General features: G+C 40.3%; 28 protein-coding genes across 28 annotated transcripts; 12 read left to right on the top strand and 16 right to left on the bottom strand.

Annotated features, from left to right (window-relative positions):
• Window positions 1-1,338: 1,338 nt before the first annotated feature.
• Window positions 1,339-2,148, bottom strand: MELLADRAFT_54713 (uncharacterized protein; the record flags this gene model as incomplete). The annotated part of the gene is made up of 2 exons (XM_007404609.1): window positions 1,339-1,960; window positions 2,058-2,148. The coding sequence occupies 2 exons, from the start codon at window positions 2,076-2,078 to the stop codon at window positions 1,517-1,519; spliced, it is 465 nt and encodes a 154-aa protein (XP_007404671.1).
• A 948-nt stretch (window positions 2,149-3,096) lies between these two features.
• On the top strand, window positions 3,097-3,881 carry MELLADRAFT_123587 (uncharacterized protein; the record flags this gene model as incomplete). The annotated part of the gene is made up of 5 exons (XM_007404326.1): window positions 3,097-3,229; window positions 3,336-3,398; window positions 3,497-3,604; window positions 3,703-3,768; window positions 3,856-3,881. 5 exons carry the CDS (start codon window positions 3,097-3,099, stop codon window positions 3,879-3,881), a joined length of 396 nt encoding a protein of 131 aa, XP_007404388.1.
• Window positions 3,882-5,628: 1,747 nt separating this feature from the next.
• On the top strand, window positions 5,629-6,938 carry MELLADRAFT_51479 (uncharacterized protein; the record flags this gene model as incomplete). Its single annotated transcript, XM_007404327.1, has 7 exons — window positions 5,629-5,654; window positions 5,725-5,851; window positions 5,927-6,061; window positions 6,167-6,232; window positions 6,304-6,523; window positions 6,616-6,795; window positions 6,898-6,938. 7 exons carry the CDS (start codon window positions 5,629-5,631, stop codon window positions 6,936-6,938), a joined length of 795 nt encoding a protein of 264 aa, XP_007404389.1.
• A 1,099-nt stretch (window positions 6,939-8,037) lies between these two features.
• Window positions 8,038-9,106, bottom strand: MELLADRAFT_123910 (uncharacterized protein; the record flags this gene model as incomplete). The annotated part of the gene is made up of 5 exons (XM_007404608.1): window positions 8,038-8,280; window positions 8,358-8,484; window positions 8,561-8,607; window positions 8,680-8,746; window positions 8,850-9,106. 5 exons carry the CDS (start codon window positions 9,104-9,106, stop codon window positions 8,137-8,139), a joined length of 642 nt encoding a protein of 213 aa, XP_007404670.1.
• Window positions 9,107-10,631: 1,525 nt separating this feature from the next.
• Window positions 10,632-12,636, top strand: MELLADRAFT_59171 (uncharacterized protein; the record flags this gene model as incomplete). Its single annotated transcript, XM_007404328.1, has 6 exons — window positions 10,632-10,749; window positions 10,826-11,050; window positions 12,028-12,177; window positions 12,266-12,403; window positions 12,533-12,565; window positions 12,626-12,636. The coding sequence occupies 6 exons, from the start codon at window positions 10,632-10,634 to the stop codon at window positions 12,634-12,636; spliced, it is 675 nt and encodes a 224-aa protein (XP_007404390.1).
• Window positions 12,637-19,341: 6,705 nt separating this feature from the next.
• MELLADRAFT_115107 (uncharacterized protein) lies at window positions 19,342-23,773 on the bottom strand (the record flags this gene model as incomplete). The annotated part of the gene is made up of 17 exons (XM_007404607.1): window positions 19,342-19,971; window positions 20,047-20,100; window positions 20,201-20,279; window positions 20,363-20,407; window positions 20,497-20,600; window positions 20,675-20,823; window positions 20,908-20,965; window positions 21,040-21,071; window positions 21,137-21,255; window positions 21,320-21,351; window positions 21,431-21,825; window positions 21,913-22,162; window positions 22,294-22,371; window positions 22,444-22,491; window positions 22,552-22,639; window positions 22,732-22,980; window positions 23,058-23,773. The coding sequence occupies 17 exons, from the start codon at window positions 23,645-23,647 to the stop codon at window positions 19,774-19,776; spliced, it is 2,568 nt and encodes an 855-aa protein (XP_007404669.1).
• A 16,361-nt stretch (window positions 23,774-40,134) lies between these two features.
• On the top strand, window positions 40,135-40,623 carry MELLADRAFT_59173 (uncharacterized protein; the record flags this gene model as incomplete). The annotated part of the gene is made up of 1 exon (XM_007404329.1): window positions 40,135-40,623. The coding sequence occupies one exon, from the start codon at window positions 40,135-40,137 to the stop codon at window positions 40,621-40,623; it is 489 nt and encodes a 162-aa protein (XP_007404391.1).
• Window positions 40,624-43,575: 2,952 nt separating this feature from the next.
• On the top strand, window positions 43,576-44,791 carry MELLADRAFT_89200 (uncharacterized protein; the record flags this gene model as incomplete). Its single annotated transcript, XM_007404330.1, has 6 exons — window positions 43,576-43,663; window positions 43,733-43,789; window positions 43,854-44,287; window positions 44,358-44,436; window positions 44,483-44,615; window positions 44,680-44,791. The coding sequence occupies 6 exons, from the start codon at window positions 43,576-43,578 to the stop codon at window positions 44,789-44,791; spliced, it is 903 nt and encodes a 300-aa protein (XP_007404392.1).
• A 1,627-nt stretch (window positions 44,792-46,418) lies between these two features.
• MELLADRAFT_89201 (uncharacterized protein) lies at window positions 46,419-47,004 on the bottom strand (the record flags this gene model as incomplete). The annotated part of the gene is made up of 2 exons (XM_007404606.1): window positions 46,419-46,619; window positions 46,693-47,004. 2 exons carry the CDS (start codon window positions 47,002-47,004, stop codon window positions 46,419-46,421), a joined length of 513 nt encoding a protein of 170 aa, XP_007404668.1.
• Window positions 47,005-48,404: 1,400 nt separating this feature from the next.
• Window positions 48,405-50,917, bottom strand: MELLADRAFT_89202 (uncharacterized protein; the record flags this gene model as incomplete). The annotated part of the gene is made up of 7 exons (XM_007404605.1): window positions 48,405-48,878; window positions 48,935-49,345; window positions 49,411-49,560; window positions 49,622-49,939; window positions 50,004-50,353; window positions 50,408-50,788; window positions 50,848-50,917. The coding sequence occupies 7 exons, from the start codon at window positions 50,915-50,917 to the stop codon at window positions 48,405-48,407; spliced, it is 2,154 nt and encodes a 717-aa protein (XP_007404667.1).
• Window positions 50,918-57,258: 6,341 nt separating this feature from the next.
• MELLADRAFT_101909 (uncharacterized protein) lies at window positions 57,259-58,309 on the bottom strand (the record flags this gene model as incomplete). The annotated part of the gene is made up of 4 exons (XM_007404604.1): window positions 57,259-57,503; window positions 57,573-57,722; window positions 57,800-58,038; window positions 58,116-58,309. 4 exons carry the CDS (start codon window positions 58,307-58,309, stop codon window positions 57,259-57,261), a joined length of 828 nt encoding a protein of 275 aa, XP_007404666.1.
• Window positions 58,310-59,079: 770 nt separating this feature from the next.
• MELLADRAFT_41749 (uncharacterized protein) lies at window positions 59,080-62,919 on the bottom strand (the record flags this gene model as incomplete). Its single annotated transcript, XM_007404603.1, has 11 exons — window positions 59,080-59,475; window positions 59,560-59,729; window positions 59,829-59,945; window positions 60,029-60,427; window positions 60,654-60,942; window positions 61,029-61,517; window positions 61,596-61,938; window positions 62,020-62,099; window positions 62,158-62,488; window positions 62,569-62,692; window positions 62,786-62,919. 11 exons carry the CDS (start codon window positions 62,793-62,795, stop codon window positions 59,455-59,457), a joined length of 2,373 nt encoding a protein of 790 aa, XP_007404665.1.
• A 684-nt stretch (window positions 62,920-63,603) lies between these two features.
• On the bottom strand, window positions 63,604-66,993 carry MELLADRAFT_46649 (uncharacterized protein; the record flags this gene model as incomplete). Its single annotated transcript, XM_007404602.1, has 10 exons — window positions 63,604-64,147; window positions 64,238-64,691; window positions 64,776-64,849; window positions 65,004-65,239; window positions 65,320-65,343; window positions 65,467-65,618; window positions 65,709-65,736; window positions 65,809-65,949; window positions 66,015-66,327; window positions 66,471-66,993. The coding sequence occupies 10 exons, from the start codon at window positions 66,579-66,581 to the stop codon at window positions 63,983-63,985; spliced, it is 1,698 nt and encodes a 565-aa protein (XP_007404664.1).
• Window positions 66,994-76,197: 9,204 nt separating this feature from the next.
• On the top strand, window positions 76,198-76,877 carry MELLADRAFT_89207 (uncharacterized protein; the record flags this gene model as incomplete). Its single annotated transcript, XM_007404331.1, has 2 exons — window positions 76,198-76,638; window positions 76,746-76,877. 2 exons carry the CDS (start codon window positions 76,198-76,200, stop codon window positions 76,875-76,877), a joined length of 573 nt encoding a protein of 190 aa, XP_007404393.1.
• Window positions 76,878-80,986: 4,109 nt separating this feature from the next.
• On the top strand, window positions 80,987-82,878 carry MELLADRAFT_89208 (uncharacterized protein; the record flags this gene model as incomplete). Its single annotated transcript, XM_007404332.1, has 9 exons — window positions 80,987-81,083; window positions 81,234-81,322; window positions 81,391-81,722; window positions 81,937-81,961; window positions 82,003-82,149; window positions 82,226-82,291; window positions 82,355-82,450; window positions 82,528-82,649; window positions 82,719-82,878. The coding sequence occupies 9 exons, from the start codon at window positions 80,987-80,989 to the stop codon at window positions 82,876-82,878; spliced, it is 1,134 nt and encodes a 377-aa protein (XP_007404394.1).
• Window positions 82,879-83,986: 1,108 nt separating this feature from the next.
• Window positions 83,987-86,755, top strand: MELLADRAFT_115110 (uncharacterized protein; the record flags this gene model as incomplete). The annotated part of the gene is made up of 6 exons (XM_007404333.1): window positions 83,987-84,705; window positions 84,816-84,940; window positions 85,024-85,274; window positions 85,365-85,473; window positions 85,624-85,690; window positions 85,817-86,755. 6 exons carry the CDS (start codon window positions 84,523-84,525, stop codon window positions 86,525-86,527), a joined length of 1,446 nt encoding a protein of 481 aa, XP_007404395.1.
• A 212-nt stretch (window positions 86,756-86,967) lies between these two features.
• On the top strand, window positions 86,968-90,983 carry MELLADRAFT_89210 (uncharacterized protein; the record flags this gene model as incomplete). The annotated part of the gene is made up of 13 exons (XM_007404334.1): window positions 86,968-86,979; window positions 87,065-87,225; window positions 87,324-87,359; window positions 87,463-87,637; window positions 87,737-87,840; window positions 87,928-88,113; window positions 88,211-88,285; window positions 88,381-88,518; window positions 88,606-89,863; window positions 89,952-89,997; window positions 90,064-90,413; window positions 90,482-90,703; window positions 90,783-90,983. 13 exons carry the CDS (start codon window positions 86,968-86,970, stop codon window positions 90,981-90,983), a joined length of 2,964 nt encoding a protein of 987 aa, XP_007404396.1.
• A 1,455-nt stretch (window positions 90,984-92,438) lies between these two features.
• On the top strand, window positions 92,439-93,643 carry MELLADRAFT_89211 (uncharacterized protein; the record flags this gene model as incomplete). Its single annotated transcript, XM_007404335.1, has 8 exons — window positions 92,439-92,549; window positions 92,638-92,762; window positions 92,856-92,918; window positions 92,993-93,064; window positions 93,138-93,226; window positions 93,298-93,421; window positions 93,498-93,568; window positions 93,609-93,643. The coding sequence occupies 8 exons, from the start codon at window positions 92,439-92,441 to the stop codon at window positions 93,641-93,643; spliced, it is 690 nt and encodes a 229-aa protein (XP_007404397.1).
• Window positions 93,644-94,451: 808 nt separating this feature from the next.
• MELLADRAFT_89212 (uncharacterized protein) lies at window positions 94,452-95,179 on the bottom strand (the record flags this gene model as incomplete). The annotated part of the gene is made up of 3 exons (XM_007404601.1): window positions 94,452-94,753; window positions 94,817-94,906; window positions 94,978-95,179. 3 exons carry the CDS (start codon window positions 95,177-95,179, stop codon window positions 94,452-94,454), a joined length of 594 nt encoding a protein of 197 aa, XP_007404663.1.
• A 1,094-nt stretch (window positions 95,180-96,273) lies between these two features.
• On the bottom strand, window positions 96,274-98,460 carry MELLADRAFT_89213 (uncharacterized protein; the record flags this gene model as incomplete). Its single annotated transcript, XM_007404600.1, has 6 exons — window positions 96,274-96,454; window positions 96,503-96,756; window positions 96,852-97,359; window positions 97,438-97,622; window positions 97,692-97,920; window positions 98,000-98,460. The coding sequence occupies 6 exons, from the start codon at window positions 98,458-98,460 to the stop codon at window positions 96,274-96,276; spliced, it is 1,818 nt and encodes a 605-aa protein (XP_007404662.1).
• A 2,188-nt stretch (window positions 98,461-100,648) lies between these two features.
• MELLADRAFT_51484 (uncharacterized protein) lies at window positions 100,649-101,223 on the bottom strand (the record flags this gene model as incomplete). The annotated part of the gene is made up of 2 exons (XM_007404599.1): window positions 100,649-100,947; window positions 101,046-101,223. 2 exons carry the CDS (start codon window positions 101,221-101,223, stop codon window positions 100,649-100,651), a joined length of 477 nt encoding a protein of 158 aa, XP_007404661.1.
• A 1,984-nt stretch (window positions 101,224-103,207) lies between these two features.
• On the bottom strand, window positions 103,208-104,951 carry MELLADRAFT_101917 (uncharacterized protein; the record flags this gene model as incomplete). The annotated part of the gene is made up of 10 exons (XM_007404598.1): window positions 103,208-103,432; window positions 103,476-103,743; window positions 103,797-103,806; window positions 103,964-104,026; window positions 104,111-104,203; window positions 104,270-104,332; window positions 104,400-104,504; window positions 104,555-104,650; window positions 104,727-104,789; window positions 104,864-104,951. 10 exons carry the CDS (start codon window positions 104,949-104,951, stop codon window positions 103,208-103,210), a joined length of 1,074 nt encoding a protein of 357 aa, XP_007404660.1.
• Window positions 104,952-111,222: 6,271 nt separating this feature from the next.
• MELLADRAFT_59185 (uncharacterized protein) lies at window positions 111,223-111,675 on the top strand (the record flags this gene model as incomplete). Its single annotated transcript, XM_007404336.1, has 1 exon — window positions 111,223-111,675. One exon carries the CDS (start codon window positions 111,223-111,225, stop codon window positions 111,673-111,675), a length of 453 nt encoding a protein of 150 aa, XP_007404398.1.
• Window positions 111,676-113,126: 1,451 nt separating this feature from the next.
• Window positions 113,127-115,439, bottom strand: MELLADRAFT_24633 (uncharacterized protein; the record flags this gene model as incomplete). Its single annotated transcript, XM_007404597.1, has 7 exons — window positions 113,127-113,176; window positions 113,268-113,433; window positions 113,599-113,719; window positions 113,798-114,118; window positions 114,219-114,342; window positions 114,773-114,929; window positions 115,002-115,439. Coding segments are annotated over 7 exons (1,377 nt in total), but the record flags the coding sequence as incomplete, so codon positions are not given.
• A 369-nt stretch (window positions 115,440-115,808) lies between these two features.
• MELLADRAFT_32688 (uncharacterized protein) lies at window positions 115,809-117,391 on the top strand (the record flags this gene model as incomplete). The annotated part of the gene is made up of 7 exons (XM_007404337.1): window positions 115,809-115,949; window positions 116,059-116,145; window positions 116,223-116,402; window positions 116,476-116,594; window positions 116,672-116,858; window positions 116,948-117,097; window positions 117,167-117,391. 7 exons carry the CDS (start codon window positions 115,809-115,811, stop codon window positions 117,389-117,391), a joined length of 1,089 nt encoding a protein of 362 aa, XP_007404399.1.
• Window positions 117,392-117,863: 472 nt separating this feature from the next.
• On the bottom strand, window positions 117,864-120,562 carry MELLADRAFT_123517 (uncharacterized protein; the record flags this gene model as incomplete). Its single annotated transcript, XM_007404596.1, has 10 exons — window positions 117,864-118,007; window positions 118,097-118,547; window positions 118,677-118,750; window positions 118,862-119,097; window positions 119,192-119,215; window positions 119,357-119,508; window positions 119,633-119,660; window positions 119,805-119,945; window positions 120,016-120,322; window positions 120,458-120,562. The coding sequence occupies 10 exons, from the start codon at window positions 120,560-120,562 to the stop codon at window positions 117,864-117,866; spliced, it is 1,662 nt and encodes a 553-aa protein (XP_007404658.1).
• Window positions 120,563-123,768: 3,206 nt separating this feature from the next.
• MELLADRAFT_59189 (uncharacterized protein) lies at window positions 123,769-124,981 on the bottom strand (the record flags this gene model as incomplete). Its single annotated transcript, XM_007404595.1, has 4 exons — window positions 123,769-124,225; window positions 124,319-124,554; window positions 124,631-124,818; window positions 124,924-124,981. 4 exons carry the CDS (start codon window positions 124,979-124,981, stop codon window positions 123,769-123,771), a joined length of 939 nt encoding a protein of 312 aa, XP_007404657.1.
• A 4,199-nt stretch (window positions 124,982-129,180) lies between these two features.
• On the bottom strand, window positions 129,181-130,521 carry MELLADRAFT_89220 (uncharacterized protein; the record flags this gene model as incomplete). Its single annotated transcript, XM_007404594.1, has 3 exons — window positions 129,181-129,546; window positions 129,620-129,858; window positions 129,948-130,521. The coding sequence occupies 3 exons, from the start codon at window positions 130,519-130,521 to the stop codon at window positions 129,181-129,183; spliced, it is 1,179 nt and encodes a 392-aa protein (XP_007404656.1).
• Between the last annotated feature and the right edge of the window lie 1,099 nt (window positions 130,522-131,620).

Raw genomic sequence — 131,620 nt, forward strand, 5'->3', positions numbered from 1 at the left:
ATCTCTCATGAGTCTTTTTTCCCTTCTTTCCTTTTTCCAAAATCCAAAATCTATTAAAACTTGTGTTTTTTTCTCAACTCTTTCTTTTATATAGTCGATTTCTTTCTTACTCTCTTGATCAGTACCAAAAAAAACTAACAGGAAAAGGAAGTTACTGTTGTTTTTCTCTTATTTCTGTTTATTTCAAAAAAAGCAAAGTAAAATTGCTAATTACCAAAAAAAAAGAAAAACATAAAAAAAGGAAACTCTATTCTGTTTTGTGATTTTTTTGGTCTGTCTGTCTGTGTGTTTGTTTTGTTTTGTTTTGTGTGAAACTATCTTTGTGCTGTCTGTGCTTGTTTTACTTGATCTTTGGTCATTTTTGTAGATGAACTCTTTGAGCAATAAAAAATAAATTGTTTTATACTTATGGTTGGGTTGGAAAAGATGAACTTTGGTTCTTCTTGGTTCCAACAGTTCTTTCTAATATCTTTTCATCATCAGGATCATATTCTGAAATCACATAAGAACTTACAATGTGGTTTCCACTTTGATAAAAGTTATGTGAGTTTGCTTTAAATAAGTGAAGAACAACTCATGAAGTGAAATCAATCTGCTATGAACTGTCAGTTGGGTTGAAGTTGTACTAACGAATCTTGTTCTGAATCTCATATTTCACGCTGGAAAGATAATTGGAAAATCAAGTAGCAAGAGAGTTGATACCCAGACAAACCAACACCGTGTTCTACCAAACACGTGTTATTTTTTGCCGTATCGGTTCTTCTTCATTCTGACCGTTTGCCCCATTGCCCCATATTTGATGATTCACAACAGATGTTGTTGGGGAACTCCAAAACTCTTGCCTCCACATAGGAATGATGCGCATCACCTTGTTGGGTATGTAGGCTGGAGCAAGATACCCAGATCACATATTATATCTGATTTTATGTAAAAGGCTGAACCTAGACAGTCAAGAACTGAATCTTCTGTAATAGAAAAATTTCAATGAGCATTGAGTACACGATGTTGCAAGAAATGTGTCACCCTCAGAGTTTAAAAACAACTTCATTCAACTCTGGTATCTCAAATTGAGGTTTAATGTGAAGTTTTTTTTAGATTGCAACACCATTTTTGAAACTTGAATGAACAAATAAGCGCACGGTTCTAATTTCCGATTGACCAATTATGATACTCCTGAATTTGTACTAAAAAATCCAAGTTCTTTTGTCTGAATTCACACTTGCATACTTGCTTCCACACGTGGTATAACTGTTTGAATATCTCTTCTAACAAAATAGGTGTAATCCACAAAACTATGTTGCTGCACTTGAATAATATCCCTACACGCAAATCTAAACTCTCGTACACAATCCGCTTAACCTTGCCAAACACCTTCGAAATTTGAGTATCAATATTGTTTTATCACATCTTCCGAATCTCTAGGTGACCTCTTTGTGTTGATGGGATGTTAAACATGCTAAGCCTAAGCCAAGGTGTATGAAAATGATGAAAGCTAATAGTCGAGAAGAGATACTTGTCACCGTAGACATACCGGAGCTCGATCAGTGAGATTAAGTTTTTGGACCTCTTCCTCGACGTGTTCAACCGGAACAGATTCAGTACTACCAGATTTATCAGCCTCATCATCTTCTGATCCAAGTTTCATCATCTCTACTAAATAATTTACACATTGTTCTCGAATTGGAATATGATCAGGTTCAGTTGAATCGGAATTGGAATTGGAATTGATGATCGAACTAGGTCCTGCTCCTTCTACTGCTTCACTCATTGCACTATATCCTCTTCCATTGAGGATCGAAATCTCTTGTGATGTTAATCGAGGACAGATTAATTTAAGGATTTCTAGATGATGATTCATAGCTGCCCAATGTAATGGTGTGTTCTTGGATGGTGGGTTATTGGGTCGAAGAAGTGATTGTTTATCCGTTAAAAGACTTAATAAATATTTCACTACCTCTATATGAAATTCAAAGAAAAAACATCAAAAAAAACGTCAGCTTAAAAGGAATAATGATGAGAATTCAAAGCATGATGAATTGTTTGATTTACTTACCTAGATGACCATTAGCAGTAGCCATATGAAGTCCACTATTTCCATTTTCATCTACATAACACTCTAAAGATGAACTTCCAAACTTGTTAACGAATTCTTGAAGTTCTTCTAAATCTCCATAACGACAACATAAGATCATTTCATCTAATTCTTCATTCGATGGATTACACGACATTTTTTCCCCTTGAATTTCACCAGATAGAGTTTACGTAAGACCTGTTTTGTAAAGTACCGTAGTCCTGATGGTAGTGCTTTCTTGTCTTGATATCGGTTTGTAGATTGGTGGAAAAAGAGGTACAGTGAAAGTTGTTTTGTAAAGTTGTGATGTGCCGGTGTCTTTTTTTTAAAAAAAAATCAAGTGCATATGTCCATGGTTTTGTGACAGGAGCTGTGACATGCGGACAGAGCTGGGGTTCACAACTTGATGACACTTGATGGTCTCCGGACCATGACACCCTTGCCGGTATGTCTCGCAAATAACAAAGTCTCTCGAGATCCCTCGCCAAAGGCCCGAGGTTTGAGCGAGGGGAGGGACTTTGTTAAGTTTGTATGTCTTGACTCTCAAGGCACCGTGTATGCTCAAGGAGTCATTTGCCGTGCCACATAAAAAACCATCTTTGCTTTACTTTGATCTTAACAAGGGTCAAGTAGAAGTTCCACTGAAAAAATGCACTCACTCGAAACCTTTTGATCAAGAAGGAATTATTTGTAGCTCAAATAAGCTCAAATAAGCCCCTCGCGCGTCTGCGTCCGCACCCTAGAAGGAAACACATGTATAAATTCTGATTCTTTTCGTCGGTTTCCTTCCGAGAGGCGACTTTGTTAAGTTTATCCCTGTTGACCACGTCGGTGTACAACCTTTCAAGTTTCAATTGTTCTTCTTGAAATTGCACCAGCCTTCCAATACCTCAGTGATACCGATGTTGCCGCTTTCTATAAGAACTCGGGTCTTGTGAGATATTTTCCTTACCGGCCTCTTGGTCCATACACTCCAAACATCTCAAACTCATCAGATTCTTATTCGTCTCTTTGCGGTACTTAAAATGCTCACAATGTTCCTCAAGATCTCACTTCTATTACTTTCCTTAGGGCTTCATGTTCCAAAGGTTTTGGGAACAGTCTATAAATGTGACGCATACTACACAATAGAAAAAGTAAAGGGACATGAGAAGGGAGGTGAGTACAATCGTTACAGTTTTTCCTTGAAATCATGACTTCAGAATCATCTGCTTCCAGACTGGCTAATCCGAACGACTTTGTGCCATCGATGACATCAACAAAGTTTGCTCAGGTGCACAGGATCCTCACACATATATATGCGAGCTAGACAGTTGCTTTTGGGAGCGTAAGTATTGCACAACACCAAATCGTGACCAACTTTTCAATGTCCCAAATTCATAGTAAAACTGATGAATTGAATCTATCCTATATATCTTATCTTAGATCATCGCTACGGTTGGATAGGTGGTTGCACTCACGATGGTTCGCCAGACAAGACCACAACTCATCAAAAATGTCGTGAATATTCATACAGTAATGCTGGAACTTTTGGTACGTGTTCTTAAATTTTAAACTCATTTGATATCTGATCAAAAAGTAATCTTTATTCACTATCGAACCTATCTTCTTCAAATGTGCAATTTTACTAGCTTGTACCAATCTTTCGGGTCTTCATTATACATGCCCGTATAAGGGCAACGAGGGCAGAAAGATAGGTTAGTAAGAATCCTTTCTTATTTATCATGTAAAAAAATCTATGTATGACTAAAAAACAAATCACATCTCATGTCATTTTTTCTCAGAATGTACCAATTGCCGTGTAAACTAGATCCTCAAAAACCAAAAAATAATCGAATCCTTGGGTATCTAGCATCTTGGAAAAGCGAAAAAGATCTCCGGACTTATCGAGAGTGGGTGAATCTGAAGTTGTTTGAAAGAGATTGAGAATTCATCATCACGAAGAAACCAATGAACAAACTTATTTTGACTTTTCCACTTGGATCAATGATCTGACACACTTTCCCAAAGAGATTTGTATAAAAAGAAACTTGTGATCCTTTTTGATCACAACAAATCGAGCAAAAATGAAACTGTTAGTGAATAACAATAAAATATGTAGTCGTCCTTTGAGCCCAGGAATGAGCACAGAGGCTCTTGTCTTACGTCCCCTGCCATCTATGAATTGGGTGGATGATTGTGTTGTGCTCTTCCTGGTATTCTGCCTCCGTCATAGCATCTGTCTTCTATCACAATCGTACGGGTGCTTTCAAGAGTGGTTTTTGTCTTGATATCGATTCGAGGTTTTAAAAATAATTTTTGGAGCATCCCCAGCCGCGTGCGGTAAACCGTGCCGTACGCAAATTTAGGGCAAAATAAATTTTCACGTAGCTTTGATGATTTCCTTCCATGCGAGCCAAGATCGAACACTCTTCTCCGCCTGTGCCCTCAAATCTACCCCTCGACTCCCATCATTTTGCTAGCTTAACAACAAGCCCACTGTGCCAGGTGATTTTTCTCGGACTCGTCCGCCCCTGGCACAGGGGGCTTGCACATTAAACGACAATCGTTGCGTGACTAATAGCCACCTTTTGGTGGGTGTTTTTTCACTTCGCTTTTACACCACGACCCACAAATGCATTTTCTTCAAAAAAACAGTCAGATGAGCTCTGTCGAGTTATGAAGGAAATGGCCTCTTCAGAATCTCGACAGAGCTCATGATCGTGTTGATTCATTGAGGCTGCTTATTTTGAGATTTGAAATTTCAACCGCTAAGATTGTTATGTGTACCCTTAAAAAGGCTCGAGAGATGGTCAATTGACTCCCTTAAACAAACTTATTACTCGTTTTCCAGCTCAGTTCTTGTGAGCTGGCACTTTTGATTCTCTTTTTTTTCTAATAGAAGTTATGTACAAGATGCTGAACTCATACCAGCCAGTTTCAGAAACAACATCAAAGTAATGTTGAATGAGATAGGATGGGTTGCATCCAAAAGTGACCCAAATTTCGCTTTTTGGGGCTATTGGTCACGCCAGAGATGTCGTTTAATGTGCAAGTCCCTCGTGCCTCGGCTTCGGGTTACCGTGAGCTTTTGCACGATTGGACTTGGGTTAAGTTAGATCATTTTGAGCTACATATAAAATCACATCGCGCAACAAACCAACCTCTCATTCGTCAACAAAGCCATAATTAGCATATCTGTCAAAATATGCTTACAAGACGAGCTGTAGGGAAGCACGGATCGATCAAATTCGATACCCCAAACGCTTCCCGAAGTCTCCGCGCGACCGATCCGTATGGCACGAAGTTGGGGCACGACCCTCACAAAAGAAGGAGCAGAAGTTGTTTTGTGATTTCAGGACCCAGGTATGTCGGATTGTTTCCAAAAAAATGTGCAGCACAACTGCATACGTATGTCATAGTCTTGTGACAGGAACTGTGACATGTTCTCGACTATTCGTAGGTTTCACAAGGTTTCACAACTTGCTGACATTTGGTGGTCCTAAGATCAATGAGGTCATCGAACGTTTCCAGAATCAGAAGATATATACAGGCTCAGCAAAACCAATCCGACGATGATGAAGATAAAGGATAAAGTATTCTAGTTAAATTCGAATTCAAATCAATACTTCCGTATCTATCCAACTCATTCTTGATTCTTTGCAAACTTCAAGTGTTACAGGTGGAGTCTCAGGACTAGGTCGAGCCGTAGTGACTGATTTACTTGCAAACGATGCTTTGGTTTGTATCATGGATCGAGAAGAACTTAAAGGTCGAGAGATAGAACAGACGCACAAAGGAGTCAGTTTCAAAAATCTTTTTGGATTCATCTCCATCATGTTAACTTTCGACAAATACAATCCACTTTCGTCACAGCGAGTTGTGTTTCAAAAGTGTGATGTTCGATCTACAAGTGATATAGAAGAAGCAATCAAGAAATCTACATCAAATTGGCCTGAAAAGAGAATCGGTGGATTGGTTCATTGCGCTGGTGTTGTTATGGCTGGGAAAGTAAGTCGAAACTGAATCCAATCATCATAAAAGACATGACTAGAGACTTACCAGTGATAACTTTTGGGTTTGTATGAATGCTTTATAAAAATGATACACAAAAAGACTGTAAGTTCAACAGGGAAACCTTGGGATTACGAGACATTTCGGACAGTAGTTGATATTAATTTGGTATATATCTGATTCACTTGAAACCCCAACTTTCCAATGTGTATCAGTTGATAAACCTCTCGTATCTTTAGAACGGAACTTTTAACGTTGTCAGATTGATAGCAGCTCATATTGTTAAATCACAACCACTTACCAGTACATCTGATTCTGATGAATCCGAAAAAGGTGTGATGATTTTAACTAGTTCTACAAGTTATCAAGATGGACAAATGGGCCAAGCTGCCTATGCTTCAAGTAAAGGAGGTGTTGCTAGTCTTGTTTTACCTCTGACAAGAGATCTAGCTCAATTTGGTAAATTAATTTGTTTTCGATTTCAATCATAACATTGTTGGAAATGCTCATGTCGATTTGTCTGTGTGCTTGATTGAACTCAAAACCCACAGGTATTCGAGTTAACGCGATTGCTCCTTCTCTATTCGAGACAGCAATGAGTCAAGGAATGTCGTCTAAAGTTCGTAAAAATTTATTAAATGTAGTTGAATTTCCTTCTCGTTTTGGTCAAGCCAAAGATTTTTCAGGTTTAGTACTTGAATGTATACGTAATGAGTATCTAAATGGTACAGGTGGGTATATTTTTAGATTCCTTGATCTTACTTTCCTTTATAAGCTTTGAAGGGTAGGCTTTGACCTGATTTGACTTGTTTTCATTTTGTTAATTGATTCAGTCATCAGATTAGATGGCGGTAGTAGAATGGGTAAGCTTTAAAATAATGTGTGTGATAACCAAATAAAACCATTCGTCCTGTCTCCAAAACAAAAATTATGCTTTGGATAGGTTAGAGTATCAATAAGTTTAATGATTGAGCTGAACTGTAAGGTTCAACCGCAGTGCCACATCAAATCTGTAAATGATATGGAATGAATTACTCTTAATCTTTAAATCCAAGTGTAATAGTCCCTCAGTAGGCATAGCCCCCAAATAGTAATAGGTCAGCTGTAAATTAACCAAAACAAATATTCATAGGAAGATATGCCTCTGACAAGTTCTGATGTGTAGTAATCTTAAGGATCCAAAATATATTCAGGTGTACCATCAAATGGAAAATCTTGTGGAAGATGTGTAGGGATTATGATGATCTTTTTACAAAGAAGCCCTGACACAAATCCTCAAATTTCAAAATCAGTGTGGGGATAGCCTTGTGGATCTTATTTCTTTGCAATCAACCTTTGGACTGAATCACAGAAAACCAGAGAAATAGAGAATGATGATGCACTGTAGGAGGATAGACATTCATAGAAAGTTTTGATCCAAGAATATCCCCCGTGACTTACCCCAAGAAAATACGTGAAAAGACTCGCTGTGATAGGCATGTTGGCGTGTCCTGTGAAGCTCTCAATCGAAAGATATCCGTTGACCAATTGAATATATTGATTTGATTTTACTTTGAGATCAGATTAGCAGTTCAAGAATCAATAATTGCTATAGATTTACTTGAGTATGTAGAATGTGGCGCTGTTGTTTGTTGGAAGAAAGCTCAAATGACTCAGCAAGATATAACACAATGGAGATTACGTGCTTCAACAGGCTAGTAAAATATCTCAAGGTCTACATGAATCCTGTGCGTGAGGCTCTGTGCTATGATTTCTTACCAGATTTATACCGTTCTCAATGATATCTCCACATAGGATTGTTGTATATCCTTGAAAGCATCTGAGATGACAAGCGGCCTTCTTACTTTCCATATCTCCAACAAGTATAACCCACAGATGTATATCACAATTTTTATTGAACATGCATCATCACTATGTATATAGATCACTTCTGAACAAAAACACGCAGGCAAGATAATTGAAAGGAACATTTGACTTGCGTAAAAGTTTGAAGAAGTTTTCATCATAGTTTAATCCTACTTAAAGAGAAATGAAAAAGTATAACAAAAAACACTTCATGGGAGTTGAACGCTTTACATTGCCTCCTTGATCATTTTGGCAGCCAGGGTCGGATTGCAAGCCTCAGCCACGTCACCCTGTCCTTGTTTTGATGCGACTCCAATCAGGAAGGTTGGGAACATTGATTTAGGTTCCAGGACATACTTCGGATCAACGTTCTATATAAAAGAGATATTGTTGACAGATTAGTTGAGTGTTAAGTTACCATCAAATCAAGCATGGAATCTCAACGTACCACGTTATTGGGTAACTGATAATTTTCACAATTCGGGATACCCTCAGCTACGATGCTGAAAATCGTGTCATAGGCTTTGTTCATTTGTGGTAGAGTCATGGGAAGCGGCAAAGGTTGACCTTGATTGCTGTAAGGTAGAATTTTTTTCGGGAGATATTAGAAACATCACAAACATTGAATCAATTGAATACAATCATACATACTCCGTACGACCTCCCATTGGGGCTTGATTGTTATCAAGCGGCTGGACCTGTTTGAAAACGTGGATTGAGTCTGGTTGAGAAAGTCAGGTTGCTTTAGATGAAGATGTGATCAAACTTACTGCGCATGATTTGAATATGGCACATGCTGGGTAACCTTTGGTCTGATCGTACAGTAATGCAATAGCACTATGAGAAATCGGTCAACAAAGAACGTCGATCAGTAAGAAGAGATATCAAACTTGAACACTTTGGAATCAAGATAACGAAGTCTGGTAAGTTTTAAACTGACGTATAGCAGTGGCTCGCATATCCCAATTTTCGATCCTGTTGGTTCACGAAACAGTTCATCGGTGTCTCTGTTTGTTGCCTGGTCATGAGAGCATTGGAGCCTTGCTCATTGCTGTCCTTGTTCTTCCTTTTTACGAGAGAAGTCAAGGAGACTTTGTCAGATGTGGAGGATCGCACCGACAGTTTGTCATGCGAGTTGACTTGACCAAAGATGAGGAGAGTTTGAAGGACGATGAGAAGAGATAACAAGTTCTTCATATTTTGATATGTGAAGTGTTGCAATTAACTAGAGCGCACAGAAGAGAATTCAGAAAGGGTAAATTTTCATTACTAACAAAGAACAATAACTAGACAGTAACAAGAGAATATAAAGCTTACCTAGAGCGCACAGAAGAGATTTCAGAAAGGGTGAAGAGAAGCCCTTCTGTGTGTGACTCTAGGATGCTTATATACACGATGTCTTATGTAGTCAGATGTTTGTAAGTAAGATGGACTAACTTGTTGTCGAGGTACAGTCATTTAAGAAGAGCTTGCCCCAAATTCCCCGCCAATTCGCTTGAGTTTTGCGGGCAATTTGGGGCAAGCTTTTCTTAAATGACTGTACATAAATGAGATATGAATTGTAGGAAGCTGTTTTAAGTGATAGACATGATGTGAGAAATGTCGTAGAACATACAGCGCTTCATGAATTTATCGGTTTTTTTTTTTTTTTTTTGTGTTGTGTCTGTCAAAAGTACAAAAGTACAAAACCCGGGTTAAAACCAGTTTTGTACCAAAATACCGGGCCAATACACCTTTGACAGGTCCGTTCGGACCTGTTAAAGGTTCCCACCTTCCCTCTCTGACTCACTCGCGGTTTGTATTGATCTATGTACAATCAATACCCTTTCAACCACCCTCTTTTCGACCTCTCTCCTTTGACCTCTCTCTTTCCGGAAAGTGATCCGGTAAGAAGAGCTAAACAACCTCCACCAATACCATTGGACTCACCATCGATTCCTTTCGACCTCCCTCTTTCTGGACAGTCAACCAATACTATTGGTTACACCATCGATCTGGTCTGGCCTTTCCAACGGATCCGAGCTCATCCTGTTGACTACGACCACCAACTGTCAAATCCCACCTCTTCTCAATTCACCAAATCAACATCCAAGACTTTTCCCACCACCCGATCATTTCCTATCGGCATTTAAATTTTTAATGTGGGTCATCTCTCTCTATCATGGGATCTATGGTGTCTATTTCACAAACCATTACGTAAACTGATTCATTCCATGCGCTTTGGTAGAAAAACTTCCCATCACGAGTCAGCAGCTTTTGAAATCGGAACCAATCTTTCTTGTATTTCAAGTTTTTTTGGTAGAAAACCTTTCAATCACGGCTCAACAAGCTAACGAACCAATCTTGTATTTCATGTTTTTTGGCAGAAAATCTTCGAATCTCAGCTCAACAAGCTTCCTTTGGTTCAAATCGGAACCGATCTTGACATTCAAGTCTTTTTTGGTACCAAAAAAAACATCCATCTTACGCGATGAGGGTCCCCCAGGACTTTCAACTCAGCAATAAAAGGAGCCTCCTCAACCACCATATTCCTCTTTCGATCTCAACCAACTTCATCATATCATCGAATCAGGTTACCATCCAATATCCAAAAGTCTTATTAAACCATCTAAAAACCTTCTGTTCTTCTTACAAAGTCCAGATCTTTGTGTGTGATTTTTTCTTTCACTTGTTCATCCTGTTTTTTTTTCTGATATCTTCTCTTGTGTTTATTCCCTAGAACATGTCTATCAAAAACGAAACTACCCCCATGACCTCTGTCAACACCACCCAGCAATCAACTGCGATCATCACTGTAAACGATGCCATTGCGGACTTTGAAGCAAATGTCAGACCTGGCCGTGAGTTTATTTTTTTCTTTTCTTTGTCTCTCTCAATTCCTTTCAACATAGCCATGCTGATTTATTACGACTTCAGTCCTAGAGCCATCTAACCACCACTTGACCGGTGATGACGCCCCCGCTTGTCATCCCCAACACGATCCCTTGCACCGTGTTGGCACCACCCAACGCGAGCAGTTCAATCGCAACAATGAGGCGACTGTTGTGGTTCTCTTCAAGATCTATACCAACGATGAGGCGCCTGTCGATATGCCCGCTCCCAAGCCTACCAAACGCACCGCCTCTTCCAAAGCCAATTCCAGTAGTGTCGCCACCGTCAACTGTATTGACTCCAAGATTTTCAATGATGAAAACAACTTGGAGTTGAAAACTTGTTTGTTTGGAAAGTCCTTCAAACAATTCAAAGAGATGTGTGGTAATGTATGTGACGGTTATTTGGCTGGTATGAAGAACATGGTTCTTTCCTCGGATATGGCCTCAACCTTCACTTGGAAAGCAACAGTTGGTCGGCAGAAGTTCATTTTGACCAACCACCACAAGTACTTTGAATTTGTAGCGGCCTTATCAAAATCGAACCAGCACAAGGGGGCCATCTTAATCCACAGCGAGTCTGCTAAGGTACTTGCTAAAAAAGCGGCACAGGTGTGTTTTTTTTTCTTCCTCTTTTAAGTTTATTCTTTATCTTTTGCTGATGATTTTCGGTATTTAGGCTAAGGCTGCTAAGCAGCTCATTGCTTCTTCCAACGGCCCTCCCACTGTTGATGCAAAGGTGGCCAATTTAACCCAACGTTTGGGGGTAAGTGTTATTCTTCTTTTCTCCTGCCATTCCCCTCTATCGAATTCAATCTAATCAAACTCATGAAATCTTTTTTTAGGATGCCCAAAAGGTTATTAAGTTGCACAAGTTGACTGCCGAATTGTTTCATTTTTATGCTGAAGGCGCCGGTGGCGATGGAACTATACTAACGGCCCCTTGGGACCCCAACTATCAGTACCGATTCACCTTGAGAGATGTGTTCCTTTGGGCACAGGAAATTGTAAGTAATTTTTCTTTATTATCTTGATTATAGGCCAGTTATATTTAATACTTCTTTATGATCTGTTTGACATGGCAGCTCGCAGGAAAAGCTACTAAGCATATATGCCCCAGTTCTTCTGCCTATCGAGCTGAAATGGCTAAAACTCGAGTGTTTCATAAAGGAACCAAGGTCCAAGATCGAGTTCAACTTCGATATCCTCATGGTAGTCAAGGTACTCAAGGTCGAAGTATCTTTGTAGGAGGTAGTGGCTCCAAAGCTACCTCACCGGCCATTCAACCTCCCCCTTCTCCCCAAGAGAAACGAACTACCCCTTTGGATGACGATGAAGAGGACACCCCCTTAGCCTTTTACAATCGTAAATTGAAAAAGGTCAAGGTGGAAAAGTTTGGTGGGTCTTTGTTTTTGTTCGATATTTGTTCTCTTTGATTCCAACTTGTCAGAGCCCTGATCCGACCTTATCCTCAACATGTTTACAGAAACTGACCCCAACTTTTGGGTTCCTGATCCTTCCGAGGAAGATGCTGTGCTATCTTCCGAACTCGAGATTTTAGAAAAGCACGAGTATGAGCTTGACAAATTCCTGATCAATTGTGGCCTTTCTTCTGGCGCCATCCGTGCCATCCGTAAGATTTTGAAGAAGGCCAAGATCGAAAGTTGGTCTGATCTTGTTCCTTGCTCCCAAATGACCGAATCGACCTTGACTACCTTTGGTATCAACCAAGAGGATGCGGCCATCATCTTAGCAAAATCTCAAGAGTGGAACGAAGAAGCTCTTGGTGAGTGTCATCCACCGTTCAGCCATAGGTGCAGCACTTGACTAACTTCTAATGTGTTAGGTTCTCAATAGATCAAATTGATTATACGTCAACTTCTCTCAGTCAATCAACTGAGATGTTTGAAGCTAGCCAAAATTATATACATAAAGTGGAAGCAGGATTATTTTCATCTTGAACTCTATACAATTTTGTGTGCGAAATTTTGTAAAATTTGTACTTAGTCCTCATTTCTTGGGACAAAGTCAATGAAAGCTGCTTATTTTGTTTTGAAGTGCAACTTCTGAGAGTGAGATGAAGCCTGAACGTCCCAAACCAAATGATGAAAACTCCAATTTTTGGTTTTTGATCTTTTACAAGAAAAGATCAATATGAATCAAACCATGATTCTTTTGACAAATTGCCTGGTAAAAAAAATGGTCAAGTGACAAAACTTGACTGATCTTTGAATTTTTTGCAAGGCCTGAATCCCAAAATTTGAGTCTTCAATTTTTTGCTCGAAAAAAAAATGGGCAAGGCAATTTTTTTTTTGTCTCAGCACTTCTTCAAGATTTTGCTCAGAAACAAGACAAACCGTTGACTTTTGTTTTTGTCTTCCAAAAAAAAAAGAGTTATTCAAGTCTTTGGGTCAAAGTTGATGAAGAACTCAACCTCTTTTTCACAAGATCAAAAACAAAAAGTTTTATTGACAGGACAAACAAGAATGATCCATTTCTGGAATAAAAATAATCACAAACGACAAGAAAAATAAGAAAAATAAGAGAAAATAATATTGAAGGACAAACCGGAATCATTGAGGACAAAAACATAAAGTTTGATAAAAACGGCCGGTTAACACTAAGAATTTGTAATTGTGTTTGTTGACAATTCAAATCAATTGTAGAGATTTTTGAGAAAAATAAATATACCGGACATGACATGAGAATTGAATCAATTATAGCTGCACCCTCTAAAAAGAGCTTGACACAAATCAGCTGTAAACACTTCCATACAGGCCATAAAGATCATTGCTGTCTCTTCTGCAAGGCTTGTTGCCCTTTGAAGAACTTGCGAGCGTCGCAATCTAGATTTCAGGACCGAAAAACCCTTCTCGATGGGATTGAAATCAGGGCTGTACGGTGGTAGATAGAGAAGCCGGACTCCGCATGCCTCACAGAGCTCAGCAACTCTCCCCCCGTGATGGATTGGGGCGTTGTCCATGACCAGGACACTGTTCCGTGCTGGCCACGGGTTCATCGCTGGTAACTAAAGGGTGAAGGGCAAGTCAGTTCCTTGATTTTCGAAAGTATGAAACTATAGCAAGAGAATAATGAATAAATACACTAGAGACTACGGTTCTTTCCCACCTCTGGAACTTGATCCTGTTATCTCTAGTGTACTTATCCATGATTCTATTGCCATAGTTGAGATATTTAAGACGAAGTAAAACACTTACCACTTCATTTTCCAAAAAGTCCTCAAAATCAATTCTTGCATACCCCCCTGGTTGGATCTTAATAGCTAAAATGCCGTCCATCGAGATAGCCGGTAAGACTGACCATCGGAAAGATTGAGTTGGTTGCTGGACCCGGCTGGTACGTTCCCCAACTGGTGCTCGTCCGTATTCACGATAAAGGTGTCTTTTGGCGATGGCGGATTCATCTTCAAAAAAAGTAAAACAAGTATAATGTCAGATAGGTTACAAGAGAGATAGAAAAGTACACATACCAGTAAAAACAAAGCATCTAGGATCGATGCCATAAACAGCCTCAATGTAGGCTCCTCGTGCGGCGAATGATTGATTAGGGTGAACAGTTCTTGCTTTCTTGCGAGTCCATTGAAGGCGGCGACGAAGCTCAACAGAAAGAGTTTGCAAGGACATTCGAATTCCGTGAGTTTCTTGAATTTTGCTTTGAAGTTTGTCAAGATAAAGGGTTGGATCAAGTCGGAGGGAATCGAGAACAAAATCTCGTTCAGGCTGTGCTAAAGTGGTGGGAGGTCCGCGGGCCATATGCTCCAGCGGGTTGGTGATTACCGCCCGAGTTGTTCGGTAAAGGTCATACCACCGACGCACAGATGTAAGCGAAACATCGACACCAAGGGTCCTAACAATTTCCGGAAACGAGACACCTCGCAAGACCAGGCGAACAACGATTAGTTTGATGTCGGGTGTGTAGATATTCTTAGGCATCTTTCTATCAGGATAAAAAATATGAGTCAGTCCAAACGGAAGAAGAGGTCAAACAGGAATGAGGAAGAAAAGAACTGACTTTGTATATAAAGGGAAATTTTGACGAAATGAAGGAAAACAAGGAATATTGATCAAATGATCAAATCGGGTATGAACGAAGGGAGAAAGTGAAAAGGGGGGACAAAAAATAGACTGACCGAACCGGGGATATCCTTTGATCGGTGTGACTGATGTTTGGTGATCAGATGCCTGCGATAGTATGGCATCGAAGAAGGAGATGTGTTGTGAATTTGTGATTGGTCGAGTCGAATAGGTGGGGACAATTCAAAATGTTGACACCTTCCCACCCGGTCTGTCACTCAGACAAAACTGCCTGGTCCAGTTTTGTCTGACTTTTGGACATACAGGTTAAATGTGCCTGTAACACACATCACATGAAAAAATACCGATAAATCCATTAAGCGCTGTAATAGCTAGAAATGACGAGATCATGTGAAGATAAAGTTGACAAGCACACAAACAGACGTTCACAGGAAAGTACGGACGATTCAGGTGTGAGTGTAAGTTAAACAAGTGGGATGTGTTCAGGACCCAGGAATGCCCCTATAAAGGGTAGTGATCTGGATAAGTGCTTTTACAGTACCCGCGGCGTTACCATTCATGGGATACGAGCAGCTCTGATCATTTCTGCCCAATTATAATTTTGATTATTGCCATCCTCTTAAACCTGTGACATCTTGGGTTGAGTGTCAGTGCGTGAGGCCAGTGACAAGCTTGATCAAGCTAGCTTGAAGACAGACCAGGATTGTCGGAAATGCAAAGAAATATTTATATCGTTTATCAAATATTCTTATTGCTTCGATTCTTATTGCTTCCATCAAACCTTGCTGATGCCTTCAAGCGCCGCCGCCAAAGGGAATTTCTTCACCCTTTTTAGATATGTTGTTGCAATCTAAATCACTTGTGTAGTTTCAAATGTCAGACCGGAGGGTTCGTTCAGATTTGGAGTTGTCAAAGGAGGTGAAAGGCTCCAAAAAAGTCTGTGTAAAGATTAAACTGTTCTTACAGCTATGGGTGAAGCCAGGTTTAGACCTGGAAAGACTTAGTGTTTTTGCAGGACCGGAGTTCCGAGGGTACTGTAAAAGCACTTATCCAGATCACTACCCTTTATAGGGGCATTCCTGGGTCCTATGTGTTCGGTATGTACTGTCGTTCTTGAAAAGCTTGTCCGAGTTTTCCCGCAAAACTCGAGCAATTTGGCGGGAAAACTTTAAACTTAACAAAGTCCCGCGCTCGCACATCCGAGAAAACTTGGTCAAGCTTTTCGAGAACGACAGTACTTCTTCTACAGGATGGGCCTCGTGGTCGTGTGATGATGAGCATGATGTGCTTCCCTAACGCTCCGCAGCATGTGTACGAGGTGACTGATCTTTCTACAATTCTCGGCTCTACTCTTGCCAGCTACCTCACTTCCAGTTTACCAACAAGAGTATTCCCGAACACGCACCACACTATTCTCATCCACTCTACGACACTGTGTGTTCCCAATATCTAGATTGCTCACACTCACGACCAACCTGCGACTCTACAACTCAGAACAAGAGGCTCTCATGGGCCAGGATTTTTGAAGTCCCTCCTGCCCTCTCCAGCTTCGCTTTCTTACTTCTCGGTTCATGTTTTATTACGCTCACCGGTGTCTACTGTTCGCTGCACCGTCCCTTCATGGTGTTACTTGTTTTTGTTTGTTTGTAAAAAAAAAAGATCTATAAAATAATGTTTGTTCTAAAGAGAGGGGTGTGTTTCTCGTAAAGATCTCTCTTTTATCGTTTTCTTTGTTCCATTTTGAGTCAGTTACTGGTGCTGTTTCTCTGTGGCCCAAAAAAAGATCGTTTTCTCTGTTGTACTACTTACCATTCTCGAGGGCAGTTGTCTTGTTGTGTCTTTTCTGTTTCCTCTTCCTCCCCCGTGAGGGGGCGTTTTTCTCTTCTTGACTCTTGTGAAATGGTTACACTTGCGCGGGCCCAAAGGTCCGCGTGGCTTTGCCTAGCTACCACTGAGACAAGTCCCATGAGGCTGGGCCCCTGCGAGAAGTCGTAACACATCCCAGGAGTCTTGTCAGATGTTTCTTGCCACCAGATTTAGATTTTCACAAGCCAAGAAAGAAAGTTGATTTCAATGGCGAGCACCTAGACTGTGAGTCACATTGTTGACGTGTGAGTTCAAAGCACAATATCGCCCTCGAGTTCTCAAGGATTTTGCCTCCTCGCGTTCAGTGAGAAAACAACGACTATTCTATGAATGGTAGCTTTCCGCTGGAGGCACGACTAAGGTGGGCGTTGTCCACAATTACAAGTAATGCAAACGGCAGTACTTCGTATCACAACTCCATTACCATCCTATGACATAGTAGAATAAGAAATCGGTTTCAGAAGGTTCCTCCCCTAGACAGACTTCTCAGGGTCTAAGTTACAGACCTGACCAGGCAGGGTCAATAACTGGATTAGGACCAACTAAGAATTTCCGTCAGGTAATTTTATTCCTGATATGGAGTTGATATACGATGACACAAATGAGATGAGAGGTACTTTGTCCCCTCATCTGTTTTTCCATCTTTGTATCTTTTTGTCATTCACAGTTTTGAAAAATTCTAGATAAAATCTTTTTTACTACCATAGCGCAACAATCTACCAAAAACAACACTGACCAAATTGTCAAAGAAAAACATTTCTGATTTTATAAAGAAGTTATTTTTCAAAAAACCTCCCTCCCACCCTTACACAGAATTACAAATGTGAGTTCGAATTCTAAGAAATTTATTAGAATCCAACAACGTGGAGTTCTAAAAATGGGGTGACTAAAACCTCAACCGGATAATAGATTCTATACCTGTATCCTATAGTTTTGGAATCTCACTAGTGTGTTCTTCAAACTTAGCGTCTCCCTTAAGCTGTCAATGCAGATTTATAAGCATTATAGACATCTTAAGTGGCTTCACGCACCCATTTCCTTCTCAAAGCTCAGAGCTTGACGGAATGGGGGTTCTGCAAACCCAAACAGTGGTAGTTTTGGACATTATGTCAGGACTACCTAGAGAAGAAAAGAAAATACTAAACAATAGTATTTTACTATCTTCTTGTTATGATCTCTTACACTGGTTAACAGGACTGTCACAACCTGTGAAAGGGGATACACCCGAGTCCCACTTGTAGAGCAGAGCTTTCCTCTTTGCCTTCTTCTCTATGCTACAATAACTATACTACGTGGTCCCCAACATCCCTCTCTGTCTGTCCCCAAGCACGACCCCCCCCAAGCCTGGGCATAACACTTCTCGAACGTGTAACACATTAGTGTGAATTACGGAAGATATAAAGTGGACTCAGCAGGAAACAATGTGCGTACTATTTGGTCAAAATCATTGATTTTTTTTAAAGGATAGACAATCCACTTTGAGATTGGGAAGACTCACATCAAAATATCATCTAATACCTGATAGGATCCCTCAGAGTTCAACGCTTTCAGTTACACTTTATTGACCTTTTCAATTCTGACACAGAGAACAAGAAATGATTTGAATTGGTTTTCTAGATGATCTGACTCACTTACTTAGTAGCACCAGATAGATGGGAGGAGAAGAAGCATAAGATTGAAGAAGAAGGAAGAAGATCATCAGGATGGGGAAATAAGTTTAGAGCAATTTTTGTCTTACGGAAAGCAAAAGTCATGCATTTCAACAACAAAGAATCAACAACAGAAGATCAGATTAACATGTCTCTCATTGTTATCATAGAGTGCAATGACATAGAGACTTGAGTGCAAACATCAGGTATCCAAAATTTTGTAAATTAGATATACAGATACTGGAATTTGGCTTCAAAACATCACCAAAAATTAAGAACAAGATTTGGATAATGTCTTTCAAATCTTCAAGATGTGAATATACACAGAAAGAAAACTTTGAAAAGAATCCCAAAAGTTCAAGCCTTGATATGATTTGAGATAAAACCATATCACTCAACACGACATACAAATTATGAGCTTGAGCATACCACACCCCACAGGCTGATTGAAAGAAGAACACATTCACTCTTGAACAATTGTAAAAACTGACTAATGCTTTTTTGAAATCGACTCACTTATGGGCTTGAGATCTTTTGGGTTCATCTTACCATGGAAAATAAATAATGATCACTTACTGTAAGTTCCCAAAATCATAAACTGGACAATTAATCTTGCTCGCTGGGTCCAGGATTGTTTCTTTACCAATAAAAACTATTCATCCTCACAAATGTTTTACCTTAATTTACAAATCAAAGAAAAATAGTCTTCTTTCACTATTACATAAGTTTTTGATCATACAAAAAAAAGGTTTCTTTTCTTCCAAATATTTACCATCAGGGTTGTAACATGTATCACGAGTACGCACTACTAAAATCCTTCACACTAAACCCACCAAATCCTCTACTCAGAGTCACATCAAGTAAAATCTTTGACTACCTCACACCTATTCACTCAACCACACCCATTAACCCCACTTCCTCCCATATAAACTTGTGTTACCCAAAGGATTAAGTATCATTAAACTCTAAGCAGTCTTTGCAAGAAAAATCTTAACCAAAAAACACCATCAAATTAAGTAATCAATTGTTCTAATTTACTGAAAAAATCAAAAAAAGATACAAATCAAACCAAAAAACTAACATAAGAAAAAAATCAATCAAAACAAGAGAGAGAAAATGGTTTTATTTTTTTTCCGAACTTTATTTTTTTAATCTTATCTAAACAATCCAATAAATTAAAAAAGATACTACTACTACTATCCAACTTCAACCTGTTTATTTATTTTTCTTTCTTATATATTCAAATAAAAAACAATGTACAAATAAAAAACTACAAAGGAATATGATGATGATGATTTCATTCCATTTCGTTCAACTTTCATTCCATTCATTGATTCAAAAAAAAAATCAAACCCTATCTAAATATAATTCAAGATCATGTCCATCTAATCAAAAACCCTTCATTCAATTCGTTTCAAACCCTTTTATTGATTACTCTGAACTCTCAAACTCGGTAAATTTCCCGTATTAGTCCAATCACTATGTGAATTAGTTCCAATCCTACCTGCATTACCTAAAACAGTTGGTCCAGTAAATGAAGATCCATTCAATCCAACCGATCTTTTATTCGATGATCCATATCCTTTTCGTCCAAGATTAGTTGATGAAACAAATGAAACAGGCTAATCCAAAACCAAAATCTCAATGAAGTTTCTTTTTTTTGATTGATTGAATGAATGACACATCAATGAACTCACTTGAATCGGTAATTTGTAAATTATATTCAATGAATCTAATATCTTCTTCATCTCCTAGAAAAATCAACCAAAGAAATACATCAATTTTCAAAAAGACCTTATTCCATGCTACAGAAAAAAAGAGATAAGTAAGAAAAATGTATAAATCACTTACTCTCATCAAAAGTGTACGTCTATCCCAACGAGCTCCCCAATCTTGCCAATTCCCTTTATGTTCCATAGCAATAATCAATCTGAAAACCAACCCCCCCGAAAAAAACAAAACAAAGTCAATAAACCTAAAAAAGTTTTGAAATTTAAAAAAAAATCACTAAACTGAATCAAATTTTGATTTTGCATATAATCAATATTCACATCCAATCTAATTCAAAAAAAAAATTAATCCCAATCCAATTCATTAGTAAACAAAAAGACTTCAAAACCCCAAGCACATCACATCTCTTCACTTACCCTCCTTTCCATTCTCTTGGATTATCATTCACATATTGTCTCATTCGAGTTCTAAACTCATGTAAAACATCTAAAGGAGTTTCAAATCCAACCATGATATTGGTCTACAAATCAAATTCCAAAAAAACAAATCAATTTTACTCTTGTTGATAAGAATATATATTTCTTTCTAGCTTACCGTTTCCCACATCGATCCACTTCTTCTAACATTTAAAATATATTTCTGACTACCTAAAACCGAATTAGGTGCCACAATCACTTGTCCATCCACTCTTTGAAAAGTCGTAGAAAACAATCCGAATTCTAAAACAAACATTGGAGATTCATCTACCAAAGGAAAAAGAGTGATCAATCTTTAAAATTCAAAAATAGGTTTCAAGAGATAATTTGTATGGTATCAACAAAACTTACCTATAAAGACTAAATCTCCTACGTCGTATGGATGTACACTAAAGATAAACAGCATGCTCTGCAAAAAAAACCGAATCATTCATTAATTTTCTGTCATACATCCAAAATCAAAATCAAAAATCTCAAACAAACCTCAAACAAGTTCTTTGCAGCATTTCCAAAAACTAAAAACAAAAGTTTATCCATCAATAAAAATCGTCCAAAATTGATTATACAGGAATTTACTAACTAAATGAAAACCCAAGGATGATCGTAGCCATTGGAACGAATTGAGAAGTCGTTCCACTTGGATTAAAGATCAATAACCAAATAAAGATCACAATAATAAACGCAATCGAAAGTAAAACCCTAAAATTCCGAACCAAAGATTAATATCATGATCCAATAGATCCAAGAATCTGAAAATACTAACGCATCAAGTTTAGCAACAGCTGATGACATGTCCTAAACCAATCAATACCGATTGACGGATCAATACTTAAACTCTAATCTCAAACGAAAAAAAGATCCCAGAAAACCGTACCTTTAAACTAGTAGCCAAAGCTTTTCTTTCACGATAAATTCTAGCCACTGCATTTCTCATTTCCTTACGATCGATATCCCCATTTCCATCTTTATCAAACAAATTAAAAGCCATAAACGCATCACTTGGGTTCTTAAAGTACGGTTCAAACTCATTTCTCGTAATCACTCCTCCATGATCTTCATCTAATCCTTCAAACAATTTCTTGGCTAACTTTTTGGCTGAATGAGTTGATGAACCTATTCCATCATGTTTGATTTTCCTTTCATCTTTCAAGGTGACTTGGGCTATCGCATTTGTAAATTGATCGGCTACGTTTTGTAAATTTGCTGATCTTCTTTTACGATTCTTTTTGGCTTTTTTTAATTCTTTTTCTAAGATCTCTGCATCTTGATCTACCAAAGAAAAAAACGAAAAGAAATTCATCAAAATTCGCAGTCTTTCAATCAGATCAACCAAAAAAAGTGATGAAGAAAACTTACTCATTCGAGTTTGTGAAGGTGTACCAGGTGTGGTCATAGGAGTTAATGGTACATCTCCACCAATCGGTATATTTAAATCACCAGATCGATCTACATTGTAACTATTTCTAGCCGTTGAGATTCCTATTTTAGCAGGTGTATTTCGTCCTGTACCTTCATTAGATTTTCTAGAAACTCCAAATCCACTTAAAAACCCTGAACGTCTCTTTTGTACATGTTCTTTAGCAGCTGCTAATTTATCTAAAGCCCACTAGAAAAAGAAAAAAAGTGGTCAAAACAAATGGTAATGGATTGAAACAAAAAAAGAAAAGTCAGAATCAAAGAAATCAAATAAAGACAAGGAAAGATTAGGAGGAAATGAAAAAATAATTTAAAACTGACTAAAGCTTTTTCATTTTCTTCTAATCTATCCTTAAGACTAGTACGATGAAAGTTCAATTTAACGATTTGAAGTAAGATCTAAAAAAGAAAAAAAGAAGTCAAATTTAGTTAGGACATCATGATTTGATCAACAGGAGAAGATATACATACTTTTTCAGCTAAAAGCATTAATCCAGTAGCAAATAAACCACCAGTGACCTGAAATCAAAAAACACTTTAGTATGGAATTTAAAAGAAAATCGTATTTAGAGGACATACTTTTTGGATCCAAGAAAAGTAATGTAATCTAGAATCACCTTGAAAAGGAAAAATAGAAGAAAACATGACCAATAAGATCACCCAATACCTAAACCGAAAAAAAAAACAAGAAAAAAAAAGTAAGAAGTCAATCAAAGAATTCATCTGATGATTTCCAAGAAGTTGAAGATTCTCATTCACCAAGTAAAACTAAGAGCTAATTTAATCCAAAACCTAACACTCATCCAAAGTTCAACTTGAGTTTTTAATTTCTCAGGTGTGGAACCGTAAAGGAAATCAATGATTTTCAGTAAGATGATGGGTAAGAAATCCGTCATGATCGAACTTAAACAAGTAGCTGCAACACATAATGATAACCATATACTCCATACCATCACAGGTCTGATGACAGGTGAATTTGGAAATCGGAAATGTAAAATCAAAGTTGGACTAATACCCCAAAGAAACCAAAATTCCAAACAATCAGTTAAAAAACCCTTTCTTCTGGGGGAGAAGAAGTAACTTACCTAATAGTTAAACCACTACCGAATAATAAAAGTAAACTAGTTCTAATCGGTCTCGAAAGTTTCATAAACGTTAAATAAACCTTTCTTAATCTTGTAGCACGTTTCACTTGATGTTCATGAAGATGAGTTAATCGTTTATTCTTTTCAATCTTTCTGTTCTCTTTTTCTTCTTCATCTAATTCATCTTCATCCGATAAATCCCAATCAAATTCATCATGATCATCCGAATCCGTTGAATTATCATAAGACTCATCTCTTTTCTCGGTTTTTTTCAACGGTTTTGAATCGGTTTTAGTAGTTAGGTTCGGTGAAGTGGGTTTGATTTCTATACTTGTGCTTTGTTCTTGAAGTGCTCTTTCATATCTAGCATTAAATTCTGAATCAGAATGAAGGTTAACTTGTGATGATTCTTTCATGCTTGGAATCTTGGATGAACTCTTAGATGGTGTTAAGGGTGGTCGAAGTGATGCTACGTATTGTTGAGCTGGATTATCGTCGATATGAATATGAGTGGGACGAGTGGTAGTTGGAGTCAATTCACCAGGAGTCTCTGTACCAACTCCACCACTCCCACCTGGGGTTTGGTTCATGATTTGATGATGAAGAAGGGTCGATGGCGTTTTGAATGTATTTGTTGATTATTAAGAAGGTTTCAGAAGCCTTTCACGTGGGGTTGAGTTTTGGTTTTGAAATCAATCGGTCGAAGCTGTTGAAAGCTTGCTCGGTGAACCTGAACCTGAACCTCAACGTGGACACACCAATTCAAGTTTGAAGAAACAGTTGATCTCGAGCCTTTACGCAGTTTGATGACTTAATCAGATCGATCGGTATATAGTTTAATTGATGATCAGAGCTATCCTTTGTAAATTAAAGTTTGAAATAAAAATGAATGAAAAATGGTCAACAACAAGAAAGATTCAATCAAAATGGTAAAACTGAAACACCAACTGCGCCATCGCGAAAAAAAAGGCCAGATACCCTATTGAGGCCCCGTCTGAGACCCTGTCCAGCTTGTTCGCAGTGACTCGAAACTGGGGTAGATCCGGATTTCGACTTTCCTGTGATAACTACACCACAAAGACACTTTTGCGCAGAAAGACGTCCGAGCCGTCCGAGACTCGATGCTCAACTCTGTGTCCCCGATCGGGGTGTCTTTTAGGCGTCCTCAAGCGCCGACATCTTTTGCATACTCTCAGGATATTGTGATGACTCTCTGATCTTGGACGGGAGATGAGCCCCCCTGCTCTCAGCCCGACCTGGACATCCCTATTGAGGCTGTCTTCCGAGTGAAGCCTGCATGTCCTCACAAGATCTGAGAATGTAGCGGGTTCTGTCAGGTGTGCATCAGGTAGTCCGTGAACTTGATGTCGCCAACTGACCCCCTTCTCTGAGCCTTGTGACAACACCCAAATCGCACCGCAACATATTTCAGTTTCGGTGCGATTTCGGTGCGATTTAGATGTTTAAACGAAACGAAATGTGATTGCGGTCCTCCCGCACCGAAATAAGATGAGCAAAATCGTGATTTCGGTTCAACCGAACCGAAACCAGATTTGATGAACCGCAACTCGCAACGAACCGAAATATGCTGCGGTTGGTTGCGAGTTTGTTAAAAGGTGAAGGCAAGGTGTTTCCCAGTCCACTACATGTGAAAAGAGAAGTGAGAGGAGGTTTTCACCTATCAGGAGTTCTCTTCCTTTTCGAACTGTTGTGCATTCTTTTCCTCATCTGAACTTTTATTGACATCGTCCAAAAGTTGTTTCCTCACGTCCAGTTCCTTTTGTCCGTCTTGAACAGGTTCAAGTGTTCTCTTAAACCCACTCTCACAACAAACTTAACTAAGTCCCATCGTGCCGGGGTTTATACATAGCAAGCGATGACCGAGGCACGAGGGACTTACTCCCTACCCCAGACTTCTCGCGTGGCAGGTTGAGAGTTTTAGTAGGGGAAAACTGGGATGTCTTTTTACCCCAGCTTCCCTCAATCTTCTGTTTAGAAAAAAGTGGAGATTATGAAGCGCCTGCTTCTTCCACATCTTTCTCTCTATTCACATTTTTGCTCTTGTTTTTTGTTCTTTTTTTTTCTCAACACTGAAAACAACGTGATCCAGAAATCTGGAGGAGAGACTGCGGCTTGATTCCAGTGTATGTATATATATTTATGTAATATACATACAACATGCTCCCCAACTTTTGGAATTTCAATTCTCCAAGTTTTCTAACGCGGCTCAGCAATTCATCACTCTTGTCTTCACCTCAGCCAACCACACATTTGATCAATGAATACCCGAAGTCAACTGAAAGAACTTATTTTGGACCCAATCCTAGCAGAAATTGACAATGACTTGAAGGTCACCCGACCTTTGCTCCCGTCTATCATACTTAACAGCTCAATGTCAGATCAACGAAAGTATGTCATAAGGAGTTTCTTGAAATGGTATGAGATGCAGAAACCCAAAGAATTGCAAGTCAGTACAATAGTCAGCCTCATCAATGGATTCAATACCTTCCTCTTGGCTGGCACAGGATACGGAAAATCTCGAATTGCCGAAATTTTTCTCAGGCTTTTTGATCCTCGTCAATTACCAGTAGTACTTGTTCTCAATCCTCTCGACGCGCTAGGTGACAATCAAGTAAGTAACATCCAATTGATAATAAATTTGGTAGTCATTCAGAAGCTGAATGGCTTTATCTGTAGGTTGCAGACAAGATTAAGCAAAATATCACGGCAATCAATCTGACCAAGATCACTTTCACCACCGATGCTCTGAAGAAGATTGAAAATCACTACTACCGTGTCATATATCTTGTATTTAATTTATTCAGATACTCCTGTTCCAATTCAAGTTATTTAAATGCGAAAGACCAGATGGACTGACTCTCAAAATGTTTGTTTGCTCACAGAGTCCTGAAATATTTCTGAATAGTGCAAAATTTGCAAAAGTTTACTATAGCTCGGACTTCCAGAAGCATCTTATCTTGAAGGTTGTTGATGAAGCACATGTGATCTACTCGTGGGGTTTGGTGGAAAGCGGAAAGGCCAAAAAATTATACAGTCATTCAATACTTCAAGATGTTTGTGAATTTCGACCATCATATGGTCATTTAGGAAAAGCTCTCATGGCCACCGACTCAGTTCCTCTTCTATTACTATCAGCAACCTGTAGACCCATAGCTGTGAAGAGCATTTTGAATAGCTTAAGCCTTATACCTCGAAATATCACTATGATTGAAGGTGAACTCACTCGACCCGAGATGCGATGGATCCGAATGTATCTAACTCGTCCTTTGGATTCGTGTGAAGATCTAGCTCAACTAATCCCACACAAGTCACAAGTCTCGGACAAGGACCTGACACAAACTTTGATTTATTGTGGAACTCAAAACTCGACATGGACAGCATCAGAAGCAGTTCACTTGGCTCGAGGAAACCCACAACAGGCCCACGATGGGAACAGCAGCTGCTGCCGAAGGTATCATGCATCAACCGGCCCAAAGGACAAAATCACTAGAGCTCAGGATTATGGTGACGGTAAATTTTCGACAATGACTTGCACAAATGCACTCGGCCTTGGTCAAGACTGGTCCATCGTGGATCAAGTGATAATTCTGGGTGGTATGGACCCGGATGCCATTATCCAAATGGGTGGAAGGGGTGGGCGAGGGGGTAAAACATGCTTGGTCATCATGATGGTTGAACCTTTTCGCCAGACTGGCAAAAACTCAATAGACGATTTTAAAGAAGTTTCAGTCATGAATGATGACGATAGGACAAGTGCTTTGAGAATCACACCGGTATGTCTTAGGGTTGCACTCGCATCAGACACTCGGTGAGCTTCTCCCTCTTTTCTTATTCTTTGTTTATTCATTTTACTAATATGTTGATTTCATGTAGATTAGGCATACTACCACTTTCAGTCGATGAGCCTGCATACATTGAAGAAAAGAACCGTCAAGATAAGGAAAAGATGGGTCCCTGTCGATGTTCAAACTGTGATCCGATCGGGGCAATTGAGCTTATTCGCGACCTCAAGATGACTGACAAACATCACTTCCATGACCTCCTCAAACGTTCTACTGTAGGACACGAATTACCGGCCACCAGTTTTCTCACTCAGAATCCCATTGTAAAATCAAAGCCAAAGGAAAAGACGAACCGACCACTACTCTGTGCTGATACTGACCACATTCGGATTTCATTACCGATGATCGATCTGGCCCGCTCTCTGATTGAAGACTTTTCTATTTTGTTTTACAAAAATCACAATCAAATTTCAGAATTGATCCCTTCGAATCTATTTAATTATGATCACGCGTGGCAGATTGTCAAGAACTACTCAGCCATACTGGAGGGAAAGTTTTTGCGAGGGATTTTGGGTAGCCAGCCAATTCGTGGGACATTTGACATGATACTCAATTGTATTCAGGTTTGGAAAGCAGGTGCTAGTTATGCATCATATGTTGAAGAAGTTCATAAGGCCGATCAAGCGGCCAAGGAGGCTTATCAGATGGGTGCGGCTATCCTGGCGTCTTACCACAGCAATCAGTTGATTAAAGCCGAAAAGCGAAAAGCGGATAAGGAGAAGATTGAAAAGCGAAAAAAGATGCGACTTGAGACAGCGGCCCAAGCACAGCAGTTGAAGGATAACAACAAGCGGAGGATAATGGATAAACTCCAACAGTCCTCGGTCAAATCTCAAGATGGACAAAAACCAAGTAAGTAATCTTGATTCAATTCCCTCTCAATCCAAACCTCCACCTCCACGTTGATGTGCTTAACTTAACATGAATCGATTTCCACTTTTTCAAATCCAGATCCAAAGTCATGATGGATGTCCCAAGACTGTTTGGTTCACTCTTATACATATGTATGTTCGCATCCAAACACCATGAAGTTTACCAATGATCATCGCTCGCACTGGCACTAAAAAACATTGTACTTTTTGATCAAAACCAATACTATCACCACCTCCTTCACTATGGCTCGAATCTCTAGTCAAACTCTCTCAGCTTCGACCTCATCTTCTTCAAGATCATTTCAACTTCCTATCATCGATTTTTCAGCACTTGGCAACGTCGCTTTACTCGGTTCTTTCTCGGGTTGATCAGCCTAAAGTCTTCAACTTCTCAAGATCATCTCAACTTCCTATCATCGATCGGTCAGCACTTAGCACGTCACTTTACACAGTGCTTTCTCAGGTTGATCAGTCTTCGAGTCTTCAAATTCAAATTCAAATTCAAATTCAAATTCAAATTCAAATTCAAATTCAAATTCAAATTCAAATTCGAATTCAACTTTCAATCTTGCTCATTCTGCTATCATCTCCTTACATATTTCATCTCAGTCTGAATAGCAATCAAATCAGAAAATCTGTAATCTTCAATTATAATGTGTTCAAGTCTAAACGATCACTTTTAAATTCAGCTAATCTTCAATTATAAGGTGTTCAAGTTTAAACAATCCCTTTTAAATTCAGCTCCCAAGATATTTGCCGCTCCCCAACCGAACCGAGAGGAAGACTGATTCCATTCTTCCTCTCGAAATATCGACTGAAATTTCTCAATGCCCTTCAAATGGATGTCTTCTAGATTCATTATCAAGCTTGTATCTCGTGCTGTCTTGATCATGCTTGGATCAGCAAGATGATCGCGTGCAAACTTCATAAATTGGCTGATGGAAGCCGGCGAAAGCGGGTGTTTGTGGCTTTGATGGATTGCCTCAAGGCCTGATCGAAGACCTAAGGAGTGAATCAGGCTTCGTAACTGTTGTATGAATCCATTGAATAAGTGTTTTGTTTTATGAATACTTATTAAACTGTTTTGAAAATGCAAAATAAATTACCAATGGAATGTTTATTGAATAGCGCTCTGTGAGCCTTTCAATGTTTGTTCCTTGTCCCTAATTATTGGTAATATTACTCAGTAAATCATATCAATCTTTGGGAGTAAAACGAGTACTTACTGAGTTGTTATAAAAATATTTTAGCCAATAGTTTTGCACTTCCAAAAAGAAATCTTTTGCCACCCAGTGGCCTTTACGTCCAGATGAAGGTATCAATAAACTATGCTTGATTACCTTTGCTAGCTTCTTGGGGAGATATTCCTCCAAGATCAGAATATACCTAGGGAGATGAAGTGCGTAATGTGATAGCCCATTTAAACCTTGAGCCAGGATACTCCACCTTTTCCACATAGATATTAAACGCCCTATATCCCCTGCACGCATTGCATGATCTGCTTCAACTACAGTAGCAAGATCACGCAACCTCAAGCGCAAATTGTACAAAGCACCATCTTCAGCTGTAGAGGCTTCTCTGATTGATTCACCCAAACAGTATTTGGCATAGCATTCATCTACTAAACCTTGTGCGATGCCTGGAAGGGTGAAGTCAAGTTTAGATCCTTTTGATGCTATGATCTGTCTGAGATAGATACATGGTCAATTGATTTGATAAAGAAACATGTTGAAAATGAGACTTTCTTACTTGAGCAGGAAAACATATGTTGCCGTTTGAACTTTGTGAACTGTTTGCATCAGGAGGCCAAAATCTGATTTATTAACAAGATGCTCTGCCTTGATATTTAAGGAAGCAGCACATCGAGATATACCAGGATCAGCTGAATCTTCTATATCACCGAGGTAATTATTGAAAAGTGCACTGGCAATGTTCCACATTGTGTGAGCGCCAGCTAAACCAAAGGAAAGATTTTGAAGACCTTCTTCGGCGTATCCAGATGGGTAGCGCTTTCTGGCTGCTCCTTCAAAATTTAAGTTTGTTCCCATATCACCTTCAACAACTTGAAACCATTTGCCAAACTGATAACTTTCAACCCCAAGTTGCTCCAGTATTTGTTCCATCAATTGACCAATTCCAGTTGCAGAATTATCGGAGGCGCTCATCATTTTGAACATTGTGATGTTAGGAGTGTACATCTGGATTGGATCGACCGCTGGCGGAGATACCTCTAGATTCCCTTTACAATAAGCATATTCAGCACTACCCTTTCCAAGACAATGATCCAAAAAAGCTGTTGAAATCTGTGCTTTCCTCACCAGCTCAAAATGACTTTCTTCTTGTTTGGTAGGTATCATAGAATGCACTTCAATGTCTTCCTTCTTACTACGTTCCATTGCGTCCACAAATATGTTCAAATCAAGTTCTTCTGCCATTAATCCCTCTGTTAAATGTTCAGGTATCTCGTGTAAATATCCCCAAGTTCCATGAAACATTCTTGAATGAACATCTACACTTTTTTCATGTACTCTTGCTTCAATATCAATGTTGTCAACACACCAAAATGGTCGAATCTTGTAAGACTTACAACCAATGTCTCTAATCTTTTTCTCCGTGGCCTTCTTCAGTGTATCCATAGCTTCTAAAGCTGTCTTTCTAGATGAAGTTATGCCAAGAAAATGAAGGTAGTCATTGACCTTATGTGTGACTCCACACGCAAGAAAAGTCATCGAATTTTGAAGCTGTAAGCCACAATGTCGGCGATTGCAGGCAAAAGCAAGCATTGAACAGAGCATTACGGGAAGCTAGACATATTTTTAAAAAGACAAGAAATTATCAATCAATAGAGTAAGTATAACTACAAAAACATGCTGTTAGTACATACCTTCTTCATGCGATGTGCTTCCAATTGCTGATTTGACTGTCCCATGATTGTTGTAGACTCAAAGAACTTGACACCCTTGGTGTCCTCGACTTGGCTAAAAGTGTTTGCTTCAGGTTCTTCAAGAGGGAAGTCATCGTCATGGTCATCTAAATTCTCCTTCATTGCTTTTCTCTTTGCCCTTTCCTTTTGTCGGATATCTCTAGCGTGTTCCAGTTTGGCCGATACGAGTGAATGCAAAAAAGGCATATTTGATTCCACTAAGGTATCACGCCGTTGCTCTTCTTCTTTTGAAAAGAAATCATGTGTAATATTCTTTGAGTTGTGAAACATTCCATGTGGTGGATCTCCACTCGGCAGGTTCTCTCTGATAACGATCTCCTTTGCCTTGACATTGTGAAAAGAGATTGTCAGTATCCATAGGCTTCAAAAAGTAATGAAGCTGCTCACCTGTTGTAAGATGAAATCAGACCATCTATCCAGGCCACTCAGCCGATCTTTACATACCAAAGTCTTAAACCCTTCCAAGACCTCCTTTGTAGAAACCCAGCCGTTTTCTGTTCCCCAAGATGCACGTCGTCTTGCCACAGTTGGGTCTGTGGATGTCAACATGGCTTGAATAAACTTTTTAGCATCCAGTCCGACCAATCTGAGGTTCGTGCAGGTATCTTCGAGCCTTTGTGGCAGGGGAGGCAATCCTTTCGAGCGTTTTTGAATCGAATCGGTCATTTGGGATTGTATTTTTCAATGAATTTGATCGCATTCCCAACCAACAATGTTCTAGAGACGTTGCTCTTTGGTACGTTTCATTTCACCCTTTCTCTCCCATTCCTTCAGTCATTTCACCGTTTCAAATCTCAATGGAACTCGATCGTTCCAGTTTCCAACTTCTTACACTGTGTCAAATCGAAATCTGAGATGTATATGTCTTATGTAACACCTCGCAGCAAGTTCAATTTCCAGATTTCTGGATCACGTTGTTTTCAGTGTTGAGAAAAAAAAAGAACAAAAAACAAGAGCAAAAATGTGAATAGAGAGAAAGATGTGGAAGAAGCAGGCGCTTCATAATCTCCACTTTTTTCTAAACAGAAGATTGAGGGAAGCTGGGGTAAAAAGACATCCCAGTTTTCCCCTACTAAAACTCTCAACCTGCCACGCGAGAAGTCTGGGGTAGGGAGTAAGTCCCTCGTGCCTCGGTCATCGCTTGCTATGTATAAACCCCGGCACGATGGGACTTAGTTAAGTTTGCTCTCACAACTTTTCTTGAGCTTGCTCCAACTTTGAGCGTCTATAAAGTTTCACATTTCGCTGATGAGGTGTGTAATCAACATTTTTGGGTGACAGCATCATTTTTATAGCGTCATCATACCCTGTAAAGGGAAGAACGATCAGACAAGCTATCGTGCATGATCAGAAAAGCTATCGTTCGCTGCTGATAGTTATTGTCACGTCTCTTCCCTTACATTGTCCATCATTACCAGAAGATTACAGTCAAAGTGGCTCAAGAAGACTTGACTCTCACATGTTTTCTAGTTGTAGTTCTTTCAACAAATGTGATTTCTTCATTTTCTTTCTTCGTTCAGCTCAAAAAACTTGAATCACCTGATCTATTGAATATAGTATACTTCTTTGATTATCTCAAAGCTAAAACTTCAACTCCTAATATATGTGTCTCCTCCTCTCCAATCTTTGTATCCTATTTGTACCTGCAAAAACCGAAATAAATTGCGGTTTCGGTTCGATTTCGTTTCGAATTGCGGTTTATCTAACGCACCAAAACCCTTTGGGGACTTCAAGCGTTTCGGTTCAAACTGCGATTTCGCTTGATTGCGTTTCGGTACCTTCGCAACGAAATAAAATAACCCGATATTTCGGTGCGTTTCGTTTCGATTTGGGTGTTGCTTGTGAAGACATTTCCAAACCACAATGTTCAGATGGTCTGTGCGGTGACCACGTATGAAGGAAACTTCTAGAAAAAAGTCTACAGTAGTTAGAGCATCCGCACTCGTGCGGTAAATCGGGTGCGGTAAGGTTAAATTTAACGCAACCGCGGGGTCTTTTCCACACCGGTGGAAAATTAGCCCCGCGGTAGTTAACTTTTGATCAATTTGCGTTAGCAAATCGGTAAATTTACCGATTGGCTAACGCATGCATTAACACACATCGCGACTAGCTGACAGCAACTTCGACTCCAAAAACAAGACTCAACCCGACCTCCAACACCAAAGTCAACCCACACCTCCTTTTCACCTTCCACATTCACCTTCCACACACGATGAAATCCAAGCCTCACAGTCACATGAACTAAATCAAGAACAATCAATGCTGATTCATGTTGTTTCAATCTTCAATTTTTGGTGTTTTTTAATTAAAATAGCTCGATCAGATATCTTCAACTTGACTTCATACCAATCAGATGAATATGTAGAATGTCAACATTCATATAGCATGTACAGTTCAAATGAAAGAAAATCAACATTCAAAGACTAATCATGGGGGACTTTCAAGATCAAGTGATACAAATCATTAAGAAAAGTTTGGATTTGTTCAGATCGTTCAGATCGTCAATTTTTCTTTTTTAACTTTGAATCTTTAATATTTTCACAAGATCATAATTGCATGTATTCAGACTCATTAAAGGCTTGATCAATGTAGTCAAGCGTTTGGTTTTTGAACTTGAATTGATCGATTGAGTTGCTGAACAAAGTCATGTTGACTTTGTCCTTTTAAATCAAAATTGCTGATCAGGTAGATGAACAAGTATTGGATCTATGTAGATGGAGAATGTGAAAGCAACTTCAGTCCTCCAAAGAAGCGGACAGTGGCTCTATCATATTAACACTTGTGATGAAAGCAGGTGATTAGTACTTGAAAAATCAAAATGTTACCTTACTGCATGACCCGTGTGGAGCACATGCATTATCTGTAAAGTTGTAACAGTTACAGCACTGCTAATGCAAACGAGTGGGGAATTTAGTCGAGTTAAGTAATTTTTTACTTAAAGTAGGGTTTGTTACCGTGCGTGATCAAGTTAACAACCGCAAACCAGTGAGGATGCTCTTAAAGTCTACTCTGTGCTACCCCTGACCACGGGTGGCCCCGGGGCCGGCCCCGGGCCCAAATGTTGGCTGTTTATGAAAAAAAAAATAGTGTGGGTGGGAACTGTGAAAAAGCTCTGTTATACCGCTTGCACCACTTCTTTCTAGTAGTTTTATTAACCAATCCATCCAGCCCTCTCAGCACCTCAGCACAATGGTCTTCTCTAACCGCAAGAAAGCTCAGCAAGCACGTCGAGCAGCCGAAGCTGAACAATTACGAGTTGACAATGAGATTGTTCTCTTTATTGAAAATCAAATAGCTGACTCTGAAGATGATTAACAAGAATGTGATGATCAACTCAAAGAGCAGCTTTTGCCAGTCTTCCTCAAGTGTGATGCAGCAAAACCTTCTGTTGGAAAGCGTAAGAACAAATTTGGAAATCTCAAAAGATATAAAATGCCAATGCGCAATCCAAACCCCCTGAAAACAAAACTAATCTCTAAGCCAGTTCCCCGGCAAACACTTCAATATCGCCAAAAGAAGGCTGTCTCAGCGGTCGGGAAGAACATTGGCTTCATGGATAAATGGACAAAACCTCCCAACTCTGGACAACCACTCAGTTCAGATCCTATCATCATGACACCATCCGGAACACTTGAATCTAGCAAGGATCAAGAGAATACCATTGATAACCCAGCTTATGTCTCCAACAACCCAGATGATCACTCTGACAGCTCAGATCATGCCTCCGACATTACAGATGATGCCTCTGATCATACCGAAGACTGTGGCGAGGACACTGTTGAGACACACGCACTTGATCCGGACTACAATGAATGGATTTCTACATCTTTGAAACAGGCTGAAGCGGCTCAAAATGTCAAGATCAATGCCAAGAAGGCCCTTGCTAGCCAGCGCTTGATCCAAATTGAAGAGGAGTGGGCTACACTCGATCTTAAGATAAAAAATGCAACCGAGCGATACGAGTGTGACCATCGGATAAATCCAAAGCATGACATCCCTCATGTTGTCTTAGGCGAGCTCAGGGAGTTCAACTATCGCCGTAAGGAGCTGTCTTTAGCAAATAGCAAGTCTCCAACTATTCAAGCATCAATACTCGCGGCTCAGGGATCTTTAAGGAGACTTCCTAGTAATCACATGAATTTTTCTACAGGTATAGGGCGAGCTAGAAAGATTAGAGCTCAAGCCAATCATCTCATGACCTTCAGTTCAATTATACACTCTCGATCAGGATTTGGATCAAGACATCCTTCCTTGCTGGACAATGCACCACTCTACAGTGCCCTACATACATGGTCATTTTCAAAAAAACCAGGAGAAGTGTGTAATTTGTTGTGAAATATCATCTAAATACTCTGAAATAACTGATAGCTTTATCTTTTGACCAGGTTACGCCACGACGCTTCTGTGATTACGTCAATACTGTAGCTCTCCCTCAATTTCACCCTGGACGGACCATCTCATTAGTAACTGCCTATCGGTGGATGTACAAGATTGGTTATAGGCCCCAGGAGTACAAGAAATCATTATACTTTGATGGACACGAGCGACAGGATGTTGTCGAATATTGAAAGAAGTTCTTGGCCGAGTTTGAAGAGCTTCGAAAGAGATCTCGGGTGTATGTTGGGGCCAACCTCGAAAACTCAACTCCAGTTGATCCAGAGAAACTCGGTGATCTGCGTGAGACCGTCTTTGTGTACCACGACGAGTCTACTGTACATGCGAAGGAGCGTCCTCGACTTTCATGGCTCTTACCTGGAACCACTGAATTCCGATCTAAAGATCAAGGCCGATTGATTCATATCTCAGATTTCATCTGTAAGACCACTGGCCGACTCATGGTAACCGCCGATCGAGTGTGTGATCTCAAATGCAATGGATATCAACCTGTGCTACCCGACATCAATGACGCTGCAGTAGTCATATACCCAGGAACTAAAGGAGACCCGTGGTGGGACATGAAACAATTGATTGATCAAGTCAAAACACGAGCTCTCCCAATCTTTGAATCAATGAATCCGGATTGTCAGGGGGTTTTCATATTTGATTGCTCTTCAGCTCATGAAGCATACAGTCCCTCAGCACTACAAGTCCAAAAGATGAATCTTAGCTCTGGTGGGAAACAAGGTCATCTACGTGTTACAACCATCCCTTCGGATGATCCTTTCATCCCAACCGAGCTTCACGGACAGACCCAGCATATGGTATTTCCATCTGATTACCATATTACTGACCTTCGAGGACAGCCAAAAGGCATGAAGGTGGTATTAGAAGAACAAGGCCTTTGGGACTATCATGAAACGCGAGTCGCTTCATTGGGACAACCTCCGCTACTGACAAAGTGCACCAAGTGCAAAGCTTCAGGAGTAAGCGAAGATGCAAAGAACAGATCCATTCGACACATTCAAGAAGCCGAAGCACGTGGATTCTTTGTGTCCGAAGAACAATGTGGTGTGAGGAAAGAGCTAGGGATCAAAAGCAGTGATTGCTGCTGGTATAGGATTCTTTCATTACAATCCGGCTTTTTAAATGAGAAGCCTATGCTTCAGATGGTAATCGAGGAAGCTGGCCACATCTGCTTGTTCTTACCGAAGTTCCATTGTGATCTAAACCCAATCGAGCTTTTCTGGGGATACATCAAACACAGCGAGTCTTTCTTTTACAATTTCTTGTTGATGCCAAACAGCTAAATGTTCTCTTATTTGTAGAATATCGCCGCGGTTCACTTGAGTGCAAAACCTTCCAGCACGCCAAAGATTGTTTTGAGAAAGTCCGACAATCTTGCCCCTTAGACGTCATACGAAGATATTTTTGCAAAATCGATCGACAGCACTCGGCTTATCTGTAGGTTCCCCAATTTCATCACTTATCTTTTTCACAGCTGACTTGTAAATGCTATCACGTAGGAACGGTCTGACTGGTGCTGAAGCCGATAAGATGGCCAAGCGTTACCGAGGTCATCGCACAATCCCTAAAAACGCTTTCATGCGTGTGGATGTGCTCTGTAACTAGATCCTCGACTCAGTTCAATAGTTAACTGATGATCAATGCACAGCATTCTAAGTACACTCCTTTTACATCTCACTGAAGCTTGTCTACACTACTTTTGCTCGACTGTCTTCGCTCACTCCTTTTTAACGCTCGCTTCTCTCTTTCTTGACTTTTGGTTGTTGATCTTCTCTTACTTGCCAATTACTTTTTTCTTAACAGTCTTTACTCGGTCTTTTTGAATCATCGCTATCCTTTTTCTCAACTGTTCTCAACTCAGTTGTTACTCTTCTTTCTCTCGAGTCTCTTGACTTGGGTTCTTTTCACTTGTTTCTCTTCTATTTCATCACAGTCCTTACCATGAAAGTCAATGTTTTTTGTGCTTTTCTATGCTTCTTCTGATTGTGTAATCATTTTAAAAGTCACGAAGAGGCTTGCTGCACCTCTTTCAAGGTTAAGACATCGAGGTCGAGCAAGAAATAACTTCGATCAAGATGTGATTGAGCATCAATCGCGAATGCTTTGATTCAAAATAATGTGCCAGCAAAACCTATCTTCAAGCAAGATAGAACACAGGTCACCCCAGATTCATCACAACTGGATTGACTGGTGCTCACACCACTGCACCAGGCAGACTTAAAGCAGAGTGGGCATCGTACATATTCGTCCATCCTGGGTACTTAAGTGCTTAGGTATGGCCTAAGCGGCTTAAGTACCTAGTTTAAGTAGCTTAAGTACCTAGCCTATGCTTGGGCCCAAATGTTGACCATTTACAAAAAAAAAAAAAGATCAGTGCCTCAGATCATCCCAAGAAGATATGGATTGATTAAGCTTGACCTTCTGATTCTACCTGTCTAGGTATCAGCTTGAGATGATGGCATTGTGTCATGTGTTTTTGAGCTTGAAATCAAAATTTCGTTTGGCTGGTGAGAAGGTAGTACACAGTAGGCTTTACCTACTGTACATAAACAAAAGGAAGAAATCGGAGGGACAGGGGGAAACAGCTTGAGAATTCATAAGTCCGCTTTGCCTTCCTCATCTCACAAAGTTCCAACCAACATTACTTTCATCAAATCTCATCAGGGGTTGGGCGAAAAACTGACCAACCGGTTTTGCGCCCTTGAGAATTAAATCGAAAACAGCCGAAGATGGCCGAAATCAACTGGGGGCAGGTTTCACAGACCCGTCGCTGTGCCGGGTTACCCAAAGAGACCCAAATTCAGCCTTTGGGTGTGATTTTTCTCCTCCAGCCCCACCGATAGCTCAGCTTGAAGAATTCGGGCAAGATTTTGCACCTTTCACGGATCTGTAAAAGGTGCAAAAAGGGCGTTTGCGAGGCTTGAGGCGCCGCAAATTGCTTTCCCTGTAAGAGCTTTTGAACGGTTGAAGCGGTGGCGTGATCACAAAACCAACCATACCGGTCAACATTTTTGCAAAGCAAAAAGTTGGATAAAAAGGTGTGTTGGTTTTGTGTGGCTTTGATATTGATTTCGAGCCATCTCTTAAGCGTTCCCAAAGATTTGAACTGCGATTGAACAGGGTTTGGAAACTGGTTGGTCGCCTTCTCCCCCAACCCCTATTGTCACCACTTCTCATCGAACTCAACATGATTGATAAATTACATGCTATTGTACTTGCTTCACGCTAACAACACTTCTAACGTTCCGAACTCCTTGTCCTGATAGCTTTATCCTCATCATCATTCTTGAATTGATCCATCCCTCACACCAGACCACCAACTCAAACTCCAAGTCATGAGAGGCTTTCAACACCAATAACCCTTTCCTACTAAACTTCAACTTGGCATTTCAGGTCTTCTTACTCATCAGAGCCTATCCATCAGACTCTGTAAGCTGAATCATTTCATCCACTGAAAACCTACTCCAATTTAACTATACCTCGTTTGCTTGAATCACTTTGAATCTATCATCATCTTCAGGATTACAATTAGCCCAATTTACCACATTTCAATTCCAATTGGCTATCAGTGATTGGAGCTGAAGGTCCTTTCAGTACATCTTTGATTGATTTTGTCGCTCCCACCTTTCGTGAATCGATCGAAATGGTTTGAGCTCGATCATCACTCTGATTTCGCTTGACAGGGCTGTTTGTTGTAAAACTCTTTATACATGTCTCGAATCTTGATTTTGTCGCTCCCACCTTTCGTGAATCGATCAAAATGGTTTGAGCTCGATCATCACTCTGATTTCGCTTGACAGGGCTGTTTGTTGTAAAACTCTTTATACATGTCTCGAATCCAAAATCAAGTCTTCATTTCAAAAACGTTTGACATTTCGATTCCACTGGGCTATCAGTGATTGGAGCGTCTTCCTTTTAGTTCTTGTAGGATCGATTTGATTGCTCTCACCTCTCATGAAGATATCATTTAAATAGTTTGAGATCAATTGTCATTTTCTGATCCTGCTTGATAGATTTGTTTCTTTTCAAACTCTTTATTAGCGTCTTGCATTCAATAAGTAGTCTTCGATGTTCTCTCCTTTAACCGCATTGAAATGTAGTATAATTTGTTCTCATAAAAAAGGTCTATGAAGCTGTCTCCTTGGTCTGATAGCAGGTGTGTGAGACGAGTGAGAAGCCCATCTCTAGGACAGCCTAGATACCATTTTGATATTGTGTCTATTGTACAATCCGGTGCTTCAATCGGCCCTAGAGTTGATCAGTAAGGACATCCTCATGACTACTGCCGAGTGTCCCAACAGTTCAATCATATGCGGAGCTCTCAGCACAGCCCGTAGAGGCACCTTGAGGACTCCCTATGTAGGATACATGGGAAGACTTTTGGAAGCCCGTGGGACGTCCCAAATTCCTGTTTTGATCCGGGCTCCTTGGATCAGTTTCGTCAGGACGTCCCTCCCCCTGCAACAATAACCGGTCGTCCCTGGGACATCCGCGTGTCTTTGTGGTGTATCAGAGGTCGCCTGATAAAACGGTTCATTAGCATAGGCAGCCCCGGGGCCAATGCTTGTAAGTAGCAATACATCTCACCCACAAGCACACCGGTCACTCTTGCCTGCGCACCTCGTGATCTGAGGTTGTCCCACTTTCATGGGTCTACACCAACATCCTCACCCCTGGCCCACGCATCGCGACGCGCCATACATACCCCGTGCCCCCTTGCAGCTAGGATGCATTCGGCTATCACATCACCCAATCAATCCTCCTTTACATTCAACAACATGACCAAATCCACCTCAACCATAAAGAACATCCCTTCACCCCACCCACACCACCTTATTGATACCATACCATCATCAATACTACATACGAGATCAGCACCATTAGCTCCGAGTCAGTACCTCACTCACCTCAGGATTTGACAGAGCATGCTGACATCAGAATGAGATGATTGATTCCTTCCAGCCGATTGTGTAGTCAACTACCTGTCTTCCACAATGTTGCTCACCGACTTGGTGACACGGCTGCACGAGATTTCCGCAACTTTGGCAACTAAGCTGACACTTTCGCAACTCATCCAATTCGTCAACCTCGCAAGCGACGTGTACAAGCGAGCAGACCGCGCGTTAAATTTCACTTCGGATGATACTCGCATACTTCCATTCCTCAAGCTCGCCCTCGACCTAGACATGGACTTGGCCGATTACAAAGCACTTTGGAACCTGTCATTCCCTTCCCTACCGTTCTCTTGGATTGATACTGGCGCCCTTATTCGCTCGCACGGTCTTACCCACCACCTGACCACCAAGGTGCACGAGTTCTATCTTACACCACCCATCTCTGCCTGCCTTGTGTGCGACAGCCCTTCCAAGCGCAACCTCCACTTACGCCCCCGACGAGAAGGCTACGTGTATGATTTGGATGGCATCCACTCAGCGGAGTTTCACACCCGCGTTTGCTCAGGTACAGTGTTTGCCTTCACCTAAGAGCCGTGTATATAATATATAAACACTTATTTTTCCCATTAACTCCTGCATGTAGATTGTAGCACCACCTACCGCCCCTTGTATTACATAACCAATAAAACCAGGTATTACTACACTGAAGCCCAGGGGAGACACCGTGATGTGTTCCAGGTGCACTGCCACTTTGCCATGTCTCACCAACTTGCCAAGAACTTTCGACACTGTCAGATGCTTGCCCAGTCAGTATTCTCCCATTATGTTTTTTTTGAAGAACTTCTTATTGATTGCTTTTACTTTTCATAGTATCTCCACTTTCAATCTTGTGAATCTATTCAACCTCACCTACGTATCGAACCAGGACATACCCACCCACTCGGCACTCCCGACAATTACACCCCGAATGTCCCAAGAAGTTGCCCGCGACGCAACTGATATGTGGAGCCTACTTCGACGCTACTCTCGCCGGGGTGACGTCCTTCAAGTAAGTGCCCGTGGTGAACAGGAGGACCGGTTACTACCAGCCATTATTCAAGAACTCCACTACATTGCCGACCACGGGTCAGAATTACGCGACCACTTTTGCTCTTTGTGTGTCAAAGCATACCCAATCGAAATAGACGGCAAGCAAGCGACCAAAGGTTTCGCTCATCTCACTTATCTAAAAAGAACGCTTTGAAATCATCCTACTGACTTCGTGCATCACATTAGTCATTCGAGCGGTTGTCACCGATGGACTTACAATCGGGCACTGGCAATGCACGGCCTCTTCAGCGCAGCTTGAAGAGCTTGCCTATCGATCTGGCAATCCCCCCCCAAATGGCCCATGCCTAAATCCTTTGCCAAAGGTTACCTCTCGGTTCTGTGCCGCACATGAGGTCTCTTTGAAAGGATGGTGTTGGGCACAACCGTGCACCAACCTCGCGGAAGCAGATTCCCAAACATGTTCCAATGAAGATCACCGTAACGCCTTTGCCGATTTTCAAGCGCGAAAGAAGAAGAACTTTGCCCTCAAGGCAATGCTCAACCGTCCCGGCTCCAATCTCCCTTCGGATCCGACTGTGCACCTGAACCCCTTCACTGCCGAAATAATCGACTTGGACGAAATTCACAACGCCGACGAAGCTGATCGCCTTCACGAAGGCGCCCGGGACGGTGGCGCCGCCAAGCCAAAAAAAAACCCGTCCTGTAGCCGCTGCCGTACTCACAACAATCAGCTGATTGTGGGTACGTGTGGAATCATCCTCAGTCGGCGAACGTTTTACAACGCCGAAGCCCCAAGTGCTCTTCGGGTCAGTTAGCAAGAACCATTTTCCCTGAGCATCCTCTCCATTCTCTGATGTGTGTTTACCCCCCCCGACCACACATCACAGGACTACCTATTGGAGGCTTTTCCAGAAGGCCTACCGGAAGTGGTCTTCTACGACAATGCGTGCACCCTACTGCGGGTGATTCACAACGGGGAGAAGGATCCGACTCCGTTCGAAAACACCATTATTCCGGTCGACCCGTTCCATCATGCGTCGCACAAAGTCAGCGATCATTTTTGTCAAAGATACACAAGCCCCAAAAATTTTCCCGACCTGCAAAAGGACGGCTCCTGGATATTTAACTCTTCAGCTGGAGAGTTAAGTAATATTTGGTACGGTGGTTTTGCTTCCATGTGCTGCAACATGCAAGGAACAAGGTATGAGTTTTTCCTTGAAGAGATGGTTGAATTACGCAACGATTGGTTCAGTGCTGCTCTAGGTACTCGTGAATCAGTGGAATACATTGGGGTACAAAAGTTGTAGTTTTTCAAAGAAATGCATTGCCTTATGCATTAATTCTTTCTCAATCTCTGATGCATCTCTGATGCTCAATCACGCGTAAATGGCAAGAAGTGTAATCTCACTCCAACTTGCTTTCATCACTCATGTTAACCACGTTAACATGATATCATCATGTTAACGTGGTTAACGCTTCCACCTGATCGTTCCACAGCACTTTGGCCCCCGATTGGCTTCATGGGTTCCTCTTTCGAAATCAAATCATATTATCTGAATTTCATTTGAATTCAAAAAAACCAAAACAAGTCAAGATTCGAATAAGATCACAAGGAAGAGTGAGGAGTATGATTGGTAGGTTTATTCATAGAGAGGGATTTGCGCTTGCTAATCTGCTGGGACAGTTCCCGAGTTGGACATCTATGGCTGTAGGCCAGTATGGACAAGATTTTCCTATTTCAACTTATCAAAACTTTTTTCTTATTCATTCAAAACTCGTTGATCACTTCTCTATTAATCTCTCTTCTCCTCAACCACAATCGAGATTCCTTTCGATCCTATCAATTATCTCACCCACATCAATACCCACATTGATGTGGACGATCATCTGACTTCCAAGCTCACCAGTCCCATTATCCTCCAAAATCAACCGGGCAAGTATGATCATTTTAATTCTTGAGTTCTTCATTAGGATGTTTAGCTACAAGATTAACTCAAACGCTTACTACGCCACGCTCATATTCCGATTGGACCAAATTAAGGTGCGGATTTCTCTCACCTTAATTTGATTTTGAACTTTACTTACTGAATGGATAATGTTCAGGTTTTCATTGGGCTTCTTGCAGTGCGATACCCGTTGGAAAATTTGATCGGTAGGAAGCAACCATTTTCGATGATGTATAGTTAATTATCCATAAAATGGTTGCCTGTTGCACCAACTTGAACTGACCGTGGGGTGCTTAACCAATGCCTTGGTAAAAAGTACCTGACGTGGTTCGGTAGGAGCCGATGGTCATCCCCATGCCATGCGTTCGATTTCGCCAAGCATTTGCCACGGTCCCAACCAGGTTTCGATGGATAAATGGTTGGTCTGTCCCATTCATGTTCAGTATAAATGGGACGATGCTGATAGAGATAGACCCAGCAGCGATTTGACTTCACAATCTCGCACTTACTATCTCGCCGCCCTTTCCTATCACCTTAAATCATCATGCACACCTTGACCCAAGACGACGACTATGCCGACCTCCCACACCTGATGGAACTGCTTTCCCCGCGTGATACCAGGCGCTTCCGACGTGAGTAACGTATAACTGTGGCGCTCATGCAATTATAGACTTATACTCACATGATTGGGGCGCACTTAGGTGGCATTCTCAGCGCTGGCCCAACAACCATTTTACCGGATCCGATTGTAGTCAACTGTACGTCATACGCCCTGCCATCCAAACTAAAGGTATGCCCACTAATGTGTTAGTTATCCATTAGGCAATTTTGTGGCCCCGCCAATAGACGCTGCAACTGCGCGGGAGGTTTTGGGAGAATTGGTGTTACCAACACCTGCCATTGACCTTCACACCTCATGGATTTTCACTCTCCAAACCGCGACTGTTGGCCAAACGGCTGAGTTTTCGTTTAGGTCGACCCAAACGTACATTGACATCAATCTGGCCAAGCCTATCAGGTATTGGGATTGGGCTTCAACCTTCCCCGCCGAAATGCATCGTCCTTGGGGAAGAAATGACTTGGGTTCTTTGCAAGTGGAAGTCCAAGCGTTTGCTTCGGACTCGGAGCGATCACATTTCATGTTGTGTCAAGAAAAGTATCACACAACTATGCTATTAAATCTGTTCCAAGGGAAGCTCAAAGAAATCCCTTCACTTTTAACTGTGGCCGAAGCACAGCTGGCCACCAATGTTCGAGTGAGTGAATCCCCCCCCCCTGCGCGATTATGTTACTTCTTTGATTTGACTTGTTTCTTTGATTTCACAGTTTGCCGAAAACCATGTGCTTGCACACCGGAACAATCATGGAATGCATGACATGTATACTTTGCAGGAGAGGTTGCAAGGTAAGGTCCATAAGACGTCGGACACTAGTTATTCCCTCCCCCGAAGGCAATGTCCCCATGCTAGAGTTCCTCAATACCTTCACGCACTACACGTACTGGCGTACAAACAAGGCAGCGGTGATCAACGGACTTCAATACGTTGGATGGACACTGTTTCATTCTCTCATTGTCGATAAGAAGTGAGCCAGAATCTTCTTATAATGTTTGTCACATGTTATGTGTTTGCTCATCACATTACTATAGGTACGATTGGCATGCTGGTTACTTCTCTGGCAGAATATCCGATTTTGAAAGTGATCACCGTTGCAACAGCCTGTGTAGGCGCGTTGGAATGAAACAACCTGCAGGATCCTAGTTGTAGTTCAGCAGTTATTTTTGATTGCTCTTCCTTGGATGACTTTTTCTTTGATTTGTGTGACTGGTTGTATGTGTTTCATTTGGAAGCACTTTCTGCTTCTGGTTTCACCTCACCTCACTCCTTTATTGTTCCTTTTTGCTTGAAATTTGTGTGTTTTTGGCGCTTTTTGTTAGACTCTCTGCTTTGTGCACCACACTCGTTTGACATCAATGAAAAAAAAATGGTATGACCAAAGTGTGCCGTGCCACAGCAGCAATAACTTTGTTCTGGTGGATAACTGTCTCATTATTCAGAGGGAATAATTATACAGAAGGTCCAATTCATGCATAATACTCATGATACAAATGAGATGCATATGGGTAGCCTCTCCACTGGGTTTGGATGCTGTCATTGTGGTAGTGGTAACCCATCGGTGCTTTTGATTGGTCCAAACCATGCTTTGTTGATGTATCACCAAAGCATGGTTTGGGGCATGTTCAAACCATGCTTTGGTGGCCGTATCAAACTTTATACTACAAAAGTTTTCTGACAAACTGACATTGTTTTCAGCCAATCTTTTGCTTTGTAAGCTCATAATTTGTGTTTGATTGAGTAATGGAACTAGGCTTTTGGTTTCTACAAGGACAGGTTGCCATTGTGTTATGTCAATCAAAGGAATAATGTTTGTTTCATAAGCTTTTACTCAAAGTAAGTGGACACTCTCTTTTCCCGATTTTTCGACGGGAAAAGACTCATTAGCAAGTTTGGACAATTCAGCCAGACCAACACAGCTGACTGATTTGCCCTTCCAACATCACAATCAAATAACTTGCTGCTCCCAAATGTTGCTATCAATCTCACATGAATGGTGGTTGTCTCCAAAGCAGTTTGTAATGACAAAGAGCCAATTGTGATTTGTTCAATCAACTACCATTGTTCTTTGTTTAAAGACAGTATGTCTGCCGTCACAATGAAATGATTGTTATCAAGTGATTCATTGTGACGGCTATGCCCATGGATGGCAGTGTGCAAAAAACAAGGGCTTGGTTTTTGGCTTTCAACAAACTCAAATGGCTGTTCACTTAAAGGGACTGTGCCATCACAATGAACACTCAATTATTGTTCAAGTAACTCCCATTGTGGTCACTTGAACAATAATTGTGCCATAACAATGACCCAATGGCTTTTGTTTCAATCAACTCAAAGAAATGTCCCTTTAAAGGGCGCGTGCCATAGCAACGCGCGCTTTAAAGGGGTATTGTTCATGTAACCACAATTCATGTTTGTTTAAAGAAAGACAGTGTGCCATAACAAAGAACCAAACGGTCATGAGACAAGCAACCACAATTCATGTATGTTTAAAGGCCACCATGCTAAAACGGTGGGCATGCCTCAAACAAAGATTTGCAAGGATAAACACACAAGATTTATTAGACAACACACACATATGTCTACCTACAATTTATATCGTAAAGTTAAGGAGTGATAGTGTCGTTTCCTGTCCACACCCTGAGAGGTACAGAACTTTTGATGTCTCAAAAACTTGTGGGAATGGAAAGTTACATTACTTGGTAATTGTACTACGACATTTGTAGTACAATTACCAAGTAATGATTCAAGTGTGATAGTCCAGACCCAGTAAGTGTCATGTTTTCCATTCTGGTCCACTCTTGGATTTCCAAGGGTCGCCAAAATACTCGCGCGCGGGAGTATACTCCGGGTTCTCTTCTTCATTGTTGCTGCTTACTTGAAGGGCCTCTGCTCGCTTCAACTTCTGACGTTTTGACAGGCCGTCCTCTGAGTCTTCATTCATTTTGTCCTCAGGTGGTATGTCTTCGCGAGGGGGCTATCAAATGTGATTAAAATTGGGTATCAGTAACAAGTGTCAAGCATAGTTGTAAAGAGACTTATGTACTCACCTGTGATGCCTTTGAAGGACGTTTCCGCTTCAGAGAGGATGCTGGAGCCGAATGTTGTGAAGAGTCTAAACCGGGAGCACTGGTTGTCGTCTGGGATTGTTTGGCTCGATTTTGTACCCTCGATGTACCACTGGTGGATTGCTGCGGGAGAGGAATTGTGGTTTGGCTGTCGGCAGAAGGTTGTATCATTCCAGGGATGGTTTTACGAGGAGTTGGTGGCCTACTTGAACGACGAAGTGGGGTTGATTGGATAGGTCGAGCAGAGGTCTCGGAGGCATTGGATCGTTGGGAATTAGGGGGGCTGCTAGCCATGATAAGAGACTTTACGGAAAGATAATGAAGAGTGAAAAGAATGAAATGGTGAAGGGTGATAAAACGATGAGAGGTTGGTTTTATTATAACTTACGTCTGTTATCTTGAGAAAATCCACATGCTTGCGCAGGTTACGGACTCGGCTCGAACAACATCACCATGGCGAACGAGATGCATGCTCAGTTCTTGCAGCATGAGGAAGACTTACTCGAATTGGACACATTAACAGTTGATTCTTACACTTGGAACCCAACAACCGATTACGCCAGGTGCTTCTTACATAAAGTTTCCTCCACTGTCAAAGGTGGTTTAGAAGAGCTTTGGCGAGCCGCTCCATCGCGGACCCAGGAACGCAAGGACCTACTTGGTCTTTTTCCATTTTCTGGAACGCTTCCAGTCATCGCCAAGTCATGTTTTCCATTCTGGTCTGAGGTCAAACACAGGTGAATTGCCAATGAATCAAAATGCATCAAATTTGCAGTCCCATATAATGACCGTTGGTTTGTACAGAAATTCTGCACTCCTTCAAGTCTTTTAAAGTGTGTAAAATGGGCTGGGAAAGAGAAACAGACACAAGGAGTAACAGCTGGATGTCTCACGTCGTGTCAATGGGACGCACCTGGGGGTGTTCAAATAAAGTTCTCAAAATTGATCACATACACTCGCTCTAAACTGACCCTTAATGACAAAGTGAAACACCCAAAAACTTTGTATTTCCCAAAAATTAATGATTCTCACATCTTTTTATTTGATGTGAGCTGTCACCTCAATCATCCAAACCATGAAATCTTCTGTACAACACACCCTCATCACACACTACCACCAAACCAATTGAAATGGGTGTGGTCAACATGATCCTCACCACTTTCAATCAAACACTTAACATCCATCAACTGTTACTCTGTTGTTTTAAACTGTACTCACTTTTCAAACCAGAATACATGCAATGCAATCTCAATGAATAAAGTGTCTACAAAAACCAACTGAAAAACTCACCCAACCCAAAATAAAACACAAAGATCAAAAAAACCAACAGAAAAACCAAAAAATGTTCCTTTTTTTGGTTTTTGTGTAATGATGATCAATTGGTATCAAACCCCTTAACCATTTGATCATCATTGTTTGTTTGTATATAGATCCAATTGAGCTGAAGAGAGAAACAAACAAAAACAAAAATTGTCTTCTTTGTTTCAAAGAAGATAAAGAACATGGACCATAAAATCAAATAACACCTTTTTTTTTCCAAAGCCAAACCCAACCCACCCCACGCAAACCCAAACACAAACAACTAACCCAACAACAAAGTCATCATGCCACAGAAATTATGAAAGGCAAGAACGCAAAATGTATAATGTGAATAGGAAAGCAGAATGTATGTTAAGTGAAGGAAGAGGCTACCATCATTGCTTCGTTCTGCGTTTCTTCGATGGCCGAGGGGCCTTTTGCTCTTTGTGTTTCCGAAGGGCGCTTGGATCATCAGGTTGTTTCAAACCAGTAACTGCTTTGAACTCAGCTTGAAAATGCCGCCGCGCCTCACTGACTGTGATATTGTAGCGATTTTTCTCACCCTCTTCAGGCCAGCTGTCAAGCCAAGCCTTGAACCTTGGATAAGTGACTTTGTCTACAAAGTGCGCGTAGCGATAAGCGGTTTGTTCCTCCAATTCGTACTCGGTTCCAAAAAAATTAATCCAGTAAGGTATACGACGCGCACGGATTGCAGGCATTCCGACTGCATGATGCCATGCGAGTAGTGTGAACGTCATGGCCTCCTCTCCGGGCCACACTTTGAGGACCGGGGCTTCGGTACTGCTGGAATTGAAGGGCTTCTGGTCGGCTGCTAGGACCTGGGGGAGGATATAAGAAAGCCAGACAGCCTTCATGATATGATGAGAAGTGGCAGTTGTTCAAGGAGAAGAACAAATGGACGCACCTGGGCTGACAGGTTCCCGGTTAAAGCGGGGTCCAAGTGCCGAAACGAGTCGGGAGTCACATTGTCTGAACTGGCGTCGCCTGACGGTGTGTTGAAAGGGAGCTTTGATGGAGTTGTGTCTAGCTCTGGCGCGTCGTCCGTATCCGAAGGCGAATCTGAATCGAGGATCTCGATTGGTCCAAGGGATGATCCTGCAACGTGGGTGGCCGATCGGGGCGGAGACCAAGGTTCAGCTTTGGGAACCTTGGTAGATTGCACAGGAGCTTTAGGAATAGAAGGTTTCCCAAGACCAAAGCTTTCAAGAACGTCTTGAACTTCTTTGGCTAGGGCGTGGCGCTGGCTTGGAAGACAAAGAACGAGATTTTTGGCTGTGCGGGTGTACTGATGCGGCAAAGTGAGTGCAATGTCCCGCTGCAAGCATTCCAAAAAAAAGGTCAAATTGAAGTCGGCGCGAAGAGATACCCAAAAAGACTCACCCAGTTTTTCAGTTGTTCATCCCAGACTAGGATATGGCCGTTCCAAGAGAGTCCAGCAGCCGCTTTCGCCTTGCGCACAAGGGACTCGCATTCGTCTAGCGCAATGAGAGGCCAGGTCGGAAAATGCTGCGTAATGACCGGGGTTGTGGGCTACAAATATAGATGAAGCTGTCAGGATGGATGCAACAGTATATGAAGAAACAACACCTACCTGAGTGACGAGATGTAAGCTGACAACCTTGCTCGGGTCAAGACGAGGCTCCGATGCCTTTCTAACCATGTCTTCTTTCAATTTCCGGGCGTTTGAGAGGACCCGCTCGCCATCTTCGTTCAGCACGTGTCCGGTTCGGCCAACACTCTGCGCGCACTGCTCCGGGATTATACGGGCTCGTTTGGCCTGGGGTACTGTCGAGGAAGGAGCATGGCTGGTGCTCGAGCGATGGGATGGCGCTGGAGTGGCATCCTGGGATCCCTCAGGCTTCATGCGATGAACATAGCATGTGCCAGGCGGTCCATATGCATGGCAGCACTAGGTTCCCAAAAGGGTCCAAATGATGAGCGAGGCACATGATGGAGGAAACGAGATTACTTACCGCCTTACAATACTTTTGCGTACATCCAGTATGACCCGCGCTTTTGTGCTTCTCGGCGGTGGGACCATCGCGGGCGCGAGCACACAGTTGTGACGGGGCGGCACGTTGCGCACGTTGGGAAGCACTCTTTGGACTGACTTGCTCGGCGACAAACTTGCCTTTGATGTTGAGGGGTGGCCCATGAAGTGATGCGTTGTAAGGGATTGGATACTTTTCGCCAGCGTTGATCCGCGCGAGCTCGTAGTTAAGTTGGTTCAGCTTGAAGGTTCGGTAATAATGCTCGCTTTTTGGGCACTGGTGGGTAGGAACCACGGGTGATCGAAACGGAGTTGGTATTAAAAAGAAGTGAACTCGATTAGTTTTTCCAGTAGATAGGTCAGATTGGAAGAAGGAGGAACACTGACTTTCACCTTGACCGTATCCACACCACCTGGTATGTAGATCAGTGAAATGTTGACCGTGCACATGGGACAAGCCAGGCCAACATGGCCTGGAAGAGCAGGTGAAGGAAGGGGGTGGGATGGGTGCATCCGCTGGTACTTCGATCCGATGTAGGGGCTGCGAGGCTTCATGACGTGGGCTAGCAGGTCGCGAAATGGAAACGAAGTGAGGTGATCTCGGTGGCCAGATGGTCGGATTGAAAAGAAGGTGAAATGGAACAGACGCCATTGGGGACGATTGTTTGATTGATATTGATGCTTGGAAGGCAGTGTACGAAAAGGGTCTTGGGCAATAAAAATTTTGCTCAGCCATGTCAAAGAGGGTCTGGAGCGATAAAGTATTTCCTTGTCCAAAAGCAGAAAGTGGAAAAAAATTCGAAAGACGAAACACGTTTTGGACAGACGTGACCAACCACGCGACGCTATGGGTTGGGAGAGGTAGCGTGGTCGGTGCCATGGCCCCGCGCGCAGCATCTACCCGTACAGCTGACTAGATCCAGGGCTGTCATGAGGGTGTCACGCACCGTAAAATGTCTGCATGTATTTCCCGTGATAATTATCATGTGATAATTATCACAGAACATACGAAATCCCGATGCTCCCCGAAACTGACAGTTCTCGGTATCGGTACTCTGAGAGCCAAAGCCCCACCGAGCGTATCTCGAGACTCGAGCCCAGTACGTTGCCCCGGGGTCTTTAGTCATCACTTCAGATTGCAGCCAGCTTAATGTACCATTGACTTCTTTATCTTTTAGTGTGTAGACTCTTTGATATATTTTATAGGTTTAAAATAATTCATGATGATTTTAAACACTAGATTTTTTGGAAATATGAATAGAAGTAGAAAAATGTAAACACTTTTGTATCAAAACACATTATTCACATGCATTTTTTTTTGGTCAAAATACACATCATGATGAAGTCTTGAACTTGGAAAAAGGTCAATGGGTTTAGCTTATATGTTTCATTCTTAAGAATTCAGAGGTTACTTACATTTTTTCTCAAAGATTTGAATAGGGTTATGTCTTTTGTCAAGACATAACCCTAATTAGAACCCAAGTCAGTCAAACTAGAATTTGAGCAAACTTTCTTGCAACAAGAAAACAATCAACCATATTTGTATTTTAACCAAGAAGTTAATTGACTATTGTGCCAAGCTTGTTCATGCTTGAGGCTGAAGCACAAGACCTTTCAAAGAATTCTCAGGCATGCAATGGAAGGCACAGTGTCCCCTTTGGTCCTTGGGTATGTGTGTGTGTAACTTTGGGGTGTATTATGTCTTCATTTTCCAAAGCTTCCAGAGAGATAGAGGGGAAAAGACTGTCTCAAGCAGCTGTGATTTAATGTCTCTGTACAGCTGCTTGAAGCACGCAGATTGGATAAGTACCTGAGGTGATTTTTTTTGGAAAACTTTATGAATTATATTCCAAACCGCTTGCCTAATCTTGCCGTAAGATTCGAGCATATTGGCAGGGAATTTTTGGGATAGGCTTTGTGAAACCTGCTATATTGGTACGTTATAAGGAACAATCTGACAAAAAACCATTTGGGTTGATTATTTGGGTTTAAAAAAGTATTCATCGCATCATTATAATGCAAATGCAGTGAAGGAAATTTTGTAAAGGATGAAGTCTATGAATTGAGCAATGGAACATATCCCGAAAAACAAGAGTTTGATTCCATGTCTCAGAGTGATATAGAAGATCCATCAGATATGAATTGAACAATGGAACATTTGCCACAAAATAAGATCTTGATTCAAAGTCTGGGCAAGATAGAGGAACCTTATCACTAATTCTCGGGAGCCAGCTACGTGAGTGATCTCCAACACGTAGCCAAATAGAAAAAAGATATAAATATGTATATCATGGAAACATCACAGCACAGTCCTCGATAAGATCCAAAAAGAATCTTGGGGAGAAAAAGGCTCGTACCACCGTTGTCTGGGGAAATATCTTGAGTTATCAATTGACAGCTCTCATTATCGGAATCTCTTCAACAAGATCGTTTTTGGACTACATACAACTTGAGGAATTTATCAGTGAGTATGGCAAACGAGAGCTTTCTGTTTCTCTCGCAATTTAGCAGCTTGAGGGTTCCTTCATTAATACTGACTGGAAAATCCCTTTGCTCTATTTTCATTGAACTCCAAAACATTTCAAAATCCTCCCATCAATCTATTTCTTTCTTTTACTAAAATCAATTCACTCCCGTTCTTGCGTTCCAGCTTCTTTCAACTCAGTACCACAATAAAGGTCAATCCACTTCCTCATTTTTACTTTAGTTTTTTTCACGTCTTTTGTGAGGATAAGAACTCTTTCTTTCACATCTTGCAATGAGAGCTCGAAATCAGTTTCTTATTTGCAAGATCAAACCCAAAAACCCCTATGAGCTGCAAATATTGACAGTGTCTTTTGCTCTATCTGGTTGACTGCCTCTGACCTTCACAAGCAGGTTTGTGAAGTTCTGAAGAAACTTAGTGCAAGTCAGCAGCTCTATATTCCTTGTAAGTTAATCCAAACCACGGTTTTGATTGTTTTTTACTGCATACTGAGACTGATGAAACAATGATATCTTCACATCATATAGGCAGACATCTTAGTTGCAAAGACTACCTTAAGGTGAGAAGAAATCAGGGTGAGTAATCAAGAGTGTAATCAGTGTTACTAAGACTAGAGCTTATCTATACTGATTGAAAGCCTACCTAACATAGCATTCAGATCCGAAATCCCCTATGATATTTTCAAAAGCGTGTATAGCCAGTCTGTGGGTGCTGGTGTTGGCTGGTATGACCATGGCGGAGTTATGTAGCCAATGTAGCCACTTTCTGGAGAACGTAAGGTACGATGAAAGTGCCTGTAATTATGAGGAGGTATGTAGAAAATGTCAATGTGATGGTGGTTTGTGCAAATTTACAAACATTCAAAGGATAGGGTATTGCAAAAGTTGTAAAGCACTAGATGAAAAATGGATTCAGACGTGCCCTGTGGACTATCACACAACCATTTGTCATATTTGTACAACAGACTCAAAGTTATAAGAAGTTTGGCTTAGGATTTTTCAAAGTTGTAGCAGTCTCAAAAGGAGCTTTTGGCACTGAAATTGATGTGGCTGGTAGACTCAGAGTTAAACTCTCCCTTCAAACAGATTAAAAAAAGTACATGATCTGATGCTCTCAACTTTTTTATTAATTGTGTGTGTGGTTTCTTGATTATCTTTTGAGGGTTTTGATATGGTTCATGATCTAAAAGGAAATATTTGATCAAAATACAAATAGAAAGATAGAAAAACTCCTGTGTGCATTAAATTTATAATAAATATTTGTCAATTTCCCCTCGGTGTTATTGTCAAGAGTTGCATAATGATCAGATCTTTGAGCATTGAAAGATTGTCAATTGAGATGAAGCAAGCTGTTTTAACAATGGATTCCATGAATTGAACATTAGAGCATCACCACCAACAAAGTTACCTTGAAATTTTAAATCCAAGAGATCATTGGACTAGATAAACTTGTACACACAGTCCAAGGTAAGGATTTTTTCACATCTTGAAATCTCTGCTCAGAATCAGCTATTTATCTCCAAGATCAAATCCTAACCTCTCCCCATAGATGGAAAGAGTTGACATTGTTCTTTGCTCTATTTAGGTAACTGCCTCTCACAATCACAATCAGTTCTGTGAAGCTTTTCAAAAGAAACTTAGTGCAAGTCAGCAGCGCTCTACTTCTTGTAAGTTCATCTGAACCAGTTTTTGACGGGTTCTGTGATTGGACACTGCAATTAATGACATGAGGATGTAATCACATCACAACAAGAACAAATCTCAGTTTCAGAGAACTTGTTACTTGAAGTCTTTTCAATTGAAACAAGACATCCAATCATAGGTTTCTAGAAATGTAAGTAAGAAAGATTATAATTTTCAATATTGGGGCTGGAGCTTAGCTGTGTTGATTGCAATCCCACCTAACAAAGCATTTAGATTGGAGATATCATATGATATTTTTTCAAGAGAGCATAGCCACTCTATAGTCGTTCAAGTTGAAAGATACCACCTTGGCAAACATTTGTGGCACCTAGGGAAACATCCTAATAACTACATAACATAAAATTTGAGTTGGCAATCCTGTGTTATGTGGCCAGTGTAAACAGGAGGCTAATCTGTGCAGAGTTAAAAACATTCAAACACTGTGGGAGTTCAAACCTCATAGGCCACAAGAGGCAAACTGGACTTCTGAGTGCCCCTGGGGTTCCAATAACAAAAGCAGTTGTCATGATTTTCAGCATTTTCAACTAAGATCAAATTTATGACAAATTTTGAGTCCATTCTTGTTGGTGTTCAATCGACGAGGTCAAAGAAAGTGTTATGCGTAGGAGTTACGCAAAGGTGTCATAATGTTATGTATAGGAGTTACGCAAAGTGTTATCAGATTTAGATGAATGACGTATGGTAGATACTTTCCTAAGAATTACTACTTAAACCATCCCGCTCTCATCTATTATATTGTTTCTCTTTCCCATCTTTGGAAAGAGAAACGTACGTAATCCTCTTATCTCATCATATAGAATAGCTACTAATCAATATATGTATCAGTTGTCCTTTTCATTAGATCAATAAGCTCACATTTCTATCTCGTGTGCTTTGTACAAACCCCAATTATTAAATCAGGTACTTATCTAACTGATTATCTCACAACTTATTTACTTACATTTGTCATGTTCATGTTTCTTTATCATTGTTGTAGGTCAGAGTTATTTCCTTATATAGGATAACTTCATTGTGATCTTATCTAACACTAGAGCGCATATCAGGTAATGAATTATCTTTGGAAAGAGAAACTTGTCCTTTTCATTAGATCAATAAGCTCACATTTCTATCTCGTGTGCTTTGTACAAACCCCAATTATTAAATCAGGTCAGAGTTATTTCCTTATATAGGATAACTTCATTGTGATCTTATCTAACACTAGAGCGCATATCAGTTTTCTGAATTAGGTGTCAGGACCGTGTTCCAATCATCTCATACATTTTCAATTCTGGTAGCTGAACCACTGCAAAACATAACAGATTCTGACCCCTTTCCATAGCACTACTCTGATATGAATCCCTATGCATAAAAATCACTTTTTTTGGATTAAAAAAACCTTACAATGTTTTGAAGTGCAGTGACCACTATAATTTTGCTAGCTTTTGCGCTATGACTGTGCACATGTAATACTTTTCCACAACACAAAATGATTTCAATTAATGTCAAAAATGATTAAAATTGTTGTCTTGATGCAAAAAACATTCAGCTCCAATCCTTCAATGTGTTAAATTTCCACTTTGTGTGTGTACAAAATGGAGTCAGATGTGGATTTCAAGACATCAATGTTGATGCTGGTTTTCATATGAAATCACCCCTGACAAATTGGAGATAGAAGCAATATGCCTAACTCTCCTCCCAACATGGCAAGATTGGATTGCAAACATCTTTCATTAAGAAACTTTTTGCATATCACCAACCTTTCCTTTTCATACATACGTTTTAATCCTCAAAAACACTTCCTTATGTCAATTTACAAACAAAATCATCCCAAACACATCAAAGATGTGTAAAATAAGCCTAAATCTCCTCCCACACACAAAAAACCAAGTCTCACACCCAGTCTAATACCATTTTCACACATCACCACTCCTTCACTTGCATATTTACCCTCAAAGTCTCAAAAACATACCTCCTGCTCCCACTCTCAAGTAAAATGGCTACAAGCACATTGAAGACATACACCCACAGGTTCAGTCTTGTGTAGATGTTTTAATCTTGTGGAGGCACACAATCAATGCAACTTTCCTGTAGCTCCACTCCCTTTGAATCATATTCCCGCTTCCATCCTTCAAGTGGTGCTTTCTCCTGCTCCTGGCCATTAATGATGATGCATGTATAAACTCCCTGAATAAATGGTGTGGCAGTGTTGCTCTTGGGATCATTCATCTTCCTGGAGTAGGCTGACACTTTGGTAATACTAGAGACTATGCGGGCATCCACGCAACAGGGGAAATTTTACAAAATCACATTTCATTTATTCTAAGTAGCACACCATAACCAATATTACTCTAATTAATGATCACTCTAATCATGACTGAAAAGTTCAGAGGAAATATACTAGTGACATCATCATTGTCCTAGACTTTGGAACCACATACGTGATTGAAATTGTAAGGGTACTTCCTCAAGGATTGGTCGCGTTTATGGTCCTTTGGTCAGGACCTTCCATCACCGGGTCGATTTTGGTTCTAATCATGTTCAAATTCTCGTGGTATGTGTCTTGGCTTTGTTAGTGGGTGCATAAGTTCAACAAAGCGATCCGCTGAATGACACTCCGTACGCATGATGTACCAGCAATGATCACCTTTAACTTGCAAGTGTCAACAAGTTTACTGGATTCAGACCCATTGAAATAGCTGTTTTGGGATTAAGGAGACTCTTAAGGCCGTCATGACGGTGCACAGATTCAAGCCTCGCACATCAAAATTCATCTTGAGAGATGTTTGAGAACTCACTGCCTTTAAGATTCGGGATTAGCTTTAGATGATCAGCTTGAGGATTTCTTTCTTTGAAATCAATGATTCGTGTATATATTACTTGCAGGTTACTCGGAAACCTGTAAATTGAAAAAGATGATTTATTCACAAACCAAAAAAAAGTCCAAAGGAAACACTCTGAGCCCTCAAAGAAAAACCCTCCTTGGCCACCTCTTCACCAGAAATGTTAACCGAAAAAACGAATTCTTTATATACAAAGATACCAAAGAAAAATTCATATATGTAATGATAAATTCAAGTAAAATAAGTATAATTTGATTTTGAATGACGAGAATGTACTGAAGAAATATGTCTATATAACAAATCTAAAGTATAAAAACATTGAAAACAAATTTGACAAGAAGATCTTATGGTGAGATTATAATTTAGATTTTGATTGTAATTTAAACTTTGATGTTGAAGAGCTTTAGCAATTAAGAAATTTCTTCTGTTATCTTGATAATAATCAACTTCATGAATGATATATGGTGATTGAGTTCCTATTGAGGAAATTGAGTATATCAGAAAATTTTCATGATTAGAATGAAGGAATTGGATAGAAAACTTACTACTTCTGGTCACTTGGTTTGTTAGACTCAGATGAGGATTCGAAGCTAAAGGTGCTATTGGTACTTTCCTAGAGTTCAGAACCGTTGATATTTTTGTGTTTGGTTTGTCAGACAAAAATTCATAGTGATGATGATGTCCGCATGAAGTGTCTGAAATAGTAACAATAGCATCAGTAACTCTCTGAATAAAAAAATTAGAGATGTATGTGATATTATGAGACTCTCACTTATTAAATTTGTGTCCTTTGGTCCGCTTTTATGCGTCATATGAGTTCTCTTTAAACTACCTTGATGATCCATATCTATAAGTTTCAAAGGAAGTGGCAAAGCTGGAGTACTACTAAGAGGTTGCAAGTTCAAAAAACAACATTTATATCCATTTTTTTGTTTTGCAAATGAAATTTGTATCAATCGTTCGATGATCTCATTTTCTTGATCTCTAAACTCCTGTTGCTTGTTTTGACTCCTGATGTAATAAGAAAATGATTTACGATTTAGCAATCTGATTTGTGATCTTTAATGATCTGAGGGTTTCCTACAAACTGTTGTTCGTTTTCTTCACTAAATGTCAATCTGATCGTTTGGACCGTTGATGGTTTTTTTCTTCCATTTTCCATAGGTGGAGGAATTGTATTTTTCCTAGCATGCATTTCATCTGACGGTCGGATTATAGTCCTTTCGGTTGGTGGCTGTGATGTCTTCGATTCAGTGAAGGGAATATGCGACATTTGAGTCATCTTGAGTTGAATTGATGGTAGGTGCGTTGATATTGGTGATTTCCTCAAAGCTTGATGACTTCTTTTTATATCACTTTCATCGAATCAAGCTGATCCCTTGTACGGGGTAAGTGATATCCGAAAGATCACATCTTGCCTTTCATCTCATCCAGTCACTTTCTGCGAATGCGAGGGTAAAAATCTCCAAGCTTCTAAAATGCGAATTGAAGGAAATACGTTGAGCTGATATCAAGGGGATCACAATCTATTTTCTTGATCAGTACCATCCATCTTCCACAACTCTCGTGGGTATGAACAAAGCAGAAGCGTTGAGCTGCCAAAAACCTGTTGACTAGGTGATCACAAAGTCTTTCCCTTCATTTTTCCATTCATACCCGTTCACCGGAATATACACGGTCACCCCTCATAATCGTATTAGCCTTTCTTGTACAACAAAGGAATACCCAGACTGCTCAAGTAATCTACACTTAGTTTGATTCTCACTCTCTAGATTTTAGTGTATGCGCTCGATCAATGAATTCCTTGCTTGCACCTCGAGAGCTTCAAATGCGTCATCTTTGATCAAAAGGGTTCTCATATCTCGTCTCGCTGGCTGGAAGTGAATCAAAATTCATGCGCAAGCTCACTGAACTTTGCTAGCATGCATACAACTCGCACAAGCGCCCAATACGCTTCGTATCTCCAGTCCACTCTCTCGGAAATGCTGGGCCATTTGTTAAAGAAGATAGTTTGCAAATACTTTTGTTTAAGAATTCCTCATCCCAACCTTCTACTTCATCATCATCAAACTTATCAATTCAAAAGGGAAAAAAAAAAGATGAAAAAAAACCACAACAAAAAAAAGAATTAAAAAAAGGTGAAAAAAATGAAAAATGAAACATATTTACACTTTTTCTTTTTGCAAAAAAAAACAAAAATCAAACAAAACAAAACAGACTTCAAGTTTCCTTTCTTCTCAATTTTTGAAATTTTCTTTGGTTGTAAACTTGTTAATTTGTCTTGAATTGAGAAACACTACTAAACTTCAAAAAAATGATTCAATAGAAAACACAATCATTATCTTTTCACCTGTGACATACAATATCCCTTTTGGCTAATCTTGATGCTTTTCAATTATTTGCGCAACCACAAAACGTTTAGAAACCTTACAAAACTTCACTCAAAGTCTAAAGAATTCAATCCCCATTCAAAAACCAAAACCACATCAATACAACGACAACGAAAACAGAGAAACTTTTCAAGAGACAAACCTTAAAAGCTTCCTTATAAGCATCCAAAAGACCTTTGACTCTTTCTCTTTCATTCCTTAATCCATCATCTTCCATCAAGAGTCCTTCAAATAAATCTTCTCGATATAAACTTGATACCAATCTATTCTGTACTCCTTCTTTGACATGATTTACTAAGAAATGCATCACAGCTATCATCAACGTAGAGAAAAAACAAACACAAATCAGTTTTTCTTAAATTTGATTCATTTTCATTAAAGAATGGAAAAGAAGAGAAAAAAAAATCAAACCTTTTGGTACTAAATCTTGAATTGTTTGTCTAACAATTCCAAAATAAGCTGTCATCAATGATCTAATCAGATTGATTTCCCTATGTTCTCGGTCCGTTAGTTGTATCCTCTGTTCTTCTTCAGGTGTCTAAGAAAACAAACAAACCAACATTTCAACTCGTCTACTCAGTAGGAAAACCAAATCTAATAAAGTATCATACGTACTCCCTCTAGCATATGTTTTTCAAGACTCTTCATATTAAATGCAGCATTTGCACCCTCGAATCCAGATTTTCTCAATCCACTAGATCCATGTTGATTTGAATCATTATCATGTCCCATACCAGTCAGGCTATGACGATTTGATCGATGTGGTTGAGGTGGTTGTGATAACATTCCACCACCAATCCCATTAGTAGATCCACCAAAAAAATAATTCAGGAATGAATCTTTAGCATTTCCATACTGTTGTGAAGATCCACCTGAATGTCGACCACCATGATGATGAGATGAAGAAGGATTAGCATTCAATACATTCAGTCGACTATCTGAAACGATCCTTGAATTATTCGGTATTGGCTGATGAGATCGTCCGATAGTCAATGAGTTATCGATCGGCACTGATGAAGGACGAGTTAAAGGAGCGTTATGGAGTTGAATCTGTCGATGATGAGCTTGAGCAGTACTATTCTCAGAAACATGATCATCATCTTCAATCACACTCGAAGAACCCTCGCCGTCTCCATCAGAATCAGACTGTGAAAGGAAACCCAGAGAGATATAAAACCAAGGAAAAGTGAGACAAAAGGGGTTGAAAAAGCGAACCGAGAAAGAGACCCCAGCTACCATTGGAGCCGATGGTAGCAACAGACAACGTAGGGGAACCATTGCGCACCCTTCTCTGATCCATAACTCCATTAGTGACTGCGTTGGTAGCATGATGACGTTGATTTGATGCCATGTTGCTACTAGTAAGTGTATTGGCCATGAAATCCGGATGATTGGTGTTGATGTAGGCAGCCTGGATTGAGATTAAGGATTGTACATATTCGGAAGTTGGACCCAGCCGTTCGCGTAGTAGTTCGGAAACCACTTCGATCAATTGCGCATGCAGTTTGGGATACCTTTGCAGCTCCTGTGATCCATACAAATACATGACCGTTAGCAATTTCATTAGCGGATTATGGTAGAGCTAATCGAAAAATTGATCGAAAATCTTACAGAATTTGTACAATTGTGACAGATCTTCATCAATTCTTCATATACCAATTCTACACACCGTAAGCCAGGTGGCTCCAACAACTTGATCTGAGGTTTAATCAATAGATCAAATGCAGCTTCTGGGATAAACAAACTTGATCGGGTTCCAGTGGAGTTTCTAATAGAAGTCTTGATATCTAAATTGTTTAGGTTTTCCATTGGATTCAAGGTTTCAAGTGCATGTCCGAATATCTCATTGAAGATATAATATATCCGAGCACCACCACAAAGTTCTTTGGTGGAGAGGTTAGCTTGCGTTCCATCAATTGATGACACAAAGTCTTTCACGAATTGAGTCATCAACTTCAAAACCAACGACCCTTGGTTCTGTTTACCAAAGAAGACAGAGTCACCCCCGTATGCATTGAGTTCCTGCTGCGTTTGACCCATAAGTGTATTCAGCCTGGCTTTCATGTCGGGCAGCTTGTCACGGATATGAGACATCAACACCTAAAACAAGAGAATCATCAAGACTTGTTTAGTGTAAATCACATTGCAACGAGGAACCTGAAAGGGATTGCAACTGACTTGGTTCAATGTCTTTGCTAAAAATCTAGTACCACATCGATGTGCGATATTACGGTAAGCGGGATGCTGAGTGAAGAACTCTTGCTCTTTCTCCAGAGACTTCTCTAGTGGTATATTCATGTTTATATCCTGCTGGCTACGATTGACGATACCAATGAAGCCTAGCTTAAGTGGGTAGACCCTTCCTGTGAGTATGTCCAAAGCATTTGTCCCAGTGTCCATGAGGTCTAGCTTGGTTAGGACACCGATAGTCCTACGACCTTGAGGATCAACAGAACGAGATAGTTTCAATGATTCAGAGTTGGCGAGATCGACATTGGCTGGAGAGACTGCAAGAATAACACTATAGATAAAGAATACAGTCACGTGATGAATTTGTTAATTTTTAGCAGTGATGTAGACTTGTGCAAGAGGATCACGCTACCTGTTGGGTTTGGATATAAAATCGAGTACCAGACTGCGTATCTGCCGCTCTATGTCGGTAGGTTGATCCCCTACAGGTATCTGATAGATAAATTCAGCAGGAATAGCCACAAATATAAACTTGGTACCAATCACTCACTTTAGTCAAGCCAGGCAGGTCCACCAAGGTAAGATTCAAGACACGTTCACTAAAGATCTTCACATGAATTGGTAGTCGGCTAATTCCCTTATTACTTCCAGCCACTCTCAAAGTCTCATTTTCAATCTCCTTTTTGATATCAGCAAATTCAGTAAACCTTCGGTTGGGAAGGTGAAGAAACTCTCCGTACTCGACAGCGGATGATGATGACTGCTGAGGAGTATATTCTACGGGTGAAGATGAGGGTGAATTGATGTGGATCAATTGGAGGACGAGAGGACGACGAGTAACAATTCCTGAGCCTCGCGGAAGGAAATCTCGTCCTACAATGCTGTGCAACAGGAAGTGTTAGGTGGTAATGATCTTGACTAGGAAGGCGCGAAGACCAGATCTTTTGACAATGTGACGTACGTTTCAAGAACAGAAGACTTTCCTGAACTCTGTGATCCGACCACCACAATCTGAGGTAAATCGACAGTTTCTCCACCAATTGCATTGAAGGTGTCTTGCAATTTGTTAACTAGGGCAATCAAATCTAAAAAGCCAAGCAATAAGTTTAGTAAGCATCGAGCAGAGACCATAAAAGTGAGTTGGATTTCGACAGATTTGGACTTAAAAATGAACTAACCTCCGTCCATTTTATTGTCCAAGGATTGATTTGATGATTGTGATTTGAGTGAAGTAGTCTTGGTTGATTGTTCTTCGAAGAATTGTCGTCGATGGTGAACTGAGATTGCTGAAGATGATGAAGGTTGTGGAGAAGTTGACTGTACGGGTCGGACTGCAAAAAACATTTCAGAGTGATTTATTTACATACACAATACACACTACAGCCCTCTTTAGTCTTATATGTATTCGATTTTCATTTCCGGCACTCACCCTCGCTATAACACTTTCTTACCGAAGCCGGTCTTCATCACTGCTACATTTCTCGATGACACAGATACCGCAAACGGAAAATGGTCGATGATCGAGTCGATGGCAAATCACACGAGTATGGTCATTCTGATCACTTGGGATCATATTGCCTCAGGCTGCGCAAGAAGAGGCTGGGACTTGATCAAGTTAGGCGTTGCCTCGATGAGATTGCTCCATTTTCACTGCCACAGGTCTGACAGCGAGCAAATAATTCTTCGGTGTTAAAAGGCCACTTTTTAATCCGAAGTACACGAAATCTGCTTGAAAGCTTACATGAAACGACAAAAATCCTATTCTGGCTCGATTGCAAGAAGCTCTCGTGATATATAAGCCAGGCAGTGGCGCATGTGTCTTGAAATCTCTTGTTCTTTGCCGCCTTTCGGTATACCTCAACGTCATTCATCTTTCAAACAGATACTTTCAATCATTCTGATATTTTCATATTTTATATGATCAAACATTTCAAGAAAATCTTTCATATAATCTGCTATATTTCAGATGGGCTCATGTGCTTTCACACCAAAGAGTAATAGAAACCCCGTGGTTTATTCACCAACAAAGAAACAATCAATGATAATCATCTGCTATACAATCCATTACATTTGTCAAACGCCCAAACTAGAACCCCCAAGAGTTCTAACCTGTTCCAGTGTGATAAATTCGAAGGATGAATCTAAAGGTGAGTGAATATGACATTTACCCGAAATACAAGTAAGAAAAGTACAATAAAACTCCGAAGAAAAAAACAACGCAAGAAGTGTATAAGTATCTACAACCTCCAAGAATCAAAATACAAACCATCAAAGAAAAATCATGACAAAAAACAAAACAAGAACAACATATATTCTTTTTATAAAAAAATCATCTCTTTCGATTCTCAATTTCATCATTTCTTCTTCAAAATCTTTCATTCTTTATACATCTTTGAGTGAATCTCTCTAGGTGTAAATTTAATCCAAAATGGATTTTCGATGGCCATTAAATATGCGTCTGTCCAACTCTTTTCGTATTCTTGATCATTAAACCCTTGAGCAAATTCTAAATTGTATTTTGTCAAAACATTTGCAACTACCTAGAAAATCAATCAAACATCATCATCAGAATTTGAGACCTTCAATATCTAGCAGAAAATTCTTCAATCCTCATCAAAAGACTTTCTTACCATTCTAATTTCCACGAGTACCATGTTCTTAGCCACACATGTACCTGGTCCAATCAGAAATGGAAAGAAAGCTCTAATATCATGACGTTGAGAAGTCGAAGTGGGGAGGATCCAACGATCTGGATTAAACCTATCCGGATCACTAAAATAACGAGGATCACGATGCATTGCCCAATTACTAAACCTAACCTTTGTACCTCCTGGTATCTTCTTACCATCAATCACGGCTCCATCAGGAGGACAGATTCTTTGTAAACTTGAAGGAGATGGAGGTTGTAGTCTTGTAACTTCTTTGATACATGCATTCAAATATTCTAATTTGGCTAGACTTGCAGGTGTGAGATCTGGTGCGATCTTGTCAAGTTCGGTTTGTAAACGTTTCATGCATTCTGTTGATCTGATGAGATACATGAAGAGAGCTATGAGTGTTATCCGAGTCGTATCTGATCCAGCTCTGAAGATTTGAAATTGAGCTTCGTTAGATTGTTGATCATACTCTCTATTCATCGCTTATCACCTAGTCATAGAAAACACTTACATGATGACCAAAGTTGAATCCGCCGCAAGCTCGGACATTTGGAGCCTACTTCCCGTCTCCGTGTCTTCCCCTAGCTAATTAAGAAAGAATCATGAATGTATCAGACTTTCGACTCTTGATAAATTAAATTCGAACAAACCAGAGATATTGAAAAGAGAATTGCCAAGACGAGACGCAGAGAGCAGTACATTACATATGACATGGTCCAGGTGAGGTTGACATACTTACCAAGTAATGAAACACATCAATCTCTGATCCTAGACCTTGATTATATCTACGCATCAACATAGATTTTCCAAACTCCCTAAATTCCATTTGTTCTTTCCTCTGAGAAGTAGGAAGCACATTAACCACCGGTGTTAACCAAGGTACGTTTCGAAGAATTCCAGCTTGTTGTACAACTCTAGTTAGGTGATATAATATTCTACGTTCATCATTCTGTAGTTTAAGTAAATCTATACCACCTGATATTTCAAAAAACCATGAGTTGTGTCCATGGAAAATTTTGTGGATCTTTAAATCACGAAAAGATTGAAAAACTGACTTCCAAAGGCCATATCAGACATCGCTGAAAAAATATCAGATATAAACACATGAATCAGATATGCTTATTCCTGATGGAGATCAAACGATCCAAACTCAAGGTTTCCCAAGCAACATGTCGTGATCCAAACTAAACTAAGATACTTACTGTCATACATCAAGTAGCCCAATTGAAGTCCAAAATCTACATTTTTGTCCTCCTTGACGTGGTTTTGAAGTACTTCAAGTAACTGATCCATACGCACTTCGAGTGATGGTATGTAAGATGAGATTGCCCGGGGCGTAAACGCTTTATCCCAACTATGAAGGCGATGTATAAGTCAATTACCTCATCGAATTTGGACCATACCTTGAAATACTGATAGATTTGTTATTCAAAAAATAACTTACATGCGTCTTCGAGGAGCATGCTCAGAAACTAAAATGCCGTAATACAGTGTCAGTGAACTGAAGGTGATGATCGACACAGAAATACACAAGAGCAACGTACGTGTTTTGAGCGTTAAGAGACTATCACTTCCCTCTCGAGTCTTCGTGATTCCACTACTGTAAGCATTCCCTTTGGCCCATCCTCTTGGTCCCATAATCGTCCATAAAGCCTCAATACTAGTCGTATAAAGCTCATTAGGACCTGTGAAGAAATGAATTTTAAACCAAGATGACTCAAAGTGAATTGAAGAAGACAAGATTTCTCACCGATTCTCACCCAATCTCCATACTCTTCACCCAAGCTACGCATAGTAAATCTATTCCTTCCAAGATAAGCTTCTCTAAGAATCCAGAATTGACTTAAAGCAGCTATAGGAGGTCCATGAAAATGACGTAAAGGATGCCATGCTAATCGATAGAATCCCAAATGTAATCCAAGAGATGCGTTGAGAAGAATCACATGCTTCACAGCCTTACAGAAGCTTTCAAGAATCCACCCCAAGCCCACTAACGTAAGTAGTACACTGAAGAGATAAACAAAAAATGTAGGCTCTCGTTGTCGTACGATGGCGTGAAGAAGCTTTTAGGGTTGCAAAACGGGTTTTTTTTCGGTCATAATTGTCAAAGACCGGTACGGAAAAATGTTGAAGAAGACGGGTGATTAGTATTGGGATCGAACGAGATGAGATAGGATGACGTGAAAAGGTGGTCATATGAACTGACCGAAGTGGATAGAAATAGAAAAGAAAGGTAGGTAGCTGAGCTAATTTGATCGGAAGAATTTAAAAAGGTGAAAGGGATCGAGAAGCTAATGGGGAAACCATGTTGGATCATGGTGTGATTTACAAAACCTTCAAGGGACGTGACAGGAATGAATTCAAACGGATATATAGAGGTCAATGAATGCAGTCAAGTAGAAGAGCAAGGGCCGAGGGTGAATCAGACACACAGACACACACACACACACCCGCAGAAAAAAACTCTTGATCAACTGTGAATGCGGTTTTCTGAATTGAATAGAATTGGCAAAAAGGGAAGGATTGAGAAACGGGGGAGAATGAAACAAATTTAAAGTGTGATGCAACTGATGTGATGTGTAGTTTCCCCGATGAGAGGAATGCTTACAACATAGGACGACTACAGCCACTATCTCCCGCTTCTCGGCGAATCAGAGGAAAGAGACAAGAAGATTGGGTTTAGAGAAGATTTTTGTACGGCATACTATAAGCTCGGCTTTAAGGAAGAGAATATTTATCAAGGTCGTGTGTAAATTAGAAATGTTAGAAGTTGTAGCTCCGGAGGAGAAAAAAAAACATGGCTGGGAACTAGAAAGGCCTTTTGAGTTTTACACACTCAAGTGTAGATACATACTGCAATATTTTTTCATTTCATCTTGCCCTTCAAGTTCCACTGTCCACAACACCTCAGTAAGTGCAATTTCTATTTGGTTAACGATCAAAAATCTATCTTGTGATGGTTTCACGATCAAAACGAATTTAGGTCTACAAGAATCGAAGGATGTTTGAGCTGGGGAGGGTATGTACCTCTTTTTTGATATTTGGTCTCAAAGTCGAACTCAGCTTCCAACTTGCATCATCTAGAAGTTAAAGTGGAAGGAGTCTAACTCAAAGGCTTCCCTCTTGAAGGAAGAAATGGATGATCTTCTCACACAAATGATGATTATTTCGATCAGAAAAGAAATCAAGTGCAGAAAGGTACCTTGTTATCTTGGCCTGCTTTCCGATAGAGATATGAGGCCAAGCTGAGAAATATACTTTGGGAGATCCATCGACTACATTTACTATGATATCATGAATCCCCAGAAAATGGGTAGAGAAAAAGGACAGGTTTTGATGAGATTTGTGGAGTTACACATTCAGAATTATAAGGATTTCCATATCTCGAGCTTGAATTGTGTCACGAGGAAGATTTGTAAGATAGCATTATGTGCATTTGTTTTGATTTTCTTCCCCGCAAACCCTTGATTATTGATCTGGATCATTAGATGGAGACAAGCTCCCGTGTTGCTGTTGCTTTTTTGTTCGATGCTATTTTTTCAGTCATCGTGCATATCTTTCATGAAACCTCATGAAAACCATCCAAGGCAAAGATGAATACGAGTGACACGATTTGTATGAGGGGCTATTAGTATTGGCCTGAACGAACAAGCTCGGGATTTCGTCGGCGTGGACGATCTGTGCTATCAATTTTAACGCCGAGGAGGGTGATTGTGCGGTGATTGAGACGTACTGCCGAGAACTTGGTCAACATGTACATCTATGGTCGGGTTTCAGATTTTCTGTCCTTATGAATCCATACGAGTCCATACGTCATCAAGGTATGCTTTGATGAGGATGGATGTTGCTAAGTAGAGACTTTTCCTTCAAAGAGCTGACTGGCTCAAACATCCCAAGATGATATTTCACACTCAAGCTTCGAGCTGTAGCCTTGATCGAAGTTCGACCTCATCTTGTTATCAGATACCTCTCGCCCGTTGAAGAACATGACACTCCAAAACACCGGTGCTTCAACAGCGTAGTATTAACTTTGTGGCTTGAAATGTGGTTTTGCGTAAGAGTTCTACCGATCCTTTACCAATTTATGTACCTATCACATTATTGCTCATCTATCTTCGTTTAGGAAATGATTAGTGGTGTACTGTATCAAGTTGTCTTCCACTTTTTTATTATCGAAGGAAATTTAAGATCGAACAATAAATATCCAATTTAACCAAGCCTAAATACTTCACCTACAACCCCGAGGCTTGCTTGGGCGTGCTTGACACCCTGTATACATAAGGCGTTGTGGATAAGGATTGCATCCGAGGTGTCCACGTTGAGATCATCAAGCTTATAGTCCCTCAAATCATTCTGGTAGACTTTGGTTTGTAAAGAAAGAAAGAAAGGTGCATACGTTAATGTTTGAAAGATGCGCACTTTTTGAACTTTAGCTTACATCAACTAGCAACCCTTGAGAAATTGTGTGACGGTCATCCGCTTAGGCTGGGTTTGTTTGTGCTCATACTCTGATCCCGCGTAGCCAACTAGTATTTGCTCAGCGCTACTTATCATTATTGAATATGTGAAAGATCGAGAACCACTGCATCAGTTATAAAGTCGAGGGCTGAGTGAGGCCGGTTTCCCTAACGCAAGCAGCGTTGAATCCAAAAACGCTTTCGCTGTGGCAAGTAGCTTGTATTGGCGCTTGATTTCCAAGTTATCTGATTAATTTTGCCCAATCATTTGACGACTTTCTCTTGAAAGATGATTTCTGAGGGTCTCCTGATCCTGAAAAGTGATCCGGCCTTACATTTCCAACCCGGCCCGCAGGCTGCGATGAGGAACAGGGTCTTCGTTTTGTGGAGAACACCTTGACACCTCACTGCATATTTCATTACCAAAGTTGTCCGCAAAACTCCAGTAAATTGGCGGGGAATTTGTGACAAGCTTTTTACGATCGTTTTCGCACCGCGCTCACTTGGCTTGCTACATCGACTCATCCGATAACCATTTTGAGATATATGTTTCTTTTTCATGGATGCGCTTCAAGACTTCATATGGTCATCGATAGACTTCATCGCCCGAGACGCTGGTGACGTCTCCATTTGGAGCATCGGCTATGCATACATTGACAGACCAAATTGCTTGTGATTTCTGGGTTCACCACTATCAAGCAGGGAAGTCGAAAGACTGAAAAAGGCCAAATACCCCACACAGACGGTATCTTGTGCTCAACACTGCGCACTCATGTCTATCACTATCACTATCAAAGCAGTATCCTTATCATTTTCAATGCAGTGTCAGCTTTGGGATGTGTTAACTCAGGCATCTTTACAACCGCTCTTTGACCTATATCAAAAAAAGAAATGTCAAATCTCCAACACCAATCTGGCAGCTGCAGTTCTCCGAAGTAGACACTGGATAAAAGTACTTTGTTGCAGGAGTCGGATACTTGCATTCAGCACATCTCAGCAACGTCCAATTCAGAAAGTTGAGTCCCACACAATCATAGTCATCCTCAACGTGCATGAAAGTGATGTATTGCGTACAATGATGGTTGTCAACTGGTTATCCTAAAATCGAGCGCGAAAAGCATATCGATGCTTTTGTTGTACACATCATCTCAGATTAATCAATATTTCGCTGTGTCGATAAGTTTAACTCCCTATAAACTTTGTGGTACGATTGGCTATGGCTTGTTGTATCACTGGCTCTCAAGATCAAATTTATCAATCAATGTTGAAAATCAATAACAATGATGGATTGGAAAAGAATCAATAAACGTAAGAAACATCTATTTATTGAAATCATTCAAGTTATTGAAGTGATCCAAGTGCGCATTTGAGTATTGTAGCTCATTTGGTGATCGAGGTTTGATAATTACAAACTGGGAAAGCATCTGCATCAAAGATGCTGCATCGACACACAAAACAGCAACAAAACTCATATTGGGTATAGACTCCATAAGTTATCTTCTTTGTCTCTATATATATAACAACCAGTTTTCAAGAAGTTGATTTGATCAATTACGAATCAAACATAATACTTTCCTAACCTATAGAACTATACAACCAAAACATCAAAGAATTGTCCTGAACAAATCCTTAAGATCTCCATATTTCTCTCAAAGTTGTTAAGGGGTGAATGTGTAAATGCAGGGTATGGGTTTTACACAATGGGTTATAGTAGACACTTAGATTATTTAGATAGATTATCCCCTCCAGTTTGGCACTCTTTTCCTTTGTACAGGTCTTTCATATCATTCTCTTTTAATATCTTATACGTGTTTTACTGGATTCTGATCATCGAGTTCTGGAACTAGTCATCAAATCAAGGGGATTAGATTTACAGTCGCCGCGCCCTATAAGCATAATTTTAATCCGAAAATTTGTCAACCTTATATCGCGCTATGCATCAATTCGAAATAAGCATAAAGGCATAGTTTGGATTTAAACTAACCTTTATGCTTATTTTCAAAAAAAAAAGTCTTGGACAACTTTTTTGGTGATAGTGGGCATAGGTTGGCATAGCATTGCATATCTCAGACAAAAAGATGGGGCATACAAAGAGCTTCACGTGAAGGAAAAAGATGTACCAAGAGACTAGAAGAAAAAACGAATATGTAAAAGTTTATCAGGCTTTATTACGTAGTCGAATCAAGGTTAAAAAAATTGGTTAAGCACTTTTGCTTCAATGAATTGAAGCGGACATGGCTGATTTCATTGAGCATAGAGTGAAAGCTTTTGATATGTAAGGTCCAGTCGGGCCCGTCAGCATCATGAGGTTGACGGTTGAGTGAATAGATGATGTCGTCAATGGCTTGTGAGATTTGAGCCATTGACATTGGTACACGGATGTGCTCCCGCAAATCCTCCTCGTCATCTTCGGGATCATCAGGCGCATCGGGTTCAGAGTCGTTAGCACTTGATTTGATGATTTCGAGATCGGTCGGCATACGTTGAACATCCTCAGGTAATTGCCTCTCGATCTTGGGATTGAGTAGGTTTTGAATGCTGATCCGGACCTCGGATCGACTCTCATCTAGGCCTGTGCATTCTTCGAGTCGCTCTAGGACCTTTGAAGCCTCATCAATGATGTTTTGGAGGTCGGAATCAGGAGCTAGATTGGTATTAGTTGGGGTGGAAGGTTGGTTCTCGTTTTCTTGGAGTGCTGCCACTATTTGGGTGTGACGCCAGCAGTTTGTAATCGTCTTGCAAGTAACAGACTTCCATGATGTATCAGCCATTCGCATAGCGTCCAGGAGTGGTAGCCGATAGATATCCTTTGCCAGTTTGTCCGGATTATCATCGTGTCTCCGGATTACTAGAGATATCAAGTTACGTCTGTAGTGAGCTTTCCAAGCTGCTATTATTCCAGCATCGCAAGGCTGTAAGACACTGGTGAGATTTGGTGGAAGGAAATGCACTGTAATGTTTGTGAGGTTGAGAGTTTTGACTGGGGCTTTATGACCGGAGAAATTGTCGAGCAGGAGTAAGATTTTGCGATTTTCTCGACGGAAGTTGGCATCAATCTTCTGAAGCCAGTCACCGAAGATTGCACCGGTCATCCAGGCATTCTTACTATTAGTGTATTGGAGACTGTAATAAGCTGCGGGCTTGCTTCTGAATGAGGTAGGCTTTTTTGAACTACCAATAACTAGAGGATCGAGTTTGTGAGTGCCATCTGCATTTGCACAGAGAAGGTATGTGATTCGAGCTTTGTCGCCTTTCACACCAGCTTTTTGTGTGTCAGCCAAGGTCTTATTTGGCGGCATCCTGAGAAGAAAGTTGGAAGATGATCAATCTGCTGAACTTTGATGAAAAAAAGAGTCACAGATTTACCGATAGCATAGTCCAGTTTCATCGGCGTTATATATTTCAGAAGGTTGATAGTCCTTCGTCACCTTGAGTAGCTCGTCGCGTGCAGACTTCACATCTTCTGGGTTTACTGAGGATGCCTCGCCATGCAGGGTGACTCTTTGGATGTTGTAGCATTTCTTGAACTTGGTCATCCATCCATCTGAGCATTTCATCTTAATTTGAAGATTTCGGAGAAATGTTGAGCCTTGACTCTTATAACCTCGTCGTTGACTGGTAGATCACGCTCGCGAGCCTCAATTACCCATTGATATAAAGCTTGTTCAAGATCAGGATACTTTGCTGTGCGTTGTTTCCGAACTGTTCCGCCATTTATCAATGCATTTGCCTTGATCTTTCCTTCGTCTTTGAGCCATTGGCTGAGATTAGATTGGGTGATATTGAAATGTCGGGCGGTTTCTTGCTGAATCTTTCGGCCTGCGTGATGCCATGCAAGAACCTCGGCCTTGAAGGCTAAATCATACACACCACGCGGTGTTGGTCCGTTCAAATTGGTAGATTCTAAAGAAGCCAATGATCCAGGAGTGCTGATAGGCTGCTTAGTTTTCTTGATCGAGTTTGAATTTTTAACTTCAGCATTTGAAATCACCCGTCTCTTTTGGCCAGCTACAGATGTCACACCTGAAGTAGGAAGGATACTTTTACCAGCCCCAGGGAGAGTTGCACCGGCATCTAAAAAAGTAGATACAAACAATATGAGGGTGGGTGGGAATATGAAAGAGACAGATGTAAAGAACATTCAAAGAAAGTACCCACCTTGGAGCTTTTGACAAACTTTTTCAAGCTTTATCCTGAGAAAACCGTGCGCATTGGTATCCCCTTTCCAGCTGGGGTGGTTGCAAGCTTGACCAATCCATTTCAGCATAAGTTCAATCCCATGTGGTCCTGTGAAAAGGTGTTGATCAATCTTGTCAATACCACAGATTGCATCAAGTGCCGAGTTGACTAGGTATCCGATGCCCTCATCTGTGTCGTTGGTATCCAGGACTGGGGGGACTGAAAACATTCTGAATATCTTATCTTCCTTGGTTGCCTTTCTGATTTTATCATCAGGGCAGCTTTGCGATAGAAGGAGGGTTTTGTGGATGAGCTTATCCATTCTCTTATGAGACTGAGATTGAGATTTTATCAAAGATGGTTGAAAAAGTGTGAATAAAAGTGTTTATAAGTTGATATACTGTTAATAATAAAGCAGAGGCTAGTAGAGTGGGCAGAAGATTTGATGAACCTTCTCGAAAGTTCACACTTGCACAGGAAAACAAATTGTATATAAGCATATCTGCTTGTGCAACCACTAAATATGCTTGTATATAGCAAAATCCACGCCCGTTGTAAGCATTTTTTGGCTCAAGTTCATGCTTTTAACTTACATGCTTATGGTCACAAATTAAGCCCTGCTCATTTTTTATTGGGAAAAAATCCATGCTTATAACACGATATGCATACTCAGTGTGTGCTTATAGCGAGCGGCGACTGTATCCTGTGCTCTCTTGTGCTGTGTCAGTCTAGTCCCAGTGAAGATGGCATTGAATTTGGAGAGATACACTCCGCCTTACAAAAGTATTGAACTCTAATAAAATCATCAGGTTATCCTTTTTGAACACTCTATGTAATAACTATGTATGTTTTTGAACTTGACCAAAACCAAACTAAAAGACTTTTAATCTAGTACTTTTCTGAAACCTTTTCAATATCACTCAGTCTCAAGTTCAACCAAAAAATCTTTACCTTAAAAAACTCTCCCTTTTTTTCTATTCAAGTATCCACATTCATTCATTTTTATAAATAAAAGATTAGTTCTCCAAAACCACCCATCAGATTTTTAAACACTTTCAGCTAAACACAACCAAAACCAATTCCCAGAATTCCACTTTAAACCCAGTCTGGTTTTTTTGCTTCTTCTTATCATAACAATAAATAAATAAATAAATTCCAAACCACACCCATGAATTCCACAAAACCCTTCTATCCTTTCCTCTTTTTTAAAAACACTGATTTCCAGTCAAATCTAGAACAAGTTTTTTCAAAACTTTTCTTTATGTAGATAAATATGGTATTTAAATTGAGTAGACTCTTTGACTAGAGACATGAAGATTGAATTAGCTTGAATAATAATATATGTAATTAAGAATCACTTTTAAATATACTCAAGCTTGGGGTGAAGATTCAAGAAGCTGAAGTGTAGGGCGTCTACATACACCATGTCCGTCCCCCATGAGCACGTTGATGTGCTCACACGGAGAGTTGTGTAATAAATTTGAACAGACCTTTATTCAATTTGTCTCTAGAAAATGCAAATCCTTTGTTAATAATAATAGACAATCAAAAATGTACCGTTTGTCAATGGAACTATGAACAAAGGAGCCCATTTAACACTCTTGCTGTCTGAACCTCTTGACAAAGGCAATTGTATGCTTAGCTCTCAGACCTGTTTGTAGGTTATATCCACCCTCTACGGAAATTGATTGGTGTGAGCACGTCGACATGCTACCTCAAAACAGACATGGTGATACTGTTGAGTTCAAAAAGGGTACTCAAAGTAAGTATGTATGTACACATACTTTTTGCTATATACTTTTTTTGGCGGGGAAGACGAGGCCAAAAGTATATTTTTTTCCTTGTTCCCGCCAAAAAAAGTATGTAGCGAAAAGTATGTAGCGCTACATACTTTACTTTGAGTACCCTTAAACTTCAGACGGTATTTACATATGTGAGGAATTACAGGACAAAGTTGTTCTGTAGCTGTAAATGAGATGGATTACATGACGAAGTAAGTTGTGTATGTAAACTCACAGATCAAGAATCATGTTGTGTAGTTTGAAATTGATCATTCTCACACCGCGGGAATTAAATACACCACGGGGGTACTTTGGGTCAGAATCTCGCCACGCACTGGTCGAGTCGGGTTCTGGCCCGCGGAACGTCTGTAGCCGGCCGGGCGTCTATGCCCTGCGCGCCTCAAGGCGGTCATCTCTAATGCATTTTGCAAAGCGACATTCGGCCACAGGTAGGGCATGCATGTGGCATCCTGACCGTCGTGCACCCGCTACAGACCGCCTGCATGACAACCGATGCCTTGTCCGCCTGAGGGCCAGATCCAGACTTGAGACCCATGCCCACCAAAACGATCCGTCATCCAGTTTTGATCTGGTGAGAAGGAAACCCTCTGACACCACTCCTTCAGGGTTGACGTCAGCGCTCCCCACACCCAAATATGAATCCTCATACGTCGTCGCACAGGGTTCAGCACACCAGGCTCTCTCGATACATTTCGCACTCCCCACACCCAAATATGAATCCCCATACATCGTCGCACAGGGTTCAGCACACCAGGCTCTCTCGATACATTTCGTACCCTCGCTCCACAAGGATCTCAAATCATCTCCGTTACTCAAAATCTCTTGCACTTCAGGCAACAGGCTCTCTCGATACAATTCGTACCCTCGCTCCACAAGTCTCGCAAATCATCTCGGTCACTCGAAAGCTTCACTCGCAAGATATCAAAGATACCATACATTGTCGCACAAGCTTCATTGATCAATCAAATCTCTCAAATCACTTATATTCGTCACTCGATATCTGTGTGATCTCCCACTTGCTTGCCTATCTTCATTGGTCCCAATTCCAGTTAAGCAAACAAAAAAAGCTCATCCTTCCCAACATCGTTTCAATAACATAAAGCTAATATTTTCTTTTCCTGCGTCTGGTTATTTCCTTTTCTCTTCTGCAGCCCACTTCAGTCCATTTCCCCTTGGCTCAATTTTACTTCACTAGATTTCTCCTTCACTCGGTTTCTCCTTCACTCGATTTCCCCTTTGCTCGGTCTCTCCCTCGCTGGATTTGTCCTTTGCTCAACTTCTCCTTGGCTCAATCTCTCCGTACCTTGGCTTTGCTTCCCACTATCTCCCCATATGGCGCAAGCTCCTGACCAACGTAAGGTTGAATGCGGAAGCATATGTTCTACAACTTAATAGTTGTAGATACTGACTCTCTTCGTTCTTTTCTGTAGATTTTGAGTTGATTTCCACTGTGCCTTCAAATCCACAGTGGAGATGCTTGGTCTGTAACCGCCAGATGGGTTCGTATGGTCCTCATTCGCGTTCCAAGAATCACCTCGACGCGGTTGTACGTTTCCTGGCTCGAAAAGCGGCTGAACAGGTGGTCATTCCTGCCCTCGATGACAACCACCCGCCCTCCACCAATCGCTCGCCGTCACCTCCTCAACAAGATGACATCTTTGGCCATGATGCCCCTGGTTCCGACACACCCGAACCCCCTCCCTCTCCTCTGTCCTGCCTCCGTGCCTTTGCGCTGGCCCAAGAAAAGCAACCTGGCGACTCAGAAGACTCTGACGACGACCTCGACATCCACAAGCTCGCTGAGGCTATTCATGCCATGGAGGACGACATGTTTGGTCCAAACGATGAGGCCATGGATGAGGCCAGTCTAGAAGAAGATTTGCAAACCGGTCAGGTATTGGATTCCTCTGAGTGGCACCCTTTCAAAAAGAAAGAAGTAAGTGGTTATCTGGAATGCAAATCATCATCACTTATTTGGTACTGATCATACCCCACATCCAATCAGCACGTCGTGGCTCTATTGATCATCGGATCAACTCGCAGCATCCTATCCCGGTCCCAATACCACCGTATACGCTCGATTTTGCTTATATGCCATGTCCGGCTCCCAGAGTGGGGGGCGCTGCGTGCTCTAAGCAAGCGCCTCAAGAAGAATCTTGGTCTTCAAGTGTCTGAAAGGACCAGTCCGCATGGCAACCCCATCTTTGGCTTAAAAGTGCAGACTATAATCACAAATGTTGGTATTTCTTTATCAGTTCAAGGATTTGATTTGAAACGTGAACTGATTTGGTTGGCCTCCATCCACAGGAACTTGCCAATCCTTTAGTCAGCCCTTTTTTGGTATGTCTCCCTGAATTACCGACGTTGGAGCGAATCAACCGATTATCACAGTCCCAGAAATGGCGCGAAGGTTTCAGCAAAAACCTCCGAGTCCAAATGGTTCTCTACCGCGGGAAACACTGGTACATTTACGAACCTGTTCAACTTTTTTTGCAAAACGTCGTGGTGCCTGCATTTTTCTTCCAGCAAGATGGGAGAACTATGGCTAAATGCCTCCCAACCACGGTTCGAATGGATTCTCAAAACCCTTCAGTTACCCAATTTATAATCCCCGCTGAACCTAGTTTTGACTGCGCTCCACTCGAGACCATTGACCTCAAGGAGTTTTGGAAATCTTTTCCTGACATCCGATTACTCAACGGTTCAAGTCTCTCCCAACAGACCTGCCCGTATATATATTGTGGGTTTCTTTGTGTTTCCACGTGCCATTACGGACAAGATCTGACCACTGGCTTCTTACCTTAGAGGAAAAGCAAGATAGCTTTGACCGGTTCCCTTCTGTCAACCCGTGGCGATTACGAGCAAATGGAAGATTGATCAAGCATATACCACTCACCATGTATTCTGACGACACCTCGGGGAATGTTTCCAAATCATGGAATAAGCACATGAGTGTATTTTTTACTCTTGCTGGCTTACCACCCAAAATGACGAACCAGGAGTATAACATTCATTTCCTGGCGACGTCGAACTGCGCTTCAGCGCTGGAATTACTTGATGAGGTGGTTGACGATATCAAGTGAGTCTCCTGTCCCAAACGTACTAACTATGCACAGTAGCTGACCAGCCTCGGTTTTGTTCAAAGTGATCACAGTTCAAATGGATTCTTGGCGCATGACCATCACACCGGGCAGGAAGTCCTTGCTATGGTGGTAGTCTTATTCCACCTGGGTGATGGCCCTATGCATGCTGAGATCACTGATACCACCAATCCGGCCAACACATTGACACCTTGTCGCATATGTGATTTGAACGTCACGAAGATGAGTGATAAAAAAACCGAGGGTTATGTCTCAGACTTCATTGGGGTGGACAGTGACGGCGAACAGGTACATGCTTTTTTGGTTTATATTGAACGGCTTATACTTTCTTGTTTCAAACTGTTGCTCACCACTCATTTTCCCAGTTCTCTCTCCCCAAACGGCAATGGGATGTCACACGCAATAGGGCTTGGGGCCTCTGGGAAATCGCCCAGAGGCCTCACAGCAAAACCGCGGTTGAAACGGAAGCGCGCAAGCACGGATTCCGCGATTCTGTCCTTGACTTCTTTGTCAAAAAGGTTCACGACGCCCCAGATTCATGTGACGTGCCAAAGCTATGCGAGGATTTGAACCGCCAACTTGGTTCACGTTTGTTTAACCCAATGTTACGGCTCCGAGGTATGTTAACATTTTCAGCTTGTGGCAGCTCGAATTGTGGAACCCTTCTGACTTTGTTCTTGTGCACACAGGTTTCAATGGCCATCAAGACACTCCAGTCGAAACCCTTCACGTCGCACTCCTTGGGATCGTCAAATATCTTTTCAGAGACACGATGAAATCCCTCGGCATAATCAAACCTGGAAGCATCCTCCATCAACAGTTGGCCGCTAGGTGGAGAGCCTTTCAAACCAATGGTTTGAACATTGCACCAATTCAACCGAAAACTCTCATCTTTCACTACCAAAGCCTCGTTGGTAAAGATTTCCAGACGGTCCTTCAAGCGGTTCCATTCGTCCTCTTCGATCATATTCCAGACCACAGACGACACTTGTGGACTGCGTTGTGTCTTCTAGGATCATACATATTTCAACACCAAATCAGTAACATGGAAGACTATTTACGAGACATGGAGGCATCAATTCTCATTTTTTTCCATCAACTTATCCACGATACGGCTCAATGGGTTGATAAGCCAAAATTCCACATGCTGACCCACTTGAAGGATTCAGTTGAGCGTTTTGGACCAGCCATCCTATATATGACCCAGAAGTTTGAGTGTTATAATGGGGTTTCGCGCACGGCTTCTGTGCATTCCAACCGAATGAGTCCCGGTCGCGATATTGCCGAAACTTTCAACAATTACCAACTAATGCGATGTCTCCTATCTGGCAACACTTTCTTTGACAAAGAATTGGAAGCACGATGTATGGCAGGCCATGAAGTGCGCGCGCTGCTCTTCAAATTGCCAGAACTTTATAAGGCTATGGGCCTTGACCCAAAAGCCAATCAAGCTGGGCTACTTACTGCGGGTCGTGAGTGGACTTTTTTCCATTTCATATTTGCTGTAAAACATTGAAATGTATCTTTCCTTTGGCAGCGCGTGTGGAGGTTCGCGAGGTGCCTGCATATCTTGTTAGGGAAGTACCAGATGTGCCGTGGATCGAACATTCAAGTGTGGCTTTGACCAACAAGTTGAAGGTGGAAACAAAGGATTTTGTGAAGGTAAAGTTACTCTTCATCCGTCATCAAATCCTCAAATCCCTTCTGACCTAAACCATCTCGCAGCTCAAACAGGGAGAAAGTGTCTTTCAAGTCTCTGGCATCTGGAAACCAGACGGTGAATCGGCCACCAAGATAGTGGTTCAGCTGCGGGAGACGCAGCGCGGTTGTGTCTATCCTTTTTATGGCATGCGCGAATTAATAAGGACTCCACGCGAAAGATGGGTCAAAGCGGTTGTAAGTACCACCGCCACATCAGTTCACTGTTGTCCTTTTGTGTTTCCAGTCCTGACACAAATTATTTCTCCAGGATATCCTCTGTGTCTTGAACGTGCAACACAACTGCCACCGATCAAAATGCACAGTCACAGGAGGTGCAAAGAAGCGCCTTGAAAGAAAGGAAACTTCTGTCACCATCAGCACCATGGCCCATATCGAAACCGATTGGTTCATCCTCAACAGTGGGAGCCATTACTCAGCTGAAACCCATCGAGCAGTGGCCAACTTGCCCACACGGGTCATTTCACCTGCTGAATGGGAGGCTGCGCTACGGAACGGCATAAAGACATGGCAATCGGTTCCAGTCAAACCTTGGAAAAAAAGGCAAGGCAAAGGTAAAGGTAAAGAAAAAGAACACCATGAAGACGAAGATCCTGATGACTCTGACTCTTCCAACTGACCTGCGGATTTTGCCAAGAGATTTCCTTGATCCACTTCTGTTCAACTTCATTCTTGTTTCTCTTCTGTTGGACTTCCGGATCACGGGGATACAATGTGTGCAATCCAACTTTGTTTCCAAGTTGCAAGACCCACGTATTGTTGTTCACACTTTAGTATGGTGCTCAAACTGAAAACAATTCCACTTTCCTTTATATTCGCCAGACCCACACCGTCTGATTGTTGTTCACCTTTTAGTATGGTGGACAGTTGAACTGAATAATTGCGAAACGCTCTCTCCACTCTCCGCCATATGAGCATGACCCCAATGCATTTTCCAATTGCGAGACTGATGTCGTTCACACATTTTAGATTATAGTAAGGTGCACAGTTGAACTGACCCAGTGTGAAACCCTCTGTTGGCCACATGGTCATGACCACAAGTGACCCCCCATTTGGCCGTCTTTATTCTGTCGATTCCCAAAGAGGAACTCTTGGCTGAAACGACAACCACCACTTGGGTTTGCCTGTTTATAGACCACCACAGGACGTCACGTTCCGACCAATCAGCGAAGGCCTCCACCACCTTGTCTTTGCGTTGGCGTGGGCGCCTCGAACCAAATATAAACCGCTGTGGGTCCTTCATCAAATTTTCTCCCCTCGCACCGGTCCTGACTTGCCTCCTCTGACCTTTGTTTGAATTTCCTTCTGATTTTCAAATATTTTCTAAAACCTCATCACTCTTAAAGACCTTTTGCTTTAAAGCCCTTTAAGCTTTAGATAGAACCATTTCACTTTAAAAAATTCGTCGCTTTTCAAACCTTTTTGCTGTTAATAAGTTTCACTTTCACAACGTTTTCGCTCACTATGTCATCACAAGGCCGTATTGATACCATGACCGCTACAATCAACGCTCAATCTCAAAAAAAACGTACTCAACCATATTCGTTATCGACTCCAAGAGGTATGAGCCCCCCGCTTGAGTTTATCTTTTGTTCGATCTCTGGCCATTCACCCTCCGTTTATTTTATCTTTGGTCTTTTGTTCAATCTCCGGCCATTCGCCATCCGTTTCTTTTATATTTCGTTCAATGTCTGACCATATGGTCTTATAGGCGGAACTACAGGTACTGGAAGCAGTTCTGCCCCCCGCTCGGAACAGCGAAGCATCCGAGGGATTGGAGCCTCGAAGACTGGCGACGATGTAAGTTCTATCTTGCTCTTTATTTCAGTCGTCCTAAAGACCATCACCACTTATCACATAGTCCATAGAACCACGACACCAGTGATGCCAATACCGATCGCATCTTGGCTGCAATCGTGACACTATCTACAAAGATCAATCAAGACATATTGGTCCTTTCTGACAACTTACATCAAGAGATCGCGGATTTCACTGAGAAGGTTGATCAAGACATAGCGACTTTGTCGAACAAGACAGACGAAGATGTCACTTCAATTGCTAACAAAATTGATCTTCAATTCAACACCGTATCCAACAAAGTCAATCAACTTATTGAGACCTTTGAGCAAAATTGGTCTCATCAGGCTGGAGGTCCAGCTCCTGCTCAGACCAACCCTGGATGTACTCTGCCAAGCTTAAAGTTTGTCGATGCCCTCGAGTCATCTCATCTATCTCTCAGCATCACTCTTTTGCTTTTCTCAATTTTACATTTTCCTGTTTCGCTCTTCAATTATCAGGGTCGGGTGTACACTATAGCATACGAATCAGTTCCGTTACATAATATTGCGGCGTATACCGCACTTGAATCCCCTGATGGCGATACCCTAGTCAATTCATTGTACAACACTATCAAGGCAAGTTGACCACATGATATCACCTGTACCTATTTAACTGACTCTTGCCTTTTTCGCATCACACAGCAAGCCATCAGAAACATACCCGGTACCTGGGCCACTGACCAGCTCCCTCCAATCGTCAATGGAGCCCAGAATGTCAAAGCCGCCCAGTTATACACGACCTTAGTTAAGACTGCGGGCAAACATGCTCGCGAGCGCCTGCACATCTTAGTCAGTCCTTCCACCACTGAATCTAACTCTTTTTCGCTTCTCTTTCTCATTCCTCACTAACCAACCTTCTATTCAGGTTCTGCACAACATAAAAAACAACCCTGAGGCAACGGTGCCCTGTATTAAGCGGCTCTTACATCGTGTCAGTCTCTCTCTTCTGCAGTCAATTTCACCCGGTCTTATATGTTTCCAATTCTGTGCATAGCTTGCGAATTACTGCGGTGACGGCACGCAAGACCTAGACTTTTCGGCCTATTGGCCAACGACCCCTTTGGCTCTACGCCTCCGTATTGCCTACATTGTGAGTTGCATGCTCGTCCTCCTTGGTGCATACTTGTTGTCGCGCGTGAGCACTGATTCTTAGCATGTTCTCACCAGCGACGTGAGGCGGTTCGCATTTTCCAATCCCTTCAATCCGGCGGAGGTGGAGGTAACATTTGGAGCAGAGTCAACAAACAGCTCCACAAGTTGAGAGTTGAGGGTCCCTTATACACTTCCGCGTCAGTCTGAAATATCTTATTGTCCCACAAATCACTCTCTAAGTAACTTAACATTGGTTGTCTCAACAGGTTTTACAGACTTGTCTATAACCAAGATACTGAATGGTTTGATGGCACAGGGTTTTTTTCTGACTTCAACCCAGAGTTCGACTTTGCTCTACCTTCGGAAGACAAGATCAGAGAAGAAATGGAGCGTTTGGAGGAAGCAGGAGAAGATATGGAGGAATAAAACCGCACCCATTACGCCAATGCGAAAGGATTTTGTCAAAATTAAATTTCTTTTGTTTTTCTTGTTTTCTCTTTATATGTTGTGATGTGATCAAAGTTGTATAAAGATGAGATCCTCTATCTTTAACGCTCCTGGTCTACGTTATTCAAGTTACAACATCTGTGAAATGTACAGGCTTTCATGCCTATGATCTGTCATACAACCAAATAAATTTCGCCGAACTCGCTTCAGTTGCTTGCCTATAGACCGTTTTTTGACCAATCTGTCTCTTTCTTTTCAAAAAATTTAAAAAATTAAAAAATTAAAAAAATGGACTTGATGGCCCTTTGACGGTTTTCTGGCGCTCTTGACCGCCAGGAAACCGCAACCAGGCGCTTATAGATCATAGCCATGCCGCAATACTGGCGAATCAAAATGCGCCTGGCCGCCGCACTCAAGGCATCAAGATCCTGGCCGACTACTGACCGCCTTTCACAGCGGAGGGAGCGGCAGTCCTACGACGGCAGGCCATGACCGGCACCAGACAGTCAAGATCCCCCCGTGGTGTAGTTCAAACCCGGATTGAACCGAGTTTCGGTGTCCGGGTTCGAAATTTCCTCGAATCGTGAAATTCGTTCACGACTCGTTTGCAATACGTTTGCCGAATTCCCTCGAGCGGTACTCTGCTCGGCCTGTATATGTACAGCTACATCATACAACAACAACGCCCTTCAGCATCAGTCACCAAGGATTCAAGAGGATCAAGAATAAGATTCAAGACTGAGGATGCATGACAAAGGAAAGATGATTGAATGGTTGGAATCAGGGTTGTTGTTGTATGATGAAGCTGTACATACACACGCGGGGCCAACAGGGTACCGCTCAAGGGAAACCGGCAAACCTATTGCAAACGAGTTGTGAACGAATTTCACGATTCGAGGAAATTTCGAACCCGGACACCAAAATTTGGTTCAATCCGGGTTTGAACTATTTAATTCCCGCGGTGTCAATCCACTCTTCTCTCCAATCCAATCTGAAGCTTGACCAAACAAGTTGATCATGTCATCATCAAACGAATCAAACCATCCAACCGAAAGACTATCGACCACACCAGACCCAATCCAAACCCATGAACCAATTCCAACAACCCCAACAACAACAACAACAGATTCCAATATACCAGTATCAGAACCTCCAATAAGCTCAACAAATCACGAATCCAATCATAACGATACCACAACGATTCCAAACCCAATAGAACCCAATAGATCTAGATCAAGTACATGGTCCGACATCTTCCGAAGAAACTCATTAACCCATCCGATTCCCACGACTTCGACTCCAGACCCTACCCGAACCCATCCCACAACCACAACCTTACCACTTTCCCAACCCAGTACACCTTTATCGAACCAAACCCCACTAAACCCAACCCATACACCCACCAATTCATTTTCCCTATCATCCATTACCTCAGCCCTAAAACGACCCTTACTCTCAACCCCTACCAACCCACCGATCTCTCTTCCCACCACGACCCACTCAAGTCCATCCCCAACCCATCGATCTCAAACCTTCCAAACCGAACTCTCACCAGGCGGAACAAGTGCCGATCCAGATCCCACACCATCAGTACCACCACGTCTGATAGTAGAAGAAGAACCGATGGAAGAATCATTAGGATCGTTTGATTTTAATCATTTCTTGGATCAAATGCGTTGGAGACAATCTGAACCGATTGCGAAATACTTGAGATCTTTTTTGAAAGAGTTTAATAAACGAAGTTCTTTGGAGAATGGATTGTGTAATATTTCAGAACAGGTTAGAGTCGTTAATGATTTTTTAGATGTAAGTTGTTCCCTTAAGAAAAAAAATCACACACATACCTCTTGTACTCTAACCTTTAAATTCTTGGCTTTTCTTTTTCTAATTTGGTTTTTGTTTCGAATCTTGAAAAGTTTATTAGTATTAAGATGAGAGAAATTAAAGGAGGTCCATGGGATCCGAGTATATGTAGTGATGGAGAATTCGATCATGCAATAGAAGCCATGGAAAAACTAGTGATGAACAGAGTATGGCATCTGTAAGTCTCACCTCCCATCCAATCCATTCCTCCACACCAACACAAATACTGATTTGTTTTCTTTTCCAATTCATTCATTCTAGAACATATACACCAGCCTTACAAAACGAATTCCAACCATCTGTCACAGATGATTTAGAAAGAGATGAAGTCTTGAGTCAAAAATTTAATTTGTTTCATTGGATCAATGATTTACACTTAGATTTGAAGTTAGAAAGAGATGAATCAGATGGGTTTTTAGAGTTTGCTAAAACTGAGCTACTTAAAATTAATGATTATAAAGCACCAAGAGATAAAATGATTTGTATTTTAAATTGTAGTAAAGTTATCTTTGGTATGTGGTTCTTTTAAATTCTTTTTTTCAACATCCATTTTTTTTCTTTGAGTACTTTCTGAATCCTGATTTTTGTCTTTTTTTATAAAGGATTGATTAGACATATTTCTAAATCTGAAGGTGGTGCAGATATCTTTGTACCGATCTTAATCTTGGTCGTCTTAAGAGCAAGACCCGAACATTTAATTTCAAATCTTCAGTAAGATTCATCTTTCTATCTTTTTTTCGTTTCTTCGTTTCTTTAGGTGATTTTTGGAAAAAAAAAGAAACCAATCAAAAACGAACGAAACCCCAAACCCAAACCAATGAAAACAAAAACTTGATGTTTGAATGATACCGTTTTGATTAGGTATATTCAACGGTTTAGAAATCCAGATAAATTACAAGGTGAAAATGGATATTATCTTTCAAGTCTAGTTAGTCCTACCTAAAACCCAAAATCATTGATTCTGATCAATCAAGTTTCCAAAAACACATTGATACTTGAAAAATCCTGATAACATTTTCACTTTTTACTTTTGCTTCTTCTACGATCTCAATAGAATGCAGCCATCTCATTTATTGAAAGATTAGATTATTCAGTTCTTTCGAATATTTCACAAGAAGAATTTGAATCGAATGTAGAACAAGCGATTTCGAGCTTACCAAGATCACCTAGCCGATCAACCCATCCGAACACCCACCCCGAATCGAATCCTGAACCCAATACATCTACATCATCTAAAGTTAATCCAGACCATCCAGTTAGACCACCCTTGATGAGTGGATCGAGTTCGATACCTGATTTAACCCGAACCTGGTTATTCAATACCGTACCGAACTTGGCTGAAAAAGCCGTAAGTAGACCATTGAATGCGATTGCAAGAATAGTAGATGATCTTTCACATGATCAAGAAGAAATGAGAACAATCCACCAAAGCCAAACACATGAAGAGAATCGATTAAGTTTACCAAGGCCGAGTGTACAAGACTTTAGAAGGAACAGTAGTCCGAATGTGGTGATGAGTAATAACAGAAGAAGAGGATCTCGACCATGGGCATTGAATTCGGAAGAATTAAAGGAAGAAGCACAAGAAGAAGAAGAAGAGAAAAGGAATCGGTTTGAGAAATTGAAGAGAGCTGAACATGAAGCTAAACTTGATACGCTTTGTTCGATCTTTGGTGAACTTGAAAGAGAAGTACTTGAAGTTGTTTTGGTCACTCATCATGGTCAATTGAGTATTGCTATTGATTCGGTTTTGGAAATGAGTTGAAAGACAAACAAGAAGAAACAGTGATGTGAATGAATGAAGATGATGATGATTGAGAATGTAGAGTAGAACATCTTTTAAGATTGGATTGGTTTAATGTTTTTGATTTGAGCATTGTGAATTGTGAAGTTGATATGGTTTTGAATTTCTTTAAGTTTTGTTTTATTAAATTGTTTTTTATATTATACAATATTAAATATGAAAAAAGTAAAGAAAAAGAGTTGATTGAATATTTCAACAGATCAAACCAAGATTACTAAGAATGGTCAACAGAAACATTGAAAGATGGTAAAGAAGAAAATCATAAGATCACAAAATGAGAATGGTCAACAAGAAATTCCTAAAAACCATTTTCAGATAATTTTAACTTTCCACTAAACTATCTTCATTCTCATCAATCTACTATTTAGAAATCAAATTGTATTTCATTTCAGATAGATAGAATGCCAGTTCAGGTAAACATCTTAAAATTATCATCTCTTTCATTTGTTCTTATCAAACATTAATCTCTAATGAAAGATATTTTCTTAATCTAAATAGACAATTCCACAACAAAAATTAAAACAATCTGTTAAATCTAAAACGAGTACTACCACCAAATCTTCGACTTCTACCGATGTACAATTAGTCACTTCTACTCAAAGTCTTAGTATTGTACAAACTTTAGTACAAACTGGGATTGGGGTCATCACTTATCTTAGGTTAGCGAAAAATCATTTCTTGATCTTTTTTTCTTTGAGGGGGATTCCGTTTGATTGATTTGGTTTTTCTTGGGTTTTTCGGCTTGGAATCATTGCAGAGGGATTTTTCCTGACGAATGTTTTAATGATGATAGGTAATGACTCTAACTTTTCTCATAATCAAATCTCTTCTTCTCATATCTTAATGACCGTATTCTTTTTTCTTTTTCTGTGGGATATGATGATGATTTTTTTTAGAATCGGACCTGATCGTTCATCTGAACTTGAAAACCATCAAACTAATCAAGACTCAACTAAACCAAACTCATCTGAAATCTTTCAAAAGAATGTAAGAGAAAGTAGAGGATATATTAAAGTTAAGAAGCTTAAACCAGGTGTTTCTAAAGAGAGTGATCAAGTTTTAAATTATTTGGTGTGTGAACTTTTTTTTTTCCATTTCTTTATAATTTTAAATTGGAATCTTTCTTTACTGATCATCATTGAGTATCTTTTGGGGGGCGGGCTGGAATAGGATGAAGGTGTTATGGACGCTATTCAAAGAGGTTATCTTAGACAATTACTCTTTGCTATGTATCTCGATCCAGATAAACCAAGAGATGTGATTGAATGTTATACGTATGTAAAGAGAACCTATACTTCGAATCAAAAGAAGAAGAAAAATCTTAGATCTGATCAAACTTCTCCTTGGTTTTTTCTTCATAGGTTTAATTTTACTTATAGTCCAAGTCATTCTGGTCATCCTAGATTAGTACCTGAAATGGAAGTAAGAGATCAATTAAAAGAAATGTCTTTAACTGGAAAAGTATCGATTTCTGAAGAAACAGATCCCAATATAAATGTCAAAACTGGAGGAATGGTTAAAAGACAAATACAAACATTGATCAAAAAGTTGAGGATTGTTTTGTCAATCTTTCTTTGTTGAATTTTCTCTAGTTTGATTTCTTGAACATTCATCATCATCTTTTTTTATCTTTTTTTTTCTTAGTTTGATTTGTTCTACTCAGAGTTTATCAGATATAAATGGAAGAAGGTTTCTTTCCTTCAAGTTATATTACAACGAGTGAGTTAAATTTACATTCTCATCAAAAGAAATCCTGACATTTTGATGTTTTCCCGAGAATTTTATATACTTATATGTTGCGAATTTTACTTTAGACGAGTGCCTTTGGATTATGAACCACCTCATTTTAGTGCAGCTGATCTGGAAAAAGATCGGTTTACGTTTGGAACCGCTGGGAAAGAAGAAGTCCCTAGTGCAACTGAAATGGGAAAAGTCGATACCGGTTTTCATACGTCAGTCATATCTTTAGGTAGAAACATGAACTTTGATTGATCTTCTTTTCTGATGATCTGGGTTTCTTGTACTTGAATATCTAAAAGTGTACGAGTAGCATTGGCCACGATTTCTGATTTCCTTCCTTCAAATGATCTAAGAGGAAACACTACGCACAATGGGAATGAATCTCAAGTTCGCGATGAACAAATCAAAACCGTCAAAGAACAAGCTCAACAAAGACCAATTGTATGGGACACTGAAAAACTCTTGGATCCTCCGTCTACTCCACCCGAGATATCCAGTCACATTGATGGGGTTAACGAGAAAGAGAAACTCGAACCAATAGGATTTCGTGATCCCAATGGAAATCTCATTCCTTTACCTGATCAGACTCACTCAAAATTGAAATCCATCGACCATGTACCCGATAGACCAGTGAAGATCTTGGAGACCAAAGCCTATGCAAATCGAGATCGAGATAACGAGGATCTAGCACCGGAGTCATCTGCGACCGAAATCGCCACACAGTTGGATCAAAACAGTCAAAACTCTCCACCCTCCTCACGAGCGGTACAACAAGCAAAGATCCATCATCAATTACCTGTCAAGGATCCTGAGGATATCTATTCTATGGACGTAGAATCCCCGAATCTAGAGATGAACGATAAAGCTAAAGCGCTAGGGTTTGAAAATAGTAGGAGTGAAACCATCGAAGATGAAAGCTTATCGTTGCTAGAACCCCAACGCCAAAATGTTTCCTCAAAAGATCTTGAAAAACATCTCATCACTTACTCAGGCCAATTGCGATCTGTAGTGGGAACTCCGATCCCATCTTCACCTGTAAAAGAAAAAACAAAACAAGGAAGAACAACCAATCTTCCAGACGATCCGATACAAACATTCACAAAATCACATCCTCCGGTCAGCAGTCTACATGATCCGGTGGTTCTCTCACTTCTGGGAGATCCGATTGAAGAAACCGATTCTACAGCTTTTCTCACCGAGAAGAGTCGAGTTCGACCAATGGTCGAAGCAGAAAAAGAACTCTATCCTAAAAAACGAATCAAATCACATGAAGGCGCACTGGATGAAGGACCTAATGGAATGTGTGAATGTAAAGATTGGCATGACGATATTGCGATGATCATGTGTGAAAGATGTTCTAGATGGCGACATTTATCTTGTTATGGATATAAATCTATCAAAGATTTAAGGATTCCAATCAAATTTGAATGTTTTAGGTGTCAAATTCATGGGAATTTGAGTTTAGAAGAAACATGGAAAAGAGAAGATGAAATTAAAACTTCTTTAGAAGGTTTAAGAACTTTATGTATCTTTAGAAGAGCTTTACAAATCATTTATGTATGTTTTTTTTCATGTTTTTTTTTCTCGTGATTGATTGAGAAAGGTTTGGGAAGTTTTGACGTTTTTTTGAGGTCTTCTTTTTTAGGATGAAGGTATGCCAAATGCTATTAAAACTCTCGCGAATCGATTAGGTTCGTTTTTGCTCACTTATCTCCAGTGATAACCAATTGAAACTAATGGAACCAATTCCTTTACAGAAATCGATGTGATGACAGCATCTCAAGTCAAGAAGAGACTTATAGCCGAAAAATATTTATATGTGAAATCAACTACTCCTTCAAAACCCTCAGGAATATTAGAATCAGAGATTCCAACCCAAAAAGGTAGACCAAGAGGAAGTACAAAAGGAAGAGGTAAAAAAGCTTCCAAGCCTCATAAGAATCAATTGACAGTGAATGATACATATGAACAAAAACGATTGAAGGAAGAAGTTTATTTTACACCTGGAAGTGAACTTGAATCTAAACTTTTAAAACGATTTCAAGTCGATTCTTCATCAAACATCAAAGAGAATCAAAAAGATCAAAGCTCATCAAAAGCCAATCAAGTAAGTTAAGTTTTCTGTTGATTTTTATAAACTTTTGTTGATTTATTTGAGAATTGGACAAATCATAGAATTCAGAAAAGATGATCAATCAAGCAACAATGAGTGATCAAATCGATTCACGTACATTATCATGGACACATCAAGTAAAAGAAGTACCAAAAGAGATTGAAAACTTTGAATCAAATCAAGATATGGAAATGAAAGATGGAAGAATAAATCAGATGAGATCATCTATTAGTCCAGAGTCAAGTTCGAATCTTAACCTTCTTGGTTCAAGAGGAGGTTTAAGAGTAAGTCACACAAAAAAAAAACTCATTAGCTTTTCGAAAACTCTTTTAAAACTAATGAATTTTTTTTTGTGGTATTTAGGATTCAACCATTAATAAAACAATTAAATCGATGAGTCAACTTGAAGAAAAGAAACTAATGAAGAAAAAGATTTCGACTTCAGCTAGTCATAGTCATAGTCATAGTCATAGTCATAATAAGATTAATAAGAATAATAAAGTTTCGATTGGTTGTAAAGATCTTGAAGTGCTTGGTGTAAGTTGGGATGATTTTAGTGATTGATTTTGAAGGGTTCGAGGTTAAGATGTAATGTTGATGGCCGATGGATGAATGGGGTTGTATGATTTTTATAAGTTTGGATGGGGTGGGTTTTTGAAGAGTTTTGTATTATTAATGTGGGGGGGTTAGAATGCGTTGAGGGGGTTTTGTGAACTTGTTTTTGAGGTGATCTTTGTTTTATAAGAAGTTAAACTACAATCAGGTTTGTACATTATATATATACCTTTTTTACCGGTGTTTATTAAGATATGATTAATGGAAAAAACAAAAATGAATGATTAAAAGATATGTGTACTTGATAGGATGAGAGATTTTTTTTGAAATCCAAAAGAAAATGAATTTCGGTTTCTCAAGGGATTTTGATTTTTTTTTAAAAAAATGGAATAAATGATCACAAGATTTCAAGAATTGATGATCTTTGAATTTTGTTAAGGCCCAATTGACATGAGCAATTTTTGGTCAGAAATTGCATTTGGCAAAATTTAAACTGCAGGTTTGGTGGAGTATGATTCATTTTTACATTGGAATGCAATTTCTGTCCAGAAATTGTTCAAGTGAATGCGCCCTGAGTCTACTACTTTTTTTTTAGAAAATAAATTGCATTTTGAATTCATGAGGTATGAAGATGTTTTCATCTTTGGTGGGAAATTCAAATAGTAGAAGACTCATTTTCAAGTTTCAAGTTTATTGATTGTGCAAGGTTTCTGTCAGGGGCCGGGCCAGGAACAATGGAGTCCGCGGAGATCAATTGGCTCGGAAGCGCGGTCAGCGTTGGTCTCCGTCGGCATAAAGCGTTCGGCAAGAAGGCCTCAAATTATTTAGTGAGGCACTCCGACCAACGATTTGTGAATCCGGCATGTTGGGCAATTACAGGTGTTTTTTGCGTAGGGTATTACTATTGTAGTGCTGGGCAAACCGGGATCAGCTACGGACAATCTTGTCAGCTGAGAAGCGAGGGGTTTTGAAGGATTCTAAAGTGTGGTGAACCAGGTTGAAAATATGAGATAGCTAGACCAGAAAAGATGGAGATGATCACGTGAACTGAAGGCTATCCTGATGTCCCTGATTTCGGTCTATGGTTTTATTATCAAATTTTAAAACGCAAGAATGTTTTTGAATGTAGAACTTCAAGAGAACTGAGATTCGAATTGGAAAGATGAAAGTTTGAACCAATGATATGTTTGAATTCACTGGACTGGTCCTTATTGAACTTTAAGATTCTTCTGGTAAATTGAGATGATTTCTTGTTGGTTGAGACTTACTCGTATTCTTTATTTTCATCGCATCCATTTTTGGTACTTTTAACCTGCCATTCACTGCTCGTCCAGATTTCACATCTTTATTATTTTCGGATTTGTTGATCGATCATACCTCAACGTCAGAACATTTAAGAAAGAAATTTATAACTCATTAAGATCTTTATTTCATTTATTCAGATCTTGAATAACTCTTTTTACTATGCTTTTTACTTTTGTACTTGGGGTTTTGGTCAGCTTGAGATCTTCTCATGCTTCTCTCTTTATCACTTCACCAGTTCAAAGTACAAATTGTGTTGGAGGAAAACCATGCGTAAGTGTTTTTTTTCTTTTTAAACTACGATTGATCCAGTAAAGTCCTTCGATTAATGTTTTTTTTTGATTGATTGATTGAATTATAGCTTCTTACTTGGACAAATGATAAAGCTTTACCTGAGTTAAGTGCTTATGGAACCATGAATGTTGGACTTTGGACTGGAAGTGAAACTCAACAAATCGAATTAATCAAATTAGGACACATTGATCCGTGAGTTAAAAGAGAATGGATTTCTTCTACTTTTACAACAAAAACCAAAGTTTTAGAATTGTTTTAGTTAATACTTGAACACCCATTTTTTAGTAAGGAAAGTAGTACTATGAACGTTATTATACCCCCAAAGACTGGACCAAATGGAAACCAATAGTAAGTTCTAAACACCTATCTCTATTTTAGTTATAAGAGTTAATCTTTTATTGAAACTTCATTTGATGGTACAGTTTTATTCGAATGGATCAAGCTGTACCTGATCACCCAGGCGATCCATACCAAGCCTTCAGCGCTCACTTTGAGTTAGTAACACACAAACCCTTTTTAAAATCCAACCATACAGATCCAAATCCACTAACGCTGTTTTGTCAATAGTTTGTCTGGAATGACTGGAGGGGTAGCTCCTGTTGTACCACCTTCACCACCACATCCTGAGCCAGCTAAAGGAGTGATTGGAGGTCCAAGTGAGTAACACTTCTCACCAAATCGTCTCTCCACTAGGTTTTTATTAAATTTGATATCTTTTTCATTTTAGATTCTAGTATAATCGTAGCCGTCCCACCTAGTTCTCCAACTGGAGCTCCAGTCGTTGGAAGGATTGCAGGTACAGGTTCATCTAATAGTGTTTCTACTGCTTCACTTCCTGTTCTACCACAAACGTAAGTGAAAAAAAGTTTACTTGAAATGGCTTCTTTTCTTTTTTATTGATTGATTGATTTCTTGTTTTCCTTTTAGACCATCTGCTTCATTCTCTTCTCCTTCACCTATGGCTACACCTCAAACACCTCCTTCTTCTATTACTTCAGGTTCATCATCTTATTACAAAAAAACCAATCACTTCATTAGCTTTTTATTATTTTGTGCTTGCTATTTTGTTATGATGATTTGAACTTGATTTTTTTTTTCATGAATATATGAAGTATGTATTGTAAAATTTAAAGTTTATGAAGCTCTGCTTCTTTTTTTCGTTTATGAAGTACCTCAATTTGCATATCATGTATTTAATGAGGGGTCGGTGAATTTTACGCACAACGTTTTACGCACTTTTTTGATCGTAAAAGACGAAGTGCGTAAAGTTGCGTCTTCCGGTGAGAAAAGTGCAACTTTACGCTCAAAAAAGTTTTTCGCTTCGTCGTAAAGCATACATTGTAAAAAAAAAGATCGTAAAATTGTCCTTTGATACCCTCAAATCTTTACTTTTACGCACAATATTTTACGCGTAATCGTATAGCGCAAAATATGACGTCGCAAAGTTGCATAATCCAATCGCAAATGTGCTACTTTACGCCACCAAACCATCATTTTGCGCTGAACAAGTCACTAACACACAGGGCCCAAAATCAAATTTAAAATCCCACAAACATCCAGTGGCTATAGGCCTTTTGTTCATGTTCAACTACTCACAAGATCCTTGTGCAATCTACATTAGAAAATTGTGACTTCAACCGCTTTGTTCAAGACTCGCTGTTGATTGCACCTGTTTACCTGAAGAACAGGAACATGTAGGAGATGGCTTTGAATGGAGTTCTTTTCAACTTATTAAGAGCTATAAACAAAGGGTAATTAAACTGAGCATCGCTATCGATTGATTGCTGATAAGTATAAGATTGAAACAAAAGAAAAAATCGACTGAAATACAAAAAGTGATTCAATGAGAGTAAGGATGAAAAAATATCAGGAAAAGACAGGCTATCCAATTGCTCTTCCTGATCGTGTCCGGCGTGAGGAGGTTTCAACCTGACTTTGAACGTGCTGATTGTCTTTGGGCAGTAAATCATTAGATTCTGGCCGTTCTTCAACCCACACCCAGCCCTTATGAGATCTCTTCGAGTCTCCACATTGTGCCTCATCCACAGTGTTGGATTCCTGTGTTTTACACGTCTTGATGGATTTTACTTGTTGTTTGACTTTTGCTGTGGCGGACGCAGTGGCATCGGCAACTAGTTGTGAATATGCAGGCTTCATGTCATCCACCAGCTTGACTCGTTTTGCTTGGGACAGAGGACACAAAGAGTTAGACCACATGGCTAAAACACCGACAAAACAAGACTTACCAGATTTCCCCTCTTCTGATGAATCATCTTCAACATGATCTATTGCTTTTTTCTTGCGCTTGCCCCCATTTTCGAGCAAGAATTTATCTGCTACAGAAGAGAACAACAAGCGCTTTCAGTGAAAACTCGACAGATTTGGTTATTGGCAGATATACACTTACAAGATGAAGAGTCTTTTGCATGGGAATGGTTGTGATGATCAGTTAGCTTGGCTCCGCCTTTAGACTTTGAATTGTCTTTTCTTATCTTTTCGTTTGATTCATTGACAATTGCTTGCTCGCTCTTGCTATACGTTCGAGAATACATCAACCAGCTTGTGCTTGGTGATGGTCCAGCAATACTGCTACAATCACTACTTAGCATCCGAGCGATCCCCTTATTGAGTGTATCATCATTCAACCATACTCCAGACACTCCGCCAAGTGTTCAAACTACCTTGCACCAGTAATGCTTGTTACCCCAGTACCCGCGTGCCTTCAAAGTGTACTCATTACCTCCCAATTTCATCGTTGCTGGCCAGTTTGAATCGCACATAAAACTATCATATGGAAGATTCTGACTGAGAAGTGGTGTAATGTCCTGATGGATGTAGAGGTGAAGTGGAGGTGAAGTGAGGTTTTATTGAACTAGTTGATAGCAGAACGGAGGTATTGCTTTTGGGATTGCGGTGGCAGTCTTTAATGTTGATTTTTTCTTTTCCAGGATCAATTTTGCTTTTTTATCATCATCCATACATGGTTTACAATGATAATTTGATTGGGAGTAAACACCCACTGAACATAGCTTTTGAACAAGCTCGGGTCCTTGTCCATATTCAAGATCAGCAGCTTCAAAGTCTTCTGGCCGAAGGTTTAATCCAATTAATTTACGAATCTTGATCTTATTGTTACGGTCATCCGATTCATGATCTTCGGCACACTTGCGAGAGCAGGTGTAGCGACACTCGCGTTGAACCTGAAATATTGTTTGAACAGCCTTAGAAGAGTTCTTTCTTGGGTCAAACAAACCTTCCAAGAAAAGCTCGGCTGATGAAAAAGTGTCCGGTTTAAAGCTGCCTCTGTAGGCATCTTCTATTGCTTCATGAAGGTTATCCTGTCCCTTGCTGAGGATACTGACAATATCCCCTAAGTGGTTCATGTCAAATGATGTACGTGCTGAAAAATGTCGCATCATCTTTGTGAAAATGTCACCTGATTTTCCTCTACTACCACGGTACCATAGAGGGTTGTGAATGGCATAGAGACACTCTAGCATCGATTCTTCCCAGCACCGAAATTGTCTACCAGTAATTGATGATGCAATATATCCTTGATATGTGGTGATTGGGTTCCTGTCAACGTTCCGTGAACCCTTTGGCCGTCCTAATTTCTTGCTTTTGAGACCAAGTGCCTCAGTGGTGTCCGGTGGCCGGCCATCATTTGGGACTGCACGCTGTTTTCGATGTTTTCGAGTCCAACCTAGAGATTCAGCAACTGTCTTGTAGTGCCTAGAGAGCGATCCATATTCCACTGTGATTCCACGCATAACATCTTCATGATCCCGCTCCAGTGTCTTGACAAGAGCATAGAGCTGGACCATTCCAATCTGTATGGAGCATTTTGTCTCACTACATAGATGGTACCAGTAAGTTCAGACACACTTTCAATAAGTCTTCCAATTAATCACGTAGAGTTGTAGCTGACATACCTTATCATGTAGATCACACGGTGCATACTCTCTTGTGCATTTGTGGTTTCTGGCAGTTCATCCTCACTAAGGTCAAAATCATCCATTTGGGGCTGCCGCGAACGGAATAGCATTGCTTTTATATCGGAGGTCTGCCACCAATCAATCCAATTCTTTGCCTTAGGGAAAGTCCTTCGTAATTCATCAAGTTTCTCGTCGTGGGTTTTGCTATTACTTTTTTTGAGTAGACCTAGTGCCAATCCTTCAAATACATCCTGTGTTATCCAATGAAGGATAGTAATCAAAATATGTACTCAAACCAACCTGAGAAATCATGAACATAAAATGAAGAAGAGTAAGTATAACATACCTCTTGACCTCCTGTGACCGCGAAGTTGCGCTTAAGCCGAGTGACAGATGCTCTGTAATGTTCTTGGCATCCATTGAGCCTTGATAGTGCTCGGTCTCTATCATATTCTTCAAAGACATCCATATAAGCTTGTATGAAACCATTTTTCTGAGCAGCAGAGAAATCAACCACAGTCCGAATAAGGGAGTCCCGCTGAGGTGGAGTGATAGGAGCGTCTTTCACCATTTTCATCAATTGTAAAAAGTGTGCATGATAGTGTGCTTCGGATAAACCAGAGAGCCAAGTGAATAGAACTGGAATCCACCGGCAGAGGTCATTGTCATACATTGTTGTAGAGCATAGGTAGCCTGTTGCAAATAGCTTGTATGTCACATCCGTAAGAAGACCACCACTGTAAGCGCGTCCATCATCATCAATAGTAAGCAGTCGCTCTTTCATCCACTTCGTCTGGAAAGAAATATGTGCATTAGCGGGCGTCATGGTGATATAAATGATATCTAAACCACGCCTAAGAAACATCAGCGTTAGTATCATTTAATGACCGAAGATGAGAGTCTAGAAGATGTAGATCTCAATATGGACTTACTTTGCCCAACTCAACATATCAATCACAAATTCGTCTTGAACACCTTTACCCTTCTTGTCTGATATTATCCCAGCGTCTTTCAGAACCGAGCGACGTTCAGAAGCGATTCTTGAGCGGTTTCGATATGCTACGTGAATGGTGGAGACACTTTTGATAGGCTTTTTTCCGGCCAGTGCTTGCCCTGTCTATGCATTCCAGAACAAATTGCAAGTTGATATCAGATCAAAATATATAAGAAGAACAGTTTAACCAACTTTTAATTGCATTGGCTTAGACTTGCTATTATTTTTGACAACAGTTGCGAACTCCTCTTTTGAAATTTTGTCTGCCTTTGTACGAACTGGCCATGGGTGGTCATGAGTCCCGATGTGGCGAAGAAGTCCCCACTGAGTCTCTACACATTCATCTAGTCGGCAGAAAGTATCTTTGCATGCAACATGGATGACAATCCCTGGGCAGCGAGGGACCTTGCATGGTTTCTGCCTATGTTTCAGATGAAGAAAGAGAAGTCAGGAGATTTCAATTTCTAGATAGTCCGGAAATAACTAAAGAAGGTACTTACTGTTGCACAAGTTTAGAAATTTTTGTGCGACCAGTGGGAGGTGAGCCCCGGTATTTACAGCTTTCATTTGTACATTTGAGCACCCCTAAACACTTATATCTGGTGGTTTTCCACCGTCCTTTGACATCTCCTCCTGACATAGTGTAGGTGTAACCAAACGTTCCCCAATTAGTGATCGATTCGGTGTCCTTCGTGACATAGGTAGTACTTCCATTGATGAAGAGAGGGTAAGACTGTGCATCCATGATTGTACCATGATCAATGAATGTTTTGAACATATCCGGGTTATGTGGTGTAGTGAATTTCTTGCGACGTTCCTTGAGCCGAGCTTGCAACTTCTTGCTCTTAATCTTAAACTGCTTGATATGTTGAGCATTTGAAGTTTCTTTCTTAGGCGCAGTTGAAATAGAATGAGTCTTTGAGCTTGTTTTCAAAAGTAATTTGTCCTTCTTCTTTCTCATTAGTTCTGGAGAAGATGTTGGTTTTTTACTGATTGAAGAGGTCTGAGATTGTGAAAGGGAAATTTTGGAAGCACTGTCGCCCGTTGACTGAGCTTGGTCTAAATCATCCGCGTCAGCCTCCTCCACATCTTCAAAATCAGAATTGTCCTCTGGCTCAATGAGAATAGCACGTGTCTTTTCATCTTCACTTTCGCTTGTATGAGTCTCGCTGGTATTGGTATCGCTTCAATCAGCCTGATGGAAGTCTTCCTCGCTATCATACCGATGATCATGGTCTTTCAAACGGGCAAGTAACTAAGATTTTTGCTTCATAGCTTGTAGGTCAGAAAAAACAAAGAAAATACTGAAGGATTGGAAAGGCAGTAATTCTTGGTCGAATCAAAGATCCTACTGGTTGTTGATTTGCGGTGTTCCTTTTGGGGAGACCCTGGATCTTGTTCACTCGCGAGTCACACTTACGTATCTTCGATAATCGAGCCAGTCATACGTTTCACCTTCATGAGTATGACTGGCTAAATTTGTGAGGCCCCTTGCGTCCTTTTGAAAAAAACAACGCAAGGGGGTAGAAGTATCATGACTCCCAATGCTCACACAATTCGCGGTGATGCTTCTACTTCTTGGTTGAGGGTAAATCATCTATTGGTTATGAGATCCAATATGACATCCCATATGGTGACTTGTTCAGCGCAAAATGATGGTTTGGTGGCGTAAAGTAGCACATTTGCAATTGGATTATGCAACTTTGCGATGTCATATTTTGCGCTATACGATTACGCGTAAAATATTGTGCGTAAAAGTAAAGATTTGAGGGTATCAAAGGACAATTTTACAATCTATTTTTTTACAATGAATGCTTTACAGCGAAGCGAAAAACTTTTTTGAGCGTAAAGTTGCACTTTTCTCAACACGAGACGCAACTTTACGCACTTTGTTCTTTACGATCAAAAAAGTGCGTAAAACATTGCGCGTAAAATTCTACTGACCCATTTAATGAAACAAATTCAAATTTGAATTGAAGATATTCAATTGTTCATTTTGTTCAAGATTCATGTTTTTTCATAATTGAAAAGAACCTTTCACTTTTCATAACTCCAAAACAAGGTTGAATTCAGCTTGAGTTACATCCCCAAAAGATTTAATTTTTAGATGAAAAACACGTGTTCAACCAATTTATAGGCTAGCAAAGAGTGGTCACAAGCGTTGTTCAATGTGAGCAGGTAACTTGTAAAGTGATCAATTGTGATGTGCGATTGCAAGTGCTTAGTAAGATTACTAATTTCTTCCTGATTTATTGTAGTAGTTTTTCTCTGTGAACCACATTAAAAACTCTGTCTCCTTATGTTTTGACAGGTGAATCTCCTTGGTCTTTTTATGTATGACTAGAGAACCAAGTACTCCCATATCTCACTCGAAATAAAGAAAGTTTGACACTTCTTTTTTTGTTGCTCACATGTTCTTTTGAATGAATTAGTATCATATCATGGATTGGTTGGACAGCATGGAATTTCAGGATAGCAGATTCATGACCTACAGTTGATAGAATTTGCACCAATTTGCCCATGTCATGAAAACATTGAATTGTTGGAGCCCTGTGATCATAATAGCTGATCATCTTGGATTTTTGATAACTTGAAGTAACTAGGTGCACTTCTTAGGTAAGTAATCTTGTAACAAGGCCTGGTATCTCAAGGGGGAAAAGGAAAAAAAGAGCAAAATGGGGATCAGATTGAATGAGGAACTCATTCTTTGGCCAAGAGCCTTGTCATCAACTCATAACAATACCAACCATAAAGTCATTTTCACCTGGGGAAAATTGATTACATTCAGATCAAGAAACAATTCATTGAAATATTTAGATCTTAGATCAATGAATATGCCAGTAATATAGTCAACATGTTGGTGGAATGGTATACCAAAATTGATTGTAAATACCAATGTGGCTCAACATGTGATAAAAGAGTTGAAGAGGATTTTTTTGTCTTTCCTTGGTTTTGGATCAAAAACCATCTTTGTAATCTCAAATATTTTACTAAAACCTAGCAAGAACAATGCTTGGTATATGATGTGTATATAGCTATATGTGTCCTACTAGTACAGCTATTAGAATCCAGGTAAGAGTTTCCAGAAACACCCAAGAATTTGGCTGTAGAATAGATAGTATGAAGAGATGTGAAAAAAGAAGGGATCATCATCTTTGGATGTGTCCTGGAATCAGTAATGTTTTCCAAGTCCATTCACTTAGAGGCTTGTAAGAATCATCAATCATTCGTGAGCTATCAATAAACTCTTTACGGTATGGACTACAAGTAGCGACGGTGAAGATCAGAACCCAAAGCCATCCACCACCCAAATAACGCGGAATACGAGGAATGATGAAAGGTTCCATGATAAGTCCAATTGGTTGAATGAAGAAATATAAAAATGTTCCACCATCCTTGAAGAAGTTGTGAGGGTTTGGATGTGGTTGACGTGCAACACAGTGTATGGCTTTTTTGGTGATAAGATGAATTTGATGTTATTCAAACTTTGAATCAGAGCCTGTCTTTTGTTGAATCAAATAATAATTAAAATTGAAAATTTCTCACCATATTGATGTAATACACCACTGACGAAGAAGGTTGCGATTAAACCGATGATTTTTTGAAGTATTGATGGGGCACCAAGCTTTTTGGCCAATTTACTTGCAGGAGTACCACCACCTACCAGGAAAACTCTTCTTAACAACTGGTGCCAGCCTTTACCCCAGAACCAAGCAAGTGACATCTTGGTTGTAGTATTTGGAAATTCGAAAATTGGCGGGCAAAGTTTCGGATCGAATAATTCTAAAACCCATTGAGGAATTGGGATTGATTTACTCAACCAATGTACTCCATAACAACCAAGAGTGATGGTTGAGAATGTCAAGTCTATCCCTGAAAAAGTGAAAATCATGGAGGAAATTGTAGCAATGCTTTCGGCGAGTATTGTCCTTCCCCAGAAATAAGGCACCCCGAGAGCAGCCAATGCATTATCCGGGCAGCCTTGATCGCGAGTTAGCATTAGAGGAGCGAGTGAGACCATGTAGAGTAGATGGACCAAAAAATATCTTCGCATGACCCCAAGGACGCTCGGAGCCACCAGGTTTGTTTTCACACCCCAGCCATACTGAAGGCCTCGCACACTAGCGAGATGAGCAAAAAATTCACAATAAATAATTTAGAGATAGTCTCAGGAGCTGGACACCTAAAGGAAAGCTTACGAGAAAAATTGTTTGGTGGTCCAGGTTGAAACTTCCTTCCAACCTTTTCCCTTCATGGTTAGATTATCTTTTTGGTCATTTTTCGTAGATTCATTTGAGTCGGGTACATCCCAATACTTCCCACTATGGTATCCCCCTGTTAGACCCCATTCGAGAGACTTTATAGCCAAGTAGATTCCTGCTATTCCCAGATTTAAGTTCTTGCCGGCATTCTTCGTGAGTGGTTGAAAACAGAAGTCTATGGGTGTTTTGATTCCTAAGTAGACGTTTAATGGAGTTAATAAGAATCTAACCAAACGCAAAATTGAATATTCGGAAAAGCTTGGATGTAGGAGAGAGCATTGAATCCAGAATGGGATTAAATAAAATACCGTGCTATACGCAGGATTTTGACATGTTACAATCTTTTCAGGATACCAGAACGTATCCACAAGTGATGTGTATACCATGGTTTCGAAAAAAATGAAGGGGGAATTTGAAGTGGTAATGAGCCTCAAGGAAACACCTGGCTGAGGTGTATCGCAATATATATTTTTAATGATCAGGTTTGGAACACCCTATGTCAAGGATCGCCAGGTTGCCTTTGACTCGCTCTCGATTCGCAACAAGGTCATAAGTGTCATCGACGGGTGCGCAGGGTTAAAGCATTGTACATACACTTCTTCCCCTCTTGTTTCGGTGGAGCTTTGGAACTCTCTGCGTATGTAGGTTGTGGGTTCTGTTGACTCCTGTTCAATGCGTTTGGATTCATCCGTCTGGAGCTCCGGAAACTTTGTAGGCCTCAGATCCGCAAGTGGTCATCTTCTTGTCTCCTATGGACTCGGTGAATCTGTCTCCTTACGTTTCAGGGACGTATCTCCTACCCAAACTGCGTGATTCTATTTTCGCTCACTTTCCTGGGCTCAGGATGATCAAAATTTTGGAAAGGAGCGGATGTACATTCTGAGAATTATCTCATATATCACAGACAATTGGTTTGGATTAGGTACTCGATGTATACACTTATTGGCAAAGTAGCAATGGTATACACCCAAGGGATGTGTAAGACAAAATCATACATGGATATGAAATAGACTTTCAAGCTACCAGAGCTATAGATCACATTTGACAGGTAAAGATGGGTATAGCGCACAATATTCTGCGACACAGACTCAAAACACAAATGCAAATACATATGTTGATCTTTCTAAAAAGATGTGAGGATTTGACCAAGCCAGGTCTGATAGGTTGAAATTTTGACACAGATGACGATACGAAATAGATGTAGACCGATAAGGATGGAAAAAAGCAGGCGATCTTCGTAGAAAGAACTTGAAAGAATTGGTTTAGTGTCCGATAAGCGTTGTCTTCAGGTTCACATCACGTTCACAGCGTAAATTTCATTATTATGTACATCGGCAAATAATGTAAAGCTTGCAGTGATTTGTAACACCGGAATGATAACCAGTGGCATTCTCAAGAAGCGGAGTCATGAGATGAAGATGAGGCCCTAATGAGTGATGTAGTATTTCAATATTTGCTATATGGATCAAAGGTAGAATATCTGGCAGTGTCACTTACACCGATTTTGGGAACTTGCATTTCTCCAGGTGAGCTTTCAAATATTGTCTCAACTTGAAACCCTTTTCGGGTTTCCCACGGGGGCATCCTATATTTGTACATTTGTCTAACGCGGGAAAATGCCACGAGGAGGCGAATCAGCTCAATCATTTTGTTTCCGGGAGGGAAGAAAGGCTATGCATCACTTACGCAAGTCACCTTCCTGCTCCAATCTTACTTTCGACAAATGTTTTCTAAGATGCCTTTGGAAATTGTCTAGTCTTTCGGTCTCATATCTACAGTGACTACATATATATATATTCTTGTTGTTCGGTGTCTCAGTGACAGCAACGCGTGCTCGTTTTGGCCCGTTTTCTTGAATGAAGTCAGGTTCACTCTCATTGGTGACGCTGGTATCTTCAGAAGACAGACGTGAGCGTTTGCGTTTGATCGTGTTGCTTGTTGAAGCGCCTTCAAATTTGGCTAAGCTCCAAGCATCTGCAATACTGAGAAGTTAAAAAGAGTACATAAACAAACCGAATGACTTTCAAACACTTACTCGACTGGTCCTGGTATAAGGGTGCGCGGAGTAGCTCTGTAGATATGCTGCTTTCCTCGGATTTAGAAGGCTGTAGCAAGACTGTGTGAATACCCAAGCGCGTAGATCGCAACCATGCGTATGTCAGGATTATTCTGAGTGTAGACGCCGATTGATTATTCACTAACCTGTGTCAAGTCTGTGGGGAGCCGAGGGAGGTCCGATCAGGATCGAGTGAGGGTTCTTTGAGACTGTAGAAGATATTTTGAGGTATCAATAAGCTAGAAGTGATAAAGGAGAGGTGATGGATTTCAGACTGCTGCCATGTGACCTACCCGAATGATTGTGATATGAGGGTACACCGGTTGCCTCTGAAGATGCACCAGGTTTATCATAGAACGGTGACTGGCTGGAGATACCAAGCTGTCCTAAGAGGCAGAACCGTGGGATTCAGGACCACTACATATCTGAAATGGAACAAGCTCTTTACTCACCTTGTTCCAGGTCTTGAAGAGCCAAAGCGCTACCTTCGGAGATGATTGGTAGACTTTCGAAGACTGTAATCGATGAGTTGAAGCGGTCAATCGAGCGAATCTGATGAAGAACAGGAGATGTAGTTCTTACGCGGCATTGTTGTATCACCCATGAATGACCAAAACTGGGCCAGCTCTTTGGAGGAAATGGGTGCGCTTAAAGAGATATCTGGCACAGATGAAAAGTCTAGAAACACTGAGATTGAGATATGATCGTATGAGGAAAGAAGGAACGGATCAATTCACCTGATTGGTCGTCGGATGAAACGGAAGACGTTCTTCGACGGGACGTTAAGAAAGGTGGATAGACCGGAATTGTGTTCACCAGTGGTCTTTCCCCAACTACAGTCGAGAAGTTCCCGTCGAAAGTCAGAACAGAGAAAATCAACCAGCGGTCGAGATTGGTAGCATTACTTACGGTATGCAAAGTTGTGTGTAGTAAGCACGTTTTTCTCTTCAAATGGTTGTGATGTTGTTCGATCTGAGGATCGCGACAAGTGACGAAATTCGGTTCGTCAGATTGATATGAGGAAGATGAACATTCACAAGACTCACCTTGAGAACGGGTATGCGGTAAAGTAAAGTCCTCTCGATAGAATCCTTGAGGGTCGTTATAGTCAGATGTTGAGCAGTGATTTTGCATCTTGATTATCACGTGCTAGTTCGGTGAAGTCTGATGAACGATAAAGTCTAGTCCAAATCAACGAAACCGCAGCGAGAGAGGTGTCTCTACCAATGGTGACCCAAACGAACACGAGTAGATTGGAGAGTAGATGATATTGAAGCTTACAGATTTTTCAAGAATAAGGTCCTCTTTCGTGTTGTTATTGATCACACTGATAGGTGCGATCTGTTAAAGGCTGATAGCAGCCAAATTGGGAGTGAGAAGACAAGTAGATTTTGCAGCGGATAAGGATAGAGTTGATTGTTGAAGAGTGTGGTTTGAGTAATGATTTCGGTGGAAAGAAACGAGTGCAAGAAACGTCGACGAAGTCTTTGACTTTCACTTGACCTGTATACACGGGTAAGAAGGTGCTGAGGGAGATGACTAGGTTTATCATCGGGCTAGGAATCCTCAGCCAAATGAGACATATTTTGTGAACATGCGAGATGCATTTCGTAAAGATTGGGCGTGCATTTCAGTTCATTTCACCTTTACATTTTGAGAACGACCAGATTCGTTATGTAAGTTAAATCCCGATTACGACCCCTCCTCAGGTTGATCCAGTTCCCTAGAGCACGAAACTTTTGGGGCAAGTATATATCGGTCTTTTCAAGGGGTGAAAGGTCATAGCATATTGATTTGGTTTCAAAGGAATCACTTCGCGATGTCCAGGCGACTCTCTAATTCGTATTGCTCTTCGAAGCCCTCCTAGAGATCTGCTTCGAGCTCTAACCGAACGGATTGAACTCAAGTGGCATCCTTCCGGCTTGATGAAATCGGTTTGAAAAATCAATCATGTTCTTTCCCTGTTGAACAATCCAGTCAACTAGAGATTTTGTGATCGGGTGGCCATCCTCATACAATACTCTATGTTTCATCTCGAGGTTATTTTTTATCGCGATCATCCATCTACATCAGCCGTCTGCAATTGAATTCCATCACAACATAGATCAAGTGCCTATGCCTGATGCCTGACGCTTGTATTGTGGGTGACTCGGGAAGAGCCAAGATAGCCTCAGACGTGAAGCACGAAATCCGACTGGTGTGTTTTTATCAAGGTCTGCGAGTCTGATTGGATTCAATATGAATCATAGAGCTGATAGTTGTCCTGGGCATACAGAGCTTCCCCTCGTCAGGCTTACAAGCGATCAGATCGGGACGATCGGCCCATCACAAACGACATCCTTGAAAGCTTTCCGCGAGCCCTCTTTATGTGAGCAATCTTTACCCACTTGAATTGTGGAGTGCGCATCCAGATCATACTACCGCCACTACTTTTCACGTCGAAAGATCGTCTAACAATGTACTGTCGTGGTTTAGACCATTGAATGTTGTTTCGAAGGCTCTGGCAAGCTGAGCAACTGGCAGACGCGAGGATCGAGCGGTGCAAATATGACCTCGAAGAGTCTTGCAAGCTTTCAAACGACGACTCCGAGAAGGACACTTTGTAACCGAATTTTTCAGTACATGAACACCAGCAACTGATTTTGTATGACTTCGACCGGGTACAGATGTTCATGACTCGTGAACTACGGAGTACAGGCCCATTGCGTTTTCAAGAAGATTCCGGGATAATGTACTTGATTAAATGATTTTTGTACACATCGAGTCCATTTTGACTTGCATCGCCAGCAGTTGCAAAGGGAAAAATGAGAGGAGCCAAAGGATCGATTCTGAATTCATATCCAGGCAAGAGAGTACCTCCATCCTTCGGGTCCGGGATCATCAAGTCAACGTGTACCGGTTTAAAACCATCCTCTTTTCTTGTGGAAGAGGGTATGTAGGCGATTTGTTTGTCCAGATCCATCCGAGACTGACCAGCAGGCTGTAAACACACGATCGACGCGCTCCTTGGCCATCTGATGAGTGAAAACGATGTAGGTAGCTTTGATGCCAGTACATTGAAAGGGTTAAATCGATGACAAGGGAGGACTTTCCAGCTTATTACGCACTTCAGGTCAGCATCCAAAAACGTGGCTGAAATCTGTCAGATACATTCCCTCATGTTTCACAAGCCAGTTCGGTACATAGGCACTTAATTTAGAGCTCAAGCTTGTGGAAAAACAAGATTGCACTCAAATAATCCCAGCATCTCACTAAGACTGCAAATCAGATTCCAAGACAAGTATAGCTGGCGCAGTCTCTGACTGTTCGCTTATCATGATTGTCATGCTAATTTGATGACCAACTCCAAATAATTTGACTCCCAGGATCCAACTGATATTTATGATTGGTCCTTGATAGCGCTTACACGCTGTGCACACCTTTCGAAACCCAAGTACTGATCACAAGTATGGTGTCTGGAGAAGTGTTGATGACACGCTGGAATTTCTCAAGATTCAGAAAGCAGAGCATGGAAAGTTGTACAAGGAGGCGTAAGTTTTTATTTTATTTGTTTATATCGTCTCTTAGGGTTTCAATATTCTGACAACTTTTCCTTCCAGGTTCTACAACTCGATCATGGAGCTTAATGATCAATATTTTGAACACTCTTTGGCTTACAAGGAAATCGATGAAGAAGAAGACATGGCTCCCTCTACGGAAGACGAAATTATGTATGAATTCAACCGCTTGAAAAAGAAAAAAGATGACAAAAAGAAGAAAAAAAATCAAATTCAAGAACATCAAGAAGAAGAAGAAGAAGAAGAAGAAGAAGAAGAAGAAGAAGAAGAAGAAGGAGGAGGAGGAGGAGAAAATGGAGAAGAAGATGAAGAAAATGGATTTGTAAATGGGCTTCATGATCCTTCTGTAGATGAAGACACTGGCTCACCTGAAGTTTCACCTGAAGTTTAAGATGATTTTCTTTTTTTCTTCTTTTTTCTCGTTTTTTTTTTTTCTTAATTTTTTTGTTAGGCTTTGTTATGAGTGTAATTACTATTTCCTTTCTAATTTGTATTGTTTCCAGTCTCCCTGCAATATACTATATGTAGCAAGAATGATATGGATGTGAGATGCCTGAGCCACAACAATAGATTCGTGTCTAATGAAACAAGACTGGAATAAGGTGAACCTGACCAGGTGTCCCATCACCTGGTTATAATGTTATGGGACACCTGGTCATTAGGTGATGGGACACCTGGTCATAGTGCAAGTCATCTCACCCAACCTGTTCATTGGGTGAGATGACTTGCACTATGACCAGGTGAGCCTTCTCACCTAATGACCAGGTGAGCCATCACCTTGTGATCACATGGCCATGTCAGGTGATGTTCACACTGGCTTTCATGTGGCGCCGGTAAATGTGGCATAGTGTGAAGAGCGTATGATTTATTGGCAGAGGCCAATTTCACCTGATCTTCACATGCCGGCCGCCCCGTGGTGTAGGTCCTCAGCATCAAGTAGTGAATGGGCTGTGACCAAGTATCTGAGTTCTTCAACCGATATCAGTAAAATGAGCAAAAGTATGTGTGCATGCACCCACTTCAAGCTGTTATTACTAGCCACTCAGGGATCTGGTCCTCCTTATTTCCAGGAATGCAAGTTTTGAAATTGAGGTGTTTTTGCCAACTATGCTGGAAATGCAATCACCACTAGAACTGTTCATGATCAATATCACTGTTATTTTCCATATTTTCCATGGTGCTGTGGACTTTGACTAGCTTTCAACAACTCATAGGTTGATACTGTGTGTCTTTCTCAACTAGCAGAACTTAATTATTGAAAGCTTGAAATGATTCTTGGCTACATACAAAGGCCTACTAAGATTTTATTTGAACTGAACTTCACCTGCCGGAAAGCCCCTCACAACACAGGAAATCAGGACAACAGTGGTACTAAACCACATTCTCATCACCTTGTTTTACCTTGTCTATAGATGATAACAACACTCAGCTTTTGTCAGCGGTATATATACATTTCTCATCACCTTGTTATACCTTGTCTGCAAATGATACCAATACTCAGTTCTAGTAAGTGGTACATATATGCATTAATTTTATTCATCATGTCTTCACTTGTCACACACTATATTGACTCTCTCCTCCTCTCTCCTACTCTCTCCATCTCTCAAATTCAATTTAATCAAATCATAGCTCAAAAGACCTATGTATTTGTACAATCCTCTCCGAGTGTTTGGATTCACTCATGTGCTGCAAAGGTACCGCGGCAATGTAGAAGATAGAGCTAGGAATTGGAGAATTTTCTTAGTTCATATCAATTTCAATCCATTTGACAGGATCAAGCCAGATATATTGAGCAAAACCAGAAACAAAGAGATAGAAACAAGAAACAAGAACATCATAACCCTCAATCAAAGCAATTTAGTTCAGCTGAAATCCATGAGGAGGTTGTGGTACCGGGGTTTGGTACCATTCAAACTGACTGGTTGTAGATCCTTGGCATGGAGATGTGTACACTACTTACTTATCAGTAGAAACACTTGATTTTAAAAATTCATTACAAAACCTTCTTCATATCATTGGAACTTTGTGTAAAAGTGTCTCTGGGAAAAAAATGCCCCATCCTAACTCTAGTTACAACTTGTATCAAGCCTGCAATATGGAGGGTGGCTTCACTTTGGAGAGTGTCCCTATCTTTTGAAACATTGCTGGATGTGAGTGTGATTTTCAACAATGTTTTTTGAAGGAAGTGTATCAGCAGGTTTCAACTCAAAGGTTCCAAGCAGGAATGTAAAGAACCTTGAGGCCACTTTTTAAGTAGGTTGGAGAAATGGACCAAGCATTGTATTGTGGCCTTGTTGAATTTCAGAATCACATACGGTATCTAGGGAGGTCTAGGGCTACAGCCTGAACCTGAGGTGACATGGCCAGCCCCAGGGCATTGCACGGCACTGGAAAGACATGCTTGCATTCTCAAGCAGACCAGGTCAACAACACACCACACTTTGACTAGATGGCTGATCTTCTAAGGTATACTAGCCCCTTCACTTGTACTGTTCAGCTAGTGTTGTATACAATTTAGCCAAAATCCCTTGAAAAAAGGGCCAGCTTTGAAGCTGTATTGAATGAATAAGACCAAGATTGTCAGGGCTGGCACCCTCAGAGCCTGAGCCCAGGATAGGGCTTCTAGGGCTCCCCAGGACAAGCTCAGCTGACCCGGGGCGTGTACTACTTTCTTCCCAGATATCCTTGGGCAAGCTTGGCCAGGCAGGGTCAATACATGCCATACACCACCCTAAAAGGCCATGTGAACACCCTCAAAGAGGGGCATACAGCAGGCTTGCAATTTATTTGGTGGAGGACTTCCAAGAATTAAGTACCCTTAAGTAACTTTTTCAACTTCCCCTCTACCCCTCTCCAAAAAGTCCCAGAATTATTCTATCTTGTTCTTCAAACCTTTCTACATATGTTGGTACCACAAACTCTTTAGGTTTCCCATCTGTCCCAATTTTCCAAGAAAACATTATCCACATCTGATTCAACAACCATACAGCCATTCTTAGGCCATTGAAATAAGACATAGGACCATTTCTGGTCACACCGGGGAGTTGGAAAAAAGTACGTACGGGAACTTAATCTTGGAAGCCCTATAGGCTATGCCAAAAATCACAAATCTGACATATGCCTTTCTTTGAGAACACGGGCGTGGGCATGTGGAGAGGGGCTTAGTTAAGCTTAACAAAGTATCCTGAAACTTCTCAACTGAAAGTTTGGCACAACTCAAGGAAAAGGCTTTGTGATAGGGTACAAAAGCTTAAACACACACAAAAACCTTGACCATTCAATTTGAGCAGGTACAAATAACTCTGTAAGCCTTTTGGTACACAAAGAAATGTTGTTTTGTGTTTTGCCTGGTCTACATGTGACTGAACCAAGGGGATCATAGTTATTCTTAGGAAATTATTCTGGAAATCTTCAGATACAATCATTCCATCATATGTTGGACATTGAGAAAAATGAAAAAAATCACCATTCAGTTTTTAACTGGATTTACAACAGCAAGGGGTGTATTTGTTGGTTTTCAGTGGTAAATTTCAAAGTTTAATGTGAGTAAAAACCTTCATTATTTTTTCTCAATGTCCAACACATAATGGAGTGGTTGTACAAGTTTGAAACAACTTATGGAAAAAGGCTTTGAGATAAGGTACAAAAGCTTAAACACAATCAAAAACCCTGACCATTGAGGCTGAGTAGTCAAAAATAACTCTGTGAGCTGTTACACAAAAAACACCATTGTTTCATGTTTTGAGAATTGTATGTGTACCAAGCTTTGCAATATAAAAACACATGGGGTCAGAGATTTCTGGTATTCCCCGTTTGTCTAAAGCTCCTGGTCATCATTCACAAGCACCATGAAAGCTCATCAGCCTGTGTTCTTGCTCTTCTGTACACTTTTTATCCTTGTAGTCCTTGCTATCACTGTCCCTGGTAAACTCACACCTGAGGATGCTGAGAATCTTGAATGGATAGATCTGATGCAGTCTGCCCCTCAACAACCAATTCATGCGCAATATGAATTCAAAGACCTAGAACAACCTTCACATCAATATGGTTCACCTCAGACAGGCTTACTTCAAGCTCACCTTGAATCCATTGAGAACTATCTTATGCAAGACAACAATTGGGATACATCTCCACTAAATTTGGAAACTGATGCTGAGGATGGCAAGGCAATTCACAATTCAAATCAAAAGATCTGGCAAGATGCGAAAGGAGAATCCTCACAAAACTTACAAAATATCATCACAGCATCAGAACCCACTAAAACTCTTGGAATTACAATCAGAGGATTTTACCTGTACTGAAGGATAAATATGTGAATTTCCTTATAAATATTGGAATGTGGGAAATTCAAATACCCAACAGCCTTCTGGAAAGAATCACAGACTTCTTTGATCAATCCCAAAAAAATATCATTCAAGCACTTCTAAACCCACCCCAAGACTTGACTAGCGCAGAAGACTTTTCTACAGGTTTACACTTGGGATCATTGAGAGGTCAACTTGTTAATTCAATAAGAATAATGCAAAGAGAGATTCTACCATCATTCCTTGCAAACTTATGGCTCACATATCAGGACCAAGTAGACACTGTATGGATCTCTATTTGTAGAAGTGGTTGGGAATTTCTAGAGGATATCATTAAGTTGTGGAGATACCACACAATGAATGATCCAACAGCTGTACTTAAGCAGTCTAACAAAAAGAAATTCAAGGCAAGTATTTGGTCTGATGATCTCCATCTGGAGGATTACATAAATTTCATTTTAGACAATGGTAAATTAACAAAGGAATGGGTGCAGCGTCTTGTGAACCAGTGGTTCAAGAGATCAGGTGCACAAATTGGATACCCCATTGATCCACCAACTCACTGAATAATACAAGTTGGCAAATCATGAGAGTTGATGTGATAGGTTTATCAAAATTTGGTAAAGTCCATCACATGTGACTGTGGTTTTGCAATGTGTAATGGGCAAAGGTGGAAGTGATGATTTGGTGTTGTGCACTTTGAGATCAGGGAGGGGTGTTGGTTGTGTCCTTTCTTCTCTTTTTTTAGCTAGCAAAGTGCTTTTTGAAATTGTTGTTCAAAGCTTCCGCATGTGGTCTAGTCTGACTCTCAATCTGCCTTGCATCTTTTCTTCACTTGTTTTTGGTCATGTTTGTTTTTGTCTCTCAATCTTCAAGTTACCAATCCGGGGTCTCATTTAGTGCGATTATCAATATTCATTCAACAAAAACACCCACAGGTATTGCTGTAGATGCAAACCACAATCTTTGAATTACCACGCCAAGAAGGATAAGTTGATCTTAACAAAGTCCTTCATCTGTTCCTCAGGCTGGCGGGAAGGAGTTTACTACATCAGGGTAGATTGGTAGATTTCTTGCTTTAGCACATAAAAAGAGACCTTTGAAGAATGACTCACTCTCACACCCAAATAAAATTTTCAAAGTACATGATGATCTAAAAGAGGTTCTTGCTCACACTTTAGAAAAAATAACTTTGGATTTAAGCATCTCATATTACAAACTTCAGCTCAAGACAAACCCCTGGAAGGGAAAAAGGTTAACTGATTATTTTGGCAATCAGTACACACTGGAAGAGACTTATCAAAAAAAGCTAATGTCTCAACATCTTCAAATCATTTCAATTGCACTTCCATTAAAATAACACATCTTTCATCTTTCAATATGCATTTTTTTGAATCTATTCTTTTCATAAAACAAAACTCAAATCAAAGTATTACATTTTCAGCAGACCAAAGTTTAAATGTTCTAGTCCATTCTCCAGATGCCATGAATTTTCCATCTAGATTTCAAGTTCCAAAAAGAAAAAATCGTTAATTTCTCAATGGAAACAAATATTGAAAACTTCAACCCAAAGAGTAGAAAATGCTTACCTCTAGCAATATCTACACTCATGACTTTTCCACCAGCTTCACTAGACAAAGCTTTAACTAATTGCCAATCATCAGCAGACCAAAGTTTAACATATCCATCATAACCACAACTGGCCAAATACATTCCACTGAGTGGAACTTCAACTTCTTCTTCAACTTTACCACCCTCACCTTTTCCTTCTAAAACCCTTCTATCTAATTCTTCTTTTTCTTCTTCTTCTTGTTTTAAAGTTTTACCAGTCAAATAATTGGCTGCAGATTTTTTAGCATCTTTTTCTTTAGAATCCAAATCTAATGTAAATGGAAATTTGAAATTCGAATTAGGTGTTACTTTAAAAAATCTTACATCTGAAACTGATGAAAGATGTGCTGGTATCGTATAAATTGCTTTTAATGATCTTATATCCCAAATTCTTATATTATCATCATTTGATCCTGTTGCAATTTGATGACTATTCATTCCAAAAGATTATTAACACATCAGTTCAGAATTCATCATTTTTTATTTGTGTGGGTTAATAAAATCTTACCCGTTAGGAGAAAAATCAATTGCAAGAATATCTTTTACATGTCCATCTAATACCATCACAGTTTTTCCACTCCTTAAATCCCAAACTCTACCGATAGCATCTAAACCACCTGAACAAAGTAAAGCTCCATCTGATTGGAATTCTAAACTATAAACTTCTCTTGAATGTCCCTCTTGTGTTAACAATTCGGTACCTGTTTCTGCATCCCATAAACGCCAAGTAGTATCAAAAGAAGCAGAAGCAACATGACGTCCAGCTGGATGAAAGGCTACTCTACAAACTCGTCCTCCATGTCCTTCTAATGTCCTTAATGGCTTTTCTCTAGAAAAAGTTTAGGTACACCTACATTAGAATCATGATCACTTTTAAATTTTATACAAGTTTATTGGATCTGATTGGATTTCAATAGAGTGAAACGTACGAAGTAAGTGACCATAATTGAACTTTTGAATCTGCACCACCTGTGACCATATTTAGACTTGAAGTTGATTGCCCAATAGTAGCTTCCGGATGCCAAGCCAATCCACCGATTCGATCAGAATGACCTGAGTCATGCCAAATCGCCGAGATCATATTCGGAAGATTAAGATGCACAAGGCGCGTAATAGATGTAAAGAGAAAGCAAAAGGATGATTGAAATAGCGCAGACGACGTCAGTCCGAGTATCGACGTTGATCATCCTTGGGTGATAGTTTAGTCAGTCTCTGTTGACGGCGACAGTGATCAGAGAGAGAGAGAGAGTTGACGATAAAAAGAGGTTAAGCCATGGATCTTTTCAAGAGTCCTTTTGAATAGAAAAGAATAAAAAAAACAAGATTGATATTGAAAGATCTACAACAAAGGTGATCTCTTCGTAAAGGAGCGATATATATGGGAATCGTGACTGGTAGGAATAGAGTTGAACCGATTGAAACCAAAAGTAAATCTTTGGAGGATCCATAGAAAGATATGACTAACCTTTAAAGACACTCTTACTATCCTTTTCATCTGCATAGGGTGTACAACTTGGTATATTCCAAACTTTTGCTGTACCAGTCCAAGATCCAGTAGCTAATAATTTTGAATTTGGAGAAAATCTGACCATCGAGATTGGACGTTCGTCACCCACTTGAGAACCGAGATTAGTATAAGTCTAATAAATATAGAATTTCCAAAAAGTTAGCCTCAAAGCTCAAACTGAGTCATCTTAGTTCAATCACCATACCTTTAATTCTGCATAAACGGCTTTTCTGGTTGACATGATTCTATTTAAAGGTAAATTAGCTTCTAATTTTTGTCTAATAATCCGTTTACGAGCATTAGCTAAACTAAAATCAGCAATAAACCTTCTAGACATTAAAAGTTCATCAGTTCCTTCGGTATAAAATTCTTCATCTTCATCTTCATCTTCCTCTTCATCTTTATTTTCATCTTCTTCCATTCCATCTTTTTCTAATTCCCATCCTTTTGCTTCTGCAATCTGACTTAAAACATATCTTAGTCGATCTCTTCTATCTTCAGGTCTTTCTCCAAATAATGTCATAGGTTCTCCGAGTTCTCGTAGTCTCACTCGGATTGCTACTTCATTGGTTGGGACGGCTAATTGACGTGATCGGGTGGCGCGATCGAGTGAGCTAAGTAGGTTCGCATGGTCTGCTTGTAGACGTGAATTGGATGGATCATTTGGATCGAGTTGTTTAGTGACGAGATCATCAAAGTCGATATCCATTTTGATTGATTGTTCTGCTGAGTATTGTCGTGGTTGATGTTGGTTGTTCTTGTTGCGGATATTTTTGGCGTTGGTGGTCTACCTGACTTCCAAGTTCCCAGTACCGTGACGGTGTAGTAGCTGTAGTAGCGTGTACATACAGTTAAATTTGAATTTTCAAAACAAAACCATTCGGCAAATACAAACCGAACACAACAACACTCAATCATCAAGAAAATGTAAAAAGGCCTTTCCTTATCTTCACGAACCATCCAAACCACCCAAGCAATCACTTCAGAAAATCGAATCAGAAAAAACAAAAACATGGAAGCAGCCGAATTAGCTAACTTGAGAATTCAACAAAGTTATACAAAAGAAAAAAAGATTGGTGAAGGTACTTATGCAAGTGTTTACGAAGGACATGAAAAGAAAACGGGTAGAAAAGTGGCTATTAAGAAAATCAAAGTAACTATCTAAGAAAACTTTTTACATTCGGCTTTCTAAAATTCATGAGATCGATCTCTAGAGAATGCATACTGATTTTGGTTTTTTTTTTGGTTTGGGTTGGGAATAGGCAGGTCAATTTAAAGATGGATTAGATATGTCAGCAATAAGAGAAGTTAAATTTTTACAAGAATTAAGTCATCCAAATGTGATCGGAGTAAGTAATAATTCCAATCAATCTCTAGAAAAAGAAACCACCCTTCTGATCTTTCCTTTTTTTTTTATTCAAAATAGTTATTAGATGTCTTTTCATCAAAATCAAATCTTAATTTAGTATTAGAATTCTTAGATACCGATTTAGAAGCAGTCATCAAAGATCGTAGTTTAGTTTTTCAAGCATCAGATATCAAAAGTTGGATGTATATGACCATCAAAGGTCTTGATTTTTGTCATCAGAATTGGATTTTACATCGTGTAAGTCAATCATCATTTCTTGAAAAAGCCTTTTTGAGGTTTTGAATCTGATTATGATGGGATTTTCTTGTAGGATATGAAACCCAACAATCTTTTGATCGCATCTGATGGTACACTTAAAATTGCTGATTTCGGATTAGCTCGTGAGTATGCTGATCCAGGAACAAGAATGACGTGTCAAGTAGTAACAAGGTTCGTTTAATCTTTCAACTTTCCAAATTCTTTAAATCTTAATTTCAGACTGATTGAATTTGTTTGGGTGGTTTTAGATGGTATAGACCACCCGAATTGCTTTATGGTGCACGTGCTTATTCTGCAGGAGTTGATATTTGGGCAGCAGGTTGTATCTTTGCCGAATTAATGTTGAGGACTCCTTATTTAGTTGGTGAAAGTGATTTCGATCAATTAAATACAATCTTTAAAGCACTTGGGACTCCAACTGAACAGGAATGGCCAGTTAAGTTTCTTTCTGTCTGCCAATGTTTGTTATTTAAACAAAAGCTTCGAATAGGGTTATTGATATTTCGATCTCTTGGATATTATAGGGTCATAAACGTTTAGCAGATTATCTTGAATTTCCTCGTCAACCGAAACAACCGTTAGAATTACTTTTTAGTGCAGCAGGAGATGACGCAATCCAATTTTTGGAAAAATGTCTAACCTATGATCCACGTAAACGAATCACCTCACGTCAAGTAAATGCTCAAAATCTTCCAAAACTGGTTGCCTAGTAAACTGATAAGTTTGTATTTATTTCGCTTTAGGCTCTTAAACATGATTATTTTTTATCTAAACCTTATCCAACTGAACCAAGTAGATTACCAAAACCAAAAGGAGCACTTGTTCCTCGTCCAATTGCGCCACAAGATAATACCACTGGAATGACAGCTAAGAAAAGGAAAGGTGCGAATGTGGGAGCTGGTGAACCTATGGTACTTGATGATGATGATCGAACGAGAAAATTAGCAAGACGTTTAGATTTTGGTTGATTTGATTGATGATTGTTTTTGAAAGTATATCATTCAAGTTTTCTTCTTTTTTCTCAATTTCATTTTCTTTGGATTGTATTTTTTTATCAATGTCAATCAATAATTCCAATAAGGTTTCCGTATAATGTCTGAAATCCTCCTTGTTTTATTTCAATCTAATCTGATAATTTATATATAATGTATTTGATACCTGATTTTAAATGATAACCAAAAATACCATAAAATACATCTCAATTTTTTTAATAAAGTTGGTTTTGATGCTCATCCATAAGTAAAGAATTTCAAATCCTAATCTTCTCTGAAAGATGAAAAACGTTACAAACAGGATTGATGACAAGTTTTGAAGAACAAGAATGTCAAAATTGACCAAAAATTTAAATAAAAAAAGTAGTTAAGATTTAAATTGGAATTGAAATGAGGTTTGCTTTGAAAATTTCAATAAGAAAAGTGAATGGGTGGGTTTCTAAGGATTTCAAACATTTTTTGATTTAAGTTTGATCAAAAAAGGGGATTCGATTAATAAAAGATAAGCATCTGTCCAAGATTTTTCAAATCCAATATCATCAAAACCAGGAGCGAATTCAAGATTATAATTGATTAAAATATGAGCTATCACCTGCAATCAAACGTAAACATGAAGAGATTGTTTGAGTCAGTTTTCATTAAATCTTAATCTTTTGATATGAGAGAAAAGATTATACTCACCAAACGCATTTCCACCATAGCTAAATTTTTTGCAACACAAGTTCCAGGTCCGATCATAAAAGGAAAAAATGCTTTTGGATTATGTGGATTAGCAATTGAAGGAGTTTCAATCCAACGTTCAGGCCAAAAGGATTCAGGTGATTCGAAATAACGTGAATCACGTTGCATTGCCCAATTACTCATTCTAACTTTAGTACCACCTGGTATAAAGATTCCATCGATCATCATACCTTCATCTGGTGTAATTCTTTGAATGTTTGCTGGTGAGGGTGGTTGTAATCTCATGGCTTCTTTTATACATGCATCTAAATATGATATTTTTGATAAACTTGTGGAACTTAGGTCTGTTGCTTTTGATAGTTCACCTTGGAGTCTTTCCATGTGCTTTGGGGATCGAAGGAGGTATAGAAATAGAGCCACCATGACCGTTCTCGTTGTATCTGCTCCTGCGCTGATCAAATTGAATAGTAAAAGAAATGATGAAATCTATCAGTTTTTTTGAAACTTGCGTTTTTTTTGAAAACTCATTCAATCTTTTCTATTCATTGATCATATTGTTTCCAACGGTATTCAAACTTACATTATCACTAAAGTGGAATCTGCCACGAGTTCAGAAAAACTGAGCTTAGTACCTGTTTCTGAATCTTCTCCCAACTTCAAATTTTTTAAACACCCGCCAGACCCAAAAAAGTGGTCAGTGTCTTCGTCTACTTTATTCCAATTCTTTTTTTGTAGGATAATGTTTGATAGATCTTAAAAACTCACAAGATAATGAAAAACATCAAGTTCAGTAGCTAATCCTTGTTTATAACGACGTAAGAACATAGATTTAGTGAATTCTCTAAATTGATCTTGTTGTTTGATCTTTTGATTTGGAAGTTGATTGACTAATGAAGTTAACCATGGTACATTTCTAAGGATTCCAACTTGTTGAACTACTCTGCCCATATGACTTAAAATCCCATGTTCATCATGTTGATTGATGAGTAAGCTTGTTCCGTCTTTGATTGAGAGTTTAGGGTTATAGTCAAACGGGGGTTCTTTAACTTATCATTCGATTGATTTTTTAGATATCAACTTTGGAAACTAACTAACCTCCGAATGCCATATCAGTCATAACTTTTGGTGACCATTACGTTATAAGACATGGAGAGAGAATATATATGACATTCATCAGTTTTGGGTTATATATGCATTAATTAAATCCGAGTCTCAAGTTCTTGTAAAGGATGAAGGAAAGTGAAAAGAAACTGTACTAACAATCATAAACAAAGTAACCAAGCTGCAAGCACAGATCCACCGGGGTTTCATCCAATGCATGTTGATCCAATACTCCTAATAATTGATCCATTCGAGCTTCGATTGCAGGTAAGTAAGAATGAATAGCTTTAGGTGTGAAAGCTTTATCCCAGCTATGTGATATGATCAAAGATATAATCAGAAAGGCGAGAAGCAAGAAAATTGATTAAAGCCAAGCATCTCGAATTAAGACTCATGTTCAACATCACTACAAAGATAAGGAAAGAAGATACTGACATTCTACGCCTAGTAGCATGGTCGGGCACTAGAATTTCAACAACAAACAGATGCAAGTGTGCAGTTTGATTTCGAAGAATTGTCAACAACACATTGTCGAAGAGGGTATTCAAAATCAGATTGATTCTGTTTTGAGAAGTTTTTTTGGAATGTAATATCAATGATACTCAACAAGTCTTTAGAGTCAGAACACTATCTCCGCCTTGTTTGTCTTTTGTGATTCCGGAATCATAAGATACCCCTTTACTCCATCCTTTGGGACCCATGATGGTCCATAAGGCATTTAAGCTTACCGTATAGAGCTCATTAGGACCTAAACATAAAACATAATTCAACGTAAAGAAGATGATGAATGATAAATCCAAAGTGGAAAACCCACTTACCAATTCTTACCCAATCTCCATATTGATCCCCAACTTCTTTCATGGTGAATCGAGTTCTACCAAGATAAGCTTCCCTAAGTAACCAAAATTGACTTATAGCTGCTAACTTTGGTCCAGGAAAGTTTTTTAAATCATGCCAAAATTGACGATATAACAAGATTTGAATTCCAAGCAAGAGGTTTAGGAAAGAAATCAGTTCGAAGGCTATTAAGAAACTTTTGAAAATCAACGTCAGAATCGTCAGAGAGATTCCAAGCGTATAAATGTAAGACGAAAATGTTGGCTCATGACGTCTGAGAACTGCATGAGTAGCCTATTTTAAGACATTTCAAACAACAAATAACAGGAATTAAAATCAAAGCATCAGTTAGACGTAGAACTGTGAAGATGTAAGACATCATAGGTGGAAATAAGCTTGGTGATGTTTAAAATTTGAACTGACTGAGCTCAATGTGACCAGGATGATCAAATGCAACCAGGTGTTTTCAATTAGAATATTATATGAGAATGACAGATTGAAGGGACTTTTCAATATGGGTTCAAGCATGATCTGTGTTTGAAAGACTTCTTCGAATGATCAAGTTCCGGAAGGAGATGGAAGCTTATGATAGATTTGAAAAGGTTTGATACAGAATTTGTGTGCAATGAGAGAAGGAGAAGGATGAGTGAAGAAAAGCTTTATTGCTTATTTAAACTAATTTGTTTTAACAACTTATCAAAACGTGAATGCGGCTCCGAATTTTCCGCTTCGTAAAACTTCAAACTAAGATATGGCAGGACAAACCCCGATGAATGGCATTTTAAAACAATTTCACAAAGATTTAATTCGTGTGACCCTTTTTCCCCTTACAGAAGAAAGAAAGGTCAGAGGAGCTTATTAAACTCTGTCCGAAGCAATGCTTGAGCTTCTTCGGGCATTGGGCAAGAAAAAAAAACCAAGCTGTATGAGTGGAGGATGGGTTTGAAAAGATGAGGTCATATCGCTAATTAGATGATAAGTTGGACTTTGTCTCTCTTGCGTAAAAGTGTTTCGATTGAAGTTAGAGATGCGAGTGGAGTGTGGAGTGAAACCCGAAAATTGCAGGTTTGGACTCGAAAAAAACGAGTCTACTCCCATGTATGCATGAATTGTTTTCAATGAGAAGCATTGGTGGAAGAAGAAGTAAGTCCAATGCGATGTTGGATACATTTCTGATTTCAAAATCCTTTAGAAACGGTATCACAGTCACCAGTGCACAGTCAAAGGAAGTCAAAATGAGAAGAGAAGAGAAAAGACAGAAAAAGAAGATCGACCAAACACCGAGGTGATGGAGTGTGACTTGAGCCACTGAGTCTAGTGTTTACTGATACCCTGGCCCGACCTACGATTGCATCAGCCCTCGTCAACCCAACTCAGCCTGATAGGTTCCAGAAAAAATCTAAGATCATCGATTCTCTTCAACATATGTGATCGAAGTTTCCCCGATAAGGACCTTGAATTTAGACCAAACGTCATTTTCTAATTTTAAAACGTGAAAAGGTTTGATAAATTTGAATAATGGAAGTCTATTGAAGTTCATATCTCAAGTATTATTCTACCTCAGCCTCACAGCGGTGAAAGCTTGGATCAGTAAGTTAGACCCCGTCTGAACCCCCGCAAAGAAGATCAACAATCTCAAGAGAATGCGTACAAAAATATTGAGGCGTTTAAGATTGAGCGGTGTCACGCCGAGGTCAGCTTTCTAAGGAATTTAGTCATCAAAGGAAAGCCGAAAGCAAAAATGGCGCTTTAGAGTCACATGCTGGCGGTATGAAAGAAACCTTTGAAGATGTGCTAGGATGGGCTTGAGAAGTGCCAAAGGCGTGCTTGATGCCTACCTAAGTCCGATAGTCCGATGAGCGTGAGGAAGTGGGGGGATCCTGACTCATACCGTACATGGTGAATTTGGTTAATGGAAGTTTGAATGGACAGTTGGAATGCCATAAAAGTTCCTCCAAAGGAGGGAGCTTGGCTCTAGTGAAGTCTAAGAGATGATGAATTCATTTCAGCAATTGATCTCGTAAATCATTGAGCTGGATGTCGACCAAAAAGTTGGTATCTGATTTATGGTCACGGCGTATCAACTTCGAAGACCTGTTTATCAGAATTTAGATGTCCAAAAAATATCAAAGTTGACATTATTCAAGAGGATCTGTTCGACCAGCTCGATAGGGGGAATATCTATAGTCACGAGTCAATCTTTGAGACTTGTTCACTGACTCCCACTCGTCCCAATCTCCATCAAATGCATTTCGATTGATAGAGCTCAGTCGCATTTGCCCTCAGCGTGAGCTTAGAGTGACTGATTAGCTTCGAGTCATAACGTGGTGCAGCAACGTATATTTTGTGCTGCTCCCTCCACGTCGTTTGACCTGGATGACCTGCCTGACAAAATATACTTTCATATCTTTGCATATTTATCAAGGTGATTGAGGCTGTGAAGTTTTCCCTGTGCTTGATTGATGTTAATTTCTAGTCTTTCGTTTCACGTGTGCCAAGAGAATCTCTTAAAACGTATTGAGTTCTCTGATCTCGTGAAGATAAAGCGGTCAGGATAGGAGTCTTCTCAGCTCAGATGCATCGATTAGAAGGAGATTGTCATCCGATATCGGAGTGTGATACGGTCAAGGTAATCGGGGTTCAAAAAATGCCTAAGATACAACTGTCCTTACATCAAGACGCTACGCTTCAGAAAGCCCCACCCGAGAAGCATATTCCTAGCAATTTGGTTTTGGAAAAATAAATCTTGAAGGGCTGTGAGGACAAAGGGCATAAGACTTTAGGCACTTTTTGGCCGACTTGAAGCCCCGCTATGCGATATTTGCTTAGAAATTTGTGACCATTATCGGCTCGTCACGGTCAGCTGACTCTAGGAAGCCAATGCATGTATGCAATCCGTAGTCTCTCAAAGTCTCAAGGATGGTATGCTAGATGGCGATACCCGAGTTGATCTCGTCACAATATAGATCTCACGTAACGGTATCACTCGGCTTTCTGAGACTGAAACGAGAATCTTTGAATGAAATAGATCATGACCAATCACTTCCGAGCCTTGGATCTATAGTTTGATGTCGGAGATAGTTGGCAATCATAAGGTATAATCAATAGTGCACTCGAGGCCAAGACAAGGTGGGATATGCAGATTTTTTCCAAATTGATTCCCACTTGACTCTTGAGCAATTGCTTTAGGCGATGAGAAGGAAATATCGTTCAAGATCCTGCTGAGCTCGAAGGAGACTTTTAATTGTATATCTCAGTCAATTGCTTCCTTCTGGTGCTCAAATCGGATCAATATATGTTGGTTTCATGTGGGTTTGAGTTTGAGTTTTTGTCGAATAGGCCTTCAAAAGAAAGCATAAGGTAAACTCAATGAGAGAATTTTAAACGGATGAATACAGAGATGAAACCTGATGAAACTGAAAGGTTCAAACAGAAGTGGTAAACTATCATGACGTCATGACTCATGTTTTCAAAGACGGTAAACAGAAAGAAAACTATGACGTCAGGGTAAAGAAGACAAATCTTATGCAGCTGTATATCCTGGTAGCATGATATAACAGTCCAGCATCTCCCATTCACATCGTATCTGAAGGTGGCTTCTCAAACACTTATGTAGCATACTATTTTCAACAAGCGTAATAACTCATTAGACATCCAAGAATGAAACAAGGATCTACTTATATACAAACGACGTTCCCACAATGCTGTGGAATACAAACAAAAACATAGCCCAATCACCGCTTTTGCAGGACGTATAAGTGAGTAACATAAGGGAATTTGACAGTCTTCTCATCAATCCATTCTGTAGCAGGGTTTCCAACAATATGATGATCCCACACAGATTTGAGTTCATCCTTAACTTTTTGTTGACCATCAGAATCCAATGCGGTGATATAACTCTTTGATAAGATCCTAGCTTGAAGACCATCAAGTGTCAAAGGAGTCTGAGTAGTGACTGTTAAAGTAGGTATAGATTCATCAATACTATCATCTACGTTTTTCTTTGAATTCGATTTCAATTGGTTAGGAATTTCATCAGGTGGTAAGAGCTTGAAAGATTCCTTGAAGGTTTTGGTTTGGAATAAAGTTTTCCATAGACCAAGTCTATATTGGGGAGTACCAGCTTCGTGAACTTCGTATGCATCCCTGATCCGCCCCGCCCATTCACAGGCTTCCCGGTCTTTGAGATTCCTATCGAAATGAACCAAATTCGGTTAGAACGGGTACAAGAATATAGATAAACAAAAGGAATGGCTAGAATCAAAAATCCTCAGTGGACCATACCAAATCAAAACAAAATAACCCTTGGGCTTCAAAACTCTTGAGACTTCTTTTACACATTTCTCTTGAAAATCAGCATCTGATCCAGTCCAATGCCATGCTTGTGCAGCTGTTACCATATCAGCGAATTCTGATTGAATGGATTCCATGCAATCAAAAGTACCATGATCACATCCAATTGAAGGTCCTTCTGCAGAGTATGTTTTAACCGATTGCATGAAACTTTCTCTCATACCAGCCTGTAAGCAAGCAAAAAGTGTTCATATCAATAAGCTTGTTCACATATGATCAGAAGATTTCAGTTATCCTCTTTACAGCAGGCTCAATTGCATTCCAATTCTTGATTTGTCCCGGTTTGGCATTAGATAAGATTGCTCGAGTGAAGATCCCAGTTCCTGCTCCAAGTTCAACTACATTAGCATCATGATCAGGCAAATGCGCGAGGATTCGATTGATAGATTGGAGTGGATAAGTTGGTCTAGCTCGATCGTAAAGACCTGAAGCTAGATTTTGACAAATGTAGAAATGTTACAGTCAGTCTCTACAACTCAGATTGATGGGTTCTGCATTAGACAACAGAATTGATCAAAGTGAGGCAGAGGTCTTACCACCGGACTTTGAAAAGGCTTCGTTCGCAAGTGTTTGATGAGCGTTAGAGTCATCCATAGCTTGATTCTTCAATGATCAACACCGATGTAACGGGCAAGTGCTTACATTAGACTACTATGTAGAGCAGAGGCGGGCAGAGGCGGGCAGGCCAGCCGCCGAGGCTGAAACCGACAACCGCAATAATGCTTCAATTAAGACGAGATGTCTCAGGAGCAGGCCACATCAAGTATGTAGTGCAGGATGAGTGTTGTGACATATTCTTCATGATCACCCTTATCGGGTGAGCTTAATGACATGCTCTAAAAATTACGCTCATCAACTCCTATACTAGGGGGTTTCAAGTTGAATAAGGGGTGTCAAGTTCAAATTTTTACATCAAAAAAAATTAAACACGGGAAAGTTTTTACATTTTGACTGTAAAAAAACTTTGCCGAGTTTTTATGATCACTTGTAGGCCATGATCAAGACTTTTTGGCTTTTTTGCCTTGATTATCCGCTTGGCAAGGAGAAAACTGTTGGTAACAGGATGCAAGGTTGTCCTTGCATCCACTCTCTAGTCCACCTTTTTCCGAGAGTGAAACAGCCCAGGTGAGGTCTTCAAATTTGGGTTGTAAACTTACATGTTTACATTTTTACAAGAACGGGATTCATAAAAACTTTCCCGTTTTCGTAAAATTTACGTAAATTTATGCTACGACAGGAAATTATTTTACGGTTTTTGCCGTAAAAAAATTGAACTTGACACCCCCTAATAAGGGGTTTCAAGTTTAAATCTTTTATATGATTTTTTAAAAATTCGGTCAAGTTTTATACGACACTGTAAAACTTTAAACTTGACCGTTTGTAAAAAGCAAGCATGTTGGATGATTATGGTCGTAAAAAGAATCGAAGTGGTGACCCAATCGCTCCAAGCTTTGGCAACATTCCCTTCGAAGACAATGACAAGATGGCCTTCTTGACTGATCTCATGTTTGATGAAGTGGGCGATACCATCATTGAAAAGGTCAAAAGGTTGACCGGATACTTTTTATAAGCGTAAGTTTACGCTAATTTTAAAACGGGAAACATAAAAAGGGAGTCCGTTTTAAAATTATTTTACGTAAAATTTATAACATCGTCCAAGTCACCTGTGGCTACCTGACCCTTAGGGTAATACCCGAGGGAAAACGTGTAATTCCTGGCGGGTAAAGCCCGTCTCTTCCCTTATAGACTCAAGGACAAGCAGGACGTGTCTCAAGACTCTCTTTTCTCACACATCTCCTTACAAAGACCTATTCGGACGCGTCTACAGCCCCAGACGTGTCCATAGACAAGTCCTTACCTCCTTACTGCTGAGTCAAACCGGCTGGGCCCTCGTACTCGTCATGTATGTACAACAACAACCCTGATCTACATACAAGTAACCTACTCATTCACCCATACCCTCTCAACATTTCTTAAATTTCGATTCGACTTCTCCCAATATTACCTATCTCATGAATCAAACTCTTGCGATAAACACTTCGCGGTTCAACCCAACACCAACACCCAACCACCTTGAGTACTTTCTTGGATTCCTCAAACCAACCACCACCACCACTCACATCACTCAACTCAGAATCCTTACATTCAATGAAATCACTTTCGATCTTGATCACACCTATCAGCTTAGCTAGCATCATTCAAATCACACTGCATCAATCCACCTTCCACTGCCAAATCTCAGTTGTTTGATTGGTCTGAGTTCTTGACTGTAAAGTCATTGACTCCATTGTATCGAAGTCCATCAAACATTTCATATGTACAAACAATGGATTACTTTATAATGGAATCAATGACCTTACAGTGAGGCTCGCACGATTGGTCTCACATTTCAACACAACAGAACGACAGCACATGGTAATGTATTTAATTACAACTCTTGTCGTCACTATCATCTACAATGAAATCTTCGTTCGGCTGACCAGCGTCTTCTTCAAAATCATCATCAACAAGCAATGTTTGCTCCACAACTTATAGATCATCAAGCCCACTTGCTTGTACATTACGCGCCTTCACAATTCTATCCCAGGTATCTCTACCTCTTCCCATCAACGCCTTCCAGCTTACAATCAGCTCTTCACTCGCATCAACTGTCATTTGGGTGTGTCCAACCGTTTTTCGAAGAAGACCGGCGATATTTGAATCCCACCCCATCCAAGTACGATAATAAGCTTGTCGCAGACTCTCGTGCAGGGCCGTCAATACTGTCACATTGGCTTCCCAGACCTCTTTGCAAATCCGCTGACCCGGCCGGACCATATCAATCAAATCTTTCCCTTCATTCGCATCCCAGTCTATATGTACATCAATTGGTCAAGCATTAGAATGAATTTTAATCTTGTAGTCAAAAGGAGAATATGAAATCTTACCACCATTACAGCGAGCAAATAAGCCATCCAGCTTGCTTTCTGTTTCGAGAGCTGCCAGCACCATCTGCTGGGTTTCCCTGCCGATCCGTCGAAGTTCTTCAGTAGCGCTTCGATATTTGAGGAACGCGGAGATTCCTTCCTTCGTTCCGGGATCATTCGCCCACTTCTCCAAGGGATGCAAGAGTAGACCTACATTCCAAAAGGAATCCTCGAAATCCGACTGTTTAGCTTCATTTAGACTAGGGCATGATAGGTGGCTGATAGGGTGTATCGCATTGTATTTCTCCACCTGTGTCTTGAATGTATCGAACTTTGCCTTGAAAGTTGTTTGCTTCTTAGTCATCAACTTCTTTAGCCCTTGTTGATTTTTTGTACCTAAAACGAAGATGATCCTCATGTAAGATGCTTGATTCAATGTTATGATTCAATCAAATTGGTCCCACCCCATCCTCCCCTGTCCCACCTTTGCTGTGCCACGATGATACCGACCTTAGCCTCGTACAGCTTCTTTTTCGCCATTCGAACCCGTACCAGAGCTCTTGCTTTTAAACCTGATGAAGTTAACAAACTGTCAGCGATTGACTGAGGTGTATTATAAGCAAAGAGATCTTACATTTGAAATCTTTCAGACCTTGAAACTCAGCTCCACCTAGATCTTCAAGAACCGAGTGTATAGCACTCTCGATAGTCACTATCAATGACGGTAACTGCAGAAATGCATCCCTTTCGGCCTCTGTCTGATGACGGCGCCGTTTCCGTCGTCTTTGCAAGAGCTCCGTCCTAGAAAATCAAAAAACAAAGTCAAACTTATCTTTCACAACAATGGATGAAAGATAAGCCTACTGCGCAAGTTTCAATTGTTCTTCAAAGTAGAGCAATTCACTCATTTTCTCCTCAAGATTTTTTACACTCTCGTCAGACATTGCCTCAAGCTGGCAGCGCTTCTGGCGCTCCCATTGTTCTGAAAAGTAACCCACGGTGTATTCGCTTTTATTTGACTGAAGCCTCTGCAGACTTTTCAAAGAAGCATTCAACGTTGCCTCGGTGGATTTCAACTTCATCATCGTAGATCGAACTGGAATAAGACAAATGATTCAGCAACATATTTCTTTGAAACCTGAAGCGCGTGAACAAGATTACTAACCAGCATTCTTGCGTAACATCTCATTGCAATGTTTTGCCTTTAGATTCAAAGCATCAAACCGATGCTGCTTGGTCGCATATCTGTTGGGACTTATAAGTGGGGAGAGGGCAGACCATATCCGTTCAAGTCCCTCTCCATCAGACAACCCCCATCCCTTGTTGAGACGAGGATTATAGAGCAGCTGACAGGACCACTGGTGTACAAAGGCATGGAACGCGCTCGTTCCAAACTTGAGTTCACGTCGGTCGCACTCATCTTTAAAAATCTTGTTCTAGATTACAAATCGATTGTTAATTTCAAACATATAGAAAACATGTTATAGACTACATACCTTCAAGATACTTTTTTCAAGTGTACATCCTATGTCATATAGAATTGCAATACGCTTGTTAGGCTTGCCCACTTCGCGTGTTTGTTTAATCAACTGGTCAATCATAGCCAGCACAAAGAACTGCCTGATATTGGCACAAATTGAAAGGATCAAAGATAATCAGTCAAGTGCAGATGATAGATAGGTAAGACTGTCTTACTTCTCTCCACTTTTGACCACGTTCACAAACGTCAGGACATGGTCGTGGCGACAAGCCATCCCAATTAGTCCGCACTCATCGCAACCCTTCCAAGTACTTGCACCTCGGTGATCTGCAGCAGCGGTGTGCTGAGACGTACACTGGTCCTATCCAAAATGAATGTCAGCAATAAAGAAAACTCAACCTTGTTCACTAAAATTCAATCTGAATACATACTTTATATTCCTTTTCCTGTTCCTGCTTTGAAAGACCCGGGTCCCACTTGGCTACTTTATCTGGATGGATGAATAGAGATGGTATCAATACCTCTTTCTCCTCGGACTCATTACTAGCAGCTTTGTGTCGGCGATGCTGAAAGTTGCCGTCACAGCAGACTACATAGTCGGCTTCGTCGGGTTCGCCGTTTTCTTGGAGTGGTCCAAAGCACCGAGGACATATATCGGCCAGTCTTTGAAGGGCTGTGAGCAGTAAGGCTCGGATGGTAAGCTCCTCTTCCATTCTCAGCATGTGTCTGAATGCATCAATGGCCAAAGAAAGAGTACGTCTCCATAGGCGAGGCTGAAAGAAATATTTTGAAAGAAATATATCCTCAGTTAAAATTGTAAGTCATTCTTTCACTCAGTGTACATACCTCATTAGTTTTCTCAACCAGCATGAGTGGACTGTGTGCGTCCAAGAATTCGTCCAAAGCTAGCGAGAATCCTTGTGTACGTACGGTACAATACTTCCATATGTGATGATGTAGCCTCAGTAGGCGAATCGAATACGCCGCCTCAGGATGAACCGGAGCGCCGCCGATGAATCCCATACGAATGAGACGAACTTGATCAGGGACACATTTACAAAATGTAATCTCCAGCTGCTTGCGTTCTAAAACATTCAATTCAAGAATAATTGTAAGGAATCCGAATAAGAAAGTATGGACTATCTTAAACCCGCTATAGAAAGAATATACAAACCTAAGATGTCGACCGTATCAACCTTCCGATGCCTCAGGTCACTCGCCGCACAGTGACACTGTTCGTTTCGATCTATATTCCACGCTGAGCTGTCACCCCAGCGTGAAGTAAGTTGAGCACAGGTCATGTAGGCCATGTACATTTCTGGTAATACCTTGGCCCAATTTCTTGCATCTCTCAGTTGCTTTGATTTATAATAAGCTCCTTTAACATATTCGGTATAGGTTGTGGTGGTATTTGGTGGCGCTTCAGCATCTTCGGTATGAGGAAGTTGGTCCGAGATGAGATTGTTGTCAATGTCGTTGGGTTCTTCATCGTCTTCTGAGCTTTCCCTGTGTTCAGCGTTTGATATATCAATTAGACTAACATTTTGCATTGTTACAGATGTGGACGGAGTTGGAAGGTTAGCTAGAGCATCTTTCAGTTGTTGGGTACGTTTTTTAACCCATTCGGTCTCATTTGCCTCGTTCTTGGCTACAAGTTGAGCTGCCTCTGAACCAGGTAGAACAATACAGGCTCTCTTTTTTTTAGGGGGGCCAGTCAGACAATTCACAGAACGACCCTTTGAAGGCATAAGGAAAATGAAAGAGAGGGATGAGATAGCGAAAAGTAAGGGATTTGTTGAAAGAGATATCAGCCGGTGCTAGCACCAGTTGATACCTCTCACACCAGTTCATAAACCCCTAGTTCATATCAGCTTGAGCTTTTCCGATGATGTGACCTTTTCGTTTGGACAGATCAAGCTAGGAACGACAATTTCGACAAATGTGGAATTCCAATTGGTTTGCATCTCAAAACATACAAACGGGTAGCACCTTCTTTGATATTCATTTGATTATGCACAGCATACAAAACCCCTATGGTTATATCAAATTAGCTTGAGCGTCTATGGGTACATTATAGACACTCAAGCTATCCATCAACACTTTCTTTTTGGATTAAAACAACCTTTTGTGTCAATACATACAACATGCTAACCAACTGAGGTCCTTTTTTCAGTAACTGGAGGAAGAGGGACCACGCTCTTTTTTTATGATCAGAGTTAATGAAGATGAAGATCAAAGTATAGCAGACTTAACTCTTAATAAGTGGTCACTTACAACCTTACAAATACAATTATGAACTTGTTGGAATTGATTCCAATGTGGTTTGTTCAAAAGCATCCCTGGTCCCATTAAGTAGTGTCAGTATTGGGCTTTTTCAGATGGAAGGAGAGGGAATAGGGAAAAGTGGTATTATGAAGGTGGGTTTGAAATTCAATTCTGTCATCTGGGGGGGCTCCAATCAGCATATTTCCTACATAATCAGGGTGTGTGTGTGTGTTTTATGGCAGAGCGGCAGCTGAATATGATAATTTGAGATTATAAGTGTGGATATGAAGGTGATGGAGGAAGATTATGCAAAAGTGCTGCTATCAAACTGGGTCTCAAATCAAAATTGGTCAATGTGTGGGAGCCCCAAACACCATTTTTCCTACATCTTCAGGGAGTTTGGGATGTTTTTATGTGCACAGATGAGATTTTGAATGTGGTTTTGTGGGTTTGAGTGTTTATATAAAGGTGATGGAGAGGTGATACAGAAAAGTGGTATTATCAAAGTAGGTCTAAAATCCAATTTTGTCATCTGGGGGGGGCTCTAGATACCATAATTCTTCCATCTTCATGGTGGTGAGA

Source organism: Melampsora larici-populina (assembly GCF_000204055.1).
Source record: "Melampsora larici-populina 98AG31 unplaced genomic scaffold MELLAscaffold_2, whole genome shotgun sequence".
In the NCBI taxonomy this organism is placed as follows: domain Eukaryota; kingdom Fungi; phylum Basidiomycota; class Pucciniomycetes; order Pucciniales; family Melampsoraceae; genus Melampsora; species Melampsora laricis-populina.